Source organism: Heterodontus francisci, chromosome 37, assembly GCF_036365525.1.
Source record: "Heterodontus francisci isolate sHetFra1 chromosome 37, sHetFra1.hap1, whole genome shotgun sequence".
Classification (NCBI taxonomy): Eukaryota; Metazoa; Chordata; class Chondrichthyes; order Heterodontiformes; family Heterodontidae; genus Heterodontus; species Heterodontus francisci.
The window spans coordinates 38237545-38381723 of record NC_090407.1 but is presented as its reverse complement, the minus strand read 5'-3'; the positions used below and the strand labels follow the sequence as shown (position 1 = coordinate 38381723).

General features: G+C 43.9%; 1 protein-coding gene across 1 annotated transcript; it reads left to right on the top strand.

Moving 5' to 3' along the window:
• Positions 1-61673: 61673 nt before the first annotated feature.
• On the top strand, positions 61674-139186 carry sh2d5 (SH2 domain containing 5). Its single transcript, XM_068016809.1, has 7 exons — positions 61674-61820; positions 79499-79756; positions 80262-80345; positions 82448-82613; positions 103855-103963; positions 138527-138686; positions 138777-139186. The coding sequence occupies exons 1-7, from the start codon at positions 61683-61685 to the stop codon at positions 138966-138968; spliced, it is 1107 nt and encodes a 368-aa protein (XP_067872910.1). The 5' UTR covers positions 61674-61682; the 3' UTR covers positions 138969-139186.
• The last annotated feature ends 4993 nt before the right edge of the window (positions 139187-144179 follow it).

Genomic DNA, 144179 nt, shown 5'->3' with positions numbered 1-144179 from the left:
GTGGAGCTTTATCCTCTCAGGGGTATATACTCGCTCTGTATTTCGTTAAATGTTTCTTTAAATATTCTCCACTGTTCTACAGTCGTTTGACCCATTAACAGATCTACCCAGTTTACCGTGGACAGTCTCTGTCTCATCCCGGTAAAGGCAGCCTTACCCAAGTCTAATATTCTAGTAGCTGATTCGTGCTTTTCACTTTCAAACGCTACCTTGAATTTGATCATGTTGTGATCACTATTTGATAAATGTTCACGCACAGTTAGGCTGGAATTAAATTTGGCTCATTACTCATAACTAAATCTAATATTGCCTGTCCCCTTGTTACATCTAGGACACATTGCTGTAGGAAACTATCCCGGACACATTCCAGAAATTCACTGCCTTTCTGACAGGTGCTAGTCTGCCTCTCCCAATCTATGTGTAAGTTAAAATCCCCCATTAATACTACTCTGCCTTTGTTACTCACTTGCCTAATTTGTGCATTTATACAATCTAACACCTCAGAACTGCTACCGGGGGTCTATAGACAACACCTATTACAGTTTTCGATCCTTTTCTGTTCCTCAATTCCACCCATAAGGTCTCCACTGGATGCTTTCCCTTCATTATATCCTCCCTTACTGATTATTTCTAATCAGTAAGGCTACTCCACCCCCTCTGCCATTTTCCCTGTCCCTCCTGTAAACTTTATAACCAGGTATATTTAGTTCCCAGTCCCGACCATCCTGCAGCCACGTCTCCGCAATGGCCACCACATCATAATCTTCCATTTGAATTTGCGCCTGCAGCTCATCTAGTTTATTCCTTACACTCCGTGCATTTGTATAGATAACTCTTATTTGGGCTATACCCCTTAACCTGTCCCTCAGCACTGATTCGCCTGTTTATTATTTCTCTCTTCTAGTTTAACCAGTATACTTCTTGCAGTTTGGTAACAATCAGCCTCACCACGAACCTGCACCTACCTTCTCCTTTAACTTCCTGTTTTTCCATGCAACTGAACCCCCCCGCCCCCCCCCCCACTATTTAGTTTAAAGCCCTATCTACAGCCCTAGTTATGCGATTTGCCAAGACTCTGGTCCCAGCATGATTCAAGTGGAGCCTGTCCCATTGGAACAGCTCCCTCCTTCCCCAGTACTGGTGCCAATGTCCCACGAATTCAAACCCATTTCTCCCACACCAATCTTTGAGCCACCCATTTACCTCTTTAATCTTATTGACCCTTTGCCAATTTGCTCGTGGCTCAGGTAGTAATCCGGAGATTATTACCTTTTTGGTTCTGCTTTTTAATTTAGCCCCTAGCTGCTCATATTCCCTCAGCAGAACCTCTAACCTCGCTCTACCTGTATCGTTGGTACCAATGTGGGCCATGACAACTGGATCTTTCCCCTCCCACTCCAGGTTCCTCTGCAGCCCAGATGAGATATCCCGAACCCTGGCACCAGGTAGGCAACAGAGCCTTTGGGACTCTCGATCCTAGCCATAGAGAACGTGTCTATGCCCCTAACTATACTGTCCCCGATTATGACTACATTTCTCTTTCTCCCCCCACTTGAATGGCTCCCTGTACCACGGTGCTTGGTCAGTTTGCTCATCCTCCCTACAGTCCCTGCTCTCGTCCACACAGGGAGCAAGAAACTTGAACCTGTTGGAAAAGGACAATAGCTGAGGCTCCTACAACACTACCTTCTGGATCCCTCTACTTGCCTCACTCATAGTCACACTCTCCTGTCCCTCACCACTGGCCGAATTCATGGTAGTTAATCTAAGGGGTGTGACTGTCTCCTGAAACACAGCGTTCAGGTAACTCTCCCCCTCCCTGATGTATCGCAGTGTCTGAAGCTCAGACTCCAGCTCCTCAACTCTGAGCCGGAGTTCCTCGAGCAGTCAACACTTGCTACAGATGTGGTCACTAGGAATCACAATGGGGTCCACCAGCACCCACATCATGCAGGTACAACACATCGCCTGTCCCTGCATCTCTATTTTATTTAATTAGATTTTAATTTGTTTTTTAAATTTCCGACTGGTCTTTAGTTTTTAATCTGTAAAATATTTCTCCTATTTGCCTTAAATCTGAAATCAACTTAGACTAGGTAATTCAAATTAGCAGTTACTTACCAACCAAGGAACTTACGGTTTTCCTGTGATGTCACTCTTTGTTTTTTTTCACTCTGTTTTTACTCCCTTAAATTACCCAAAAATTAGATTTGCACTAGGAACCTTGATCTCCCCCCCACAAAAAAATCACTACCTACCATATTAAAAAGAACTGTAGACCTTTCTCTTTACTTTAGTTACTAACCCAGCTATTTAGAATTATTCCCTAACAGCTGTTATCAGCTGTGTTGTCACTGTTGACTTATTTTTTTCAAAACTCCAGCGTGCCTGGACTGTTCCCGGAAGGTAAATGAATGAACTCTCGCTCTGTCTCCCGGTCTCTTTATACTCCAGCTCCGCTCTCGTTGTTTCCTGCTCACTGAATGAACTCTCTCTCTGTCTCCCGGTCTCTCTGTGCTCCGGCTCCACTCTCGCTGTTTCGCGCTCCCTGAGTGAACTCTCGCTCTGTCTCCCGGTCTCTTTATACTCTGGCTCCGCTCTCGTTGTTTCCCGCTTGCTGAGTGAACACTCTCTCCCTCTCCCGGTCTCTTTATACTCCAGCTCCTCTCTCTCTGTCTCCCGGTCTCTCTGTGCTCCGGCTCCGCTCTCGCTGTTTCGCGCTCCCTGAGTGAACTCTCGCTCTGTCTCCCGGTCTCTTTATACTCCGGCTCCGCGCTCTCTGTTTCCTGCTCACTGAGCGAACTCTCTCTCTCTCTCTCTCCCTCTCTCCCGGTCTCTCTGTGCTCCAGCTCTGCTCTCGCTGTTTCCCGCTTGCTGAGTGAACTCTCTCTCTGTCTCCCCATAACCCTGCACATTCTTCCGTTTCATATAACTGTCTAATTCCCTTTTGAATGCTTCAATTGAATCTGCCTCCACCACATTCTCAGGCAGCACATTCCAGACCTTAACCACTCGCTGTGTGAAAAAGTTTTTCCTCATGTCACTTTTGCTTCTCTTCCCAAATACTTTAAATCTGTGCCCTCTCGTTCTCGAACCTTTCACGAGTGGGAACAGTTTCTCTCTTATTTACTCTGTCAAGACCCCTCATGATTTTGAATACCTCTATCAAATCACCTCTTAGCCTTCTCCAAGGAAAACAGTCCTAACTTCTCCAATCTATCTTCATAACTGAAATGCTTGTGTTTCGTTGAGCTTTCAGAGACAAAATAAAAACTGATATTCACTTATTTTCTCTGAATTTACAATTTTTTTGGAATCCCTGATTTGCTTCAGTTTTTTAATCTAAAGCTAGAAATTGGCAAGGTCCCAGATTTAAAAAAAACAATTTTAATATTGTTATGAATGAGGTAGTACATTTAACCCATTTAAGGTCGTACTTAGATCAACCTAAGATGTAACATGTCATATTCCAGGCACAAAACCATCCTATTCATTTTATGTAGGTGAAATATTGAGATTAATTGCATGGGATAAATGCTGCTCAGGATATCTTGCAATGTATCATTATTTTAAAATGTGCTCCTTTTATTTCCCAAACCATAATGATTTAATTTAATATGATTAGGATAGACAGCTATAACCTTCAATCATTAACATTTTATAGCACAACAATCATGATGGATTTTCTTTACAAATACAAAGGATTTGGTGATTCTGATGGCATTAAAGCTCTATTTCACTTCAAACTACCAAATTTCTGAATTCTATCTCTTTCATATGTTTTTTTTGGTACCAAGTTACAGATAATTTGAAGGGCATTGGTTATCTTATTTATATAAATTACATGTGCCAAAGACGATCAGTTTACAGATGAAGCTTTCTTAAAGGGCTGACACAATATAAACAAACTTTGTTCTTTAGGACGCAAACCAGATGGTTTTGATTTGCAAATCAAACAGGATGCTCAAAGCTCATCCCAGAGTGAATCTGATTATACCCTATCAAAGCATTGATTGGGTATCTGAGGTCTGGACAAGTTGTGAACCAGTGCTTGTCGAGTAATTCTCTCATTTCTTTGATCTGGCTTCATTGACAATTCTGTGCTTAGAGGCCTCTTAGCCTGGCATATATTCTGCAAGTTCTTGGCTATATTTACAGCTCAGTATTGTTCGTATGCCAGGTAACACTGGGCTCCATGGAGTGAGCAGTATTCTGTTCCTATGTACAAATAACTTAACTTAGCCTTGCTGCTTATTTGACTGTATAAGAACTATGCTCTGCAGAAGAAATTTTCAATTCTTAACAGAATAAAATCTTTGCTGTTTCATGTGTGTGTGTGTGTATATATAATATATATATATATATATATATATATATACACACACACATGACATTTTCTAACACCTTATTACTTTTTCTTCTGTGTAACATTAATTCATACAAAAAATTACTTTGTTTTGTTCAGGTTAAAAGTACAGACTTATGGTGTGTTTTTCCGCCTACATAGTCTGTTGTAGGACGCTGAGGCATGCTCCTCTATTCATGGTATGCCTAAGATTATAGGTTTCAGATCATAGGGAGTGCAGGTCCATTTCATGGAAACTGCATTCTGTGAATACAAACAAAACAAAAACTGTTGGGAGAAAGCGAAGTTGTAAATTCATCTCGTCTTTACATTTTCGGTGCATGTAGCTGCAACAGGAAAACTGGGTGATAGATCTTTGTGAGTACTTTATTACTGGTTTACATTTTGCAGTTGGCATTACCATCCAGTGCTAATGGCTACTACCAAAGTTACAGGATCAGATAAACAAATTAAAGTGCAGAATATCCAGCACAAAGTCAAGTGTTAACTTCAGGGGGAATTGAGGTATTTCTGTAGTGAGGATTAATACTGCTCTGCGACCACCACACTCCGAGGCGGTGCATTCCAGATGCTAACCACTCGCTGTGTAAAAAAGATTTTCCTCATGTCGCCGTTGGTTCTTTTGCGAATCACCTTAAATCAGGGTCCTCAGGTTCTCTACTTTTCTGCCAATGGGAATAGTTTCTCTCTACTCTGTCTAGATCCCTCATGATTTTGAACACTTCTTCAATTCTGGGTACTGCCTGTGTGGAGTTTGCAAGTTCTCCCTTTGTCTGCGTGGGTTTCTTCCGGGTGCTCCGGTTTCCTCCCACAGTCAAAAGACTTGCAGGTTGATAGGTAAATTGGTCATTATAAATTGCCCCTAGTATAGGTAGGTGGTAGTGGAATATAGGGACAGGTGAGGATGTGGTAGGAATATGGGATTAGTGTAGGATTAGTATAAATGGGTGGTTGATGGTCGGCACAAACTCGGTGGGCCGAAGGGCCTGTTTCAGTGCTGTATCTCTAAACCTAAATCTAAAAAAATCTAAAATCTCCTCTCAACCTTCTCTTTAAAGAGAACAACCCCAGCCTCTCCAATCTATCCATATAATTGAACTCCCTTATCTCTCGAACCATTCTTGTAAATCTTTTCTGCACCCTCTCTAAAGCCTTCACATCCTTTCTAAATTGTGGTGCCTAGAATTGGAAACAATACTCCAGTTGAGGCCAAAACAGAGTTTTATAAAGATTCATCACAACTTCCCTTTCTTTTTCTTCTATGTTTCAATTTATAAAGTCCAGGATCCCGTATGCCTTTTTTAACCACTTTCTCAACCGGCTCTGCCGCCTTCAACAATTTGTGCACATATTCCCCCAGGTGTCTCTGTTCCTGCACCCTCTTTAGAATTGTACCCTTTATTTTATATTACTTCCACTTGTTCTTCCTACCAAAATATATCACTTCAACATAGAAAATAGGAGCAGGAGTAGGCCATTCGGCCCTTCAGGCCTGCTCCACCATTCAAAAAAGATCATGGCTGATCATCTAATTCAGTAACCTGTTCACGCTTTCTCCCCAAACCCCTTGGCCCCTTTGGCATTTAGAAATGTATCTATCTCCTTGAATATATTTAATGACTTAGCCTCCACTGCCCTCTGAGTAAAGACATTTCTCCTTATCTCAGTTCTAAATGGCATACCCCGTATCCTGAGACTGACCCCTGGTTCAAGACTCCCCAGCCATCGGGGACATCCTCCCTGCATCTAGTCCTGTTAGAATTTTATAGGTTTCTATGAGATCCCCTCTCATTCTTCTAAACTCTGGTGAATATAGGCCTAGTCGATCCAATTTCTCCTCACATGTCAATCCTGCCATCCCAGGAATCAGCCTAGTAAATCCTCTTTGCACTCCCTCCATGGCAAGAACATCCTTCCTCAGATAAGGAGACCAAAACTGCACACAATACTCCAGATGTGGTCTCACCAAGGCCCTGTTTAACTGCAGTAAGACATCCTTGCTCCTATGTACTCAAATCCTCTTGCAATGACGGCCAACATACCATTCGCGTTCCTAACTGCTTGCTGCACCTGAATGCTTGCTTTCAGCGACTGGTGTACAAGGACACCCAGGTCTCGTTGCGCCTCCCCCTTTCCCAATCCATCACCATTCAGATAATAATCTACCTTTCTGTTTTTACAACCAAAGTGGATAACCTCACATTTATCCATGTTATACTGCATCTGCCATGCATTTGCCCACTCACCCAACTTGTCCAAATCACATTGGAGCCTCTTTTCATCTTCCTCACAGCTCACATTGCCCCCCAGTTTTTTGTCGTCTGCAAACCTGGAAATATTACATCTAGTTCCCTCACCCAAGTCATTAATATATATTGTGAATAGCTGGGGCCTAAGCACTGATCCCTGCAGTACCCCACTAGTCACTGCCTGCCATCTGGAAAGAGACCTGTTTATTCCTACTCTCTGTTTCCTGTCTGTCAACCAATTCTGAATCCATGCCAGTATATTACCCCCAATCCCATGTGCTTTAATTTTGCACACGAACCTCTTATGTGGGACCTTATCAAAAGCCTTCTGAAAATCCAAATACACCACATCCACTGGTTCTCCCTTATCTATTCTACTAGTTACATCCTCAAAGAACTCCAGTAGATTTGTTAAGCGTGAGTTCCCTTTCGTAAACCCATGCTGACTTTGTCCAATCCCGTTTATGCTTTCTAGGTGTTCTGCTATCGCATCCTTCATAATAGACTCTAGCATTTTCCCCACTACTGATGTGAGGCTAACTGGTCTGTAGTTCCCTGTTTTTGCTCCCCCTCCTTTTTTAAATAGTGGGGTTACATTTGCCACCCTCCAATCTGTAGGAACTGCACCAGGGTCGATAGAATTTTGGAAGATGACCACCAATGCATCCACTATTTCCAGGGCCACTTCCTTTAGTACTCTGGGATGTAGATTATCAGGCCCTGGGGATTTGTCAGCCTTTAACCACATTAATTTCCCTAACACTTTTTTTTACTAATACTGATTTCCTTCAGTTCCTCCCTTTCATTAAACCCTTGGTTCCCTAACATTTCTGGGAGGTTATTTGTGTCCTCGTTTGTGAAGACAGAACCAAAGTATGTGTTTAATTGTTCTGCCATTTCTTTGTTCCCCATTATAATTTCCCCCGTTTCTGACTGTAAGGGACCTACATTTGTCTTCACTGATCTTTTTCTCTTCACATATTTATAGAAACTTTTACAGTCAGTTTTTATGTTCTCTGCAAGTTTACTCCCATTCTCTATTTTCCCCCACTTAATCAACCTCTCTGTCCTCGTTTGCTGAATTCTAAACTGCTCCCAATCCTCAGACTTGCTGCCTTTTCTGGCAATTTAATATGCCTCCTCTTTGTATCTAATACTATCCCTAATTTCTTTTGTAAGCCACGGTTGAGCCACCTTTCCGATTTTATTTTTGCGCCAGACAGGAATGAATAATTGTTGTAATTCATGCACACATTCTTTAAATATTATCCATTGTCAACCCTTTTAGTAAATTTTCCCAATCCACCAAAGCCAACTTGTGCCTCATACCTTCGTAATTTCCTTTATTTAGATTCAGGACCTTAGTTTCAGATTCAACTGCTTCACTCTCCATCTCAATGAAGAATTTCTGTCATGTTATGGTCGCTCCTCCCCAAGGGACCCCACGCAACAGGATTGTTAATTAATCCTTTCTCATTGCACAATACCCAGTCTAGCGTGTTCTCTAGTTGGTTCCTCAATGTATTGGTCTAAAAAAACCATCAGGTACATGTTCCAGGAAATCTCCTCCACAGTATTATTGCTAATTTGGTTTGACCAATCTATATGTGGGTTAAAGTCACCCATGATTACAGTTGTACCCTTATTGCATGCGTCTCTAATTTCCTGATTAATGCCATCGCTTATATCTCCACTACTGTTTGGGGGCCTATAGACAATCCCCACCAACGTTTTCTGCCCCTTTGTGTTTCTTAGCACCACCCATACAGATTCCACATCATGATTTTCTGAGCCAATATTCTTCCTCACTATTGCATTGATTTCCTCCTTTACTAACAATGCTATCCCTCCTCCTTTCCCTTTTTGCCTGTCCTTCCTAAATATTAAATATCCCTATCATAACCATTTATATCTATTTACACTGTTAATTCATCTACCTTATTACGAATGCTCTGCGCATTAAGACACAATGCCTTTAAGACTTGTCTTTTTAGCATTGTTTAGTCATCTTAGCTTTATTTTGCACTACGGCCCCAATTTTTTCTCGCCCTTGTTTTCTCTGCCTTCCACTCTTGCTTCCTACCTTTCTGTCTTTCATTTCTATCCTTGTTTCCCTCTCCTCTGTCTCCCTGCTCAGATTCCCATCCCCCTGCCATTTTAGTTTAAACCCTCCCCGACAGCACTAGCAAACACCCCGCTCCCCGCCCCCCGCGCACCCCCCAAACATTTCTCCAGCCACATATTCATCTGATATATCCTGCTGTTTCTGCTCTCGCTAGCACGTGGCACTGGTAGTAATCCTGAGATTACTTCACATTTCTCTGCATTAAATTTCATCTGCCACATGTCCACCCATTCCACCACCCTGTCTATGTCCTGTTGGAGTCTATCACTATCCTCCTCTGTAAATTTTAAAATTGTGCCCTGTGCATTTATCAAGAAAACCAATGGTCCTAGTGCCGACCCCCGGGGGGGATCACCACTGTATACCTTCCTCCAGTCTGAAAAACAACTGTTTATCACTAGTACATGTTTCCTGTCATTCAACCAACTTCGTATCCATTTGTGTCCCTTTTATTCCATGGGCCTCAACTTTGCTGACAAGCCTATTATGTGGCACTTTATCAAATGCCTTTTGGAAGTCCATTTACACTGCAGCAACCTCATTATGTGTCTTGTTGGATGTGGTGTTGCCACATGGCACAATTGTTGGCAAGTTCCTCCCACACATCGATGTAAATTTTTCCCTTTTTCGATGAGGCCTTCTAGTGTCCTTAAAATGTTTTCTCTGTCCTTCTTGATATCGAGTGCCATCGTTAAGTTGTGAAAAGGGGATCTGCTTCAGAAGCCAATTATTTTGTCATGTGGATGCCTGTCCAGACCAGCAGAGCTGATTTTGTATAATCATGGTTGCAATGCTGGAGGAATTCCTTAATTAGTCCACCCTTATCCAAGTGACTGTTAATTTTGTCCCAGATTATCATTTCTTAAAGGTTTCCCATCCCTGAGGTTAAACTGACTGGCCTGTAGTTGCTGGGTTTATCCGTACAGACTTTTTTGACCAAGGGTCTAACATTTGCAATGCTCCAGTCCTCTGGCACCACCCACATATCTAAGGAGGATTGGAAGATTATGGCCAGTACCACCGCAATTTCTTCCTTAATTCCCTTGGGATCCTCGGATGTATCCCATTCAGTCCTGGTGATTAATAAACTTGAAGTAAAGCCAGCCATTCTAATACCTCCTCATTATAAATTTTTAGCCCATTCGGTATCTCAATTACCTCTTCCTTCACTATGACTTTGGTAGTATCTTCTTCCTTGGTAAAGACAAATGCAAAATACTGATTTAGCACCTCAGTCATGCCCTCTGCCTCCATGCAGAGGTCCCATTTTTGGTCCCTAATCGGCCCCACTCCTTCACTCACTACCTTGTACTATTGTTATGATTGAGGCGGGAGGAATGCATTATTAATTCAGTCCCACTTCTCCACAGTTCACAGCACATCAATACATTTTTACACTTACTGAAACAGCCACTTAAATACTCTATTTGTCCCCAGAATAAAGCACACCAACCAGGTTTCTTTAACAAAAAACAAAATTATCCATTTAATATAAAACCAAGTCTTAACCAATAATGAAGTAAATATATATGTGAATCGAGATATTATTTTATTATTTTATCCTAGCCCTCATACACACGTACATACATCCAAAAACCAGTTAACCAAACAAAAAGGCTTTTTGTTTACAGCTGTTTCAAAGAAATAAAAGGAATTAAAAAAAAACTTAAGACTACAATGATCTGGAAGGAAGTTCTTTGGTTTGGTGAGGTGTCCCAAAATTGAATAGTTAGATGCCACTTGAAGTCTTTCTAGGTGAGGTTGATGAACAGTCTCTGTTGGGTAGGCGTTCAAAGAAATTCAACTGTAGAAGGTTTCACATTGGTCTTCCATCAGGGGTGTAGCAACAGGTGTCAGTTCTCACATTGGATGCAAAAGTCCTTTTCAAGATGTAGGATTTCTGCAAATATTCAGGGCTTCTTCAAACATGTAGGAGGCAATGGTACCACTTCATACAAGCTTTTGCTTTTCAAGAGCAAGGACTCTTTACAAAGAGGTAATACTTGTCTGGTTCTTCTTCTGATCTCCTGGCAGGTCCATCTCAAATTCCAATTGCCTGCTTTTAGTCCAAAATCCAGCTTCTTTTAACAGTTCAAAGTGAAACTAAGATTTTCCAAGCTAGTCCCATGGCAATCATAAATTCTCTCTTGTCACAACAGAGGGTAGTTCTTAGGTCAAAACCCCCTGCTGGTTTCCTTGAAATTGTCTGGTTCTCAGTATTTGCCTACTGGTTAAAACCAGGAATCTCTTGACCTTGCTTTTTTTTTAAAAAAAGCATCCATAAAGTTCAGCTATCTCCAGATGTTTCAATGTCCATGAAATCATTTTTTCAGTTTTTAAAAATTCAAATTCCTAGTTTTAACACAAAATATGGATGCTCCCTAACACTATTTATATGCCTACAGAAGACTTTTAGATTCCCTTTTATGTTAGCTACCAGTCTCTTCTCATACCCTCCCTTTGTCCCTCTTAATTCCTTTTACACTCTGCCTCTGAACTTTCTATAGTCAACCTGGTTCTTACTTGTATTATCAAGTTAACATCTGGCATATGTCCTCTTTTTCTGCTTCATTTTACTTTGTCATCCAGAGAGCTCTGGCTTTGGTTGCCCGACCTTTCCCCCTTGTGAAAATGTACCTCGACAGTACCAGAACCATCTCTTTAAAGGCAGTATATTGTTCCATTACAGTTTTGCCTGCCAATCATTCATTCGAATTTACCCGGGGCAGGTCCGTTCTCAACCCACTGAAATTGGTCCTCCTCCAATTAGGTATTTTTACTCTAGATTGCTCTTTATCTTTTTCCTTAGCTAATCTAAACCTTACGATGCTATGATCTCCATTCCCTAAATGTTCCCCCTACTGACACTTGATCCACTTGACTCACCTCATGCCCCAGAACCAGATCCAGCAATGCCTTCTCTCCTCCCTTGTTGGGTCGGAAACACTGATCAAGAAAATTCTTTAGAATACCCTTCAGAAACTCTCTCTGCCATGTACACTATTGCTATTCCAGTTTATATTAGGATAATTAAAGTCTCCCATTATCACTACTTTATAGTTCTTACAACTCTCTGTAATTTCCCAGCAAATTTCCTCCTCTCTATCTCTCCCACTAGTTGGTGGTCTGTAGAATACACCCAGTAGTGCAATGACACCTCTATTGTTTCTTAACTCTAACAAAATAGATTCTGTCCTTGACCGCTCCAAGACATCCTCTCTCTCCAATACTGCAATATTCTCCTTAATCAGTACAGCCACCTCTCCCCCTTTCTTTCCTGAACACTTTGTATCCAGTACTGCCCTTTTTTGAGCCAGGTCTCCTTTATCACCATTGTATTATATACGTTTGTGGTTATTTGCACCTGCAACTCACCAATCTTACTTACCACACTCCGTGCCTTTATGTACATGCACTGTAAACTTGAATTAGATCTTACTGTATTTCCTCCTAGTCTGACCCCACCTAATACCTTATTATTTCTTACTCGAGTGCTATCAGTCTCTCTCAATCATTTTTGCATCTCGTTTATCCTTCCTAATGCTACATCCTGTTTCCCACCCCCCTGCCAAGTTAGTTTAAACTCCCGCCAACAGCACCTAGAAAACCACCCTGCAAGGACATTGATCTTGGCCCTGTTGAGGTGCACCCCGTCTGGTCTGTACAGGTCGCATCTTTCCCAGAACTGGTCCCAATGCCCCAGGAGTCTAAAGCCTCCCTCCTGCATCATCTCTCCAGTTATGCATTCATCTGCTCTATCTTCCTATTTCTATACTCACTAGCGCACGGCACTGGGAGGAATCTGGAGATGGCTACGTTTGAGGTCCTGCTTGCTAGTTTCCTTTCCAGCTCCCTAAAATCTGCCTGCAGGACCTTATCCCTCTGTCTCCCTATCTTGTGAAACCAATATGGGCCATGATCAGTGGCAGTTCGCCCTCTCCCTTCTGCAGTCTCTCAGTGATATCCTTTACCCTGTCACCAGGGAGGCAAGATATCATCCTGGTGGCAAGCTTGAAAGAAGGCGCGATGCACATGCGACTTGTCTGCCGCTGAGCCCCTGCAATATTTCGCACGAGGGCTCATTTATATGGAGGGACGAAACGGCTGCCCCCGGTGATGTAGAGGGGTGGCCGCTCTGTCCCCAGCAACGGTGTCTGGTGCCACTGAGCAGGCACCGCAGCACTATTTTTAAAGGGCTTCAAACCCTTAGAAGACATCTGAATTTTTGAAGTGACAATGTCAATTGTCACATGAAAAAAACGAGTGAAGCCCCTCTATCCCCCAACCCCCACAATGACATAGCCAGATTTCAATATCCCTCTCCCCCCGAAAACAATGTTTTGCCGGTCCCGACCTTTCACCCCCAAACGTACAGATTTTTGCCCTTCAACCCTTTCCTACCATCCTCTCAGCCAGTTTTCACCGCTTCCCCCACCCACCACCCTGAAAATTTCACTCCTCATCCCCCCCCCCCTCCCCACTAGTGTCACAACTTGGATCTCCAATCGGAGATACGACGGCGCGGGAGTTCTGGCCGCCAGCCGGAATATCGGCGTGGGACGGCCATCGGGTCAAAGTAAGTTAGTTAGCATTTATTTTAATTCATTTTAATATTTAAATCAAGGCCCAACCACTGAGCGACAGGGGGGCCACACTGAGGCCCCTGCCACCGCTGGTAAATTGCGACGGGGCCTGCCTGGTGTCGGGGGTCATGGCGGGCCTCTCCCAGAAGAATTTTCTGGGCCACCCTGCCACGACCCGTGATGTTGGAAGGCTAGTAAAATTCAACCCTATGACTCAATGTGGTGGTCCAGGACATGAGAAGCATCCTGGAGTTCCCACATGGAACAGGATTTGCATGGCACTGAGATGTTCTGCCATGCCTCTATTTATTAGACTAACTAAACTTTACTGAAATAACTAAAGACTTTTTTTATTCGTTCCTGGGATGTGGGTGTCACTGGCATTTCATACCCATCCCTAATTGCCCTTGAGAAGATGGTGGTTAGCTGCCTTCTGGAACTGCTGCAGTCTTACTAAACTTATTAAAGACTTAAAAATATAAACAGTTTATCTAGTTTATTAATTTAATAAAGTAATAGTATGTTGCAGATTCATAGCTCTAGGCTTGACACACTTCCCTATCTTAAAGGGCAAAAATAAAGCTGCAATATGTACAACCAATCCCCTACCTGCTGTCCTGTGACATCACTCCTTGAATTTATTTTGTTGATTTATGGTGCGCTTTTGAGTCTGCGCTGCTCTGGTCTTTGCTGCTGCCACGTTGTTTATATATCTTCAGCTCTCTACTGCAATGCTCTGATCTCTTCCGCCGCCACACCGTTTTTATACTTTCATTCCTCTCCTGCAATGCTCTAGTCTCTGCTGCCATCGCTGCTCTGTTTTTTTTTAGAGATACAGCACTGAAACAGGCCCTTCGGCCCACCGAGTCTGTGCCGACCATCAACCACCCATATTGTACTAATCCTACACTAATTCCATATTCCTACCACATCCACACCTGTCCCTATATTTCCCTACCACCTACCTATACTAGGGGCAATTTATAATGGCCAATTAACCTATCAACCAGCAAGTCTTTGGCATGTGGGAGGAAACCGGAGCACCCGGAGGAAACCCACGCAGACACAGGGAGAACTTGCAAATTCCACACAGGCAGTACCCAGAATTGAACCAGAGTCGCAGGAGCTGTGAGGCTGCGGTGCTAACCACTACGCCACTGTGCCGCCCTCTCCTGTCCTACTCTGGTCTCTTTCTTCCTTAAGGTGAGTATCAACGAGACAGTGACGTGAGTACAGCAAGATTGTGGCAAGTACTCTGCCTGCACCCAGCACCAGTCCAGATACTGGCACCCCTGGAGCTGGCAATTAAGTAAATAAGGGCTTTCCAGCACCTTTCTAAAAGACGGTAAGAAGTCCAGTCTGTCAACTCATCTCGTCTACTGTCTTTGAAGAAAAGCCTGCTAAATTAATTCTCAACACCGCCTGAAAAGGACTGTTCTAAAAGATTCCAGTGACCCATCTACGTGTACTTGGAGGCCAGTATGCCAGTTTTGGAACAAAACATATCTCATCTGTTGTTTCTTCAAGAATGAGTAAGTATTCAACCCAAGTGTTTTTGCTTTTTTTTGTAAAAGAGCTCTAAAATGCAAATCCCTTTATTTTTCCAGTTAATGTGTGTCTGTGTGTGTGTGAATGTGAGGGGCTAAGGTAATAAGGGAACTTTAATATTTCAATCTGTGTGTTTATGCTTTACTTCATTACTGGTTAAGACTTGTTTTATACTAAACTGATAATGTTGTAGTTTATTAAAGAAACCTGGTTGGTGTGTTTTATTCTGGGAAAAATAGATTATATGATTGACCATATTGGTAAGTGGGAAAATTTAAATATATGTTGTGACCTGTGGAGAAATGGGACTAGAATAAACAGTGCACTCCTCCTGCCTCAGTCATAACAAATGATATTTGTCCATTATCCTGCACAACTTTGCATCATTCAGAAGTGTAAACATTTTTCTTACCTTTGTCAAAGTCATTCATAAATACTATCAGAGTTCCTGTGGTGTTGCTCAGAGTTACTGTGAGCTCTGGAGAATGATTGTGATGTTTAATGATTAACTTGGCGTGTGCCTTTAAGGACACTGCACTAAATAGGCAAATCCAGATATAAGTGCTGGTAAATGTCTGGCTCGATGGCTTTTTTTAAATTGTCACATTCATGAGAATTGCAGTGATGAAATAGAGAAACAAACGGGAGAGTTATAAAAAAATTAGAACAATTTTAAAAGACTGGTACATTTGCTGTCAACAAAATGGAGGACAAGTCACATGACCTATACCAATTCCTGTACTAAAATCCCCATCCATGTCTACTAGAACTGAAACAAATTAATCCCATGCATGGAAATGAGACAGTTTATCACACATGGATGTCAACTATACACAAAACAAGCTAAAACAAAGACACTACCACGTTCTACGTCTCCAGCTACCTTTCACCACAATAGAGTGTGAACAGCCCTCATATTATCAAAATGGGGCCATGAAAAACTACTGTACAGCCCATCAGAAACTGAACCCTAATGTCACATGAGCAAAACTAACATTGAATGAGTTTACCTTTAAAGGTAATAATTTTGAAGAACAAAGGGTCTTTCCAGTTCAGAACATCAGTCATCACCATCATACTGGCTTCTCCAGCCAGACAGTCAACGTCAAAAGCCATCTTCAATTCCAGCAAAAGGCTGACAGAGAGAGAGAGATCCATTCCAGCAAACACCATTGGACCCTGCTGGGACAAATTGAAAGCCAACTGCAGCAGAGAAAAGTGAGCACCTTACAACTCCTCCAACTGTGAAAACTGAGCTAAGAATATCAGCACCATCTTCAATCTGAAGTGAAAAGCCAGAAGTCTTCAGCAACCCAGAAAATACAAGACAACCAACAAACAGGCCTGTAATTTTAAAATGTACCTTCTGAGAGGATCCCACAGGTTTTCCTGAAACAACAGACTTTTACACCTTGAATTCTTAACACCTTGCACCCTTTACCGTCTATCTCTCCTTGTGTGTGCTTATGAGAATAAATGCGTGCATGGGTGGTGTTGCAATCATTTCAGCTGATGAATATTGTTCAATAAATATTTAATCTTCTGTTTTAAACTCACGAGTAAATCTGTCACTATCTGTTTATTTGGCAAACAAACACAGGGGCTGAAACATTAATTTAAACAAAAACACTGTCTGTGGTCAGTTGGGAGGTGAAGAGTGGAAACCAGCCAAGCTATTACCCACCTGTCCATGACAATATAATTTATTATTTTTACCAATATTTAAATGTCTGGGCGCAATGACATATATAATTATAATATTTAAAAGTCCTGCGAATAACATGCACATTCTGTGAGAATCACACTTACTTCCTGTCACATTTTTGCCATCACACTTTAACATATCTTCTGATTCACAGTGAGAAGCACCACTGAAGCTCTGTTAATATATTATATACACGCATACAGCACGAGTCCCATGTCTGATCCTTGAGGACACCAATCGTCAGAGCTGCCCAATTAGGACAATTACCTTTGACAATTGCCATTATGTTTTATTGTCCAGCCAATCAATTAACCAATTTGCATAACTGATCAGATCGCCGAATTTTTTACTCTGCCCAAACGTTTCATAAGAGATTTTAAATGTTATTTTAAAGATCAAGAAAAGCACCAATTGCTTCCTTACCTTCATCCACAAATCTGGCACATCCTCAAGGCGTTATATTAAATGTGCCAGGGGTGCTTTTTTAAAAAATAAACCTCTATAAACTATACTCTCCTTAGTGTCTCTTGAATTTATTTGTAGATAACAATCTAGTATTTTCCCCACACTAATGTTAAACTCACACTAAAAGTCCTCCATTGAAATACATAAAATTTCTGCCACAAAACTTCCTACTTCTTTATTTTTGTTTGTTTTAATACTTTCAATTTCAATCCATCTCATATGGTGTTTTATGAACTGACTGGTATTAACTTCTTGGTCCCTTTTTATTATGTTTTCTCCATTTGGATTTGGGATGCCTCCCTCTCCACTTTACAAGTGTGCTTTGTTGGGTACTTGTTACTTTTTAAAATTCTTTCATGGGATATAGACGTCGCTGGCTAGGCCAACATTTATTGCCCATCCCTGATCCCTTGAGAAGGTAATGGTGAGCTGCTTCTTGAACTGCTGCAGTCCATGTGGGGTAGGTACACCAACAGTGCTGTTAAGAAGGAAGTTCCAGGATTTTGACCCAGCGACAGTGAAGGAACAGCGATATAGTTCCAAGTCAGGGTGGTGTGTGACTTGGAGGGGAACTTGCAGGTGGTGGTGTTCCCATGCATCTGCTGCCCTTGTCCTTCTAGGTGGTAGAGGTCACGGGTTTGGAAGGTGCTGTTGAAGGAGCCTTGGTGAGTTGCTGCAGTGCATCTTGTAGATAGTACACACTGCTTCCACTGTGCGTCAGTGATGGAGGGAGTGCATGTTGGAGGTGGTGGAAATCAAGCGGGCTGCTTTGTCCTGGATGGTGTCAAGATTCTTGAGTGTTGTTGGAGCTGCACCCATCCAGGCAAGTGGAGTGTATTCCATCACACTCCTAAATTGTGCTTTGTAGATGGTGGACAGGCTTTCGGGAGTCAGGAGGTGAGTTACTTGCTGCAGAATTTCCAGCCTCTGACCTGCTTTTGTAGCCACGGTATTTATATGGCTGGTCCAGTTCAGTTTATGGTCAATGGTAACCCCCAGAATGTTGATGGTGGGGGATTCAGCAATGGTAATGCCATTGAATGTCAAGGGGAGATGGTTGGATTCTCTCTTGTTTGAGATGGTCATTGCCTGGCACTTGTGTGGTGCGAATGTAACTTGCCACTCATCAGCCCAAGCCTGAATGTTATCCAGAACCTGCTGCATATGGACACGGACTGCCTCAGTATCTGAGGAGATATATACAAATTAGGTAATCATTATTTGTCATATACATACCAGGTACAATAACTATATTTCTTAGCTTTTGTTTCTCAGCATTTTCTATACCTTGCCCTCTGTCAAGACAGAATTTTTGTATCTGCTAGTTTCGTCTGACCACTCTTCTCAAGCTATTATAGGGGAGTGTTTCTGCAATTGTTTTCCACATAATATCATTGTCATGTTTTTTGCAACTCCCAGAATCCCTTTTGATTGTGAAAATGTTGCTAATTAACTTTCAAAGCATCGCAGTGCTCCCTTGAGGTAGAAGTACAGCATCTGGATCCAAGATTGGCATCTTGCCTTTGTAGAAATTGTATGACTAGGTCATGGTTTGTGTGTCAAGGCAGTCTTGCCTGTCACCTTCCAGGTTTGACAGCTGGCGGATATAATGCCTGAGTTTGTGATTGTGCTGAAGTGGATCATTTCCAATTACTAAACTGATTAATGTTTGTGATTTTAATCTGACTTAATTTGCTCTAGTATTAATATCCTCACAAAACAGTACTTCAGCGTGTTACCATTGCCCACACAAAGATTCTTACCACCTGCATACTATTAGTTACACAGTGATTGAAAAGAATTAAAAATTAAACTCAGCTTTGTATTAATCAATCCACTTGTGGCAATTTTAATCTCTTGCTCCAAAGCACAAAGTCACAGCAATGATGTTTGAGCCTCTGAAGAGGTGTTATTTTATTCACAAGATGGCCTTTTGCTGCATTTCAAGTGAGCTGCTCAACTGGACATCAATCTTCGCCAGAGGAGGCAAACATCTGCTCATGATTAATGGATGTTCTCACTACACCTCCACAGGGGATCCTCATGAAATAATAATTAGGCTACACCATGTTTCTCATCTCCATCAACACCTAGTTTATGTTATCAAGGGTGACTGTTAATGGAATACTATATCTACCTTTGCATGGGGATCCCTGTGCCAAAATGGAATACTTTGTGTATGCTGTGTAATTTTTCTTTCGTTTCTTTAGTATTTCTGGGGTTAAAGCCGTTTCTTTTCAAAAGAATTCAGCCTGATGCTTTTATGGAGTAGATTTTAGTCTTTATCGCCTTGGTGGAGAGGCAGTGAGGAATATCGGGCGCAGTGGGTTACAATAGAACTTACCTACTGTTCCTTCTGTTTATCTGGCAGTTGCTCGCATGTGATCCTTTGTGTTTGATTTTTCTCACTGCACTTCACCAAGGTGATACTTATTGCCCAGACAAGTAAAGACAAAAATCTACCTCTTTGTTTCATCAATCCAGGATTTACTCCAACAAACTGGGTGTGATGAAACACCAGCCTGGATTTTAGCTTGGAGGCACCTTCTGTGCCCAAGGGTGGGAGGGCTGGTGTTATTTTGAGGTTGGGAAATCTGGAAGTACGGGTAAGGAAAGTCTCTGGCTTTAGTTTTACTCTGCTGTCTCTCAAACAGGCCATGCTGGAGAATGTTTAGCCTGTGGTGTGATTGGAGTTGCTAAAGAATGAAATGAATCTACTTAGGTGTGCAGAATTGACATTGTAAAGGTTAACACTGCGCTAATCTGTCAAATTGGAATCATGCAAGTGCAGCCCAAGCACAGAAATTCATTGCTGATCCTGTCGAGGTTCAGGGGTCAGTGGGAAGGGTCGCCAGGAGCAGGCCTCTAGCAGCCCTTACCAAAAATCCTGAATGTTTTGGAAGTTGGCCAGTTTGGAGATTGAGTTGGGGGATTAGTGGGTGGGTGGGATTGATTGATGGGTTCCCCCTGCCCCCCCTCCTCCCCCATCACAGTGAAGAACAATTTGGCTTCATTATAATCTTTGAGGGGGGGGGGCATCAAGGTGTAGATGCCAGATGGGCTCCACTTTTGCTAGTTTTGGCCAGGTATGCCTGGTGAGACCAGTACTAGATTGGGTCCTGACTGAGGCCAAGGGCATGGGAACTCCTGGCATGCGAAGTCTTTGTTCCCCAGGCTTATGTTGATGGCCTCAGTGGTGGGAAATCCAAATTCCAGCTGACTTTATGCTCGTTCTGGCTGCTTCTCATCACCAAGTGTTAGTCATTGGAATGGCCAAACAAAATTTGAGGGGGCCAGTATGTCGTTGAGCTTTGTGAGCAATGCCACTATTGATAACATTTATTCAATGTAACATAGGCATCCAGTGTATGTGGGCAACAGGCAGATTGGAACCCTACTACTGTCTGTGTTATTGTGTCATCTCTGTTTGAAATCTTATAATGCAGATCATACAATCACAAAGAGGTGCACTGGTGGTGAGGCACTCAAATCATACACTGATTTGGACAGGATTTGTTCCAAAGCAAACTAAATTCACAGCACATCAGCCAGCTTTTGAAAGAAAAAGATAGTTACATTCAAAGCATCAACTTATTTTGTCAGATATACGCAAGATTTTAAATCTGATGAGACCATGTCATGAGGCATTGGAACTTGTTACACGTATTTTCTTAAATATGTAATAAACAATGTAATGTGGCTTCATTATAATCTTTGGGGGGGGGGGGGCATCAAGGTGTAGATGCCAGATGGGCTCCACTTTTGCTAGTTTTGGGGTAGGATTCCGGTTTGCCCGCCATAAATGGTAGGTAGGTTATGACATCAAACAAATAAGGATGTACGTTTTATGAAGTATGTCCTCCTGTCTTTACCCTACCAATGTTGGATGTTCCATACACCTGAGCATTGCGAAAGGCTCTGGAGATAGAATATAAAATATAAAAGGCTCTGTGATCGATTGCTTTCAGGAAACCAGTTCCAGTGAAAGCATCAGCAATTTAATCTTTTTGAATGTTGCCCTCTGTTATTCCCGGCCTAATAACACTGTAGCAATGCACTTCCTCACAATTGTGGATACCTTCCAGGAGTATGCAAATGTTCTTGTACGATTTAGGACTGGCACAGCCATAGGGTGGATAGAAGATACTCTCCCAAAAGCTCTCTGCTGAAATTTCTGGGCCAAGGCTTTTTTTTTGACGAACAAACATGCCAGGATCTTGTCACTTTTAATCATGGGCAATGTAGTTTTTTTCATTATTGTCAACTTGTATGATTACTTTGTAAAAAGTAAATCTTATCACAAATCACATCATAACATTGAAATCGTGAGGTTTCCATTATATCTTTTCTGACTGTTGTTTTTATGGATTTGTTTAAACGAGTTTGGGGTTTGAGTCCTGCAAGGCACAGTTCTCAGACTTTTACTGTACACTTTACATACTACAAATTTATTAAAATAATATGCAGATTAGAACATAACAAAAAAGTTATCAATGCAGATATGGTTATGGGAAATGTGGGAAATTCTGTGTCGAGTGTGGAAGGTATTTGCAATTTATAATTCCATACAATTTCCTTTTATTCAATTTCTTCATGTGAAAATGGAGGCAAGTGAGGTGGTGTCTGAACAGTGTTACGCCAAGTGAGGAGGGGGTCATGGTCGTCCCGCTTGCCCTTTCCTCTATTTGACCACAACAGGGTTTATTCCTTTTAAACAGTGGTTGTGCTTACCACCTCTGTGAGTGTTTTACCTTTTTCCTTTACTGTGATCTTGAAAGAACCGATCAGACAGGTTTTCTTGAGTTTAAACAAGAAAGAGGTAAGTTTATTATACTTAACAATCTAACCCCGATTTAAAATAATAAAAAATACGCTACACATTCACGCACACATTCACACGAGAATTCCCTGGAGGGACATTTCCACTTACCACTGTCCCACTAATGAGGATGATCTGTATAATCTACTCAGTTAGCCAAAGCATTGTTCTGGCTGGGCTTCTTGTTAGACTTTCATCTCCAGTTCAATCTCCTGATATTTCAGATGCAAATTGCAGTGACCATCTTGGCTGCCAGTTTAAAAAAAGTTAACGGTAGGATTTTTAAAATTAAAACTCTAATGTAAGTTTCCAAACAATGAAATTAATATTTCTCTTTTGGTATATGGGGTTTTCTTGACACCTCCGTAGCACGCGGAATGAAATGTGACTATAGAAACATTTCATTAAAGGGGTGGAAAAGAAGAAGAAAACACATTCATTCTCACTCACTCCTCAAATTCACTTATCAATCTTAGAACTTCTGCAGCTGGCTTTGTCTGCAACAGCAATGCTGATTTAATTTTTTTTTTGGAGTTTGTCTGGGATGGTTTTATGTTGTCAAATGGGGTTAAAGTTTCTCTAATATCAATTTGTAATACCCTGGGGATGTGCATCTCAATAAACATGGGGTTGTTGGTGAAGCTTGGGGTCTGCAAATTTCTATTGTATTAGGCAAGTTCTCCGATATATACAAGCTTTAACCCCTCAACTGCTGTTTCTGCAACACGTGGCTTTAACCATTCAGGTTCCAGCACTTTGACAATTTTTCTCCCTATAGTGGCAGTGGGTAATAAATTGGTTTTCAGCCCCTGTGAGGTGTCTATGATTTCCTCTGGGCCCTTGTCCTTGCTGAATTCTGAATTGAAATTGCCGGGTTTTGATCAGTTTTGGGTTTGGGACCTGATCATTGGGTTCTTCAGTGGGTAGATCCACACTGACCTCACTTTCACTTTTCTGGTTAGTCACACAAGTGCTGTTTACTTTAGGGCATTTTTGTTTCCCTTTTCTCTTTAGTGTGGGGAGGATCTCTTTGCTAATCTGCCCCATTTCCTCTGGGACATTCCTGATCACTGTTGATTTGCCTTTTTGGGAACTTTCCCTGTCCCTGCAGGTTTCTGTAAATGCTGTTAGCAGCCTTGGTAGGGTTCTTCTCTGGCCTGAATTTACGTAGGACAGTGTGGGGTCTGATTTTTTAAAACATTTCAGGGTTGGCTAACCGGACAGTAGGAAGTTCCACTTGGGGATCCTCCTGGCCAGCCTCTAACCTGCCCTCACTGCCCTTTACATGCTCATGGAGTCTATTTCCCACTTGCAACAACTGAACATTGGGCATCTAAGATTTGTACCTTCAACATCATTTACAGAACATGAAACAGCACCCATAAAACACCATTTACATAACTTTGTTTCCATATATATGAAACAGCCATCAATTTAGAAACATAGAAAATAGGAGTAGTAGGCCATTTGGCCCTTCGAGCCTGCTGGCTCGATTAATTATGATCATGACTGATCATCCGACTCAGTAACCTGTTCCCACTTTCCCCCCATATCCTTTGATCCCTTTAAACCCAAGAGCTATATCAAACTCCATCTTGAAAGCATACAATGTTTTGGCCTCAACTGCTTTCTGTGGTGGTGAATTCCAGAGGCTCACCACTCTCAGGGTGAAGAAATTTCTCCTCATCTCAGTCCTGAAAGGTTTGCCCTGTATCCTTAGACTATGACCCCTGGTTCTGGACTCCCCCACCATCGGGAACATCCTTCCTGCATCTACCCTGTCAAGTCCTGTTAGAATTTTATAGGTTTCCATGAGATCCTGCCTCAGTTTTTCTGAATCCAGCGAATATAATCCTAACCGACTCAATTTGAACTTGTTGTTCCTAAAGTAGTCACATGCTGTCTACAATGTTGCGCTAAGTTGTCAGTCTTGGCTTAGTTAGTAGTGCTCTCATCTCTGAGTTAAAGGCTCAAGACCCACGTCAGAATCTTGAGCACATATTTGAGACTGACACTTTCATGCAGTATTGTTAAGATGTTGTACTGAGGCTGCATCTGCCTGTTCAAATGGACACAAAAAAAATCCCATGGCTCTATTTGAAGAGTACAGAGGAGTCCTCCCAATGTCATGGCCAAGGTTTATCCCTCAACCAATGTCATTTTAACAAATGATTATCTTATCACCTATTTCATTGCTGTTGTAGGACCTTCGTGTGTAAAATTGCTTGCCGCGTTTCCCTACATTACAACTGTGACCAAAATTCAAAAGTATTTTTTTGGCTGTGAACCACTCTGGTACATTGCAAAAGATGCAAGTATTTCTTTCACTGTCTGTTAGCTAAGTACTGTCATTGAAAAATCAGGTCATACCAATATCACCCAGCAGAAAATGAGCCCCAAAATATTCAGAAAATATAGATGAATAAAAGAGCTTATGTGCAGCTCACAGCAGTAAAAAGGAACGTTCCCACAGCAAAGTAGTTATGCACACAATACTGAAAATAAATGTCATCAAGCTTGGTTCTGAATCCATGTTGGGTTATCAGGTTATTGGCATCTTCTTGTTCACTCCTGATAATAAGTATTTTACCTCGAACTGATATTAAACTTACACAGACTGTCATGAAAATCAGTTAACATATGGTTTTACTTTAAACTGTTTGCAGAATTTTCAAGCTTGATTGTCTGTCATCTTAAAGGCCTATTATACACCACACATAAATATAGGGCAGGAACTGGGCTCTAAATCCCTCCAACACAACAGGAGGCAACCTAACTTTCAGCTTGCTAATGTTACTAAGGAATCAGGTAAGGAAAAGCAGGCATACAGAGCTGCAGGAGCGCCAGTAGATTGCTCAGAGTTGATAAGAATTCAAAATGTAACAAAAACAATTACATTATTTCAAAAATGGAAATTGAAACATGCAACGCAGTGGAGGGGTTGAGGGGTGTGATCTGTGTGTGTGTGTATGGTAGTTCCACAATGCTAAAGATATGCGCGGAAAGCAGGATATCTAAACTGAGCTGGTCAAAAAAATAGAGTGAACAGGAAAGGAAGTTGTTCAACTGCATGCCAGGGACTTGTGAGAGGTTGGTCTCATGGAAGGCCCTAAAGGCTTGCTCGGGTCTGCAAATGAAACCCGACCCGAGTCAGACAGCACCACATGCAAACCGTGCCCGACCCGACCACCGGAATATAATCAACTTTATTGAAGAGGTTGTGCTCTACCTTGGATGGAATTGCTCACTGCAGACTAGTGTGGAGTGTTTCCCGCCTTGACGTCCTGGCTGGCACTGTGTCCGACCTGACGCGAGCCTGAATGACAGACCCGGAAGAGTGACCCGACCCAAACCCGACACATGTCGTCGGGTCCCATCAGGTTCGGGTCGAGTAGCCATGCTCTAGAAGACCCAACATTATCCCATTATGTATTCCAGTTAGCCATCTTCAATACACTAGGGGTATGTTAAGAGACTGTCAGATCAGAGGAGAAAGACAGTTTGCGCCATGAACAGATGAGAAAGGTTTATTAAATCAACCAAATATAAATTGGAAATACCCAATTGGTTCAATGTCCGAGTTTAAAAACATAATGCATGATTGCTTCATGACTCAGTGCATCAGGGAAGCCACATGTGACTGTACACATCATGATATAAATATACAGGATGTGGAAATCATGAGTGATGGAGATCACAGAATAATCAAATTTAACATCATCTGGGATTGGAGTCAGTTGTATCAAGTCACAAGGTTAACTTCAAGGAAATTAAAAAAGCGCAAAATGATTTGAGGGGTTTGTTGAACAGACTTTGAGTAGAGGATAAATAGAATAACTTTAAAGGTATAATAAAAACAGAAAATGTTGGAAATACTCAGCAGGTCAGACAACATCTGTGGAAAGAGAAACAAAGTTAATATTTCAGGTCATTGAACTTTCATCAGAATTGGAAAAAGTGGGAGCAGTGGTTATAATCTGAAACTGTTGAACTTGATGTTGAGTCCAGAGGGCTGTAAAGTGCCCAATCGAAAGATGAGGTGCTGTTCCTCAGGCTTCAATTCAGAAGGCCGAGGGCTGAAAGGTCAGAGTGGGAGTGGGGCTTGTCATTTTAATTCTCCCTCACTGTTGTATCTCTAATGTTTTCCAGTTCTGATGATGAAAGGTCATTGACTGCAAACATTAACTTGGTTTCTCTCTCCACAGATGCTGCCTGACCTGAACATTTCCAACATCTTCAGTTTTTATTTCAGATTTCCAACATTAACAGTATTTGCTTTTAAAGGTATAATGCTGGATATGTATCATAAATGTAGACTCAAGTGCAGATGAAACAAACATAATGACAAAAATATTAACAAATTAAACAGAATTGAAATAAATAGGAAAAATTACCTCTACAAGTCTTGCTGGGACAAACAGATGAATATAGGAACGCGCAGACATTTTTTTAATTGTTTGTCAGATGGGTCGAGAAGGTCCTGGAGAAAAGAAAAGCTGCATATAATGGTGGAAAAATTCCTTCCTTTATAAGGACAAACTTATAGTTTGTTTTGTCTTAAGCTATGGCTAGTGGTAGCACACTCATCTCTGAGTCAGAAGGCTGTGGGTTTTAAGTCCCACTACAGAGACGTGAGCATAAAATCTAGGCTTTCATTCTAGTGAGGGAGCGCTGCACTGTTGGAGGTGACATCTTTTGGATTAGACTTTCAAACAAGGCAACACCTGCCCTCTAGGGTAGATATAAAAGATCCCATGGTATTATTTCAACGAAGAGCAGGGGATTTCTCCCCAGTGTCCTGGCCAGCACCTCAACCAGCACGTAACACCAAAAAACAGAATATCTTGTTATTATCGCATTGCTGTTTGTGGGAGCTTGCTGTATGAAAATTGGCTGCTGTGTTTCTTACAACAGTGGTTGCACTTCAAATAAGCACTTCATTGGCTGTGATGTGCATTTGGAAGTCCTGAGGCCATGAAAGACACTATATAAATGCGAATTTTTTTCTTTAAACAGCAACTTTGACAAAATAAGCTGGAGCTAAACTAAAAGAGCTCAAAACAAATAAATCTCCAGGGATCGATGATGTTTATCCCCCAGAGAGAGAGCGGCTGTAGGCATTGATGATAATTAAGGAAGGAGTCAACAAACACTGTTGAGATCTAGTAGATTAGAAACAAAGTAATATGATGTCTATTTTCAAAAAGGGCTACAAAATTGACCCAGGCAAACACAGACCCATCAGTCATATATCAACAGCAGATAAAATCCTGATTACTAGGAGTAAACTTTAGGATGATAATAACCTGGTACCCAATATGGATTCAGAAGAAGATCCTGCCCAACCAACCATTTTGAGGAATCATACATGGACTATGGAAAGCCGTCCAATATGGTATACCTTGACTGCTAAAATGCATTTTGATTTCCAAAAAATATTTAACAAAGTTCCATATAAAAGGTGTGATTAAAGTGATGGGATTCAGGGTGAAACTTGTGAATGGATAAGGAATTGATTGAACGTGATAAACAACTAGGAGTTATGCTGGGGTGAGGCAAAATGCTGAATGGGTATTTCAGGCACCAGCATTTGGATAACTACTGTTTTTAATTTGCATTCACCCATTTGGATTCAGACGCCCAATGCAAACTTGCAAACAATACAAAAGTGGGAAGAGCAGTTCAATTTCGAAAGACCGTTCAGGAAGTACCAGATGAGTTCGACAAAAATATGTGAATAGGCAGGTCAATTGTAGATGAAATATGACACACAGGATGAAAAAAAGGGTGAAATACCAATCTATAAATGGTGTCAAGAGAATCAACGGTCAATATATCCAGACAAATAGAAAGCTGATTTATAAAGCCAAAAGAATAGTTGAAGGAAGACGTACTCAATATGTACAGTGATTTGGTCAGATCAGACTTTAAGCATTGTGTCCCAGTTCTGCTCACTGAGATATAAGAGAGAAAGTGAAACTCTGCAGGCAATTCAGGGAGGAGCTTTGCGACTGATTCCTAGCCATAAAAGAGTAAGTTTTGAGAAAGTTTGGAAAAGCTTAAGCTTTTCATCTTGAAAGGGAGGTAACCTTATAAAGGTATATCAGATAGTAAAAGTGCAAAAAAGATAGATATGGAACACTAGTTTAAACTAAATGCTTACAGTAGGATAAGGAGACACAGGTTCAAACTAGGAATTTAGGATTGACATCAGGAAGGAAGTTCTTCAGTTCTTTGTGCAAAGAGTAATCAGCATCTGGGATGGACATCAGGTGAAAACCCTGGATGAATTTAGGAGATTAATGGATTTCAGGATGGGTGCCTGAAGCATCTTTCTGAATGAATGAGCTAAGAGGGGTTGAATGGCCATCCTCATCTGTATCTACTTTGTGAGTTTGCGAAGTCTACTATTATTTATTTACTGTTATTGCCTGTTTTTTTAAAATTTGAAAACATATTAAAGTTTGCAATGAATGGGAAATATGGCAGGCATTCATCAGCAACAAAGCTATCCGAGGATTAGAACAGTCATTAGAATGCACCTGAAGTTGTGTTCCTTATAAATTACAAAGGCAATGCCACCCATAGTATATAAATACAACAAGTTCCAACTCTATAGTGTTCCTTGTGTACTGTGAAAAAGATTTGCATTTATATAGCACCTTTCACAACTTCATAATGTCCCATAGTGCTTTACAGACAGTTAGTACTTTTGAAGTGCAGTCACTGTTGTAATATAGAAAACACAGCAGACAATCTGTGCACAGCAAACTCCCACAAACAGCAATGTGATAACCTATTTTAGTGATGTTGGTTGAGAGAAAAATATTGGCCAGGACACAAAGGAGGAATCTCCCCTGCTCTTCTTCAAATCAGTGCCTTGGGGTCCTTTATGTGCCCCCTGAGAGGGCAGACTGGGCCAAACAGTGGAGAACTCCCTTAGTACTGTACTGGGAATGTCAGCCTAAATTTTGTGCTCAAATCCCTACAGTGGGACTTGAACCCACAACCTTCTAAATCAGATGTGAGTGTGCTACCGACTGAGCCATGTCATTTTCTTCCATTTGTTCATGGGATACAAGTGTCGCTAGCAAGGTCAACATTTGTTGTCCATCCCTAATTGCCCTTGAGAAGGTGGTAGTGAGCTGCCTTCTTGAACCACTGCAGTCCGTGTGGTGTAGGTACACCCACAGTGCTGTTAGGGAGTTCCAGGTTTTCCACCCAGCAACGGTGAAGGAACGGTGATATAGTTCCAAGTCAGGATAATCTGTGGCTTGGAGGAGAACTTGCAGGTGCTGGTGTTCCCATGCATCTTCTGCCTTTGTCCTTCTCAGTGGAAGAGATTGTGGTTTGAAAGGTGCTGTCGAAGGACCCTTGGCAAGTTGCTGCAGTGCATCTTGTTGATGGTACACACTGCTGCCATTGTGCACATGTGGTAAAAGGAGTGCATGTTTAAGGTGGTGGATGGGTGCTGAGCAAGCGGGCTGCTTAGCTTGGATGGGGCTGAGCTTCTTGAGTGTTGTTGGAGCTGCACCCATCCAGGCAAGTGGAGAGTATTCCATCACACTCCTGACTTGTGCCTTGTAGTTGGTGGACAGGCTTTGAGGGGTTAGGAGGTGAGTTACTCGCATCAGAATTCCAAGCCTCTGACCTGCTCTTTGGCCACAGTATTTATATGGTTTGTCCAGTTAAGTTTCTGGTCAATGTTAATCCCCAGGATGTTAATGGTGGGGAATTCAGCGATGGTAAAACCATTGACTGTCAAGGGGAGATGGTTAGATTCTCTCTTGTTTGAAATGGTATTTCCTGGCACTTGTGTGGTGCGAATGTAACTTGCCACTTGGCAGCCCAGCTCTTGCTGCATGCAGGCATGGACTGCTTCAGTATTTGAGCAGTTGCGAATGGTGCTGAACACTGTTAAATCATCAGCGAACATCCCCACTTCTGACCTTTAGATGGAGGGAAAGTCATTGATGAAGCAGCTGAAGGTGGTGGGGCCTAGAGCACTACCCTGAGGAACTCCTGCAGTGATGTCCTGGACTGAGACGATTGCATTTCAACAAACAACTATCTTCCTTTGTGCTAGGTATGACTCCAACCTGTGGAAAGTTTTTCCCCTGATTCCCACTGACTCCAGTTTTGTTAGGGCTCCTTGATGCCATACTCAGTCAAATGCTGCCTTGCTGTCAAGGGCAGTCACTCTCACCTCACCTCTTGAATTCAGTTCTTTTGTCCATGATTGGACCAAGACTGAAATGAGGTCTGGAGCTGAGTAGTCCTGGCGGAACCCAAACTGAGAATCAGTGAGCAGGTTATTGATGAGTGAGCACTGCTCAATAGCACTGTCAATTATATTTCCATCACTTTGCTGATGATTGAGAGTAGACTGATGGGCAGCAATTGGCCAGAATGAATTTGTCCTGCTTTTTGTGGATATGACATACTTGGGCAATTTTTCACATTGTTGTGTAGATGTCAGTGTTGCAGCTGTACTGGAACAGCTTGGCTAGGGGGTTGAATAGTCCTGGAGCACAAGTCTTCATTACTACAGTCAGGATGTTGTCAGCGCTCATAGCTTTTGTTGTATCCAGTGCCTTCAGCCATTTTTTGATATCATGTGGAGTGAATCGAATTGGCTGAAGACTGGCATCTGTGATGCTGGGGACCACAGGAGGAGGGTGAGATGGATCATCCACCTGGCACTTCTGGCTGCAAATACTTTAGCCTTGTCTTTTGCACTGACATGCTGGGCTCCCCCATCATTGAGGATGGAGATGTTTAGGAGCCTTTTCCTACAGTTAGTTGTTTAATTGTCCACCACCACCATTCATGATTGGATGTGGCAGGACTGCAGAACTTTGATCTGATCCGTTGGTTGTGAGATCACTTTGCTCTGTCTATCTCATGCTGCTTTTGCTGTTTAGCATGCATGTAGTCCCATGTTGTAGCTTCACGAGGTTGGCACCTCATTTTCAAATATGCCTGGTGGTGCTCCTGGCATGCTCTCCTGCACTCCTCATTGACAGGGTTGATCACCTGGTTCGATGGTAATGGTAGAGTGAGGCATACGCTAAGTCATGAGGTTACAGATTGTGGTTGAATATAATTCTGCTGCTGCTGATGTCCATTGCACCTCATCAATGCCCAAGTTTTGAGCTGCTAGATCTATTCTGAATCTAGCCCAATTAGCAAGCTGGTTGTGCCACACAACACGATGGAGAGTGTCCTCAGTGTGAAGATGGATTTTTGTCTCGACAAGGACTGTGCGGTGGTCACTCCTACCAATACTGTCATGGACAGATGCAACAGTGACAGGTAGATTGGTAATGGCGAGGTCAAGTAGGTTTTTCCTTCTTGTTGGTTCTCTAACCACCTGCCGCAGGCCCAGTCTGGCCAATGTACTCAGTCAGTACTGGTGCTACCAAGCCACTCTTGCTAATGGATATTAAAGACCTTCACCTAAAGTGTATTCTGTGCCCTTGCTATCCTTAGTGCTTCTTCCAAGTGGTATAAACATGGAGGAGTACTGATTCATCAGCTGATGGAGTGCAATAGGTGTTAATCAACAGGAAGTTTCATTAACCATGTCTAACCTGATGCCATGAGACTTCAAGGGGTCCGGAGTCAATGTTGAGGAATCCCAGGGCCATTTCCTCCCAACTGTATACCACTGTGTCAGCCCCAGGGATTGTGACGGTGGAATCTGGGACATTGACTGTAAAGGTATGATTCAGTGAGTATGACTATGTCAGGCTGTTGCTTGACTAGTCTGTGGAACAGCTGCCATATTGAATTCATGTCTCTGAGCATTAGTCCCGATCTCTGGAGTACCTCAGGGATAGATGGGAGTGTGGAATTCGAAACACAAACAGATCAGCCATGATCTTATTGAATTGGCCTACTTCTACTCCTAATTCGTATGTTCGTATATTACTGGTCCAGTAACATTACCATGAACTGTTCCCGATGCAGAAATGTCTGAAAGCACTTTACAGGGTACAGAAAGGACAGTGGGCTCTGAGTTGATGGAAAAAGAAATGACAATTGAAAAATTAGGGGGCATAGGCACAGTTGAAGGGAGATATTTGTGAGATATTTGAAAGCAGAAAGGATAACAGCAAAGCAGAATGATCTAGGGAGGGAATGACTGAAAGAATGGCCATTGTGACTGGGGTGGACTGAATGGAGAACAAGGAGGAACCTGGGGTCAGAAGATTGTTTGTGAGTGTACAGCTGGGGTAAGGCCATGGAAAGATTTGGCAGCAAAGATGTAAGTCCTATAGTCAATTAATACAAGTACAATGAACCAATGGAGCTTGGAAAGTATAACCATGATGAATTTCACCAATTGGTGTCTATCTTCTTTAGGATTTTTTGTGTCCAAGATTTATCTAAACAAAAAAAAGCAACAAATACTGAAAGTACACAGCATCTGTAAGAAAGAAGACAGCTGGATATTTCAGTTGTAAGACCTATCCTCAGAATCTCCTTTTTTAAACTTACAGTTGTTTAGTTCCTTAAGAAAAAACCATGTTGGTCTGATCCCATCCGAACATTCCCAGGACCACCATTTTGGACCCAGGCAAATGGAGTTGGAATACAGATCAGCCATGATTTAAATGAATGGCAGAATAGACACGAGGGGCTGAATAGCCAACTTCTGTTCCTATGTAGGTCTCCAGACAGACTGGTTATCCAGAGCACGTTTACTGTACCACCAGAGATTTTGACTTACAGAGAAATTAAGATGAAGGGTCAAGTACAATAGTTCAGGACACTATAAAGGGTGAAAGAAGCTGGAGAGTTGAGGTAAATGCAGAACAAGTGTTTAGATGTAAAGTCTGGGTTTTAAAGAATGTAACCTGTGAGGAAGGCAATTTCAGATGGAGGTTAAAAAAAAAAATCACAATTTTGATGCGTTTGCAAAGAATGAGTTAGGTGTAAGTGTGAGGTGACTTGATTTGGAGGGAGAGTGGGTAGGAAGCATATTAGCTTAAGAGGCAGAAGAGAGGACAGTTCAGAAATAAAAACAGAAAGTGTTGGAAATACTCAGCAGGTCTGGCATTATCTGTGGAGAGAGAAGCAGAGTTAATGTTTCAGGTCAGTGACCTTTCATCAGAACTCTGTTTCTCTCTCCACATATGCTGCCAGACCTGCTGAGTATTTCCAGCACTTTCTGTTTTTATTTCAGATTTCCAGCATCCGCACTATTTTGCTTTTATTTTAGAGAACAATTCAGAGCAGTAGCAACCATTGTCTTGATTAAAAAGAGATGAGATCTTTTGCAAAGACGGGATAGTCGGAGAGCTTCATGGAACAAAGTGCTCGAATGTAAGATAGCTGGTAATAACTTTTAAAAAAAAAAAGTAAAACATAAAATTGCTCAGTACTCCAGCTATATACTTTTAGTTTATAGAATGGAGCCAATTTCTTTAAGTCTTTCAGAGAATCATGGTAATGTTAGCATATTGCTGACAGACATCTTACAGAGTGTGAAATTGATACTTTCCCTTTTTAAATGTCTGGAGTAACAATTCTTGGCAACGGAATGATCAATTTCCCTGGAACAGAAAATTAAACTGCAGGATTTAAAGCGGGGATCCAGTCACGGTGAAAGGTGACGCCTCTTGAATACTTCCACAATCTCCCCCCCCCCCCCGGATCTGCACATTGGGAGCTGTGGAAATAATATTGTCATAAAAGAGAACCATTTCCGGCACAGTACGTACGCCTCTGTGAGCACTGATGTCAACACAGACATCAGGAGAGGAGGACATCAGGTGAGGGTTTGCCCGGGAAAATCCACCCAGTGCTGGGATCAGGCTGTTCAACCACAGAGGCTTCACCGCTCTCAATCCTCCGGACCCCGGCGCTCCTCAGCACCCAAACTTACTCCAAGTTGAGCCCGGAGTTTTCCGCACCATCACTTACCGACTCCCCCTTTGGCTCAGTTTCTGCGGTGATGGCCAAGAGACGCTCTCCAGACAAGAAATCCAGAACCAGAACCAAGTTCGTAGAGGTATGGACTGTCCATTCATCTCAGAGCCTATCTAAGCTTAACTGTGCACTTCACCCGCCTTGTGTTACATTGGTCACGGTGCATTGGGCTATCCAGTGCGGAATGCAGTAGGAAATATTGGTCTGGATGATGTTCTACATTTCCCACGTTTAATCTGCAGTATGCTCTGCTTTAGCAGGCAGCGGCTATTTTCGCTACGAACTTGGTAAATGTATCATTTAAAAAAAATAACAAGACCTCCTGCTAAACAACTGTCGAAAATGAAAAAATGTGTTAGGCAAAAAGCAAGGAGGTGAGATTTCCTTTTGGATTTGGGGTGGGGTTTGTAGATTTGCCCGGGTCTGTCTTGCCCGTGTTCTGGCGCATGATGTTTTTTTCTCTCTCTGATCGTTCCTTTAAGTCGCGACATGTCATGAATGTTTCATGTCTTACAACATACCCTCCCCATTGCACGTTACTCACATCCTGCGACTAAAGGGATAAGCATGAACAGTTTTCCAGCACTGAGCATCCAGAAGAGAGAATGACGTGTTTGTAATGGAAAACTATCAAGCTACCAAGAAAAATAGAAAATTGCTACTGGAAACTGTCGGAAGGCTCTTTAAGACTGACTCCGTTTCCAGAGTTCAGTGCCCAGTTTGCACTGGATACCATAGGGAGAGATTACAATGCTACTTACACGGCAGCCTTTCCTGCACTGTTAAAGATGGAATTCTTACAGGCGTTACGGCACAGAAAGAGGCCATTCGGTCCATGCTGGCTGTCTGTAGAGCAATCCGAATCAGTCCCATTCCCCTGCTTTGTCCCCACAGCCCTGCCAGTTTATTTCCCTGGAGTGCCTATCCAATTTCCTTTTGAAATCATTCATCATCTCTGCTTTCACCACCCTCACAGACAGCGAGTTTCAGATCATTACCACTCACTGTGTAAAAAAGTTTTTCCTCACACCCCCCCCTCTGTATCTCCTGTCCAAAACCTTCAATCTCTGTCTCCTAGCCCTTGTACTGTTAGCGAATGGGAACAGCTTTTCTTTATCCATCTTATCTAAACCTGTTAATCTTGTACACCTCTATCAAATCTCCCCTCAATCTCCTTTGCTCCCAGGAGAACAACACCAGCTTCTCCAACTCAAGCTTGTAGCTAAAATGCTCCATCCCTGGAACCATTCTGGTAAATCTCCTCTGCACCCTCTTGAGGACCCTCACTTGCTTCCTAAAGTGTGGGGACCAGAACTGGATGCAACACTCTAGTTCTGGTCTCACCAGAGCTCTTAAAGGCTCAGCATAACCTCTCTGCTTTTGAACACAATACGTCTGCTGATAAAGCCCTGTTGCAGTTGTCTCGTATCCTCGTGTCATCCTCACTATCTGCCACACCTCCAAGTTTGCTATCATCAGCAAATTTAGGGATTTTACTCTGTATTCTAATATCCAAGTCATTTATTTGCAAATCAAAAAAGCAGTGGTCCTAGCACTGAACCTTGACGAACATCACTCTTTGCCATCCTCCAAAAAACAACCATTTACCACGACTTGCTGGTCCTTAAGACAATGTTTTATCCAAGCTGACACTGACTCTCCTGTTCCATGAGTCTCAATTTTGTTAATCAGCCTTTTTTTTTTATTATTCATTCGGGGGATGTGGGCGTTGCTGGCTAGGCCAGCATTGCCTATCCCTAATTGCCTTTGAGCAGATGGTGGTGAGCTGCCTTCTTAAACCACTGCAGTCCTTGGGGTGTAGGTACACCTACAGTGCTGTTAGGAAGGGAGTTCCAGGATCCTGACCCAGTGACAGTGAAGGAACGGCGATATAGTTCCAAGTCAGGATGGTGTGTGGCTTGGAGGGGAACTTGCAGGTGGTGGTGTTCCCATGCATCTGCTGCCCTTGTCCTTCTAGGTGGTTGAGGTTGCGGGTTTGGAAGGTGCTGTTGAATGAACCTTGGTGCGTTGCTGCATTGCATCTTGTATGTGGTACACACTGCTGCCACTGTGCGTCGGTGGTGGAGGGAGTGAATGTTTGTAAATGGTGTCAAGCTTCTTGTGTGTTGTTGGAGCTGCAGTCAAGTGGAGAGTATTTATGTGGCAGTTTGTTAAACAGTTTCTTAAAATCCATATAGACAACATCTATTGCTTTCCCTTCATCCACCTTCTGTGTTTCTTAATCAAAAAATTTAATTAGATTAGTCAAGCATGATCTGCCTTTTACAAATCCATCCTGGCTCGCCTTAATTAACTCAAACCTCTCCAAGTGCCTGTTGATTTTTTTCCCCTGACAATTGTTTCTAAAACTTTACCCACCGCTGATACTGATGCTAAACTGGCCGGCCTGTAGTTATTAGGAATGTCCTTACATCTTTCTTGAATAAGGTTGCCACATGTGCCACTATCCAAACCTCTGGAACCTCCTCCCATATTGAGGGAAGATTGGAAGATTATGGCAAGCCCTTGCACTATCTCCACTCTCATTTTCTTTAGCAACCTGGGATGCAAGCCATCTGGACCAGGAGACTTATCCACTGTCAGCATTAGCCAGCCTTTCCAGTACATCCTTCCTATCAATTTCCACCCCATCCATTATGCAGCTTCATCAGGTCCCACCCCTATGACACTAAAAATACCCAGACACTGGGTATATTTCGACTGCTTCAGGAATAAATAGAACCAGAATTTTGCAGCACAGAAGGAGGCCATTCAGCTGATTGCATCTGAGCCAGCTGTCCCAAAAGAGCTGTGCACAGAGCCTCTATCCCTGCTTTCCCCCCATAGGCTTTTAAATCATAATTATTAAATATTTATCCATTTCCTTTTTAAAAGATATTATGGATTCTGCTTCCACCACTATTTCTGATGGGACAATCTGCATTACCAAAAAGAGTTCCCTCCCTTTATTGTGGTGTTGAACTTAAATTTATGCACTCCAGTTTCCAATTCACCACCAATGGAAATAGTTCTCTCACTTTACCTTTTCAAAACCCTTCCTCATTTTGAATATCTCTATCAGATTTCCTTTTAATCTTCTACTGAAAGGAGCCCTAGTTTCTCAAGGGTGTCCTTTTAACTAATTGAGCTTGATTGTATTGGTCAAAGATAAATAGGTAGAAACTTTTTTTTTTTTAGAATATTACAGCGCAGTACAGGCCCTTCGGCCCTCGATGTTGCGCCGATCATCTGACCTACACTATTCCATTTACATCCATATGTCTATCCAATGACCACTTAAATGCCCTTAAAGTTGGCGAGTCTACTACTGTTGCAGGCAGGGCGTTCCACGCCCCTACTACTCTCTGCGTAAAGAAACTACCTCTGACATCTGTCCTATATCTTTCACCCCTCAACTTAAAGCTATGTCCCCTCGTGTTTGCCATCCTCATCCGAGGAAAAAGACTCTCACTATCCACCCTATCTAACCCTCTGATTATCTTGTATGTCTCTATTAAGTCACCTCTCCTCCTCCTTCTCTCTAACGAAAACAACCCCAAGTCCCTCAGCCTTTCCTCGTAAGACCTTCCTTCCATACCAGGCAACATCCTAGTAAATCTCCTCTGCACCCTTTCCAAAGCTTCGACATCCTTCCTATAATGCGGTGACCAGAACTGCACGCAATACTCCAGGTGCGGCCTCACCAGAGTTTTGTACAGCTGCTTCATGACCCCGTGGCTCTGAAACTCGATCCCCCTACTAATAAAGGCTAACACACCATATGCCTTCTTAACAGCCCTATTAACCTGGGTAGCAACTTTCAGGGATTTATGTACCTGGATACCAAGATCTCTCTGCTCATCTACACTACCAAGAATCTTCCCATTAGCCCAGTACTCTGCATTGCTGTTACTCCTTCCAAAGTGAATCACCTCATACTTCTCCGCATTAAACTCCATTTGCCATCTCTCAGCCCAGCTCTGCAGCCTATCTATGTCCCTCTGTACCCTACAACACCCTTCGACACTATCCACAACTCCACCGACCTTCGTGTCATCCGCAAATTTACTAACCCACCCTTCTACACCCTCATCCAGGTCGTTTATAAAAATGACAAACAGCAGTGGCCCCAAAACAGAACCTTGCGGTACACCACTAGTAACTAAACTCCAGGATGAACATTTGCCATCAACCACCACCCTCTGTCTTCTTTCAGCTAGCCAATTTCTGATCCAAAGCTCTAAATCACCTTCAACCCCATACATGCGTATTTTCTGCAATAGCCTACCGTGGGGAACCTTATCAAACGCCTTACTGAAATCCATATACACCACATCCACGGCTTTACCCTCATCCACCTGTTTGGTCACCTTCTCGAAAAACTCAATAAGGTTTGTGAGGCACGACCTACCTTTCACAAAACCGTGCTGACTATCGCAAATGAACTTATTCTTTTCAAGATGATTATAAATCCTGTCTCTTATAACCTTTTCCAACATTTTACCCACAACCGAAGTAAGGCTCACAGGTCTATAATTACCAGGGCTGTCTCTACTCCCCTTCTTGAACAAGGGGACAACATTTGCTATCCTCCAGTCCTCCGGCACTACTCCTGTCGACAATGACGACTTAAAGATCAACAACAACGGCTCTGCAATCTCCTCCCTGGCTTCCCAGAGAATCCTAGGATAAATCCCATCTGGCCCAGGGGACTTATCTATTTTCACTCTTTCCAAAATTGCTAACACCTCCTCCTTGTGAATCTCAATCCCATCTAGCCTAGTAGGCTGTATCTCAGTAATCTCCTCGGCAACATTTTCTTTCTCTACTGTAAATACTGACGAAAAATATTCATTTAACGCTTCCCCTATCTCCTCTGATTCCGCACACAACTTCCCACTACTATCCTTGATTGGCCCTGTTCTAACTCTTATCATTCGTTTATTCCTGATATACCTATAGAAAGCCTTAGGGTTTTCTTTGATCCTATCCGCCAATGACTTCTCGTGTCCTCTCCTTGCTCTTCTTAGCCCTCCCTTTAGATCCTTCCTGGCTAGCTTGTAACTCTCAAGCGCCCTAACTGAGCCTTCACGTCTCATCCTAACATAAGCCGCCCTCTTCCTCTTGACAAGCGCTTCAACTTCTTGAGTAAACCACGGCTCCCTTGCTCGACAACTTCCTCCCTGCCTGACAGGTACATACTTATCAAGGACACGCATTAGCTGCTCCTTGAATAAGCTCCACATTTCGTTTGTGCCCATCCCCTGCAGTTTCCTTCCCCATCCTACACATCCTAAATCTTGCCTAATCGCGTCATAATTTCCTTTCCCCCAGCTATAATTCTTGCCCTGCGGTATATACCTGTCCCTGCCCATCGCTAAGGTAAACCTAACCGAATTGTGATCACTATCGCCAAAGTGCTCACCTACATCTAAATCGAACACCTGGCCGGGTTCATTACCCAGTACCAAATCCAATGTGGCATCGCCCCTGGTTGGCCTGTCCACATACTGTGTCAGAAAACCCTCCTGCACACACTGGACAAAAACAGACCCATCTAAAGTACTCGAACTATAGTATTTCCAGTCAATATTTGGAAAGTTAAAGTCCCCCATAACCACTACCCTGTTACTCTCGCTCCTGTCGAGAATCATCTTCGCTATCCTTTCCTCTACATCTCTGGAACTATTCGGAGGTCTATAGAAAACTCCCAACAGGGTGACCTCTCCTCTCCTGTTTCTAACCTCGGCCCATACTACCTCAGTAGACGAGTCCTCAAACGTCCTTTCTGCCGCTGTAATACTTTCCTTGATTAACAATGCCACACCCCCCCCTCTTTTACCCTCTTCTCTGTTCTTTCTGAAATATCTAAATCCCGGAACCTGCAACATCCATTCCTGCCCCTGCTCTACCCATGTCTCCGAAATGGCCACAACATCAGGATCCCAGGTACCAACCCATGCTGCAAGCTCACCCACCTTATTCCGGATGCTCCTGGCGTTGAAGTAGACACACTTTAAACCAAGTTCTTGCTTGCCAGTGCCCTCTTGCGTCCCTGTAACCTTATCCCCTACCTCACTACTCTCAACAGCCTGTACACTGGCACTGCAATTTAGGTTCCCATTCCCCTGCTGATTTAGTTTAAACCCCCCCGAAGAGCACTAACAAATCTCCCCCCCAGGATATTGGTACCCCTCTGGTTCAGGTGAAGACCATCCTGTTTGTAGAGGTCCCACCTACCCCAGAAAGAGCCCCAATTATCCAGGAAACCAAAACCCTCCCTCCTACACCATCCCTGCAGCCACGTGTTCAACTCCTCTCTCTCCCTATTCCTCTCTTCGCTAGCACGTGGCACAGGCAACAACCCAGAGATAACAACTCTGGTTGTTCTTGCTCTAAGCTTCCACCCTAGCTCCCTGAATTTCTGCCTTAAATCCCCATCTCTCTTCCTACCTATGTCGTTGGTGCCTATGTGGACCACGACTTGGGGGTGCTCCCCCTCCCCCTTAAGGATCCCAAAAACACGATCGGAGACATCACGTACCCTGGCACCTGGGAGGCAACACACCAACCGTGAGTCTCTCTCGTTCCCACAGAACCTCCTATCTGTTCCCCTAACTATGGAGTCCCCAATGACTAATGCTCTGCTCCTCTTCCCTTTTCCCTTCTGAGCAACAGGGACAGACTCTGTGCCAGAGACCTGCACCCCATTGCTTACCCCTGGTAAGTCGTCCCCCCCAACAGTATCCAAAACGGTATACCTGTTGTTGAGGGAAACGGCCACAGGGGATCCCTGCACTGCCTGCTGGTTCCCTTTCCTTCCCCTGACGGTAACCCATCTACCTACTTCTTTTACCTGAGGTGTGACTGCCTCCCTATAACTCCTGTCAATAATCCCCTCCGCCTCCCGAATGATCCGAAGTTCATCCAGCTCCAGCTCCAGTTCCCTAACGCGGTCTGCGAGGAGCTGGAGTTGGGTGCACTTCCCGCAGATGCAGTCAGCAGGGACACTCTTGGCGACCCCTACCTCCCACATTCTGCAGGAGGAACATACAACTGCCTTTACCTCCATTCCCACTATTCTAGATTCCCAATAAATCTACTGAAAAACCAAACGAAAAAAAAAGTCAAAACTTGTTCGCTTAGCAATCCGACGGACTGAAGTTTTAAATAAAAAGCTTACCTTATCAACACCCTAGAGTCCTTTTTTTTTGGTTAGAGGAGGAGGGTGGGTGGGAGACACTACACGTGTAGTGTCTCGGGTACTGCCACTGCCCAAATAAATAGTTTTCCCCTACCCAGCAGTCCCCGGTCCTCCGAAACAAAAAAGGGATTAACTTGTAACTTACTGAAATTGACCGCTCAGCTGAAAGTCCGCTCCGCACCCCGTTCTATCAAGGCTGCTCCTCGCAAAAGACAAAGATTTTAAAACTGCCCAAATAAATAGTTTTCCCCTACCCAGCAGTCCCCGGTCCTCCGAAACAAAAAAGGGATTAACTTGTAACTTACTGAAATTGACCGCTCAGCTGAAAGTCCGCTCCGCACCCCGTTCTATCAAGGCTGCTCCTCGCAAAAGGCAAAGATTTTAAAACTGCCCAAATAAATAGTTTTCCCCTACCCAGCAGTCCCCGGTCCTCCGAAACAAAAAAGGGATTAACTTGTAACTTACTGAAATTGACCGCTCAGCTGAAAGTCCGCTCCGCACCCCGTTCTATCAAGGCTGCTCCTCGCGTATGTTAAAATGTTCAATTCTCTTCCCAGTTCATGACCTTATTACATCCCTCCCCATCTTCAGAAGCCTCCTCAAAATTTACCTCCGTTATCTTCAGTTACCTCCCTTAACTTTCTCCAGCTTTTGCTACGCACAAAGTGACTCCTAGTTGCGATAGTCGACATTTAGGGCCTTCATGTCACACTTGCAAGCATCCTTGAAGTGGAGCTTTGGGCGCCCCACTGGTTGTCTGGCCCCGGTTACCTCACCATACAGAAGGTTGTTGGGTATGCAACCGTCTTCCATCCGTGGACGTATCCGATCCACTGAAGCCACCTCTGTTTGATTAGTGCCAACACACTTGGGAATTCTGCCTTTGAGATGACTGCTACATTTGAGATTTTGTCCTGCCAGGATATACACATAAAGTGTTGCAGACAGTGAAGGTGGAAATTATTGACCTCTTCCTGGTAGCTGTAAGTCGCCCATGTTTCACAGCCATACAGCAAGGTGCTGAGAACACAGGTCTTATAAACCATCAGCCTGATCCTAAGGGTCAGCTTGGTGTTATCCCATGCGCGTTTTGCGAGTTGGCCAAAGGTGGTCGCTGCTTTCCCTATGTGTGTATCGAGCTCTGCATCAAGGGACAGATTGTCTGTCACCGAGGACCCAAAGTAGCAGAATTTGCTAACCACTTCCAGTGGGGTGTAAAATAGTGTGATCAGGGGTGGAGATGCAACACCTTGTCCCATGGCCACGGTTTTCTTGACGTTTATAGTCAAGGAGAACAAGTTACAGGGATGGGAGAGACAGTCCATGAGTCTTTGTAGCTGTGTTTCCATGTGTGACCAGCGCAGCATCATCAGTGTAGAGGAGTTCTCTGATCAGGACGCGATGTGTTTTTGTCTTCGTTTTCAGCCTCGATAGATTGTAAAGCTTGCCGTCTGACCTAGTGTGCAGGTAGACTCCTTCCATATCTGCAGGGAGGGAGAAGGTCAGGAGCATGGAGAAGAAGATGCCAAAAGAGTGGGGGCTGGGACACAAGCCTGTTTCACTCCATTCTTCACTTTGAAACTGTTGAAGTGGAGCTATCAAACTATACAGTGCAATGCATGTTGTCATGGAAGATCCTAACAACTTGCTGCGTTAAAACGTTTTTCCTCATGTCGCTGTTGGTTCTTTTGCCAATTACCTTAAATCGATATCCTCTGGTTCTTGACCCTTCCACCAATGGGAACAATTTCTTTCCATCTGGACGCCTCATGGTTTTGAATACCTCTATCAAATCTCCTCTCAACCTACTCTTCTGTAAGATGAACAACCCCAGCTTCTCCAATATATCCACTTTCATGCATCTTTCTCTGCTCTCATTGCCAGCTTTCTCCCCCTTATCCCCTATCATCCTCTATCATCCTCCCACTCCCCAAAATTTGAAAGCTTCAGCTGTTTAAATTTCCTGTGCTTGCGGGCGGCTGTTAAAGGCTGCTCCCTGATTGGTGCAAAAAGGCAGAACCCTCAGGGAGCAGCTATTTCCTATCCTCTAAACTCAGGACGTTTGAAGAGCAGAACTCGAAATCAGCTTTGTACATAAGCTTGCAAAGAAGGAAGGAACTGGCAGAGTCTTTGCTATCCACATCAAAGAGGCAGCATTTAACCCACAGACCTCGTCTTAGACACCCCCGCGTTATGGCATTTACCTTCCTGTCGAGATGTTGCTTGGGTTCAATTCCAGATCTTTGCTGATCTTAGCCAGAATGCCAGTAGGAGAGCTACAACTGAACTCAGTGCCCTGGGCTGGGGAAGGCAAAATCAGCCAGGGTTTCTCTTCCTGATTGTTTTGCAGTGACTGCAGTTAGAAAGTATGGACAGCTGGTGAGAACAGGGCCAGGCTTGGTTGTGATGACCTCCATGATCGAATACTCTGCTAATAATCACTGGGCTCACATACAAAAAATGGTCACTTGGGCAAAGTAATAGAGGTATCTGTATAATATCTCAACTTGAGTCCATGTCTTCAGGAAGAAAGGAAATTAGTTTTTGGGGTGCTGACCAGTTTGTCACCTAAATTTGACTTTCTCTCCTAGTCTCTTGTATCAGTGTTTCAATGGACTGAAATGACCGGTGACGGCCTCCTTGCCAATCCTCATATGAGGAAAAAAAATGACCTGTTTTTTACTTTACGATCTGAATATTGAAACGGACGATCAGATAAATGAAATCTGACCCAATGGAATTCACAATAATTCTCCAGTATTTATAGGAACCATCTCTGCAGGCTGTTTATGGTGCTGGTGCAGGGTTGGGATGGGGGTGGTCATAATTTGGCTACTTTATAAGGGAGGTACTAGACTACTAGAAAAGATCGGATGTCCACCAAAGCTACTAAGTATCATCACCTCATTCCATGACAGTATGAAAGGCACAATTCAGCTTAGCGGCACCTCATCAGACCCCCTTCCTATCCTGAGTGGCGTGAAACAGGGCTGTGTTCTTGCACCCACACTGTTTGGGATCTTCTTCTTACTGCTGCTCTCACATGCATTCAAGTCTTCAGAAGAAGGAATCTTCCTCCACGCCAGATCAGGTGGCAGGTTGTTCAACCTTGCCCGTCTAAGAGCGAAGACTAAAGTACGGAAAATCGTCATCAGGGAACTCCTCTTTGCTGACGATGCTGCATTAACATCTCACACTGAAGAGTGTCTGCAGAGACTCAGCGACAGGATTGCGGCTGCCTGCACCAAATTTGGCCTAACCATCAGCCTCAAGAAAACGAACATCATGGGACAGGACGTCAGAAATGCCCCATCCATAAATATCGCTGACCACACTCTGGAAGTGGTTCAAGAGTTCACCTACCTAGGCTCAACTATCACCATTAACCTGTCTCTCGATGCAGAATTCAACAAGCGCATGGGAAAGGCTTCCTCTGCTATGTCCAGACTGGCCAAGAGAGTGTGGGAAAATGGCGCACTGACACAGAACACAAAAGTCCAAGTGTATCAAGCCTGTGTCCTCAGTACCTTGCTCTACAGCAGAGAGGCCTGGACAACGTACGTCAGCCAAGAGCAACGTCTCAATTCATTCCATCTTTGCTGCCTCCGGAGAATCCTTGGCATCAGGTGGCAGGACCGTATCTCCAACACAGAAGTCCTCGAGGCGGCCAACATCCCCAGCATATACACCCTACTAAGCCAGCAGCGCCTGAGATGGCTTGGCCATGTGAGCCGCATGGAAGATGACAGGATCCCCAAGGACACATTGTACAGTGGGCTCGTCACTGGTATCAGACCCACCGGCCGTCCATGTCTCCGCTTTAAAGACGTCTGCAAACACGACATGAAGTCCTGCGACATTGATCACAAGTCGTGGGAGTCAGTTGCCAGCGATCGCCAGAGCTGACGGGCACCCATAAAGGCGGGGCTAAAGCGTGGCGAGTCGAAGAGACTTAGTAGTTGGCAAGAAAAAGACAAGCGCAAGGAGAGAGCCAACTGTGTAACAGCCCTGACAACCAATTTTATCTGCAGCACCTGTGGAAGAGTCTCTCACTCTAGAATTGGCCTTTATAGCCACTCCAGGCGCTGCTCCACAAACCATTAACCACCTCTAGGCGCTTACCTATTGTCTCTCGAGACAAGGAAACCAAAGAAGAAGAAGAAGACGTTAAATCATGGTTTTTCATTTGAAGTCTTGTAACTCTCAGAATGTTTATGGCAATGACAAAATGTATTTACATTTAAATATTCCAACCAACAGTTTTTTCTAACTTTGAAATTTAGTATCAAGTAGAATGACTCAGTAGCCTCTACTTAATGATGCTGAAGAATGTAATCCATTGCTTCGCAGTGCCAAACTTGATTGAAGCAAAAAAAAAATTACCTGTGTGCTTGGCTGAGGTGCATTTAGGTGGATTGAGGCATTCCAATTTTAGTATCACTTTTACGAAGTGGCACTTGGGGATATGTGCGTTTTATCCTAAGAGTAATACAATGAGAAATGATGGAATGTGGCATTGCATCTGTGATTCCCAGGTGCTGAGCTCCTAAATCCTTTGGATTGCTGAGGAGAGGTCAGGTTGGAGTTTAACTGTTTCTCCTTCGGAGGGTGAGTGACCCACATCGCTCCTCAACACTTTCACTGAGCAACTGATTTCACAGCAGAACTATCAGAGGCATGGAAGTGTGTATCCTTTCAGCTGGGGCATTGTTCATGGTGCATGGCAAACTGTACATAATCTGAAAATTGTTTACTGATCACTGGATCTACTTAGGGTTTTGCTGGTAATGAATACTGAGCGATATTTCAAGCCTGAGTTGTGAATGCTGTGGTTTATCTTTGGTATTATTCCCACAGTATGTAGGTTCCTTTACAGTGGAGGATCAAGATCTTGATGAGAAAACATGGCGGATCCATCAACAGCTTCATATTCTGAAGGTAAATTCTGTATGTTGTAGCTAAGATTCGTCGCAACCCGGGAGTGGGATTGTACTGCTGTTCATTCACTGACCCATTAATAGGTGGATAATTCCAAATAAATTAAACCATGACAGTAAGATAAAGTTCAAATTCGGAAAGGGATAAGTTAAGACTGATGCCAGGAAGTTCTTCACATAAAGAGTGATCGACACATAGACTTCTGGCTATAATGGCGGAGGTTAAAAATCTCCAAAGTCATTTAATAAGCAGCTGGATCCTATGATTTGACAGGGAGATAAGAGACAGTAGGTCCTTTATGGTTGGATAACCTTGAATGGGTTAAATGGTCTTAAATAGTGAAATATGGGAAGATAAGGATGAAAATGCAGCTGGATTTAATCCACTGCTACGAAGGGAGAACTTGGAAACTTGAAATGAAGAGAACAAAAGAAAACGATAGGCATAGAAATAGATTCAATTGAGAAACAACATCTGGAGCTGGCAGAAGTAGCTTCATGGAAATCTGAAGAAACCGCAAAAAAGCATGAGTTCAAAAGCAGAATAAGACGGAAAGTGGAGACAAAATTGAAGCTAAGATTTGTGTTTTCTAAATTGCACCACTTTTTTTGATTATCTGATTATTTTCTATCGGATCAGCTGTAGTTCTTTGAAATTTGACATTTTTGGTTTGGGGAGGAATAAAGTAGTTACTTTGTTTAATCATGACACCACAAATATACTTTAACTCAACAACTCCAGTGATGGATATTAAGTAAATGCTTAGAACTTGGTATCTAATATTATTAATAAATGTAACTTTTAATTAAAGAATATGTTACAACCAGATGAGAAAGAGGTCTGGGGTTCCCTTTCAGCCTTCACCTGGTCTCACTGTAACAGGGTTTTATTATTAAATACACTGTTTTTAGCTCCCCCCTTGGTGAATCCTTGTTCACCAATTTCCAATTAGAAGACAAAGAAGCCAACACAGACAGGCTTTCTTAGGTATAAGGAAGAAAGGTACAATTTTATTAAACTTAAACTCTAATTCAGTTAACGCCTACAGATACACGATGCACCTACGTTAGCATGCATATGTGATACATGCAGATAGGGACAGAAAGAGAGCAGAAGAAAAGTAAAGTGGAAAGGTTTGAGGCAATATCTGAAGAGTTTTTGTTACGGGTCTTCGAGCTCGCTGTAGAGTCCTTGTTTGTAGGTGCGTCTTGATTTTTGTTGGGGCCCAGTCTTCTTCTTAAACCTTGTTCACTTTAGGAGACTTTTCTGTCTTGGGGTTCATGTGTCTTCAGTCGGTTTTTGAAGTTCCGTGAGAAAGAGATGGGAGCAGACAGGAGAGGTTTTTTCAATCCAGGAGCAAGGAGCTTTCTGCCAGTTCAAACACTGTATCTCCCAATTTAAAACTCTCAGTTCAAACTCTGCAACAGCCAGTCAGTCGTGTGACTAACTAGTCTGACCATGTCTGTTTATGGATTGAATTGCAGCAGGGAGTAACTCCTTTGTCTACAAGCACTGTCTGTTAATATGCAAAGGTGTCCCTCCAGCCAGGGGCCTGGAAACCCCTTGTAACAGGCCTTCACTTGTTCCCAGCAACAACTTGAAATTTAATATCCACGTGACAAAATTAATGTGCCTCATTCTTGGCAGCTGGGGGCCAGCTTGACAAATACTTGGGGGCCAGCTCCAAATGGTTGAAAGCTTGAATTCTCATAATGTTAATCTCATCCCATATTTAAATTGTGATATTTCCTTCTAATCTACAAAATGGAACGGGTTTGGGCCAAACAGATTTTCCCTGTCTACAGATTCCATTGCTACCATAAAGTAGAATTGAATCAGAAAAGCTCATTTTAATGTTTTACCTTAAAAACTGGCAAAAAGAAACAAGATAAACAATTGCTTCATGTAAAATTTTATTGTAAATCAGCTTAACACATTTTCAATAAAATAAGGTATGATAAGTTCCATTAATCTGGATTTTTCTATTCATTTGTGGCCTGTGGGTTTAATCATTGCAAACGGAAGCCATAGTTATCCTGCATAAAAATACGTACAGTTTGCCTCTTTTGTTTTGAATATCTGCTGATTCCATTGTGGCCAAGTTTCCCAGTAAAATGATTCCAGGTGGTAGGCATTGCTTGCAAAATAGTGTGCCGATGATCCTACAGGATTAATACTGTTGGCTTAATACTCTAGATAATGCATCTCAAGATGTTTGCTGTTGAAATTCTCCAAAGTGTAACTTCTCTATTTTCCAGTAGAATTTCAAACTGTTTCATTTTTTAAAAGGAACTTGTGTTGCATCTCAGATTGACATGTGCTTTTATTTTCATATAGAACTTTCCTCGAAAAATGGCAGTAATATTGAAATTCTCATCACAAGGAATAAAGATGTATAATGAAAATAAAGAGGTAGAGTGAATAAACCATTCATAATACAGACAATGCCACTCATTCGTTCTGTGACTTGAAAGCTTGAAGTTGTAATGACCACCGGCGTCAAAGATTATGAAATACTAAATTCTATGACTAGTATTTGGTATCTTATTCCGTTTATGATACTCTTAATTAGTTTGAACATCTATCTTCTTTCCACTTCCTCAGTCCCTTTCCCCACCTTACCCTCAATTTTCTTGCCTTCCCTCCCGAAGGCAGTTACTCATGCTGGGGTATGGTTACACAAGTGATCATCTTATAAACAAATAGATCTCTCAAGAAGTAATGTCAAAATGGTCAACTGCAGACAATGGAAATTGTCTTGCAGTCATGAATGTCAACATGTATCAGAGACTGCATCTAAAGATTTCAGCACATTTAAGCCATAGGCATGTACTGCCAGTCATTGACTGTGCCTCCTTAGCTATGCTTATCTATGATAGTGCTGTACTTGTAGCTGCAGGTATTACTTATGACTTCTTGGCATATTGCTCTGAGTAAACCTCCTCCTATTTCCTCAAAATTTGGAACTATTGGACCTAAGCCTCCACCTCTTCCTCTCCCCTACCCAACATTTTCCTCACTCCAACTCTGACTCATTATGACTTTGTAGTCTGTCCCTTCTTCCTCCAACCCTCACAAGATTCATCTCCTCTGAGACCCATCTCCGGCTCCCCTGATTCCTTCCCCACCCAACTAGTGATCACTCAACTACCTTTTCTGACCCAAATTTTTGCTAATATCGTTAATGGTTCCTTTTGCACAGGAGCCTAGAATCTAGACCAACCTGGTTGCAACACACGTTGTGATTTCATCTGTGCACCATTATTGCGTGGTGATCTCTGTATCTCACATTTGACATGATCAACCACTCCATCCTCATTCACTGTTTGATCTCTATTGGACTGCCCTTTGTTGAGTCCACTCCTATATCCAAAAGTAGCTAGTACAGCTGCAGAAATAGCTTCTCCTTTTGTTGCTGCTACACTTAGTTGCTTCCAGAATACCTCAAGATTCTCTTTTTAGCTCTCTGGTTTTCCTTGTTTTTGTGTTGCCCCTAAACTATATTATCTGTGCTCATGCGGTCAGTTTCCAAATATATGTTGGCAACATCCAACATCTAGCTGTATATCTCCACCACCACCCTTGGCTCAACTAACAACACAGTGTTGTCTGATAGTTTGTCTGACATTGTTATGAATGAATCCAAATTTTCAATGAATGAACACCAGAAACAATGATTCTGCTTCTGTCAAAGACTCTGTCATTTGCCCTGAATCCATTCCTCTCGCTGGCTCCTTACTCGAGACTGAACCACACGGTGTGCAACCTGGTTCTCTGAGTCGAGCTTCAAATCCATCATCAAAACTTTCACTTACACAACATCATCTGCTTTCATCCTTGCCTCATCGCCTACCCTACTGAAACCTCTTTTGTTAGATCCAGACTCATCTTTTCCAATGTGCAGCCTCCTTAATTCCACTCTAAGCTTCCATTTATTCAAAGCTCCATTATCCTAAACTGCCCCACACTAGCTCATGCTTACTGATCATCCTTGTCCTCACCAAACGCATTTGGCTGACTGCCTCCAATGCATTGAATTCAGATTTCTCATTCGCATTTACAAATCTCATGACTGTTACACTCCGAGTCCTTCAGTCTTTCAACTCTGGCCCACCATGCATCCCACCCTTCCACCATCAGTTGCCTTGTCTACACTGCAACTCTTGGCAATTTCTCCCTTCTATCCCTCTGCCATTCTACTTCTCTCATTGCCTTTAAAAGCCTCCTCCAAACCTACATTTGTAATCATGCTTTCAATCATCACTACTAACTCTTCCTATTACTGCTGAATGGCCATTTGCCCAATGCCTTGGGATGTCTACTTTGTTGATAATGGCACAGTTCCAGCAACTGCAGTATTTTACTTTTTTCTCCAACTAATAACGTGTTGCTTTTCTACCTGATCATCTTGATAAGAGACAGATAATAGCTTCATACATGTTATTGTTAACCTATCAGGGTCATTGATTTAAAAACAAACCTGCTTTCCTAGGTTGTGGATCCAAGCCAATGCTATTGATTTTGATAATCAAATTAAATTGCTCCAAGTTCAATGGACCAAGTCAGTCTTTGCCAATTTGAACTGAATATCTGCTGAAGTTGCATTGGTTGGCAAATCTGGCTTAATTTCTGCAATGGGATTGCTATAGTACAAATTGAACTTGAATTAATCTCTTATGTTGACTGTAGTAATTGAAGTGATAAGGTGTTGAAGATTTTTCTACTCTTAACTACAGGAATGTGGTTACATGTGCATCAAAAAAAAAGCTTCTATGGAAGTAATTGTCCTTTGTGTTGTCTAACTATATCTGTATGGCAAGAGTTTCTTCTAGAATTATGCTGGTTTTCTAACGTAACACTGTTGGGTGGGGCAGAAATTGGGTGGGAAGTCATTGTGCTGGCTCACTGCAGCCTGTTGCTGTTTCTACTTAAGCAAATATGTCTATTGTCACATTTTGGGAGTTTTGGTCACTTTTATTTGCTCCACTGAAAGAATTTTGGAAAAGAACTGTTAAGTTTAAGGGTTGTGTTTAAAATTAAAATGTAGTCGTGCAAGAACTTAAAAAAGGCACCAATGAAAAGGGTGTTACGGCCAGGTGAGGAGGGGGTCCCACTTGTCCTTCCTCTTAATGATCGCAACAGAGTTTACTCCTTTTTTAAACTGTGGTTGTACTTACCACTTCAGTGAGTGTTTTACCTTTTTACCTTTAGTTTGATCGTGAAAGAACCAATTGGACAGATTTTCTTGAGGTTAAACAAGAAAGAGGTGAGTTTATTATACTTAACAATCTAAAACTGATCTAGAAAAATTAATACATTTACGCTACACATTCATGCACGCATTCACACAGGACTCACCCACATACAAATACATTACAGAGGGAAAAGTAAGTTTTGTGGTTGGATTAGAGTCCAGAATAAATGGAAATTAAATTCAGTCTGTGAAGTTGGATGATTGGGTGGTCTTCCAGCTGAAGTTCTATTCTTGAAGTCCTTGGCTAGTCAAAGTGCGCTTTGTGGCTGGCCCGCTTGGCTCAGGGTTTTCCTGAAGGCAGATTGTAGGTGGCTCTCTTCCCTTGGTCTTTGTCTTAGAAATCTATATGTTTGGAGGGTGCACAGTTGCAGACGGAGTTCAAACTTGTGTTATCTGGAGAAAGAAGAGAGGGAGAGGCACACAGCCTTTCTCCTGCTGCACAATCTGAGTTACTGCCCTTCTGTCTTTGTTCAAGGAAACTTTTAGCTTTCACAGAGATGGACAGGTGGTCACACGATGGCCTCAGTGTATTCACTGGAAACTTCTAATGATATTCAAGGTTCGGAATTAGCTCCCCAGGCCCCAGGATGCCAATATTTACACTTGGAGGGGGTTTGCTCTTTCAAAGTCAAGGTGTTAGGATTTCCATAAATGCCATGCTAATGAAACAATCCTAGGTAGTTCAGTCACTTAGAGCAAGCAAACCATTGCTCTGGGTCCATGCTGCTCAGACCTCTGTCTCCGGGTGGGTCTTTGGAATGTGAAAAGGTGTTTCAGATGCAAATTGTGGTAGCCATCTTGGCTTCTAGTTTTTTAAAAAGTTAACTGCAGGATTTTTTACATTAAAAGTTTAATGTAAGTTTCCAACCGATGAATTAATAATCCCTCATTTGGCATATCGTGTTTTCTTGACGAGGGGTTAAAATGCTAATGAGCTAGGCTTTGCAGTTATTTTCCTAAAGACTGTAAACTATCAGCAAACTGTTAACCTGTCTTAGTAATCACTGAATGCCTCACATCTGTTGCTCCTGGGAAGACTCCTGGTCCGCACTGCTCAGCAGGGAATGTTTGACATAGACCATTCCCTTCAGGTTGTGAAAACTGAGATTAAAACCACAGACATGAACTCTCATGGGTTATGTTTCTAAGCAGAAACCTATGAGGAGAGGCTATCACCAAACTCAAAAAGTTAGAATGCCGTGGGGTTGTTAGAAGTTATTTTGATTTGTTAAGCAAGGTGACCCAATGATGTGGGATATGTAGGAAATTCATTATATTATATTATAACATGAACACTACTCATGATTGAACGAAATGAGCTTGATTATAACTGTTGCTCTTTATGGCCAGTTCCCATGAAATAAAGTAGCTTCACAATTCGTAGATGGCCTCATCTTACCAAGTGCTTTCTCAGTTTGCATCTAAAAAGATTGGAGAAGCATAGGCAAAAGACATGAAAATCCAGGGGGTACTTTTGTCACATCTCTGAGCTACACAGTTGTACAGTTAGACAATAAGCACGACAGGCAGACTCCTAAGGGTAAGCTGCTCAGACTCTTTACAGGAGTGAATATTGTTGTGTGCCTGAAAGAATATGCAAGACAAGACTCAAATTCATAACATCCATCCAAAGATAAGTCCATGTATTCAATTTACAATGTATTTTCCATCGTTATTACCATAACGTTGCTGGTTGTTAGGAATGCCCACTGTTCCTGCTGTGGCACGGAGAGTTAGAGTTTAAGTCCTCCCACTCGAGTGGGTGTAATTGATTTTAGAGGATCGAATACACTGCTGAAGCCTTCTACCTCAGAAGCAGCTGGCTATACATTCTGCTGCAAAGATTTCACATTTTATTCCTCAGATAGGCTTATTGCCACTGATGGGAATCCTGCCAAGGGCCTGCCAAAAACATACCAATGAGGTTGACCATGTACAACTTTGGAGTCAGTGGGGTATTCTTTGGGCAGAGGGAATTCCTGTCCTGCCACACCTAATCCATCTCTTATGAGAATCTTGCCCTCCATGAATCTGTAAATTTGGGATGATGCGTAAACGAAGTTGGGGAGGTGTTGGGTAGGGTGGGGAAGGGGAGAATAATTGGTACAGTGGATTAGAACAATGTCCTTTCATTTTTGAGAACTGCATTTGAATCCTGAGCAGCCTGATAAGGTAAATGTCTTTTGTGCAGAATAGTAGGGCAAATTCAGTTTTGGTAATCTTATTTTATCTCCTAGTGGGAGTGTGTTCATACTCCATAAGCTACCCCAGTTCAGCATTAAGTAGCAGTAGCTCACTGAGTGGCGACAAGAGTGACCAGGAGTGTGAAATGGAAACTTCACACTGGTGCAATTAACAGTGCTTTTCTGAGGTTCAGGAACATTGTTGTGGCAGCATAGAGGATGCTTTATTATCTGGACTCAGTATTACTTGGACTGATGATGCTTAACTGTGACCCAGTGTCAAAACTGGAGAAATAGTTTTATTCAGCAGTGACATTCCTCCCTCCAGTTGCTTTCATAAATGAATAGAATATCATTCACTTAATGAAACACACTAACTGAGAAGTCTAGACAACCAGATAATGCATTAATAGATCAATATGCTGTGTGTGGAATGGTAGAGTACGACACTGGAGCATCAGCTTAGAATTTGTGCTCAAGTCCTTGGTATGCTGCAGGTGAACCTAAAGAAGTGGCAAATGGAACCGATGGATAATTTTTCCATTTATGGTATCCTCTGGGCCCAGTGTTCCAGTGTGTTTCTGGCATGCACTGCTCTGTGCTGTGAGTAGAACATTTACCCTCTATTCTTTCTCCTTTTTGTACAGAGGTCTGTGTTGTACATTAATTATTGTTGGTAGATTTGGAGGGTGGTGCATCAGATAATGGCTGCCTCAGTGCTCGCTCTATATTTGAGTGGTAGACATGTAGAATATTAGCAGCGTTCTGCTGTTGTGTGACTAATTGCACACAGTTTCCTTCCCAGCATGATGGCTGTTATTAATAAAGTTTGTGGTGTGTGCTCAAATTATATTAGTTATGCACTTTCTCCATGTGTAGATGGCTCACAGTAAATAAAAGTGAATGTGGAAAATAGCTTGTCGTGAAAATGGAGCTAGAGACGTACTAAATCTTTCTCTACATTGTAAAGCCATAAGAAAACATTTCTTAAATGCTCCACAGGATTAGGGGACATTTCTTTCTGTCCATCCATCAAATCTGTGCTGCTAAAATTGCCTTCTAGAGCTCATTGGAAAATTTAAATTTTCTGACTGGATGAAAGTTTGTACCTCAGACGAGCACAGCTCAGTTTTGCTAACTGTCCAAGTGCAGAATTTTTGTTGCTGCCTGTGTGCACATACTTGATGTAGATCTGGCTAGGAAAACTCCCTTGTACAGTTGCAGTCATCTGCCATTAATTTGGTTCGAGGATCAGATTGATTTGCTGCAGTAAGGATGCATCTTTACCTCTCTGTGACTGTCAGTCACCCCTGTATGGCTAAGTTCACGTCTGACATTTTCAGTTTGAAGTTACGGATTGAGTTAAAGGAGAAAAAAATTAGCTCTTGGCATGTTAGTTCTCCAGTACACTTCCAACTGCTTTAATTCACAAAGTCACAAGATCTCGAAATAGCCCGTATAATACTGTGATATCACGCAGTGAAAGGCACTCCCCAGTGTAAGTCATCTGACTTGCCTAGCCCCTTTTTGAGGGAATGCCTTTGGCATCATCTCCTCTTGTGGATTCGGTCAGCCTGCAGGAGACTGGAGGCAAACTTTTAATGTAAAAGTGGGAGAGCAATGCAAGGAGCTTCTACTAAGGACACTCTTCCAGGAGCCCATACTACTCCAGGCCACTATATACGAGTGGCTTGGAGCTTTGCTTCCTTATGCGTGTTACCAGCTAGGATGGGATTGCTGAATAAAAGGGAAGACTGTTTTCAAAAGGGAGTTGGGAAGCAAAACAACAGACCTGGGCTCAATTCCAAGGGAGTGAAAGTCTCATTTCTTTGATTAATATTAAGGAAATGCAATCACATGTATAGATGCAGCTCTCACCAGATTCTACTTTGCTCTGGAGACAATCAGCTTCTTTTGGGCCTCCTTATCTCGAGAGACAATGGATACGCGCCTGGAGGTGGTCAGTGGTTTGTGAAGCAGCGCCTGGAGTGGCTATAAAGGCCAATTCTGGAGTGACAGGCTCTTCCACAGGTGTTGCAGAGAAATTTGTTTGTTGGGGCTGTTGCACAGTTGGCTCTCCCCTTGCGCCTCTCTTTTTTCCTGCCAACTACTAAGTCTCTTCGACTCGCCACAATTTAGCCCTGTCTTTATGGCTGCCCGCCAGCTCTGGCGAATGCTGGCAACTGACTCCCACGACTTGTGATCAATGTCACACGATTTCATGTCGCGTTTGCAGACGTCTTTATAACGGAGACATGGACGGCCGGTGGGTCTGATACCAGTGGCGAGCTCGCTGTACAATGTGTCTTTGGGGATCCTGCCATCTTCCATGCGGCTCACATGGCCAAGCCATCTCAAGCGCCGCTGACTCAGTAGTGTGTATAAGCTGGGGGTGTTGGCCGCTTCAAGGACTTCTGTGTTGGAGATATAGTCCTGCCACCTGATGCCAAGTATTCTCCGAAGGCAGCGAAGATGGAATGAATTGAGACGTCGCTCTTGGCTGGCATACGTTGTCCAGGCCTCGCTGCCGTAGAGCAAGGTACTGAGGACACAGGCCTGATACACTCGGACTTTTGTGTTCCGTGTCAGTGCGCCATTTTCCCACACTCTCTTGGCCAGTCTGGACATAGCAGTGGAAGCCTTACCCATGCGCTTGTTGATTTCTGCATCTAGAGACAGGTTACTGGTGATAGTTGAGCCTAGGTAGGTGAACTCTTGAACCACTTCCAGAGCGTGGTCGCCAATATTGATGGATGGAGCATTTCTGACATCCTGCCCCATGATGTTCGTTTTCTTGAGGCTGATGGTTAGGCCAAATTCATTGCAGGCAGACGCAAACCTGTCGATGAGACTCTGCAGGCATTCTTCAGTGTGAGATGTTAAAGCAGCATCGTCAGCAAAGAGGAGTTCTCTGATGAGGACTTTCCGTACTTTGGACTTCGCTCTTAGACGGGCAAGGTTGAACAACCTGCCCCCTGATCTTGTGTGGAGGAAAATTCCTTCTTCAGAGGATTTGAACGCATGTGAAAGCAGCAGGGAGAAGAAAATCCCAAAAAGTGTGGGTGCGAGAACACAGCCCTGTTTCACACCACTCAGGATAGGAAAGGGCTCTGATGAGGAGCCACCATGTTGAATTGTGCCTTTCATATTGTCATGGAATGAGGTGATGATACTTAGTAGCTTTGGTGGACATCCGATCTTTTCTAGTAGTCTGAAGAGACCACGTCTGCTGACGAGGTCAAAGGCTTTGGTGAGATCAATGAAAGCAATGTAGAGGGGCATCTGTTGTTCACGGCATTTCTCCTGTATCTGACGAAGGGAGAACAGCATGTCAATAGTCGATCTCTCTGCACGAAAGCCACACTGTGCCTCAGGGTAGACGCGCTCGGCCAGCTTCTGGAGCCTGTTCAGAGCGACTCGAGCAAAGACTTTCCCCACTATGCTGAGCAGGGAGATTCCACGGTAGTTGTTGCAGTCACCGCGGTCACCTTTGTTTTTATAGAGGGTGATGATGTTGGCATCGCGCATGTCCTGGGGTACTGCTCCCTCGTCCCAGCACAGGCATAGCAGTTCATGTAGTGCTGAGAGTATAGCAGGCTTGGCACTCTTGATTATTTCAGGGGTAATGCTGTCCTTCCCAGGGGCTTTTCCGCTGGCTAGGGAATCAATGGCATCACTGAGTTCCGATTTGGTTGGCTGTATGTCCAGCTCATCCATGACTGGTAGAGGCTGGGCTGCATTGAGGGCAGTCTCAGTGACAGCATTCTCCCTGGAGTACAGTTCTAGGTAGTGCTCAACCCAGCGGTCCATCTGTTTGCGTTGGTCAGTGATTATGTCCCCCGATTTAGATTTGAGGGGGGTGATCTTCTTGATGGTTGGCTCAAGAGCTCTCTTCATGCCATCATACATTCCTCTGATGTTTCCGGTGTCTGAGGCCAGCTGAATATGACTGCATAGGTGTTGCCAGTAGTCGTTTGCGCAACGCCTAGCTGTTCTTTGTGCAGTACTTCTGGCTGCTTTAAGTGCTGCGGATGTTAAATCGCTGGGGGCTTTCTTGTAGTTCAAAAGTGCAATGCGCTTAGCGGCTATGACAGGTTCCAGCTCTTCATTATGAGATTGAAACCAGTCTGCATTTCTCTTCGCACTTTTGCCGTAGGTGGTCAAAGCTGACTCATAGATGGCGTCTCTGATGTGGGCCCACTTGGTCTCAGCATCCCCTGTGGGAGTGTTTTGAAGGGCTGTTACAAGTGAATTTAGAAATTTTTGTAACAGCTGTGGGTGAGAAATTCTGCTCGTGTTGATGCGCGGGTGGCCCTTCTGCTTGGAATGATGCAACTTCTTTGGTCTGAGTCTAACCTTGCTGCACACCAGGGAGTGGTCGGTGTCGCAGTCCGCACTGTGGAAGCTGCGTGTGATTTGAACACTGTTTAAGGCGGCTCGCCTTGTGACAATGAGGTCTAGCTGGTGCCAACGACGTGATCTTGGGTGCCTCCATGAAACCTGGTGACAGGGTTTAGTGTGAAAGAACGAGTTGGTGATGCAGAGGTTATGATAGGTACACAACTCAAGCAGTCTCTGCCCGTTCTCATTCATCCTTCCAACGCCATAGCGCCCAAGGCAGGAGGGCCATGAGTCATGGTCGGCCCCAACCCTGGCATTAAAGTCCCCCAGCAGGAATAGGTGTTCGGTGTTGGGGATGCTGCTAATGATGTTATGGAGTTGTTCATAGAACTGGTCTTTAGCTTCAGGTGCGGAACAGAGTGTTGGAGCATAGATGCTGAGTAGGTGTACTGGACCAGAGGTGGTGAGCAGTCGGATGGACAGTATGCGTTCCGAGCCATTTGAGGGAGGCTCTATCATGCTGAGCAAGGAGTTTCTGATGGCGAAGCCCACTCCATGCTGTCTTGGTTCTTCAGGATCCCTGCCCTGCCAGAAGAAGGTGTAGTCTTGCTCTGCTAGAGAGCCACTCGCGGGGAGGCGAGTCTCCTGAAGTGCTGCAATGTCCACATTGAGTCTACTGAGCTCGTTACACACAAAACTATGGATGTTTGAGAGTAATACTGCTGTGATGTAATTAGGTAGTTTAGATAATAGCACAAGGCAGGAGTGAAGGTGTACAAAGCTTATTGACATCATCTGATAACACCATATATTACAGTCCTTATTTTCAGAATCTATTTTTAAAAAAAATGGTTGTGATACTGAGGGTATTGGATCTGAGACATGACATTTTGGCGTCCCACTTACTGATGGCTCAATTAAAAAAAAAACAGAATTTCAACATAATAATGATGAAAATCTATCTATAAAAAAGCAGAAAGTGAGCCAATCAAAATGCTCTGTGTTTTTTTCAAAAATCTTTTGTCCACCATTTTCCTTTCTCTCAACCTCAAACATCCAGGCCTCAAAATTAAAAAAAAATAGAACTCAAAGCTTGACTAGTCAACACAATCTTCCAAGAAAGGAAGAGGGGAGCTAAAAGAATTTCTCTTAAAAACTTCCTTGAAAAACCCTTTATCAGCCATTTTTGATTCTCAGTAACTGAAGTAATATGGTGCTGAAAGTAGCATTTCCTATTTAAAGAGCACTTAAACTACATATTTCAAAAATACATTGCCAAACTTACCTAAAAGACGCAGGGCCCAATTTTAACTCACTCAAAACCCATTCACTTGAAATTAGGCCCTATGTCTTTATTGACGTCTTCAGTTGGACCCTGTTGGTTTCTGAGACGCCTGGGACTATAGTTGGGATTTAATATCGTCAATGAAGTAATTTTACTTGGATTTTATCTGTGATTTGCTCGAACTTAGTTGTTTTCACTTTTGAGACATTTGTGTTGATTTATTTCCTCCAGCTTACCCAATGTAAATGGAGTGGATGAGGGGGTAAGATTGGGGAAGTGTCTTTACCTCTGCATGCACCTGCTCCCGCTCACCACCATTTTAACTCTTGGGTTAGAAGCAGGAGCCTCAGGCAGGCCTAGGCCGCATGAATTTGCAAAAGTCAGAGTCTAATGACATCACTTCCACCCCTACACAATTTTTGCTCCGGGTTGCGCAGGTCACACACAGTGCCAGACCCGCCTTTAAAACCTGATGCAGGCACGATCAGGCACAGAAGAGGTCCTTGTGAGTTTGAATTATGAATTATTTGAAGGTTTCCTTGTGGGCCAGGATGAGCAGGTGTGCTTGGATGGAATCTTACCACTTTAGTCCTTGCCACAATGGTTTTTGGGTTTGGAACCCAACTCTCTGCAGAGCATGCCTAGCAGTTGCCTTTTACTAGAGCAAACCAATTGTCACCCCTTCTCCACGCACCCCAACCAAGGGAGGGAGAGCGAGATGACATGTCCAAAATGTCAAAGGAAGGACTTCTAATTAAAGGGATCATGGCATGTGTCCGAAAAGCTCACCAGCATTTGGATTCTTCCACCTGGAGCAGCCACGGGATGGAGAGGAGATCAGGGAAGGCTGCCCCCCAGATCTCTCACTCTTAACTGGAGGTCCTGCTGCATGATCTGAGGGGCTGCGATGAGGTGACCTCTTACAATGACTGGAGAAATAGAACAACATCTCCAACCAAGCAGGCATGGATGGAAGTCAGGAAATCAGCAGCAGGTATGTGCTCCTTCCAATCTGGAGACAGTGCACGAGGAAGATCCAGGACCTTAGAAGGACATGAAAGGTGAGTGGCATAACAGTCTCAGGTACCAAGCCCACACTCTGACTTGTTCAGCATTCTCCTGAACAGCATGCCTCAGGGTAACACACCTTGCAGCTCTGCTCATTCCACTCCCTGCAGGCACCTCATATCCTCATCTGAGCAGCCAATACTCACACTCACCCTCAGCCTATTGGTCTCTCACGCCCATGCCTCTACAAATGGTGTCCTTCCCTCCTCTACACAAGCCATTACAAGCACTCACACCTCTCTGCTTTCTTTCTTCGCATGGGAAGAGAGCACGCAATTTGGCGAGATATAGAGACCTGGGTGTGGGACGGTTGACCCCCCAGTGACAGGCACATTGTCAGCCATTGGCAATGGATGTCCACCTGCTCCACTGGAAAGGAGGTCTTAATCCAGGAGGTTGCAGATTTCAGCAGCTAGCTGCCATGAGAGCCAGAGCTTCCTGAAGCACTGGTGCTCAGACATGTCAAGAGAGCTGATCCTTTGCTTGTAGACCCTGTGTTGAGGGGAGGGTCTCGTCTTCTTCTAGCTGGATCTCGGTGTCCATCCCAATGGCTAGTGGAGGGGCACGAGGCTGAGGAGGAGGCAGCTGATGCTGTTGCTGGTGTTGCCCCTGCCGCTGCTGAAGCAATTGGTGATTGTGCAGGCTCTGCTCTTGTCCCTCAGCAGAGGTGGAAGATGGAGCTGCATAAGCTGCTTCCATGCTGTGCTGAAGGCTGACAGCAGGATGATGCAGCTGAAGGTGAGTGAAGTGCTCGACAGGTGAAGTGCCTTCCAAGAAATTGGCAATCACCTGTCAAGCAGTTATTGCACACCCTGAGAGAAGAAGTGTTGAACAGAAGTCCCTCAGTGGCCATGGATGGAGCTGTTCAGTGCAACTGATGGAAGCTTTCACAGCTTGTCAGTTTCACTGAAGATGCCCTTCCTGCTGTGCACTCGCCCTGGTGACCCTGGCGAGTTGCTGACAGTTTGGTAACCAGGTTCCAGTGCCCTTCCAAATCATACTATGGGGGCAATGTACATGTGGGTGGTAGGAAAGCACTATATCTAATCCTCATCCATGCCATTCTTTAAAATTGAGAAATCTAGGTGGAAGATCAGGTTCCAAACTACAAGGCACCATCAAGGTTGAAACGAGTGGATGAGTTAAATCAAGAGAAGTATTGTTTGGCAGGGCAGGCGGAGTGCGGGGGTGGGGTAAACAAGCTTGGGGTTTCAAAATCCTTCACGCTGGAGGAGGAAGAGAAATTGAGGGAGGTAGAGAGTTCCACAGATGGGAAAGAATGAATTAAGGAAGACTACTACCTAACTGACTGCCCTGTGGTTTTTCCTGCCCAGCATTACCATCTCCCAGTTTGGTGAGTACATGTGATAAGAAGTGGTGGGACTGGCGCTACCCTGCAGGATGTTGGTCATACCTCAAATTGCTTCACCATCTTTGCTTAAAGAATAAATTTGGTATCAAGGTTGAAAAATTGAAATTTTTGGGGTGTCATTTTTTTAAACTGAAGCTTTTAATACTGATTTTTAAAAAAAATTGCATGTAATACTGTACAAACAACTTGTTTGCGGAGATGTAACTAATTCCTGTGCTGGGTTTTGACTAGACGCTGTTGATGGCTCATGCCCTGAGAAGAATCTTGTACACAACGTGTCAACCGGCGGACTGTCAGTTTGCATTTGTCACGCGTAACCCCTACAGACCACCAAGTGAGCTCTTCTGCCATCTGTTTGTCACCACGCAGCCAAATGAGGTGGGTGGGTAATATTAAAAAGTCATTGTGAATCAGATGATAAAAATCATCCATTTGTCCAATTACGCTTTTTTTTTGAAAAAGCTAGAATCATGCTTTGATTTCTGTACTAAAAATCCTCCAATTTTTTTTAACTTAAGAAATAGCTCAGTATTAAAAGCCTCCAGATGAGAAAGGGCTCAGTCCTGGGCTGAGTTTGCCCCCTCCTAAGCCAGAGGTCTTAAAATCAATTTAACCCCCTCCTAATGTTCCCCACCTCCCCCTCCCCCCACTTCATACATTTCACTGCCTTGGCTGATGACATGTAATTCAGCACAGAGCTTGAACTGAGCTTGGAACCTGCTTGCTGTGAATAGTTCCCATTGTCTTAACCAACTGAGTGAATAGATGAGGTTTGCTGCTGTTTTTATAATACCCTGCTCTTTTTGTCTTAAAATGAAACATTTTTCTGCTTGGGGAAAGATTGAGAGAATGACAGAAACACTTTCTCTTCCATGATCATACATTATGTCCTGCACCATGGAGAGTAGAGAGAGGTTTAAGGCAGATGTTTCCCACTGGATACAGTTGAGTTGAAGTCGGAGGAAGATTTATGGAAATAAAAGCTGTTAGCTGACGGGAGTGAATTGGTGCTTAGGTCAGCCTTACTGAGAGAAATGCACAGTAGCAAGGCATAGGAACAGAGGAACATAGGTGCAGGAGTAGGCCATTCAGCCCATCGAGCTTGCTGCACCATTCAATACGATCATGGCTGATCATCCACTTCAATGCCTTTTTCCCACACTATCCCCATATCCCTTTATGTCATTGGTATTTAGAAATCTGTCAATCTCTGCTTTAAACATACTCAATGACTGAGCTTCCACGGCCTCTGGGGTAGAGAATTCCAAAGATTCACAACCCTCTGAGTAAAGAAATTTCTCCCCATCTTGGTCCTAAGTGGCTTCCACCTTATTTTGAAATTGTGTCCCCTGGTTCTAGGCTCCCTAGCTAGGGGAAACATCTTACCTGCATCTACCCTGTCCATCCCTTGAAGTATTTTACAGCTGTCAATGAGATCACCTCTCATTCTTTGAAACTCGAGAGAATACAGGCCCAGTTTCCCCAATTTCTCTTGATGGGACAGTCCCTCCATCCCGGGAACAAGTCTGGTGAACCTTCGTTGCACTCCCCCTATGGCAATAATATCCTTCCTAAGATAAGGAGACCAAAACTGCACACAGTACTCCAGGTGCGGTCTAACCAAGGTTCTATATAATTGAAGCAAGACTTCACTACTCCTGAACTCAAATCCTCTTGCAATAAAGGTTAACATACCCTTAGCCTTCCTAATTGCTTGCTGCACCTGTATATTAGCTTTCTGACTTACTGACGAGGACCCAGGTCCCTTTGTATCTCTTACCATTTAAGGAATACTCTGCACATCTATTCCTCCTACCAAAGTGGATAACCTCTCATTTTTCCACATTATATTCCATCTGCCATGTTCTAAGTGTGTCCAAATCCCCTTGAAGCCGCTTTGCATCTTCCTCACAACACACGTTCCCACCTAGTTTTGTGTCATCCGCGAACTTGGAAATATTACATTTGGTCCCCACGTCCAAATCATTGATATATATTGTGAACAGCTGGAGTCCAAGCACTGATCCCTGCGGTACCCCACTAGTCACAGCCTGCCAATGCGAGAATGACCCATTTATTCCTACTCTCTGTTTTCTGCCTGTTAACTAACCCATCCCAGTATATTACCTCCTATCCCATGTGCTTTAATTTTGCTAACCAACCTCCTGTGGGGAACTTTATCAAAAGCCTTCTGAAAATCCAAGTATAGTACATCCACCGACTCCCCTTTATCAATTCTATGAGGAAAGATTGGATCAACAAGGGTTGTTTTCCTTAGAACAGAGGAGGCTGAGGGGTGACTTAATTGAGGTGTACAAAATTATGAGGGGCCTAGATAGAGTAGACAGGAAGGACCTGTTTCCCCTAGCGGAGAGGTCAATTACCAGGAGGCATAGATTTAAGGTGATTGGTAGAAGGATTAGAGGGGACATGAGGAAAAACTTTTTCACCCAGAGGGTGCTGGGTATCTGGAATTCACTGCCTGGATTGGTGGTGGAGGCAGAAACCCTCAACTCATTTAAAAGGTACCTGGATCTGTACCTGAAGTGCTGTAACCTGCAAGGCTACGGACCATGTACTGGAAGGTGGGATTAGATTGGGCGGCTAGTTTTTTCAGCTGGCACAGGCACAATGGGCTGAATGGCCTCCTTCTGTGCTGCAATGTTTCAATGGTTCTATGGTTCTAATTCTGCTAGTAACATCCTCAAAAAAACACCAACATGTTCGTCAAACATGATTTCCCTTGCATAAATCCATGTCGACTCTGCCCAATCAGATCATTATTATCCATGTATCTGTTTATCACATCCTTTAGAATAGATTCTAGCATTTTTCCTACTACTGATGTAATGCGAACAGGCCTGTAGTTCCCCATTTTCTCTCTCTCTCCCTTCCTTCTTAAATAGTGGGGTGACATTTGCTACCTTCCAATCTGCAGGAACTATTCCAGAATTTATATAGATTTCTGTAGAATTTTGGAAGATGATCACCAATGCAACCACTATCTCCATAGCTACCTCTTTCAACACTATGAAATGTATAATATCAAGTCCTGTCAGGACTTATCAACCTACAGGCCCATTAATTTCTCCAATACAACCTTCTTACTAATACTAATTTCCTTCAATTCCTCATTTTTCCTAGTCCCTTGGATCTCTAATTAGAGCCATAGAGTTTTACAGCACAGAAACAGGCTCTTTGGCCCAACACGCCTGTGCCGACCATTAAGCGCCCGTCCAAAACTAATCCCACTTCCCCGCACTTGGCCCATAGTCTTGTATGCCATGGTGTTTCAAGTGCTCATCTAAATACTTCTTAAATGTCGTGAGTGTTTTTGCCTCTACCACCCTTTACCATTCTGGGAGATTTTTTGTATCTTCCTCAGTGAAGACAGACACAAAGTAATCATTTAGCTTCTCTGCCATTTCTCTGTTCCCCATTATAAATTCTCCTGACTCTGCCTGTAGTGGACCTACATATGTCTTAGCCAAACGTTTCCTTTTTACGTACCTGTAGAAGCTTTTATAATCTGTTTTTATGTTTTTTGTTAGTTTACGTTCATATTCTATCCTCCCGTTCTTTATTAGTTTCTTGGTCCTCCTTTGCTGTATTCTAAAATCCTCCCAATCCTCAGGTTTACTACTATTTCTGGCAACTTTATAGGCCTTTTCTTTTAATCTTATACAATCCTTAACTTCCTTTGTTCGCCACAGTTGACTGACTTTTCTTTTTGGATATTTGTACCTTGAAAGAATGTATAGTTGCTGTAAACTATGTAATAATTCTTTAAAGACTATCCATTGCCTATGTACTGTCATTCCTTTTATTGTATTTTCTCAATCCACCTTAACCAATTTGCCCCTCATACCTTCATAATTTCCTTTGTTCAAATTTAACACCCTGGCTTCAAACATAACGTAAAATTCTATCATATTATGGTCACATCCCTAAAGGTTCTTTTACAACAAGAGTATTAATTAGCCCTTTCTAGATCCAAAATAGCCTGTTCTTCAGTTGGTTCCTCAACTGCTCTAGAAAACCATCCCTAACACACTCCAGAAACTCATCCTCCACAGCATTAGTGCTGATTAGGTTTACCCAGTCTATATGCAGATTGAAGTCACCCATGATTACTGTATTACCCATGCTACACGCTCGTCTAATCTCCTGATTAATACCATGGCCCACACCACCACTACTGTTTGGTGGCCTATAAACAACTCATACCAATATTTGCTGCCCCTTGCTTTTTCTTCGCTCCACCCAAACAGATTCCACATTTTGTTCTTCCGATCTGAGATCCTCCCTTAATAATGTACCGATCCCATCCCTTATTATCAGTCCAACACCACCTCCTTTTCCTTTTTCCTTCCTAAATGTCGAATATCCTTGAATATTCAGTTCCCAGTCTTGGTCACCCTGTAGCCATGTTTCCGTAATGGCAATTAGATCATAACCCTTTACCTCTATTTGTGCCTTTAAATTATCTACCTTGTTGCAAATGCTGCATGCATTCAGGTAGAGTGCCCTTAACTTTGTTTTTTTGACATTCTGCATTTTAAGCCTAGTTGATGCTCACCTTTGTTTTGCCTGCCTTCTAATTTCGCTTGCTACTTTTCTACTTGATAAGGCTGGCTGCTGTAGTAATGCTGAAAATATGATTTCTATTTCCATATTTGACAGAGCTTAGTTACGTCTTATAATCAATCTAAAACCAATGATCTGGTTGTTTCTTTTATTGCTGTGCGCAGATTGGCTGCCACATTTTCCTACATTACAACAGTAACCACAGTTAGAGAGAACTCAATTGGTTGTGAAACACTTTGGGACCTTCTGAGATTGTGAAAAGCGCTGTAGAAATGACAGTCCCTTTTCAAAAAATTTTCTTTGCTGGGGATCAGCAACACAAATCATAAATCAGGATTGAAGGACTTTACAATGGTAGGATATAAAGCAAAGTTTTCTGAATGTGGATTGGAAACCTCTGAAGCTACCACAGATCGAACGTGTTGCTTAGAATGCAACATTTGTATGTAACTCAATCCTGAAATTCTTCGTTTGAAGACAGACAATTAACAAAAGTTCCAAGGCGGGCAGCCATAAAGACAGGGCTAAATTGTGGCGAGTCGAAGAGACTTAGTAGTTGGCAGGAAAAAAGACAGAGGCGCAAGGGGAGAGCCAACTGTGCAACAGCCCCAACAAACAAATTTCTCTGCAGCACCTGTGGAAGAGCCTGTCACTCCAGAATTGGCCTTTATAGCCACTCCAGGCGCTGCTTCACAAACCACTGACCACCTCCAGGCGCGTATCCATTGTCTCTCGAGATAAGGAGGCCCAAAAGAAAGAAAATAACATGACAAATTTCCAGTGGCAAAGTAACAGCTATGTGGAATAGACTATCACCCAAAATGGTCTGATTAAAAGGAGATGTGTGAATATTTGGTTGAGAATAGGAGTAAAGGTTGTGGGGAGAAGTATTCACAGAAATGATCAAATGCTGGACAGAACAGCAAGTCTTAGTCGAGTGAAGTAAGTGGAATGTAACTGGGCTAGGGTTGAAGAAGCGAGATTATAATGTGAAGTGGATATCATAAACTATTTAATATATAAAATAAAAACACAAAGCGCTGGAAATACTCAGCAGGTCTGGCAGCATCTGTGGAGAGAAAAGCAGAGTTAATGTTTCAGGTCAGTGACCTTTCATCAGAACTTATTTTATCATGAAATATTTGTGGGATCTATCTTTAGGAGTCATGTTGAATTTACTTCATCTTAGGGTCAAGCAGGATGCCAAGATTATGAATGACTCAGCCTGAGATGGTCACCATGAGGAAATGCAGCCAGTAACTGGAGTTTATAGTAGGAGCCAAATGTAATGGCTTTGGTTCTTTGAAGTGCTTGGACCTTAGAACTGACCAGGATGTTCAACTCCTGGAGTCTGGACCCAGGGACCTGCCAGCAGAGCCAGGAGGTCTAATGACCTCATGCAGTTGGTCAGCGTCAGTGAATGCATCTTCACATGACATCGCCTACCCACCACTCCACTAGCCTCTTATGCTGCTCAGTGTGCCATACCCCCATCAATCACCCAGCAGGACTTCCTGGGCCTCGGGACTCACGCCTAACATCCAAATACTCTACCACACCCTCACACACCTACCAATGTTGCCAGCCTCACACCCACTGCAACTTACCTCCAGCTGCTCAGCTATGGCAGGCACATTACCCGCAGTGCTGCACAACCACTAACAATCTGCCCTCTATCTTGCAGGACAAGGTGGCACACTATAGAAGGGAGCAAAGCAGAGCTGGTGTAGGACAAGGACGCCTACATCACCTGAGCTCTACAGAGGAGATGGTTCTCTGTAACATGGCATCGGCTGCAATGGAGCCCATAGCATCCCCGGTTGCTGAGAGCATTGAGGAATATGGCATGTTCCTGCCTTATGCCTCTTCTCAACTCCCAGTACACCCTCATTCTTCTTACTGCCATGATGAGCAAGCTGCTGATGGTGTGGCCATGGACCTTCGACTTCCCAACCCAACTCCCTTCCCTCACACCAAACTTTCCCTCTGAGTTGCTGCTTTGAAACACCCAAGAACTGCCACCTACCCAGCCACGGTAGCCACAGGAAGAGAAAAGAGAGCAACAGCACAGCACTGCTGAAGAAGCCTGGTCACTTGATCTGACACTCGCAACCAGCTCAGACACTGGCACTGCACATACCTTGGAGGCTAGTATAGAGTTGGGATCAGCACATAGTGAGTTACCGGGCATGAGTGGGCTGCAACTGGAGGGTGAGGTGGCAGATGAATCCTACCGCAGGGAACTCAGATGAGGACCTTGACGGGGCAGCTGAATGGACATGCACACTGAGAAGCTGGGTGCATTGGCTGGCCTGCCAGGCAGCCTCCTGTCACTGTTAAGGAGCTTAGAGGAGTTCAGCTCCAACTTTCCAGAGCAGATAGTGCAGAGCTTTCCCTCTCCACAACCTCTGTTCCATCTCCTTGCCGTGCTGCAGGCCCAGAGGCCCTGTCACTACAGTCCCCATACCTCTTGCATCCTTTGTGTGCACAGATCACTCGCTCCTCTGCCATTTCTGTGAGGATGCGTTAACTTTCTCTGGCAAATGCAGAACTCAACAAAACACCCCCAAAAACACTTCAGATTACCTTCAGACACTTTGCAATAGAAAAAGTTCCAAAAATTTAACTTGCCTGCAGCCAAGGTACCTGGCCCTTTAAATAACGTTACTGCAGGGCCCATTTTGCTGCTTCAAGCTTCTTTTTCATTACTAAACAACACTGGTTCTGCATTGCCCAAATATGGGCTCTGGTGTCACATCAGCCGGTTGGGCCAAATCAGTGTATCCTCAGAGCCAATGTGGGCCATGCAGGTAGTGACCGGCAGCATAGCCTCCCCCTGGGAAACCCAGGTAGGTCTTCATAGTGCCACTAGATGCGGTGCTACACAAATGAAGTTTGCACCCATTGAGCTGAATTTTATTCTCCCGCTGCCGGGAGTCGCGGCAGGCAAAGAAAATGGCGGCCCGCATGCACGGGCTGCACACTGCCATACCGCCACAATGTAGCGTGCAGCAGCTCATTTCCATACACAGGGCGGTCCGCCTTCCCCCATCCCCCCCCCCCTCTCCGCTCACTACACTGTACATAAATGTGCGACCATTTCCACCACCCCCCCTCCCAACACTAGAAATGCAGAGTTGCCCCTATCCCTCCTCTCATACACTAAAAATGCTCTGATTCCCCCCCTTCCCGACCTCGGTGGCGCCAGCTTTCCCTGGACGGGAATGTGAAGGCGCGTGAGTGCCGGCCGTCGCATGAGAGATCGTGGACAGCCAGTACGATCGCGGGGAATGGTATGTTCATTTTTCATGTCCTTTATTTCAATACTTAAAGTTGGGTCCTGTCGCCAAGTGGCGGGAGCTGAACAGAATTCAACCTTTTGAGTTTAACATAGTGAGGATCTGAATAATGTCTGTGCATAACTCCAGCCTAACTCCAGCTTTACTATTTCAACTAATACATTTTAAAGGAAGCAGGAAATAGAAAATTTACAACTTAAGCTTGCAGTCTAAAACAAAAAATCTGATTTTAGCTAATGACAAGTAACATTTATGGGAAAATTAATAGAGCACATATTCTTTCCCCCTTGATGACTATGCTTTAGTCATTGATTTTATATAATAAAGTATTTCACTGGCATAATTCATAACTAGAAATGTCACAACATGACATTGTCAGATAGCTCGCAGCCTGCCAAATTCTACCACTGAATTATTAAACTGAGATTACTAGTAACAGATCAAATGGTTTGAAAATGGCCACATTTTTATTTTAATGAAAAATAACTCCAAATTAATGTTAGGTGAACAGAAGAAGATCTGCGTTCAGTAGATTAATGTTCAATATGGTCTTAGATTTTGAAAAGGAACACTTTACACTATGCTTAGCAGAGCTCTCTCCAAGAGCTGAGCATGGTCTGGTGCAAACCTGAGCCAGGCAGGCACGAGAGCTGATGTTCTGTCACTGGCCCATGCAGAGGTAGCCAACCTTAGCTGGGGCAGTGATGGGCAGTTACCCCATGCTTGAGTTATATATGCAGGGACATCTGGCAACAAGATTGGGATAAGTTTTGATAGCTTATGCTTGATGTGTTTGGTAACACTGTCTGGGTTCATGAATGAAGAATGACCACTTTGATGAGAAGTGCTTAGAGTGGAATTTTGTTAAGAAAGAGCACTTATGCCCTTCCTCCTCCTCCCAGCCTACTTTTAAAACACCCGGCCGTACAACTTTGGTCATATTTATCTAAAAAAGTGGGAGTATGCCTTTGCCTTCCCACCTATGATGCAGGGTTCAAACCCCATTTCAAACAGTTCTGGTGAGTGGAGGGTGGAGCTCTGGCTCTGAATTCTTGGTTGACGTCCAGTGAGATAGTCGTGTTTGGAGGATGTGGGTGCCCCTTCCTCATTCATCAGATTGACTGTGGGAGCCCATAAAACCCTCCTGCTCTATAAGACTGCACCCTCTATCAACTGGCAGAAAGATGGTCACAACCATGGAAAGAGCGTTCATGTCAGAGTGTTAATCAGCCTGTGAATCCTTCCACTACTTCATCCTATTCTCCAAGTAAACAGTGAAAAGATACAATAAGGTCCCAGCCCCAGCCTCCATTCATTCCCTCATTACCAGCAAACTCCCTATTTGTACAGGTTACTGAACCCAACCTTCCTTGCCTGGTGTGATGCTACCATGAAATGCAAAACTGGAAAATTGTTCCATGACTGACATCCCTCATCGTATTGGCCACATAATGTCAAAAATATTTTTGGCGACATTATTGTGTTAATCTGATGCATTTTTGCTCTTATTTTGTGTATCTTTCAAGTTGATTTTTTTACCAAATGATTACTCAGGTTATTATAATTGGCATCTCAGTTGGAGATCCTGGGAGTGAACGCACCATGCAGCTTTTAATAATTAACAGATTTTCAGAATTCCTCCCCTTGGTTAGGATGTCGATGTGCTTTCTGGTGTGGTAATGAGCCAGATTCAATCCTTGGTCAGTGCTGAATTAATTCATTTCAGCCTGGGTGATAGTAAGGCGATAAAAATAAGCCAGACTTCCCACTCATGACTTTTGTCTATTGCATGTATGTGGACACTAGGTAAAGACACAATCAGTTTTAAATCTGATGCCCCACACAGCTGAATAGCTGGTACTTGAAGGTGACATGTATATAGAACTGTTATTTACAATGAGTTAGTGCCTTCAGGAGCACAGTGAAGTAAAGTGGGGGAAAAGAAAAGATTTCCCTCTAAATGAGGATAAGTAATAAGCTGCTTAAAAGTATTGATTACTGCTTATAAAAAAGGTTTAACTTCAGAACTGGATAATAAAAAGTTACAGCTAATAGAATCTTTTAGGGATTTTCGTTCTTTTGGGCTTTTCTTTATTTGACTCTATTCCCGATTTGAATCTGCTGATTTTCGTGTTTGGAACTCTGCTGTCTGCACAGTGCACCCAACAGTTACTTTTTACCACAGCAACCAATCAATTGCCTGCCTCCGGGTTTCCTGGCCAATTGGAGAGGGAGGGAACCATGCATCGTTCTGTCAAAGGGACCACGGCATGTTTCAGAGAAGCTCACCAGCACTTGGATTTTTGAGGCTGCAGCAACCACAGCAGTGGAGAGGAGACCTGGGAGGGTGTCTCTCACTGTTAACCTGGAGGTCCTGCTGTGGAATCTCCTGCATTACAGTGACCACAGTTCAAAAAGTACTTCATTGGCTGTAAAGCACTTTGATATATCAGTTCAGTGGTCGTGAAACACGCTTTATAAATGCAAGTCTGTCTTTCTTTATCTAAGGGGTGAGGTGAGCTCTCCCAACGATGGGAGAAAGAGGACAACCTCTCCAACCAAACAGCATGGATGGAAGTGTCCGAGGAAGCCAGCAGCAGAACCTGCTCCCTCCAACATGGAGGACCTAGGACCTCAGGAGGGCATGACAGGCGAGCGGCATAACACTTCCAGGTGGCAAGCTCCACACTCTGACTTGCCCAGCATTCTCCGGCATAGGATGCCTCAGGGCAGTAAACCTGACAACTCCATTCATCCTGTCTCTGCAGACATCTCATATCCCCATCTGAAGAACCAACACTCACACTCAACCTCAACCTATTGCCCTCTCGCACCCATGCCTCACAGTCACCCTCCACAATTGATATCCTTCCCTCCTCCCCACATAAGCCATTATGAACACTTACATCTCTGTTTTCTCTCCTTGCAAGACAATCCTTCACTGTCACTGGGTCAAGATCCTGGAAATCCCTTCTGAAGAGCACTGTTGGTGTACCTAAACCCCAAGTTCGGCAGTGGTTCAAGAAGACAGCTCACTGCCACCTTCTCAAGAGCAATTGGGGATGGGCAATAAATGCTGGCCTAGCCAGCCATGCCCACATCCCCTGAATGAATGAAAAAAAGAGCAGAGAGCACACTGCTTGGCGAGAGGCAAAGACCGGGGGTGGAGGTTTGTGGTTGGGGGGTTGGTGGTTGGCCTTCCAGTGACAGGCACTTAGTTGGCCATTGGCAATGCATGCCTACCTGCTCCACTGGAAAGGAGGTCTTGGCCCAGGAGGCTGCAGATGTCATCAGTGACCTGCCGTGAAAGCTGGACTGATCCTCTGCCTGTCGACCCCATGCTGGGGGTGTCGCCTCCCTCCAGCTGGATCTCGGTGTCCATCCTGTCTGCCAGTGCAGGGGGATGCGACTGAGGAGAAGGAAACTGTTGCTGCTGCTGGTGCAGTTGGCAGTGGTGAAAGGTGCAGCTGCATAAGCTGCTCCTCTGCTGTCCTGAAGGCTTGCAGGACAGTGCAGCTGAAGGTGAGTGCAGTGCCAGACAGATGAAGTGCCTTCCAAAAACTTGGCAATCATCTGTTACGCAGTGATTGCACTCTCTTAGAGAAAGAGTGCTTTGAACAGCAGCCTATCAATGGTCGTGGCTGGAGCTCTTCAGTGTAACTGATCAAAGCCTTCACAGCTCATCAGTTTCACTGAAGAAGCTCTTCCTGCTGTGCACTTGCCTCAGTAACCCTGGTGATTTGCTGACAGGTTGGGAAACACATTCCATGTCTGGGAAATACAAGATTCAAGGCTAAAGGACCTAAGAACTGGCTTCTTAACAAGCTCTTAATTACTTACCTGACAGATCCAAGGGGGTTCACTGCTCACCTTCAATGGTGCCCCGGAGAAAGGCGGAAGAGGGTGGGACCACGTTGGGATCACGACCCAACGTTACGTTCTGGGATTTTTCCACCTTGCTCGTGCCTGAACCCACCTCTGACAGTTTGGGAAAATTCTGCCGCATGCCTCTATTTATAAGGCTCAGGATCCCGGATGCCATTCTAACCACTTTCTCAATCGGTCCTGCCACATTTAAGGATTTGTACAGATATACCCCCCGGTCTCTCTGTTCCTGCACCCCCTTTAGAATTGTATCCTTTAGCTTATATTGCCTCTCCTCATTCTTCCTACCAAAATTACTGTACCTGTTTTCTGTGAACAGCAACGTATACATTAGTACTGTGTTGGTTTGTTGGTCATTTAAAGAAGGAAAATCTGTTTTGTGGGGAGACTGTGTGACTTTTTTTATTCTTTCATGGGATGTGGGTGTTACTGGCAAGGCCAGCATTTGTTGCCCATCCCTAATTGTCCTTGACAACTGAGAGGCTCGCCTGGCCATGTCAGAGTCATCCACATTGCTGTGGATCTGGAGTCACATGTAGGTCAGACAAGGACAGCAGATTCCCTTCCCTAAAGGGCATTTGTGAACCAGATGGGTTTTTCACAACAATTGATGATAGTTTCATGGTACTTTTACAGAGACTTGCTTTCAATTCCAGATTTTAACAAAATTAATTGAACTGACTAATTAATTGAATTTAAATTCTGCCTGTTGCCATGGGAGGATTTGAACCCATGACCCCAGGGCAGTGGCCTAGGTCTCTGGATTACTAGTTCAGTGACATTACCACCACACCACCAAATCCCCCTTGAGCTGATGTGGAACTTGAGGAGAAAATGGATATCTCGTAGGACACTATGTCCTGTTTTGCAATCCCGCATTTCTGGGCTGGAGTTTCGGTCCAAATTCTGAAAGAATTCAGTGTGCTAGAGCACAGAAGTAATCATGAGAGATAACTCACAGCATTGATAAATGGCTGTGGATATTAAATTGTGCTGCGTGGGAAAGAAAATAAGAACCTGCATTGATATACTGCTTTTCATATTCTGAAATGTTTTATAGTCAATGAAGTACTATTGAAGTGTTATAAGGTAGCAGCCAATCTGAGCATAACAAGGTCTCACAAACAGCAGTGAGATAAATGATCTGATGATCTGTTTTAGTGATGTTAGTTGAGATATAAAGGTTGGCCAGGACACCAAGAGAGCTTCCCCTAGTCATCTTTGAATGGTACCATGGATTTTTATATGTCCAGCAGAAAGACCAATTGGGACCTTGGTTTATAGTTCTGATCTGAAAGATGGAGAAATATCTATGTGGAACTGAGGGAGGGGGGCAGGGAAGCAAAGCAAAATCAAATTGCTGTTTGGTTCTGGTTTGACAGGGGATCTGCTGATTTTCTGTTGAAAGAATTTGTGATTAAATTCTTTTTTTGCCATATGTTCAATTGCATTGACTGGCGATATCTGGAAATTACAGTATGGTAGTTTGCTTTGTAATATACTGAATAGAGACAATTCACATTTAAACTAAGAAAAAAATGTTCAGCTGTATTAGGTGTAATGACAGCACTGACCTGACCAAAGTGGGATCTTTCCTTTCTTCAGTGACAAGTTGGCCGTTGAATGAAGTTAACAATTTTTCACTAATCTGTATTTTGATTAAAAATTGTGATGGTCAAGTGGCTTGATAAGGAAATAGACCAAAAAAATGTTCACCATCACCACTTTTTTCACTGTATATCTAAAATGTGTGGTAAGATTCTAATGTTTCTATGTACATAGATAATAGCTCTCTATACAGCACGGACAGGCACCAAACCAGTTGAAGATTGAGCATCTGTACGGAAAGAAAGATCTGCATTTACATAGTGCCCTTCATGTTCTCAGGACAATCTGGAATGCTTCACAACCAAGGTCCCACAAACAGAAAATGAGATAGTTGAGCAGTTAATCTGTTTTTGGACATGTTGAATGAGAGATAGATGGTGACCAGAACACCAGGAGAACTCTTCTGCTGTTCTTTAAGTAGTGCCGAGTGATCTTTAATGTCCACCTCAGATGACCTCAGTCTAATATCTCATACTGAGGTTTGAAAGACAGATTTTGGAATCTAGATGCATTAGTTTGTGGTGTAGGTCATTGCAGCTTCTACAGGATTGCAGTACTGCACCTTCAGCAAGAAGCATATATCCATCCTGGAAGTAATGAGTTAAAAAACCCTAATCTGTTATGAAGATATAAGAAACGTTTTGGGTGCAAAGAATAAACAAAAGCCACTCATATACACAGCAAATACTGACAATAGTGTAAATACCTGTGAATGAAGTATTGTGACTGGTTCAGTCTTGAGCATCTTATGTAGCATGCTGGATAAAATAATATTATACCAGTTCTGCACCTTTCAGTACTGGTAACTTGCTATATTTTTACCTTTTTTTCTCAATTCTGATGCATTGCTTCAGTAAATTGCTTAGTTACAGCAAAACAAAAATCAGAGCTGGAGAGAAAGACAGGCAATTAGGACTTTTATTAGGTTCTTTCAAAGAGCTGGCTCAGACACGACAGGCTGAATTTTGCTGATGACCAGCAAGTCCCGCTGCTGGGGCCAAATACGGGAAATGACCCTGTTACGGCAGCTGGTGGGATCTGGGGCAGCCAATTAATAGGCCGCTGCCAGGTTGCCCCCAAGAGCTGCCGGCCTAATCAGAGGGTACCCTCGAAGACAATTCAGGTAAGTTGGGGGGAAGCCGGGGCCTGGCAGCCACATCCCGGCCATTGGAGGTTTTTGGCAGGGTGGGGGGGGGGGGGGGGGGGGGGGTGGGTGGGGGAGAGGTTCTGGATTGGTCATGAAGCACAGCGGCACCATTGCCACAAGGGAGACCATTTTCACTGGATCCACTCCGTGGGCCATGGAGTGCCCCTAACGGAGGGCCCTGGAGCTGGTGGGAGGCCGCCAGGTTTCACTGAGCAGTCACGCCCTCCCGACATGGGCAACATGCCCTCAGAGACCAATGGGCTGGGAAAATTCCACTCGATGGGTCAAATGGCCCATCTTCTGTGATTCTGTGTTACGGTGATAAGCAAGCTGCTGTCGTTGGAGGACTGTAGTGAACCTCAGGAGCCATGATTTGGGGGAACTGGGTGGTTCTGTGGCTTAGACACCGACCTTTTGTCCTGGGAATTGGATTCAAATCAGCCCAGTTTGAATGGATGAAAGTCTCCCCCGTCCATTGGCTGTCAGGGCCCTATGAAAAATGAGTTTGAAAAGTCTTTTTCCAGTTCAGATGGCATCAGCATGCAGAACAAAATTGTCTTTCATTTAACACAAATTTACAGTCCCACTCAGAGTGACACAGGAATAGCTGGAGTAGGGAATGTGAGGGGAGAAAGTGTCACTGCTACAGCAAGGGCGGCTGTTCTGAGTCTGGGGCCAAGGCACAATTTTGGTTCAGAGCAGATCAAGCTTTACTTTGTGTCTGACTGTTCCAAACCTGACGTCTGTACTTGATGCTAAGCCCAGTGTTATCACCCCTCAAAATTTAATAAAACAACAAAACGAAACCACGGCCTAGGTTCTGAACAATCGGTGAACGTCAAAGAAAATCTACTTGTAAAAATGCAAAACCTATGAAAACGAAATGTAGAGAAGCCAAGTGTTCAGAATGCATTTACTTAAATAAAAATATAAAGTGCCGCAAACATGGAGCAAGTGTGTAAGTATTTATAAAGTGAAACATTGGGTAAAAGGTTCAGGTAGAAACCCTTTCAGTTCTTTCAGCATTTTCCATTTTTATTTCAGATTTCTGGCAATTTATTGTTTTCTTTTTAATTGCAATATTTACTAATAATGATCTGAGTGTAACATTTTTAAAAAACCATTTCTGTTGCCTGTGTCATTTTTCCTGTTCAATACTAATACAAAACAGTGTGGATATTTCCAGCACAATGACCATTTCTCTTCCAATAATTGGTCTGTTAAGTATTATGCTTCTTTTTATCTTTCAGTCCCTGACTCTCTATTGTGAATGTTCTTGCAGAGGATGATTGACATTCGACCACATTCGATTTATATAAAACCGTTAGAACTACTAACATTCCTTTATTTTGTTGCAAGCACAATAGAAATACGTTATAATGCTCCACTGATCAGTTAGTTGGTAAAGCTAGCATGTAATTGAGCAGTAAAGACTAGAAGGTCCCAGGTTCAGTTCCTGATCTACGTTGAGTTATGTGAGCTCGGCTGGGGTGGCAGAACTGTGACAATTAGCCACAGCCTCCCTGGGCAATGGAAAGAGAAATCAGCCAGGTTGTCTGCTATCTGGTGGCACTGTTGGAATGTATTGTCATTGAAGAAGGGGGAAATAAATCCAATGTAATTCAAATAGCTTACTTCAGGTGTATGTAAAAAAATAAATCGTATGGCACTCTTCAGAGCAGTGGAGTGCTCCTAGTGTCAAGGCCAACATTGATCTCTCAATCAGCAAAAAGTTTCACTGGTCACTATTGTTTGCAGGGCTTGGTTGTGTGTGAATTGGCTGCTGTGTTTGCCAACATAACAGTGGCCATGCTTCCAAAATAATTAATCACTGTGAAGGGCTTTGCAATATCCTGAGCACATGAACAGCTCTATAAAATGCAATTTCTTTCTTAAACATATGGCATAAAATGCCCACACTATATTGCTAGTTATTTTATTGTGCATTGATAATCTCCAACTCCAACCTCCCATTCCTCTCCAAAGTCCTTGAATGTGTTGTCCACTTCCAAATCCATGCCCATCTTTCTTGTAACTCCATATTTGAATCTTTCCAATCCTGGCAACAGTATTGAAATGATTCTTATCAAAGTCACAAATGATATCCTAGGTGACTGTGACAGAGGTAAACTAGTCCTCCTTGTCCTTCTTGACCTGTCTGCAGCCTTTGACATGGTTGGCCACACCAACCTCCTCCAACACCTCTCAACCGTCATGCATCTGGGTGGGACTGCACTCGCCTGGTTCCAGTCATATCTATCTAATTGTAGCCAGAGAATCACCTGCAATGGTGTCTGTTCCTGCTCCTGCACTGTTACCTCTGGTGTCCCCCAAGGTTCTATTCTTGGTCCCCTCCTATTTCTACCTGCTGCCCCTCAGTGACATTGTCCGAAAACATGTCAGTTTTCACGTGTACGCTGACAACACCCAGCTCTACCTCAGCACCACCTCTCTCAACTCCTTCACTGTCTCTAAATTATTAGACTGCTTGTCTGACATCCAGTACTGGGTGAGCAGAAATTTCCTCCAATTAAATATTGGGAAGACCGAAGCCAGTGTTTTCAGTCCCTGCTCCAAACTCTGTGCCCTAGCCATCGACTCCATCCCTCTTCCTGGCAATTGTCTGTGGCTGAACCAGACTATTCGCAACCTTGGTGTCATATTTGACCCTGAGATGAGCTACCAGCCCCATATCTGCACCATCACTAAGACTGCATATTTCCACCTCTGTAACATTGCCCATCTCTGCCCTGCCTCAGCTCATCTGCTGCTGAAACCCTCATCCATGCCTTTGTTACCACTAGACTTGACTATTCCAACACACTGCTGGCCAGCGTTCCATGTTCATCCCTCCGTAATCTTCAGGTCATCCAAAACTCTGCTGCCCATGTCCTTACTCGCACCAAGTTCTGTTCATCAATCACCTGTGTGCTCGCTGACCCACATAGGCTTCTGGTTAAGCTACACCTTGGTTTTAAAAATTCTCATCCTTGTTTTGAAATCCCTCCCTGGCCTGGTTCCTCCCTATCTCTATAGCTTCCTCCAGCCCCACAACCCACTGAGATATTTACGTCCCTCTAATTCTGGCCTTTTGAGCATCCCCAATTTTAATCACTCCACCACTGGTGGCTATGCCTTCAGCCGCCTGGGTTTTAAACTCTGGAATTCCCTCCATAAACCGCTGTGCCTCTTTTTCTCTCTTTCCTCCTTTAAAACGTTCCTTAAGACCCAGCTCTTTGACCAAACTTTTGGCCATCTGCCCTAATATGTCAAATGTTGTATTATATGAACACAATTTGTTGTGCTTGTAATGCAGTAACACTAATTATATATAGAGAATCCTGTATATTATATTTATTAAAAAGTTTTAAAGTCCCAAGTTTGGGGTCATTATCATACTGTAACTCAGGGCAAATGGCTTAGTAATGCCATTAAAGTAAGTTGTTTGGACCAGCAATTGATTGGATTGGTGCTTTGAGTTTGTGTATTTGTCTTCAATCCTCTGTCTAACACAGCTCTTTCTACTGCAGGCAACTATTCTGAATTTGCAGCTGTGCCGGTTGTTCCAGGTTGCTTCCTGGACGAAATACAGGAGAGAACAACAGAGCAATATATCTTGCCACCATAACCAGGAAGCTCACCTGCAACCAAGCTCTCCATTACCAACTGTTCCTACAAGACATGTGAGAGAGTGCTATGGAGAGCTGGAGGTTTCCTTGAATGTCAGTGCCTTGGTGTCCTTCAAGAGACTGTCACGACAAGAGGAAATCAGACCATCAGAAGAAATAGTAAGGCAAAGTGACTGGGTGTTATGCTTACGGATGAGTAAAAGATTGATATTTTCACAGAGCTGTAGATATCACTAATTTATCACAAAAAACTGTGAAAAGTCTACAATAACACTAATAAAAACAATAATGAAGTAAGCTACTTCAAAGGTATAAAAATATATATTTTTTTTGCTAAGATTTACTTTGTCAGGTACATATTCAGCTGGTATTACAAAGTGAAATATGTGTTAGAATGTCTCTAAGAACAGATGATTCATTGCCAATTGCTCTCAGGCAGAGGTAGGCACTTCTGGTTCCTAATATATAACAGGACTGGCTACACATAGGGACACAGTTTCACTGATCCTGGATGGTGAGATAACTGCTCTATAGGAGCACTGTGCCTGAACAACAAGGTAGTAGTCACCCCACTTCCTGCACAGTCATTGAGTAACAACATGAGTTTTCTGGTAAACATCTGAACTCTCTAAAATCATGTGCATATATAATCTACTCCTTGCAGGCTCCTGAGGAAACCATTAAAAGTGAAAACTATGGATGCTGTACCAGTAAAACAGCTGCACATGATTCCACAAGTGGTTCTAAGGTATGTTTCATATAAAGTTGTGACTATTTTCACCTGAAACCTACCTTTTTAGACTTGAAAGAGGCATTACAGATAAAACATTGGTTTCAGTTCATACATATTTCTCAGTGCTTATATTAACATGAAATTTGCATTTGATATTAACTGCTGCTTTCGTAGAGTTATAGCTACTAATTCCCTTTGCAACTCTTATGAACACATTACTTACTAATTAATGCAATTAAATGTAGACTAGATTAACGTGCTGAATATTGTAAGTTTCTTGTGGAAGAGAGAGTGAGAGTTGTGAATAAAGAAGTGTGTTCCTAAATAACATTGGCTTGCTAGCAACACAAGTAAATACGAGTAAATTACATTTTTCTATCCTGGTCCCACCAACTGACCGGGGAGGTGGTAGAATCTAGTAGGGCTAGAACAACTCCATGTAAAGTAACTTGCAGAGGAAGGAGTCTCCAATGTACTCTGATTTTTAGAATATAAATCTCCATGCTTTTTATGATCATGGGTCATGCATAGCTGCTAAATCAGGGGTGTCCAACCTTTTTGTGTAAGTGGCCGCATTATAATTTTTGTCCTACATAGGGGGCCTGTGAACAAATTTCAGAAAGGGAAAGGTATGAGAAATTTATTTTACTATTAATCAAAACCACAAAAAAATGTGCATTTTTGTGAACAAGCTTTAAATGAGAAGACTAATTTATTAACTTACTCTCTCATCACTATGTTGAACACTGATTTAATGCGATAGCTGGCATTGTTTTTACTTGTAATAGTGGACAACGTCTGCCTGCATGGGTGATGTAGTCATCTGTCAGGAATGATCTTGATTCCTGTCTTGTCCCCATCTCTCCCTCTCTGTGTTTCTGCTTCTGTGTGTGTCTTTCTCTGCCTTTGTGTGTGTGTCTCTCTGTCTCTGTGTGTCTCTTTCTGTCTTCTGTGTCTGTCTCCTGTGTGTCTCTCTCTCTGCCTCTCTCTCGCTCTGTCTGTCTGTCCCGTCTCTCTTCCTTTGTCTTCTCTGTCTCTTTCTCTGTCTCTTTCTGTTTCTGTGTGTCTCTCTCTGTCTCTTGCTGTCTCTGTGTATGTCTCACTCTCGCTCTTCGTCTATGACCCCCCCTCCTCTCTGTGGCACACCACCCCCCCCACCCCTCTGCTCCCGGGGCCCGATTAACCTAACACCCTGCCCCCTGGGGCTGGGCTCGGGCCCAGTCACCTCCTCAGGCGGTTTCTCCTCAGTGATGGTGATAGAGGGCAAGAGGGCGGGGCCTGCGACCCATGCTGCGTCTATACTCAGGCAGAGCCAGCGCTGGGCCTGGGGCCTGAACTCAAAGCTGGGAAGGCTGCAGTCGGAATGGTGTTCGGGCTGGAACTGCCGGCAAACGGGCAGCCTGGGCACCACCATCTTACTAAAGGAGCCAGAACAGCAGGTACTGAAGTGCACCTGCTATCTTGGGAGAGGAGGACACGCTCAGTGAGACGTCTCCGCCATGTCAGTAAAGCAGCTGCAGCTGTTGTCAGTCACAGAGAGTTTTGGCGGGCCGGCAGAAGCCAGTGGCGGATTCCAGCGGAAATTTCTCATCTTTGGCCGGCCGGATGAAAACTTTTGGCGGGCCGGATTCTGGCTGAATGTTGGACAACCCTGTACTAAATAAAGGACTGTGCTGATTCCTCTCACATCCCAGCTGCACAAGGGTTATCTCCTGGGACTAAATGGGTTGCTCTCCTCAGGGTAATTTCAACCCTGTCTAATCTCTCATAAACTCTTGGAGCAGACATTGCTTTCAAACAACAAGAAAATCCTGTTGTAATGTGGATCTCTCTTTTTCACCCTTTTCAGCCCCTCTTCCCAATAAATGTAGTTTAACAATCTATGATATTCATCTGCATGCGCAAAATTAATTCTGATTTTTAACCCTCTGTAGAAACTTCTGGATTCTCAGAAACAAATCCAAGTACCCTGAACAGGTTAAAAATGTCACTGTTCTTCAACATATTCATTTTTGCTGTAATCTACTAATCACAGTATCAAAATGTAGGAATGACACTTCCCACAACCCCCCCCCCCCATAAAAATTGAACTAATGCCTACTTGTTTATATCTTTAGCCCCAGCCAAAAGAATTGGATCCATTTGAAAAATCACTAGAAGATTGTCCATTCTCTTCACTAACGTTAGTGCGAAAGAAAGCCATACGCAACAAAGGGATCAGGTCGGGAGCTTACAGGAGTTCAACCTTCAAGAGACAATTTCAACAAGCACTAGCAGATGGCTGTGAGTATGAAGCATTTACATTTCACACGAACTGAGAACTGGAAAGTTAAAACTATGATTTTAATTATTCCTTTATAACGGTTACCAGGTGAGAAAGCTTTCTAGGGGTCCCTCTCAGCCTTCACCTGGTCTTACTGTAACAGGGTATAATTTGAAACACACTGTGTTTTTGGCTTCCCCTTGGTGAATCCTTGTTCACCGCTTTCCGATTATAAGGCAAAGTAACCAGCACAAACTGACTTTCTTAGGTTTAAAGAAGAAAAGTTGAAATTTATTAAACTTAAACGCTAATTCGGTTAACGCCTATGGGTACATGACGTGCCCACACTAGTCTGAATACGCCATACGTACATGCAAATAGAGACAGAAAAGAGCAGAAGAAAAATAAAGTAGAAAAGTTTGAGGCAAGAGTAGTTATTACGGTTCTTCGAGCTCACTGCAGAGTCCTTAATTTTAGGTAGATCTTGCTTTTCATTGGGGCCTAGTATTCTTCTTAAACCTTGTTTGCTGTAGGAGACTTTTCTCTCTTGGAGTTCATGTGTCTTCAGTGGATTCAGAGGCTTGTGAGAAAGAGCTGGACGCAGACAGGAGAGATCTTCTCAGTCCAGGAGCAAACAGACACTCTCAGTTCAAACTGTTTGTAGAATTCAGAAAAACCCAGGTTGCCAAGCAGGTTAGTCATGTGACTAACTGGTCTGACCATGTCTTGAATTACAGCAGTACTTAGAATGCTGCTCTTACACACAATACCTGATCAAGGTCCATTGTGGGTTGAATGTGTCAGCGAATGGTCCATTGTCCTTCCAATATGCAAATGTATTTTCCAGCCATGGCTGATCTGTTTAACAAGTCCTTTCTTCACTCCAGTAACAGTTTAAAATCAATGTTCATGACAAAATTAATGTGCCTCATTCTTGGCAGGTGGGGGCCTAGCATGACAGGACACTGTAATTTTATTTATGCCCAGTTAATGTTTACCATGAAACTGCATTGTTAATTGAGATAGTATTTTGTATTTTAGAATATAGAGTTCATCAGCCTTATAATTGTTTAAGCATATCTTTCTATTTGATGTTTGTATATGTTCCTCTTCACAAGATAGCTGTAGGTAAAAAAGGCTGTTTGGACCACCTTAACTCCTTCATCCAGAAAGACCCTACATAGAATCATAGAATCCAACCTGCAAGTCCATTCCATACATTGGTCGTGCTTCAGGTGAAGAGGAATTTCCTGTTATCAACCCTAGATTGTCTTTTATTAGTTTGAACACTAGTCCCCTTGCTGTCATGATTTAGTTTGATGTAATGTTCTGGATTTACCTTTCTATACCTTCTATATATATATATATATATATATACTACTGTAAGGTCCCTGTGATTGTTCCGACATCCATTCTTAATATCATAAGAATTTCTATTTCATTTTTTGATGGGGCTTGGGTGAGAGGGTTGTAGCTGTGCCATGATTATAGACATTTTATATTGGTTAATTCACTGCTGGAAGAAGCATGTTTAGGTGAATTACATATATTGTCGAGATAAAGATGCCAGCATCAATGGCATGGCCATTTAAAAAATGTGATTTTGGATTTTTGTTTTTCTTTAATGAATTGAATTACCAAGGGAATTAAGGGAATATCTCCAACTTTTCCAGTTATGTGGAATAGATGTTCCTTTGCCCTATCCAATAAATGAGAGAACACTTACATCCTATCCGGGTGTTAGAAATAATTAATATGATGATCTTCCCATATTTACAAGTTGTTTTATTTACTATTGTATCAGGCCTTAGGAAGTGCATTAGTTAGGATATCTGACTCAACAAGTAGCCCTATGCAATAGGTCTGCATCTCTGCTTTGCCGAAAAGAGAGTGTAGGTTTGAGTGAGATTTCTAATGGAAGGTACCTTGGTATCTTTTGAAGACTGTTTTAATTGACAAGTTTGTCGCCAGAAACTGACTTTAAACGTGGCCTTTTGCCAGCTCCTTGCACCTGTTATACGGGCAAAGGTTTACAAAGGACTCCGTAATGGTTCAGCTTTGTAAAACTGCTTATCACAGATTCCTTGTCTAAACAAAATGTGTCAATACCACATCCTGTGAGAGCTTTGAGGTTTTTGTTTTGTTTTGAAAGAGATAATTTAAGCAGAGTACTGTAAACTAACCAACCTGCAGGAGTTTTATGTACACTGCTATTAATCTTGTTTCTTAATTTTTTTTTTCCAAAATATACTTTATTCATAAAAATCTGTAAAAATTACATTGCCAAACAGTTTCAAACAGCACCAAAAAATACAAACATTGCAAGGGAGATCAGTTTCCTTCAATACTATCATGAGTTTCTTCACAACCCTTCCATTTCACAATTGTCATGCCAATTACAGTTTTACATTTACAGCAAATGAAAATATTAATGATACAGTTTGAGGGGTTTCCCATGGATCCAGCCCCTCAGTTCAGCTTGGTGGGGGGACCTTACACTGTGGTCTTTCCCCATTGAGCCTTTGCTGCTGCTAATCTTGTTTCTTACTAAGCTTGATTTGGAGTTCTTAGCCTGACATATATGGTCTGTTGGTGTGAGTGCTGACCCTGGTGGATCTTGCTGGGTCAACCTCATTTACATAGTTATGGCATGCTCTGGGCAGTATTTGCACTGCTGCCAAGTCACCCATTTCAGGTAAAGGGAAGGGATATTACTGTGATGACTGCTGCAACATAACATGCATGGCCTGCAGTGACAACAAAAGAATAAAAAAATTCTTGAAAAAACATTAAAATCTTTTCCTTTGCCCAGTTGCTATGATGTTAATTCAAATGCAAAATACTGCAGGTGCTGGAAATCTGAAACAAAAACAGTAAACGCTGGTAATACTCAGCAGGTCAGGCTGCATCTGTGGAGAGAATGGTCATCGACCTGAAATGTGAAAGTTTTTCTCTCCACTGAGTATTTCCAGCATTTTTTTTTGTTGAGGTGTTAATAATGGGAAAGGTTTCCTATTATGTTCATGTTATTAACATATGATTTGAATATTCTTACCCATATTTTGGTGGACATAGTTGACATCCACTGTCACTTCTGGTGGGAAATCCTGGAAGTGGTGGCAACTTCGGTGAGTGGGGGATTGCTGGAATGGCTCCCCAGCCGACACCTTTGGTACCCTCTAAGTGCCAAACATTTGGTGGTAGTGGTGCAGTCAATGCACCCTCCGGAGGGTAATGTGATATCTTGCACTATTTCTAGTACATATTGACATTAAATGGCTTCATTGTTCACCCAGGACAGGCTGGATCCTAACTTACTTTACATATAAGGTCACATTTCAGCTTATAGGGAGCAAGTGTTTTTCTGCAGAAGGGTTTTTTATTGGGCATGAGGAAAGCATTTGGAGAATACCTGAGTCACAACATTGCCCTTAGTTGCCTCCTTTAAAGGCTGAAGAGACCAGATTTCTCCAGTTTTCTTCACAATCTAGTGCTTTGATATGAGGGATCAGTCTTTTGGCTCTTCCCTTTTCCAGCTCCGTTGCTGAAATTTCTCCCTTGTGTCTCAGTGAGCAAAACTGCACATAGTGCGCTGGTTAGAATACATCTTGAGCACCATATAATTTAAGCACAACTTGCTATTAATTTACTCTACTGTTTTTGCTATATAAATCAGCATTCCATTTGCTTTTTTGATTTGCTACTCTGCTGCAGTGATTAGACCTGTTGATAATCAAGCCTACGAAAACCCAGAGATCTCATTCAATTTCATCCTCAGTTACTTTGATACCATTTTCTCCCTCTGTATGAAAAAATTAAGTCATAAGGCTTCCTATGGATTTGCAAGGGATTTCACTTCCTCAATCAGGGCATTGACCAGGCAGGTTATTGCCCTTCTGAATCCATATTGGTTTACTAGGTTATCATACAGGTAAGTTGCACATTTTTGATCATCAATTTTATTATTTTACCTGGTATTTATGCCAGACAAAAGGCCCTGTAGTTCCCAACATCTGTCCTTTCAACCTGTTTTTAAGATGGACATCATGTTAGCCTGTTTCAAATCTACCAGTTTACTTCCATAACAATACTAGGAAAACCAATGGGACTAAAGGCTGACAAGTCCCCTGGACCTGATGGCCTGCATCCTAGGGTCTTAAAAGAAGTGGCTACAGAAATAATGGATGCATTGGTGGTAATCTTCCAAAATTCACAAGATTGTGGAAGGTCCCAGCAGATTAGAAAACCTCTATTCAAGAAAGGAGGGAGACAGAAAGCAGGAAACTTTAGGCCAGTTAGCCTAACATCTGTCATTGGGAAAATGCTGGAATCCATCATTAAGGAAGTGGTAGCAGGAAATTTAGAAAATCATAATACAATCAAGTAGAGTCAACATAGTTTTATGAAAGGGAAATCATGTTCGAAAAATGTATTAGTGGTCTTTGAGGATGTAATGAGCAGGGCGGATAAACGGGAATCGGTAGATGTGGTGTATTTTCATTTCCGAAGGCATTCCATGAGGTGCCACATAAAAGATTACCACACCAGAAATGAGCTGATGGCATTGGGGGTAATATAGTATCATGGATAGAGGATTAGTGACTAACAGGAACAGGAAATTGGGATAAATGGGTCATTTTTAGGTTGGCAAACTGTAACTACTGGGGTGCCACAGGGATCAGTGCTGGGGCCTCAAATATTTAGAATCTATATTAATGACTTGGATGAAAGGACAGAGTGTATTGTGGCCAGATATGCTGACAATTCAAAGATAGGTGGGAAAGCAAGTTGTGAGGAGGACACAAAGTGTCTGCAAAGAGATATAGATAGGTTAAGGGGGCAAAAATTTGGCAGATGGAGTATAATTTGGGAAAATGTGAGGTTGTCCACTTTGGTGGGAAGAATAGAAAAGCAAAATATTATTTAAGTGGAGGGACACTGCGGTAGAGAGAGATCTGGGTGTCTTCATATATGACTCACAAAATGTTAGCACGCAAGTACAGCAAGTAATTAAGAAAGCAAATGGAATGTTGGCCTTTATTGCAAGGGGGATGGAGTATAAAAGTGGCGACATCTTGCTACAACTGTACAGGGCATTGGTGAGACCACACCTAGAATACTGTGTACAGTTTTGGTGTCCCTATTTAAGAAGGGATTTTGTTTTGATCCCTGTGGAGATCAACAAACTAAAAGAACTGAATTTACTAAACAACCCCAATACAAAAAAAGGACAAGGTTTCACTTTTATAATTTTTACTTTAATATTCAATCCAAAATCAACATAAATTAAACATGAGTTAACAGACAAATCACGATCTTTATATATTAAATATATTACAAATTACGCATTAAATATCAGATACAACACAAATAGATGTCACAGGTTTACTGGGCAGTTCACTCAACATATATGGCACAGAATCACAGAATTGTTACAGCGCAGAAGAAGGCCATTTGGCCCATCGTGTCCGCACTGGTTCTTCAAAAGAGCAGTTCACCTAATGCCATTCCCCGCCTTCTCCCTGTAACCCTACACATTCTTCCTTTTCAGATAACAGTCTAATTCCCTTTTGAAGACCTCGATTGAATCTGCCTCCACCACACTCTCAGGCAGTGCATTCCAGATCCTAACTACTCGCTGCGTGAAAAAGATTTTCCTCATGTCACTTTTACTTCTTTTGCCAATCACTTTAAATCTGTGCCCTCTTGTTCTCGATCCTTTCATGAGTGGGAACAATTTCTCCTTATCCACTCTGTCCAGACCCCAAATGATTTTGAATACCTCTAACAAATCTCCTCTCAGCCTCCTCTTGTCCAAGGAAAACAGCCCAAACTTCTCCAATCTATCTGTGTAAATGAAGTTCCTCATCCCTGGAACCATTCTCGTGAATCTTTTCTGTACTCTCTCCAATGTCTTCACATCTTTCCTAAAGTGCGGTACCCAGAACTGGACGCAATACTCCAGCTGAGGCCAAACTAGCGTCTTATACAAGTTCAACATAACTTCCTTGCTCTTGTACTCTATGCCCATATTAATAAAGCATACAATACTGTTTGCTTTACTAACAGCTCTCTCAACTTGTCCTGGCACCTTCAAAGACTTATGCAAGTATATCCCCAGATCACTCTGCTCCTGTACCCCCTTTAGAGTTGTACCCTTTATGTTATATTGTCTCTCCATGGTTTTCCTACCAAAATGAATCAGTTCACTTTTCTCCACATTGAACTTCATCTGCCACTTGTTCGCCCATTCCACCAATTTGTCTATGTCCTTTTGAAATTCTACACTATCCTCCTCACAGTTCACAATTGTTCCAAGTTTCGTATTATCTGAAGATTTTGAAATTGTGCCCTGTACATCAAGGTCTAGATCATATATATATATATATATATATATATATATATATATATATCAGGAAGAGCAAGGTTCCCAACACTGACCCCTGGAGAACTCCACTACAAACCTTCCTCCAGCCCAAAGAACATTTATTAACCATTACTCTCTGTTTCCTGTCACTCAGCCAATTGCGTATCTGTGTTGCTACTGTCCCTTTTATTCCATCAGCTATAATTTTGCTCACAAGTCTGTTGTGTGGCACTGAATCAAATGTCTTTTGGAAGTCCATTTACACTACAGCAACCTTCTCTGTTACTCTTCAAAAAATTCCAGCAAGTTAGTTAAACATGATTTTCCCTTAACGAATCCATGCTGGCTTTACTTAATTAACCCACATTCTTCCATGTGACTATTAATTTTGTCCCGAATTATTGTTTCTAGAAGTTTCCCCACCACCGAAGTTAAACTGTAGTGCTGGGTTTATCTTTACATCCTTTTTTGAACAGGGTGTAACATTTGCAATTCTCCAGTCCTCTGGCACCACCCCCGAGTCTAAGAAAGGTTAGAAAATTATGGCCAGTGCCTTTGCAATTTCCACTCTCACTTCCCTCATTATCCTTGGATGCATCTCATCCGGTCCTGGTGCTATATCAACTTTAAGTATAGACAGCCTATCTAATACATCCTCCTTATCAATTTTAAATCCTTCTAGTGTATTAATTACTTGCTCTTTCACTGTGGCCAGGGTTGCATCTTCTTCCTTGGTAAAGACAGATGCAAAGTATTCATTTAATACCTTAAGCTATTCCTTGCCTCCATGCGTGAATCCCCCTATTGGTCCCTAATCAGCCCTACTCCACCTTATAACACCCTTTTACTATTTATATACCTATAGAAGACTTTTGGATTCCCTTTTATGTTAACTGCCAGTCTCTTTTCATACTCTCTCTTTGCTTCTCTTATTTGCTTTTCCGCTGCCCCTCTGAACCTTCTATATTCAGCCTTAAAGGCTTGCTACCCGACCCGAACCCGGCGGGACCCAACGACATTTGTCGGGTTCAGGTTGGGTTGGGTCACTGTTCCGGGCTTGGGTCTGGGTCAGGCCGGGTCTGGGTCGGACACACATAGTATTAATTGGACTTGAAAAGTTGTTTAAAAAGATGAAGATTGGAGCCACGAAGTCAGTGATTGTTTTTTAGTTTTTTTTTAGTTTTAGAGATACAGCACTGAAACAGGCCCTTTGGCCCACCGAGCCTGTGCCGACCATCAACCACCCATTTATACTAATCCTACACTAATTCCATATTCCTACCACATCCCCACCTGTCCCAATATTTCCCTACCACCTACCTATACTAAGGGCAATTTATAATGGCCAATTTACCTATCAACCTGCAAGTCTTTTGGCATGTGGGAGGAAACCGGAGCACCCGGAGGAAACCCACGCAGACACAGGGAGAACTTGCAAACTCCACACAGGCAGTACCCAGAATTGAACCCGGGTCGCTGGAGCTGTGAGGCTGCAGTGCTAACCACTGCGCCACTGTGCCGCACGAGTTAAACAGAAACCCACGGAGTTGTGCCCAGACAGGTTGTGCCACACTGTACTAGTATCTGTATTGCTTAAAATAAACACAGCAATTGCCCGAAGGCTCAGAATATTATACATTATCTAGACTCCTGCTTTACAGGTTGAAATACTTGATGCAAGTTTATCCAGTGAGCAGCTGAGGTGCAGAGACCAGGAAGGTCCTGAGTGATTAATTATTATAAAATATACAGTATTTATATAAAAAATATAAAGTGATCACTGTAAGACTCTAGTCTGCACACATACAGTACTGTATGTCAGGTTAGGTGCGGGTCAGGTCAGGCGTGGGAAAAAATGGAAGGACTCATGCCAGGTGGGGCTCGGGTCCGATGTGGTTCTGTTGGGTTTGGGTCGGGTTTTTTTTTCCAGATCCGAGCAGGCCTTTATTCAGCCTGGTTCTCCATTGTATTATCTACCAGACATCTGTCATAAGCACACATTTTTTCTTCATCTTCATCTCTAGCTCTTTTGTCATCCAGGGAACTCTGGATTTATTTGGTCTACCTTTCCCCTTCGAGGAATATACCTTGACTGCGCCCGAACTATCTCTTCTTTGAGCTACTTTGCTCAGCTATTGTTTTTCCTGCCGACATTTGATTCCAGTTTATTCGGCCGGATCCATTCTTATCCCATTGAAGTTGGCTTTTCCCCAGTTAATTATTTTTACTCTAGTTCGTTCTTTTTCCTTTGGCATAACCAACCTAAACCTTATGATGCAATGATCACTTTCCCCGAAATGTTCTCCTACTGATATTTGATTCATCTGACCCTCTTCATTCCCAAGTACCAGCTCTAGCAGTGCCTCCTTTCTCATTGAGCTAGCAAGATACTGCTGTAGAAAATTTTCCTGGACACACTCGAGGAACTCTTGCCCCTCACTGCCCTTTACACTACTGTTATCCCAGTCTATATTTGGATAATTAAAGTCCCCCATTATAACTATTGTAGAATTCTTGCAGCCCCCTATAGTTTCCTTGCAAATTTGTTCCTCTTCATATGGCCAGTAGACTTTAACAAGCAATGTAATTGCACATTTTTTGTTCCTTAGCTCTCGGCTATGCTTTTTTTTAATTCAGTTTTTTTGTGGGATGTTGGCATCGCGGGCTAGGCCAGCATTTATTGCCCATCCCTAATTTGTCCTTGAACTGAGTGGCTTCCTAAGCCATTTCAGAGGGCATTCTTTTAAGAGTCAACCACATTGCTGTGGGTCTGGAGTCACACGTAGGCCAGATTTCCTTCCCTAAAGGACATTAATGAACCAGATGGGTTTTTACAACAATCAACAATGGTTTTATAGTCATCATTAGACTAGCTTTTTTTTTAAATTCCAGATTTATTAATTGAATTGAAATTTTACCATCTGGATTCGAACCCGTGTCCCCAGAGCATTAGCCTGGACTCTGGATTACTAGTCCAGTGAAATTACCACTACACCACCGCCTCTCTCTCCAGCACTGTAATGCTCTTCTTAATACTGCCACTCCTCCCCCTTTTCTTCCTTTTCTATCTTTCCTGAACACCTTGTATACAGGAATATTTAACACCCAGTCCTGCCTTTCTTTGAGCCAGGTCTCTGTTAGACCCACAACATCATATTTCTACATGTCAGTCTGCACTTGTAACTCACCAGTCTTATTAACCACACTCTGTGAATTCACATACATGCACATTATCTCTGATTTAGACTTTATTACTTTCTCCCTTACTCTGACCCCACCTAATAACTTACTATTCCTTACTCTAGTGCTAGCCATTTCTCCCAGTATTCTGTGCATCTTGTTATTCCTCTCTGATATTTCCTTCTGGTTCCCACACCCCTGCCAAGTTAGGTTAAACCCTCCCCAATAGCACTAGCAAATTGTCCTGCAAGGAAATTTGTCCCAGCTCTGTTCTGGTGCTACTCGTCCAGCCTTTAGAGGTCTCACCTTCTCCAGAACTGGTCCCAGTGTCCTATGAATCTAAGGCCATTCATCCTGCCCCATCTTTCCAGCCACTTATTCATCTGCACTATCCACCTATTTCTACACTCACTTGGGCATGATACTGGGAGTAATCTGGAGATTACTACTTTTGAGGCACCAATTGCAGCCCCAAAGTTCTTCAAATCTCAGAACTTCCTCAAGTAGATGTCCAGCTCCTGTCTTCCAAAATGCAGCCACCAATTCTAATCCGATAGTAGTTGCCTTTCAACTCCATAGGTACAGTCGTCACTCAAAGTGGCGCATGTCTCCAGAACCTCCTCAGCTCTGCTCACAACAGTCTTGATGGTGTGGGTCCACCACTATTGCCTTTATCTGAGCCCTTCAGTGACATCCCGACACACTGTATGGCCGAGTCTGGTTAATCAGTTACTTTAGCTAACAGAAACAGCTCCTGGATCCAGCCTTCACTTTCTTCACCCTGCCGGTACTCCACTCTTGCATGATCTGAACTTGAAGGGCTCTGTTTCCCTTTTATCTGGTTCTAGCCAGTTTCAGTTTCCCCAGAAGTACAAAGCTTCAGTTTCAGTTTTTGTTTCAGTTTTATATTTTGTTTCAGTTTTAGTCTTAGTTTCAGTTTCTGTTTTAGTTTATGTTTCAATTTTGTTTCCCTTCACTTAAAAGTCTCAGAAAAAAACAAGCTTTGAAACTAGGGCCGTGCACCTAACAGAACATTTGACAAGTCATCTGTTCAGACAGCAGTTTGCACGTACTCCCTCATTGATCCTGCAAACCCTGGACTCCTTCTCAATATACATGCCTTGGAGACAGTTCAGAGACGGTTCACTAGGTTGATTCCTGGGATGAAGGGGTTGTCTTATGAGGGAAGGTTGAGCAGGTTGGGCCTATACTGTTTGGAGTTTAGAAAAATGAATGTTGATCTTATTGAAGCATATAAGATTCTAAGGGGGCTTGACAGGGTAGATGCTGAGAGGATGACCCCATTGTGGGGGAATCTAGAACTAGGGGTCACAATTTCAGAATTAGGGTGGTCTCCCATTTAAGATGAAAATGAGGAGGAATTTCTTCTCTCAGAAAGTTGTTAATCTTTGGAAGTCTCTACCCCAGAGAGCAGTGAAGGCTGGGTCATTGAATATATTCAAGGCTACGTTAGACAGGTTTTTGATCTGTAATGGAGTCAAGGGTTGCGGGGGTGCTGGCAGGAAAGTGGAGTTGACACAATGATCCGATCAACTGTAATCTTATTGAATGGCAGTGCAGGCTCGCGAGGCCGAATGGCCTACTTCTACTCCTGTTTCTTATTTTCTTATTTGTCAACTCCTTCATAATGACTGACTGTCATCATCTCACACCTCTCATCCCTTGTCTCTTAGTAACAGCAAGTAAATTACAATTTGTCCTTGAGGCGTTATTTATTTTAATTCCTTACTGGATTTCCATCTAACCTATGTCAAAGCCTTTAATTCTTTTAATGCTATTGAGAGAGGGTATATTGTTCAAATCTTTGCTGGATTTTTGATGGAATCAGTTAATTAGTGTACTAACTGTTCTAACCTCGTTTACCATTTTAGTCCCATTAGCATTTTTTATGGGTCTCATCTCTTCTGTGGTTTGCTTACTTTTATAATACTGAAAGAGTTTTTCACTGGTGTGTTCTGTCTGTGGTTATGCTTTTATTTCAGATTCCTGTTTGCCCCTTTGATCACCTTTTAACATGATTCTGTTAGTTCCTATATTCTCCTCAGTAGCTACCTTGCATTGGATAAGCACTCCATCATGCCTCAAACTGTAAAATCCTTGTAGTATATATTTTTCATATGAAACTAGATTGACCAAAATACTGTGAATTCTAAAGGTGGCAAGTTAGCTCTGTTTTTTAAGAGTTCGTTTACCTTTGTAGGGAAAAAGACAACACACAACTACCACCTCTAGAAATATCTACATTTCTGTGGGGATTGTCTGTCCATTTTCCAGCGATAATGAAGTCACAGTCAGTCACACATCAGTTGAATGAGAAATCCCTCATGTTTTTGAGATGTTGCTGCAAAACAGCTTGCAAATCAGTGCCAAGCTGACTGCAAGAAAGCAGGCAAATTGTTTCATATGAAAGTCAGGTATCAGAAACAAACAAAATCACCAGAAAGGTAAAGAAAAAACCCTAATATTCGTACTCTAAAGCAGGGGTTCTCAATTGGGAGTCCGTGGTCTGGAGAAGGTTTCAAGGGGTTTGCCAAATCAGACTCGGAACTCTGGAGCAAAGCGTGTCAGACTGGAGCACCCCAGGAATGTTGATGGGTGAACTGAAAGTCAATCACTGAGGCTAAGTGACAGGTACACCCATAGTCGGCAGCCTTGACCTGCATAGTTTTAACAGGGTCGCCTCGATTAGGTTTTGGGGTCCACTACCTGGCTTCCAGGGGACCGACTGGGTTAGTTCTGGTATTGTTGGGTGCCTAGCTAGTCCAAATGATGTACCTAAGATGGTCGATCGCAGGCCCACAGATTTATCAACGAATTATATTTGTATAAAAAGGTAATAAACCATCCCACAACCATTATAAAACAAAGTATGACACTGAGCCACAAAAGGACATATTGGAGATGACCAAAAGCTTGGTCAAAGAGGCAGATTTTAAGGAGTATTTTAAATGAGGAAAGTGAGGTGGAGAGATATAGGGAGGGTATTTCAGAGCTTGGGCCTAAACAACTGAAGACACGGTCACCAATGGTGGAGCAGTTGAAATCAGGGATGCACAAGGGGCCAGAATTTTTAAAAATTCATTTGTGGGATGTGGGAGTCACTGGCTCGGCCAGCTTTGATTGCCCATCCCTAATTTCCCTTGAACTGAGTGGTTTGCTAGGCCATTTCAGAGAGCATTTTTAAGTGTCAACCACATTGCTGTGGGTCTGGTGTCACATCTAGGCCAGACCAGGTAAGGACAGTAGATTTCCTTCCCTAAAGGACATTAGTGAATCAGATGGGTTTTTACAACAATCAAATATGGTTTCATGGTCACCATTAGACTAGGTTTTAATTCCAGATTTATTAATTGAATTCAAATTTCACCATCTGCCATGGTGGGATTCAAACCCATGTCCCCAGTGCATTAGCCTGGGCTCTGGATTACTAGTCCAGTGACATTACCGCTACGCCACCACTTCCCTAGAATTAGAGGAGCACAGATGTTTTGGAGGGTTGTGGGGCTGGAGGAGGTTACAGAATGAGGGAGGCCATGGAGGGATTTGAAAAGAAGGATGAGAACTTTAAAATCAAGACGTTGCTTGACTGGGAGCCATTGTAGGCCAGTGAGCATATGGGTGATAGGGGAACAGGACTTACTGCGAGTTAAGGCACGGGCAGTAGAGTTTTGGGTGACTTCAAGTTTACGGAGAGTAGAATGTTGGAGACCAGTCAGGAGTGCATTGGAATAGAAGTAACAAAGGCATGAATGAGGATTTAAGAAGCAGATGAGCTGAGATAAGGGCAAAGTTTGGTGATGTTACAGATGTGGAAATAGGCAGTCTTAGTGGTGGCACAAATATAATGTAGGATGCTCATCTCGGGGTCAAATGTGACACCAAGGTTGCGAACACTGTTTGCTTAATCTCAGACTGTTGTCAGGGAGAGGGATGTAGTTGGTAGCCAAAAAACAGAGTTTGGAATGGGGACCAGAAACAATGGCTTCAGTCTTCCCAATATTTAATTGGAGAAAATTTCTGCTCATCCTCTACTGAATATTGGATAATTTAGCAACAGTGGAGGAGTCGAGAGAAGTGATGGTAAGGTAGAGCTGGGTGTCGTCAGCATATATGTATAAACTAATGCTGTGATTTTGGATGATGTCACCGAGGGGCAGCATGAGAAATAGGAGGGAGCCGTCAAGGATGGATCCTGGGGGACTCCAGAGATAACTGTGCATGAGCAGGAAGAGGAGCCATTGCTGGTGATTCCCTGGCTATGATTAGTTAGATAAGAATGGAACCAGGTGAGAGCAGTCCCACCCAGCTGGGCGACAGTGGAGATGCGTTAGAGGAGGATGGTGTGGTCAACGTGTCAAAGGCTGCAGACAGGTCAAGAAGGACAAGGAAGGAAAGTTTACCTTTGTCACAGTCACATGGGATGTCATTTGTGATTTTGATAAGAGCTGTTTCAATACTGTGGCAGGGGCAGAAGCCTTATTGGAGGGATTCAAGCATGGAGTTCTGGGAATGAATTGCAATCATAAGGTCAGAAGTGGGGATGTTCGCTGATGATTGCACAATGTTCAGCACCATTCCCGGCTCCTCAGATACTGAAGCACTCCGTGTAGAAATGCAGCAAGATCTGAACAATATCCAAGCTTGGGCTGATAAGTGGCAAGTAACATTTGCACCACACAAGTGCCAGGCAATGACCATCTCCAACAAGAGAGAATCTAACCATCTCCCCTTGACATTCAACGGTATTACCATCGCTGAATCCCCCACTATCAACATCCTAGGGGCTACCATTGACCAGAAACTGAACTGGAGTAGCCATATAAATACCGTGGCTACAAGAGCAGGTCAGAGGTTAGGAATCCTGTGGTGAGTAACCCATCTCCTGACTCCCCAAAGCCTGTCCACCATCTACAAGGCACAAGTCAGGAGTGTGATGGAATACTCTCCACTTGCCTGGATGGGTGCAGCTCCAACAACACTCAAGAAGCTCGACCATCCAGGACAAAGCAGCCCGCTTGATTAGCACCCCATCCACAAACATTCATTCCCTCCACTACCGGCGCACAGTGGCAGCAGTGTGTACCATCTACAAGATGTACTGCAGCAACGCACCAAGGCTACTCAGGCAGCACCTTCCAAACCCGCGACCTCTACCACCTAGAAGGACAAGGGCAGCAGATGCATGGGAACACCATCACCTGCAAGTTCTCCTCTGAGTTCCAACCATCCTGACTTGGAACTATATCTCCATTCCTTCGCTGTTGCTGGGTCAAAATCCTGGAACTCCCTTGCTAACAGCACTGTGGGTGTACCTACCTCACATGTACTGCAGCAGTTCAAGAAGGCAGCTCACCACCTTCTCAAGGGCAATTAGGGATGGGCAATAAATGCTGGCCTAGCCAGTGATGCCCACATCCCATGAAATGAATTAAAAAAACATGTTCAAGGACTATGGGGAGAAAAGCGAGGTTGGAGATGGGACGGTTGTTTGCAAGGCTGATAGGGTGAAAGATTTTTTTTTGAGGAGAGGGGCGATGACAGCAGATTTAAAGGAGAGAAGAACAACATCTGAAGACAGAGAATTGTTTACAATATCGGCTAACATGGCAACCAGGAGGGGAAGTTGGACGATCGGCAGTTTATAGGATCGAGGGAACAGTAGGTGGGTCTCATGGACAAGATGAGCTCAGAAAGGGTATGAGGGGAGATAGGAGAGAAACTAGGGAAAGATGCGAGTTCAGAGCTGTGGGGTGGGGGGTGGGTGAGCATTATAGGAGGTTTGGCCAGGTGGGCAAGTGGAAGGGAGGGATGCAGCAGAGGCAGCTGATCGGATGTTCTCAATCTTAGTGACAAAGTGGTCAATGAGCTCCAACCTCAAGGAGGTTGGTGTGCAGTGGCAGGGGGGAAGGGTTTGAGAAGACGGTGCGTCCACATTGTATGAATCGGGGGAAAAACACAATTGGAAATTATTAACCAAAGTTATTCCAAGACCCCACCCACAGAGGGCAGCACTCTTTTTTCGGAAGGCACTTGATGAACCATTTCTCACTTCAGACTTACGTCTTTGCAAATTACTTCCAGCTTTTAATTAATAATTTTCCCCCTTTTACTAATTTCTGCATGTTTTGGTTTATAATTTTTCCACTTTTTGGTTAACTATTTCCTATTTTGGACTTGGTCTCTGCAGGTATTTTTCCAGCTTTCTTTCAGTTGATGATTTCCCTCCAGCTTTCTTGCAGCTTTTCATTTACCGTTTGATTAGTGCCAACACACTTGGGAGCTCTGCCTTTGGGAGAGGACTGCCACTTTTGTGATTTTGTCCTGCCAGGATATACCTATAATGGGCTATAATGACCACAAAGATGGAAATTATTGAGCTTCTTTTCCTGGTAGCTGTAAGTCACCCATGTTTCACAGTCATACAGCAAGGTGCTGAGAACACAGGCCTTATAAACCATCAGCTTGGTCCTAAGGGTCAGCTTGGTGTTATCCAATGCACGTTTTGTGAGTCGACCAAAGGTGGTAGCTGCTTTCCCTATGCGTATATCGAGCTCTGCATCAAGGGACAGATTGTCTATCATGATGGATCCAAGGCAGCAGAATTTGCTAACCACTTCTGTATGGTGAGGTAGCTGGGGCCAGATGACCAGTGGGTCACCCAAAGCTCTGCTTCAAGGATGCTTGCAAGTGTGGCATGAAGGCCCTAAATGTCAACTCTCACACTTGGGAGTTACTTGCTGGCGAAAGAGGGAAATGGCGACACATCCTGTGGACTGGTGTACTACCACGATGACCAGTTGCTACAGCAGCTTGGCAACAGATGCCAACGTCAAAGACAACAACTCACAGCCTCACTCGGCAGCTTCACGTGCAGCACTTGTGCCGGAACCTGCCTCTGAAGGATTAGCCTTCACAGCCATGAGGAAAAGTACACCAAGAGAATACACCTCACCTAAATGGATTGTTCGCTGTGTGTCCATCATCTTTCGTGGATGGATAATTGCCCACCAGTTTACCGTTCCTTGCTTTTCGGTTCCCCATTTCCTTTTTCGGACTTAGTCTCTGAACATTATTTTCAAATGTTTGGCTAACCATTTAACTAATTTTTTCAAAGATAACTCCACATCTTGACAGGATTGATGCTCAGCACCAGCAACAAGTTTCTCATGAAATAAATAAAGGAAAAATAATAAGTAAATGTTTCATTTTTATACAGAAGGAATATTTATGTTGTGTTACAGGGCGTCTGTGGAATTTTTATAACACGGAGTGGGGGGCCTCAGAAGCAAAAAGATTGAGAACCCCTGATCTAAATGGTAAATGTGGTAAATAACATGATTGGCTGATTAATGGGAAGGAGCTCCTTTATCTGGTGCATCCAAGAATGGTAGAGGTGATTTTTCATATTCTTCAATCCCCCATTTGTCTGTTTACATGTCATTGCAGCAACAGAGGGTAAGTGCAGCTCAGTGCCTACCTTACATTCCTCAGCACTTCAGTCAAAAGATTGGGGACAACACACCTAAAATTTTGAAATCATTATTTGTTTCAGAGCAGTTCACTTATTGTGCAAATAAGATATTGTACTGTTACTAATGCTGCTATAAAATCATATTCTTTGTAAATAAATTAATTTTAGCTTCAGCGATATGATCCAACATTGTGCTTGTTTTGTCTTTGAGTGCAGGGTGGCGAACCCACCTTGGTCTCCAGTGCTTACTGCTGTGGAGAAATAATAACTGTTAGTCTTGCAGCAAGCTAGCTCATTCACAACGCACTGACATTTATATGTTTCAGGTCATAGGAGGCACAAATCTACTTATGGAAACTGCTTTTTTGTTATGAACACAAATAATGTTTTGGAGAGAGCCTAAATTGTAAGGGTGAAACATTGGTTTGCGCCATGCCTGTGCCGGTTCTGGTCGGGGTAGGCAGCATGTAAATTTGGTGCTGCCACCTCATTTACACGATTGTAGCGTTGGGTCGAGTGGCTCTTTTGGGCTGGCAGCCTGTGTACTCAGCAGGGAACCAGGCAGTGTTGTGCTAATAGCACATGGTGCAGCCAGCCTTCTGTTCTTAAAAGCAGTCTGTCCCTCTTAAAGGGAAACTGCACTGAATAACAGGAGGTTGCTGCTGAATACAATTGCTGCAGTTCTAATCAAGGAAAATGGAACTCCAGGGCAGAGAGGGAGTTCAGGGTCACGGATGCTGCGCTGGAGGCCTTGGTGGTGGATGTGGACAGGAGGAGAGGTGTCCTGGTTCTGCAGCGGCCAGGAGGCCCTGAAGGACAACCCTCAGAAAGAATTGGGAGCAGGTGGCCAGGGAGATCAATTCCTGGCATCTGGCTCCAAGGACCTGGCAGCAGTGCCACAAGAAGTCTAATGATCTTATCTGGATGGTTAAAGTCAGTGAATGCATATGCCGACATCTCTTACCCATGCACCACTAGCCTCTCACGCCTGCTCAATTCATCACATCCCAATCACTCAACCATCAGCAGCCCCTGGCAGTCAGGACTAATGCCAAACATCCAGATACGCCACCTCACCCTCACACACGTACCTATGCTTTCAGACTCACACCCACCTCTCGCTGCCTCTACGTACCTCCAGCTATTCAGCTATGGCAGGCACATCACCCAAACACAGTTCCCATTCACATTCTTCCCTTTGTCTTGCAGGACAAGGTGGCACCCAGTAGAAGCAAACAGAGCGTAGATGATGGGAGCCAAGGATACCTGCATCTCTTCAGCCCTCGGGAGGAGCTAGTTCTCTGCATCATGGGGCATGTTGCGACAGCGCCTGTGGCACTTGACGTCGCTGAGAACATTCAGGAGGATGGTCTGTTCTTGCCTTCTGTCCTTTCTCAACTTCAAGCTCCCTCTCATCCTGCTCTCTGGCATGATAAGTAAACTGCAGAGGTTGCTTCCCATCCCAACCCCCTTCCCGTGCCCCAACCTTATCCTTCTGATTTTCTGCTTTCAGACACTAAGGAACTGCCGCCTGTCAGCCACAGCAGCCCCAGGAGCAGGAGAGAAAACAAAACCACACCACTTGTGCCAGCTCACTGGAGGGTGAGGTTGCAGATGAGTTCAGCTGCAAAGGAATCTGATGAAGACCTTGATGGGCCAACATGCAGGAGAATGCTGATAGGCGTGCACACTGAGTTACTGGGTGCTTTGTCTGGCCTACCATGCAGACTCCTGTCACTGTTAAGGAGCATGGAGGAGTCCAGCTCCAAGTTGGCAGAGGGTTTCGTGCAGAGCTTGCCCTCTTTGCAGCCTCTGCTCCATCTCCCTGTAATGCTGCAGACCCAGAGGTACTGCCACTGCTGTCCCTATTCCTGTTGCAGTCTTTGTGTGGACAGGTCACCTATTCCTCTGCCCTCCCTGTGAGGATGTAGCAACACGCCCTGAAAATTCAGGAACTCACCACAACACCTCCAAAAACACACCAGAGAACTTCCACACACTTTGAAATTGTAGAAATTCTTCAGAATTATCTTATCTGCAAGTTGGGTGCCTGCCCCTTTAAATAACACTAGTGCTGGGCCTCTCTTGTAGTTGAACACTTGGGGCTGAATTTTATGAGCCCTCCGGCGTTGGGGGTCATGTCGGGGAGGTGCCCGGAAAATTCTTCTGGGAGAGAACCGCCACAACCCCCGCACTGAGTAGGTCCCGACGCATTTTACCGGCGGTGGTGAGGCCTCGGTCTGGCCCTCCCCCTCCTGCCCCCCCCCCACCTCCCCCCCGCCGAGCGGCGAGGCCTTCATTTTAGTATGGTAATGAAAGCCAATGCATGCAAATTAACTTACCCTGTCCTGGCGGCCATCCCATGCCGATATTCTGGCCATCGGCCACCAACTCCCGGGCCTTCGGAACTCCATTAGATGTTCCAAGACGTGACACTGGTGGGGAGGGGGGGAGGAGTGAAATTATCAGGGAGGGGAGTGGGGTAAACACTTTGTGTTGGCTGTGGGTATGGTGGGAAGGGATTGAAGGGCAAATGTAACGAGGTTGGGGGGGGCAAGTTCGGGTTGGGAATAAAGTTCATTTTTGTGATACAGGCCCATGAACAAACATTGGGGCGGGGAGGAGGGGGTGTGGGTAGGAAAGGGCCTCCAGCTTTTACATAATTTTTAAGGACAATATACCGTTATATAACTTTAAAAATTAAAATTGCTTCTAAGGGCTTGAAGCCCTTTAAAAATGGCGCTGGTGCCTGTGCGGTGGTGCAGATGCCGTTGCCGGGGACGGTGCAGCCGCCCCTTCTACGTCATCGGGGACAGCCATTCGCCCCCTCCATTTAAATGAGGCCCCATGCAAAATATTTGCAGCGCACTCATAAATTTCAGCCCTTGATCTTTGGTGAGTGCCATGCAAATTTGTTGCATGGAGCTGCATGGTCCGAATTTGGTAAATGGCATCACATCAGCCAGTCGGGCTGTGTGACGTCATGATAATATGCATTCAGTTGTTTCAGGCACATGCATGGGACACCCACCTAAGCGTCCTTCTGAAGGTGGTGCACAATGCAGACTGTGCCAGAATCGAGGGGTGGCCAGGGATCGTCAACGTGTCCGTACACGGACACCAGTGTCTGCGGTAAAAGATTTTGAGGTCCGTGACTGGTAATTTCAGGGACGAGAAAATTCCCAAAGGCTTCTTTAAACTGGCTTTTAAAAGAAAAATCGCAAGTGTTGGTTTCACAGCAGACAGGTGCTCAGAGCAGGAACAGCAGTTTCTGAATTCCAGACAGATTCGGGGTCTTCCGGCAGGTTCCGATTTTTTTTAACAGCCCGCCAGAAAACCCCGAATTTGTTCGGAGTTCACAATCTGCTGTTCCCGCTCTCAGCAACGGTCAGAGAGAAAGAGAGGGTGAGAGAGAGAGGCGGGGGGGGGGGGGGGAGAGGAAGAGATGGGGGAGAGAGAGAGGAAAGAGAGTTGGACACAGGGGAGAGAGATGGACACAGAGAGGGGATAGGGATTGACACAGAGAGGGAGAGAGCGAGCAAGAGGGGAGAGAAAGAGATTAAGATCACTCCGGATAGATGAACATCTAATCGGATTTTCCACATTGCTACATCAATTGTGCAGGCAGACATTGACTAGTTGTGCAAGCAAAAACAATGCCAGGTATCTCACTAAATAGGGAGAAATGCATTTTAAATTGGACCGTGTTTTGATGATATTAGGTTGGTTATGCACTTTATATACAAATTAATTACCCCCATGTTTGTGGCTGAGTCAATAATTTTGTCAGATGTCCGTGGTGCAACATGTTGATGCCTACCCATGATGGTGGCACAGGATGTAGCCCCAGGAGGGCGACTGGCTTCAGTTGGCAGTGCCACTGATCCAGATTTCGCACCCTAAATCTCTCTAACTTAGCACTTTAGCTGAAGTAGCGTCAGAATAGAAATGGAATTCGCGGGATCTAATATCTTTCGACATGACCTGATTTTCACAAGTGGACTTGGCACAAAGACAGAGTTGATAACATAATTTGAACGCTCCCAATTCTAGTTTAGTTTGGTGCTCTTCCAACTTGTGCTTTGTTGAATAACTGATTAAAAATGATGTTTGAAAACTGTTCATTTTTTATATCAAAGATTGGAATTGAAAATGACATAAATAGCTCAAACAATATCAATGCTGTGTATATCTGAAATATTATTTATTATATTTTCTGCAGACAGTTGCAGCTTGGGAGATGAACTCATGGAATCCTGGAGAGCATTAGCACCACTACAGCATGAAGAAGTCTTAATGGACACAGTCTGGGCCAGTGCAGGGATGCCCAGGTTAGTATGTCACTGACTATACAATGGTAATTCTTCTAAAGATGAACTTTTTGGAAAGAAAGCTGCAGTGTCTCTTCCTGAGATTGCGTGAGTGGTTATGACATGCATGCAGTCGTTGTGTAGAACAACTGCAGAAATGATCTCAGTGGACTTCATGGTGAAGTAAACATTCCAGCACAAGATCTCTTTGATTACATCAATAATATAAGCGTGCTTACATTAGTCACGTATTCTGGTAAGGCCGTCAAGAATGCCATGAGATGAATGAAAATGTCGCTAGGTGGGATTGAGGGAGCAGAAGCTTTTCTGATTGGGGCCAGTGGCCTAGTTATACACCAGTTATTCTATGAGGAAGGCACTGCCTGCATGGCTGGGGAGGGCAATGTAACTGACAATTTTAACCGAGTTACATGACTTTTTTTTTTGTCGATTTCTTGTGGCATTGAACATGGTGGGCTGCATTTTACATTGCCGCCACCGAAATCAGAGTTAAACAGGGAGGACCACAAGTCGCGGAGCTGCCGCAATATTCAGCACGGCAGTTAATTTAAATAGCCGGGACAGACCGCCCACCCTGGTGACATGGAGGGGGCGGGCGGTCCGACCCCGGAAATAGTGTCAGCAGCCTTTGCGCAGATGCTGACGCCACTTTTAAAGGGCTTTGAGCCCTTCCATTTAAATTAAATATTTAAAGCTGCAGTGAAATTAAAAAATTAAATAAAGTTATCCTGACTCCCAACCCCCCCCTACAATAACTATGGAAATAATTACCTTCCCTCTCCCCCACCCTCCAAAACACTTACCTTCTGCACCTGACCTTCCTCCTCCAAAGTTCAGAAACTTTAAACTTTACCCCTTCCCACCATCCCATACACCAATGAAATTACTCTGGCGCTGCTCCCCCCCCCCCCCCCCACACTGAAAAACGTACCTGCTCTCCCCTCCCCACCAGTGTTCCACCTCGGATCCCTGGACGACGTGGGAGTGCCGGCCACCAGCACCATTGTGGCACTGGAACAGACGTCGGGAGCGGGTAGGTCATTTATTCTTTCATTTAAATTATTTAACATATGCAAATTTGGCTTCCGTCACCGAGCGGCGGGGGGGCCGCCTTGACACCTCGCCACTGCCAGCAATATCTGGCTAGGCCTTCCCAGCGTCAAGGCCCGTGGCGGACCTCTGCCGAAGGCATTTTCCAGCCCACCCCACCACAAACCCCCAACGTCGGATGGGGCTGTAAAATTCAGCCTGGTAGGTTGATGATATGGCTTATAAATTAGTCTTTATAAAGACGTCTGCAAACGCGACATGAAATCGTGTGACATTGATCACAAGTCGTGGGAGTCAGTTGCCAGCATTCGCCAGAGCTGGCGGGCAGCCATAAAGACAGGGCTAAATTGTGGCGAGTCGAAGAGACTTAGTAGTTGGCAGGAAAAAAGACAGAGGCGCAAGGGGAGAGCCAACTGTGCAACAGCCCCAACAAACAAATTTCTCTGCAGCACCTGTGGAAGAGCCTGTCACTCCAGAATTGGCCTTTATAGCCACTCCAGGCGCTGCTTCACAAACCACTGACCACCTCCAGGCGCGTATCCATTGTCTCTCGAGATAAGGAGGCCCAAAAGAAAAAAGAAAATAAATTAGTGCTTGCCAATTTTTGTGCTGGGGTGAGGCCCCCAGGAATCATCGATCCCTGTAACTGAATGGATAGGCCCATGATGTACCCAATATTAGGGTTTGGGCTTCATTATCATGGAGCTATAGACCCCTAATAGGAGTCCCTAGGTAGCTCGCTGGCCAGTGAGGAATGCGATGCCATTAGTGTCCCTCAGGTAAGTACTTAGCGACTGGGTTTGGTGGGAAGGCAATCAGGTCAAGAAGGTAGCAGTAACTGGGAAAGCCTGGGTAGCCGTGATTGGGAAGGATTGATAGCAGGCAGAGGCCATGATGGATCAGGGAAGGCAGAGGCCGGGATCATGCGTTTAACGGCAGGTATCTGGGAGCAGCCGAGATGGTGTTTGGGAGAGGAAGGGCAGTAGCCCGCATGGTTTAAATGTAGGGTCGGGAGGACAGCTGCTGCTTGTCCCAGCTCCGCATTCAGGTAATTATATATTAAACACAACTTGTTGGTTGTGGCCTGCAGGTGTCCCTTTAAGGCCTCTCTATTAGGCTGCAGGCAGACCTGGCTTTCCTGAATGCAGGATATGTTCAGGGTGACCCAGTATTGCAGAGAGGGCTTCAAACAGGCCCTTGGCCCGTTTTGAACATGCAAAAAGCGTAATACCTGATCAGATGGAGTGCCTGGACGCCGATTTTTTTTTTGGGCCTACGCCAATATGGCGGGCAGTGCATTTCTAGTCCATAATGAGCATGCGTTTTATGGACGTTGTGCAGTCAATATTTAGGCCACGGTCTCTCCCTTGAGGCTTGTTTTCGTGTTGCTGTTTCTCTTTCTATCTCTCTCGCTCTCTCTCCCTCCCTCTCTCTTCCTCTGCTTTTCTCTCCTTAACTGATCTTTCCTTCTACTTCGCTTTTTTCCTATTTTCCTTTCAGGTGGAAGGTAGTGAGTGGTATGGCATGGTATGGTGGGTTCACAATCCACTAACAGTTGAAGGCTGCACTTGGGATAGGATTTACTGGGAAAAGGGAACTCTGAGCTGTTCCCTTCCATCCCTCCTTGCAATTACACACACCCACCAACCCTCCCTTTACTCTCACGAGATCCCTTAGCCCTTCACATTCTCTAGGCATGCTGCCTGACTCTCTTTGTAACTGTGTTTCACTCTGTGTTAGCAATAAGGATCTCTGTCTCATGTTTGTAAGAATTTACCTTTCCTAACTGTCAATAGCACAGGTCAGATAATTGAATTTCTTTTGAAAAATTGATATAACTACATAGAAATACTAATGTTTCATATGCTTTATGAAGTTGATAGAACACAAAACAAAAACTACAAAAGATGTGTAATTATTACACTGTTATTTTCTTTCTCTATCTCTCTGTTTAATGAACTGCCATGAAGGGCTTGGGGTGTGCCGGAAGATGAATGCAGCAGTAGTCTGCCACGGAGGCCAATGCCGGGAGGGCCTGGTTCAATCCTCCTGGTGGCGGTGAGGCTCCATGGTGGCACCCCTCCCCCCACTGCCACTGGCGGATGGGACCTAAATTTAAATATTTACATTAATGAGATGAATCTTCCAGGCCCGCCACGATCTTCGGCGCGGTGGCCGGCATTCCCGAGCCTTCAATTCCCCATCTGGGGAAAGCAGGCGTGACACTGGTGGGGAGGCAGAGGAGCTAATATTTTTACTGCCGAGGGTGCAGAGTCAAATAAGCATCATCAGTGCAGGGGATGATGGGAAGGGGTGCACTTTCAACTTTGTGCAGTCTTGGGGAAGGGCAAAAACTTACTGTAATTCTTATTGTGGGGGGGGGGGTTGGAAAGGGGCGTTACAATTTTATTTAGTAAATTTGGTGGGGGGGCGTTCACTTTAAGAATTGAAATGTGCTGGCGGGGTTGGCTAATGGAAGATGGTGGCTCTTCGGCACAGGGGCCGCCATTTTTTGAGCTCACCGCCGGGAGCAACGGGGGGCTCTTAAAATCCAGCCCTATTTAGTGGATTAATGTGAAAGTGGACTAAAAGTCATCTGTAGGCATGTAAATAGTAAAAAGGTGGTAAAAGGAGGAATGGGACAATTAGGGACCAAAAAGGGGATTTACACATGGAGTCAGGGGGCAAGGCTGAGATGCTAAATGAGCACATTACATTCATATTTCCAGACCCTCTCCCACTCCCCCCCATAACAGTACACTTATTCCTAGCCCTCCCCCCCACCCCACAAAATACTTACCTTGTGTGCCTGCCCATCCCCCCTACAAAGTTCACAAACTTTTAACTTTACGCCTTCCCATCAACCCCTAGACCAATCAGGTAAGTTTGAGCCCACTCCCACCCCCCCCCCCCACCACTCCGCACTGATATATTTACCACCTCCCCCCTCCCCACCAGTGTCAGAGATCAGATGGCGTGGGAGTGGCGGCCACCGACCGTAATATCGGAGTGGGACGGCTGGCACAATGAGGTAAGTAATTAATTCCTTTATTTACATACATCAACATATTTAAATATGGCTCCCGTCACCGAGCGGCGGGGGAGGGGCCGCCATGAGGCCTCGCCACCACCGGTAATATGGGGCGGGGTCTTCCCGGCGCCGAGGCCCGTGGCGGGCCTCTCATGGAAGCATTTTCCAGGCGCCCTCACCACAACCCCCGACGTCAGTAAAATTCAGCCTGGAGAATAGTTGTGAACGGTTGCTTTACGGACTGGAGGAAGCTATGTGGTGGCGTTCCCCAGGGGTCAGTGTTAGGACCACTGATTTTCTTGATATTTATCAGTGACCTAGACTTGGGTGTGCAGGGCACAATTTCAAAATCTGCGAATGATACAAAACTTGGAAGTATTGTGAACTGTGAGGAGGATAATGATAGACTTCAGAGGGACATAGGCAGGTGGAATGGGTAGACAAGTGGCAGGTGAAATTTAATGCCAAAAAGCGCGAAGTGATTCAGGAAGATTGAGGAGAGGCAATATAAAATAAAGGGAACAAATCTAAAGGGAGTGCAGGAGCAGAGGGATCTGGGGGTATTTGGACACAAATCATTGAATTTTGCAGGGCAGGTTGAGAAAGTGGTTAATAAATCATACAGGATCCTGGGCTTTATAAATAGGGGTACAAGAACAGGGAAGTTATGACAATCCTGTCTAAAATAGTGGTTTGGCTTCAACTGGAGTATTGTGTCCAATTCTGGGCACCACACCTTAGGAAGGATGTGAAGGCGTTAGAGAAAAGATTCATGAGAATGGTTCCAAGGATGAGGAAGTTCAGTTATGTGGATGGGTTGGAGAAGCTGGGGCTGAGACCGCACCTGGAGTAGGTGAGACCACATCTGGAGTTTTATGTGCAGTTTTGGTCTCCTTACCTAAGGAAAGATATACTTACCATAGAGGGACTGCAACGAAGGTTCACCAAACTAATTCCTGAAATGGAGGGATTATCCTATGAGGAAAGATTAAAGAGACTGGGCCTTTATTCTCTGGAGTTTAGAAGAATGAGAGGTGATCTCATTCAAGCATACAAAATTCTTAAAGGGCTCGACAGGGTTGGTGCAGGAAGGATGTTTCCCCTGGCTGGGGAGTCCAGAACCTGACAACACAGTCTCAGAATAAGGGGTAGGCCATTTAGGATTGAGATGAGGAGGAATTTCTTTACTCAGAGGGTGGTGAATCTTTGGAATTCTCTGCCCCAGAGGGCTTTGGAGGCTCAGTTGTTGAGTGTGTTCAAGACTGAGATCAATAGATTTCTACATATTAAAAACATCAAGGGTATGGGGATAGTGCAGGAAAATGGTGTTGAAGTAGAAGATCAGCCATGATCTCATTGAATGGCAGAGCGGGCTTGAAGGGCTGAATGGCCTACTCCTGCTCCTATTTCTTATGTTCTCAAAGAGAAGATTAAGAGAGGATTTGATAGAGGTGTTCAAAATCATGAGGGGCCTGGACAGTGTAGACAGGAAACACTGCTCCCATTGGTGGTAGGATCCAGTACCAGAGGACACCAATTTTAAGGTGATTGACAAAAGAAGCAATGGCGTCATGAGGAAAAGCTTTTTCACACAGCGAGTGGTTAGGATGTGGAACGCACTGCCTGAGACCGTGGTGGAGGCAGATTCAACCGAGGCCTTCAAAAGAGAACTGGATAATAATCTGAAGAGAAAAAAATTTGCAGGTCTACGGGGAAAAGGTGTGTGTGTGGGACTAGGTGAGTTGCTCTTACAGAGAGCTGGTACAAACACACGGGCCAAATGGCCTTCTGTGCTGTTACCATTCTACGATTCGATGTTATTGTGTTGTCAAATGTGTAATTTTTTTGGTAATTTGTTTAAACCTTTATTTTGGATATTAGGAACTTCAGTTGCTGAGGAAAAATTGGTAGATAGGACATTTTCAGAATGTACTTTGAGTTATTTGTACAGATAGATAATGCAACACAACCCAATGATCAGATTGTGCAATATGTCAAGTTTACGTGAGGCAGAAAGTGATTACAGATATAAGAATATTAATAAGATATAGAGATAACTATGAAGAAGGGTAATCAACAGTGCCTGTCACATCATGACTTATCACTGCTACAATGTGAAATTGATTTATTCCTATAGTGGAATCGAAAGGTTTACTTTGTAAAAGAGACTGGAATAATCTATCCCCTAAACCTTTTGAAAATGAGGGATCATCCACATAGACATGAGGCATATCAGAATGCAGGACTTGGAGTCAGTGAAAGAAAACATAAACTTACATTTGACATTTATTTTATGTTTTAGCACACTTGCGAGACTTCGCTGCCAGATTTTTTTAAATTTATGGTTTCTGTCTTTCTGCGACTGTTTTACTTCATGATCAGTCCTGTCAAAATGCAATGAATCCCACTGCTTCAACTTGGGTACAACTCAATATCAAAATGATGTGAATGAGGCTAACCTGTTGATTTGACAAATGCAAAGAAAAGTTTGCCAAATATGTTCTCCTTGAAGACTGTACTCCTTTAAAGGAGCAAAAGAATATAAGAAATAGGAGCAGAAATAAACCATTTGGCCCCTCAAGTTTGCTCCGCTATTCATTACGATCATGGTTAATCTTGTGCCTCAACTTCACTTTCCTGCCAGCTCCCCAAAGCCCTTGATTCACTGAGAGATCAAAAATCTATCCCAGCCTTGAACATACTCAATGATGGAGTATCCACAACCCTCTGGGATAGAGAATTCCAAAGATTCACAACCCTCCGAGTGAAGAAATTTTTCTTCATCTCAGTCCTAAATGAACGTCCCATTATCCTGAGGCTGTGCCCCCCGTGTTCTAAATTCTCCAGCATGGGGAAACAACCTCTCTGTATCTACCCTGTCAAACCCTTTCAGAATCGTGTATGTTTCAATGAGATCACCTCTCATTTTTATAAATTCCAGAGAGTAAAGGCACAATTTATTCAGCCTCTCATCATAGGTCAACCCTCTCATCCCAGGAATCTAGTGAACCTTTGCTGTACTGCCTCCAAGGCAAGTGTATCCTTTAGATATGGAGACCAAAACTGCAGACAGCACTCCAGGTGTGGTCTCAACAAAGCTTGCTAGGGGAGGTAATTGAAGACTGCAGTTCCTTTTCCCAGTGCGGCTGGACCCTTGGTGGAAATCCAAAAAGATAGAGCGAAGCACTGATTTTAATGTTCTTCAATTGTGATAAATGTTGTTTTTCTAGGCTTAACACTGCAGTACTACTTCACTGTTCGTCTGCTTGTCAGTTTCAAATCAGTTTAACAAACCTCCCTTTTGAATAATTCTGTCGTAAAATACAAATCTTTGTTTGAAATTGGAAGTAATATGGTGCCACACTGCCTTCTTGGGCAGTCCCTTGGGAACGAGGATGACTTTCTTCCACTCCAGGGTCATGGATCCTTAGGTGATTGAATCGTCCAATCCTGATATTCTAGATCCCGAAGTTCATTTTGAGAGAGTGGAAGATGTCTGTGCGTGGGTTCTTTTCATGTGGGGTGGCTGTTGCACACTGACTACCACACGGTCCGAGCGAAGCAAAGTCTTTGTCCAATGGCAGGGATGGTCGAGACGATTGGAGACCGGCTCCGCTACATGTCCAGCTGGCGAGCCCGGATGCAGGCCTTGTGGATCTGCTTCAGGGTGTTCTTGAAGTGGGAATTGCTCCAAGGGCGCCGCGGGACCCTCGTGGAGCAAGCAGGATTAGGCTGAAGCAGAAAAAACAGTATAACCAGTGGCCACTCACAAGCTCAGGAGGCTGAAGTCTCTCAAACACAGCAGTGCTGGGGCCCTGATCAGAGTTATTTTAAATGAAAACAAGAAATGCTGGAAATACTCAGCAGGTCTGGCAGCATCTGTGGAGAGAGAAGCAGAGTTAGCATTTCAGCTCGGTAACAATGGCAAAGGTTAGAAATGCAATAGTTTTTAAGCAAATAAAGCGGGGGTGGGGCAAAATATAACAAAAGGCAAGGTGTTGATAGGACAGGGTCACATTAAGGTAGAAGCTGTAATATCATAAATAAGTGTGAAAAAATCAATGTTTCTATTATATTAAAAACCTATCGAATTTTTATCATAATGTAGAAATTTCACATTTTGTGAGGCCAGAGAGGTTGCTCAGCAGTAATTATGAATCTAGCATGTCATTAAAAACCTAGTTACCCCTCATTCAACAAGACATAACTTTTTCTAGTGTTTTTACAGCAAGACTAATATTGTAAAAGTGAAAGTTCATGTCAATTTAAGTGATTTCCATCTGTGGGGAGTGCACTGGCACTTCCTATGGAGGAACAGGGAATCGCTGACAGCAACGTCTAGATTTCCGCGTTTAACTTTGCGTGTCTGGACACCCGAAGTTGCCGTCAGTTTCACAGTTTAATGATATTGAATGCTGACAGTTTTCCTGTCATTACAACCGCAAAATCCGGCCATTGTATAGCAATTTTAGCACCTTCTCATGAGAAGTCAGATCATTTTCCGTGGCTGCACTTCTGACCTAAGAATTGAAGTAGCACTGACCTATTTAGTTTCCAGATGTGATTTTTTTCAGTTGGAATTATATATTTTGAATCTCATATCTCAGTTCTCAAAAAATTAAGTACCCAAGCTCCCCAACTGTTCAGTGTGTAAATGTGCTTCATGATTTGGCACCGAACCATACAAACAAGGAATGGGAAGACAGGATTGTGCTCAGTTGTGATGCACAATGTGGTGGAATAGCCTGTTAACACCATGTGTGCTCACACATGAAGTATTAATCCTTGGCTCAGTTGCTTGGGGCGGTGATGGTGGGGGGGGTGGTGGCGGGGGCTGTTGTCCTATAGGGTGTGCTATAACAATAGGCACTGTGTTTAGGAACAGGAATGGGGCATATCATTAGGGGTCCATTTGATGTTTGGCTAGGATTGCCTTGAGCTCTGCAGAGCAGCCTAAGTTAATTCTTGATGCCATTGCTAATTTAAAATTGCCCGGGAGCTGGGACAAAAACTTGGCTCAGCCAGCCCAGTTCACCACTGAGCCACTGGTCTGTTTGTGTCATTTGGAAAAATGTCAGTTGACTGTTTTGTGAGAAATATAAAGGAATGCAGCACAATATATGGAAAAAGCACTGTCACAGAGTTTTGGGCCATTTATTTCTCCACATAATTTACGAGTCTTGACTTGGCACTTTTCCACCGGGTAAGGAAAAAAACTTGAGATGAGTCCGATGGCATGGACTTGCCAGTGTTTAGGTCAAGAATCAGTTTGCTAAAGAGCTGAGAGTACCTTACCTGTCCTCTGTCTCAGCTGATGAAAGAGTAGGAGAGGAAAAAAGACTCAATATTCTTGTGACTGAAAATGGAATCATTCAGTTTGGCTTTAAAGTTTTAATCTTTGAACCAATGGGTGGAACATTCTAACTAATACAAGCCAGCTGCTTCCCCCTCATTGACCAGTAACCAGATATGTACGGAACATTGGATGCAATGAATTTCCTTTAGATTTTAAGTACACAAAATCCTAGTTGAATTTTGTTTTTATTCAGTGATTCTGGACAACTTTCAATTTCGTTATCTAAGAAAGTAGGAAACAGGAACAGGCCATTCTGCCCATTAACCCTATTCCAACCCCACAGCCCATGCACACTTCCCACATCACAGATTCTCTCCCACTGTCATGTCAGAAGAAAATTCTTTATAGAACTCCTCCCTAACCCCAAGGTAATTCAACAAAACTCTAAAATAATTTTGCATTTTAACTCACAATTATGATCGAATGGATATCATTGAGCACAGCTTACATTTGTCAGTGAAAGGAATTGTGGGTTTAGATTGAAAATTGTAAATAGAATTCAGTGCTTGATTGAAGGTTCCCGCCACCTTCCTGCCTCCAATGAAATTTAGTCCGTGGCAGAAACGCCAGTTAACAGCCTTCCCGCCCTGCTGCCAATTGAGGCCCTTAACTGGACAATTAATCCCCAATGAAGGGCCGCATCCCACTACCGCTGCAATTAGCTGGGCAGTGGGTGGCGCTGTCACCACAGGGGAAGCACAGCATGAAAAACCGTGCAGGTTGCTTCCTGGCTGCAGGCTGGGGTGGGTGCCTTGTTAAAAGGCACAGTGCCTGAACAAGGGACCTGGCATCAGGAAGTGGGGAGGGGCCCGCTGAGAGCCACTGCCCTGCCCTTACTAATGAACCCCCTACAACACCCCCTCACCGGCCAACCCCACCCTGCAAGACCCCTCCTGCCCTGACCTACCTGTGGCCTCGGTCCAGCACCACTCCTGGGCCTCTGTTAGGTGCTGCTCCAGCAGCAGCCACCACCTGATTGCCTCTGATTGGCTGGCAGCTCTCCAAGGGCGGGAATTCCAGTGATGAGGTCCTTGATCCTGTGGAAGGCCTGCCATTGTCCACTTAAGTGCCTGATTAGCACTAGATTCGGCGGGCCTTCAGGAGCAGAGGCGGCGCAGAGTTCTGGACATTGCTTTTTCCGCACATCGAGACCCCAGTCGCAAGCATAAAATCCTTGCCATTATGTCTCCTGGTTCCAAAAGTTAGCAATAATCACACTTTCGACTTGGAAAGGCTGGAGCTCTTTGTTTATTTCATTCAGCTTCCATACTGCCTGGTAAGGAACTAATTTAGATCTGGGTCGTATTATGCATCGCATGACTCTCCAGTGCAGCCGTGAGTCTGGAACACTTGAGGGGGAGGGTTTTCGATTCCTGGGACATTGGGACCAGGTCTGGGGGAGGTGGGACCAGTACAAACTGGATGGGTTACACTTTGGCAGGACCAGGACTGATGTCCTAGGGGGAGTATTTGCTAGAGTGGTTGGGGAGGGTTTAAACTAAAATGGCAGGGGGATGGGAACCTTCGCAAGGAGTCAGAGGAGGGGGGAATCAAAAGACAGTCAGGGGAATAAAAATAGGCAGAGAAATCAAGGGCCAGAATCAAACAGGGCCAAGTGAAAAATAGTGGGAAGGGGACAGGTAATGTTAAAAAGACAAGCGGCACAGTGGCGCAGTGGTTAGCACCGCAGCCTCACAGCTCCAGCGACCCGGGTTCAATTCTGGGTACTCCGGTTGCCTCCCACAGCCAAAAGACTTGCAGGTTGATAGGTAAATTGGCCATTATAAATTGCCCCTAGTTTAGGTAGGTGGTAGGGGAATATAGGGACAGGTAAGGATGTGGTAGAAATATGGGATTAGTGTAGGATTAGTATAAATGGGTGGTTAATGGTCGGCACAGACTCGGTGGGCCGAAGGGCCTGTTTCAATGCTGTATCTCTAAATCTAAATCTAAATCTACAAGCCTTAAGGCTTTGTGCCTTAGTGCGCGGAGCATTCGCAATAAAGTGGATGAATTAATCACGCAAATAGATGTAAACGGGTATGATATAGTCGGGATTACGGAGACATGGCAGCAAGGTGACCAGGGATGGGAAATGAACATCCAGGGATATTCAGTATTTAGGAAGGACAGACAAAAAATAAAAGGCGGTGGAGTTGCATTGCTGGTTAAAGAGGAAATTAACGCAATAGTGAGGAAGGATATTAGCTCTGACGATGTGGAATCTGTATGGGTAGAGCTGAGAAACACTAAGGGGCAAAAAAAGTTAGTGGGTGTTGTATATAGACCCCCAAACTGTAGTGGTGATGTTGGGAATGGCATTAAACAGGAAATTAGAGACACATGCAATAAAGGAACATTTGTAATTATGGGTGACTTTAACCTGCATATAGATTGGGCAAATCAAATTAGTCACAATACTGTAGAGGAGGAATTCATGGAGTGTATACGGGATGGTTTTCTGGACCAATATGTTGAGGAACCAACTAGAGAACAGGCCATCCTAGACTGGGTATTGTGTAATGAGAGAGGAATAATTGACAATCTAGTTGTGCGAGACCCCTTGGGGATGAGTGACCATAATATGATAGAATTTTTCATCAAGATGGAAAGTGGCGTAGTTGATTCTGAGGCTAGGGTCCTGAATCTTAATAAAGGAAACTACGAAGGTATGAGGCATGAGTTGGCCATGATGGATTGGGAAACGTTACTTAAAGGGATGATGGTGGATAGGCAATGGCAAACATTCAAACAGTGCAAGATTGTTTACAAGCCCAAACTCTTCACCCCCACAAACCCAAGAAGGATTGAAGGTGGGAGGGTGAAAGGAAGGCAAGCAGCCGTGGACAAGAAAGGACAGCTGAGAACACCCCGGGATCGCCTCCTCAGGCTAGAAAGGAAGGTGCTGAGGGTGGAGGTGAGGTCCGCAAGCCTAAGTGTTAACATGTCACAAGGTGGGACACCTTGGTGCAGAATTCTGGAAGTTGCGGGGTAAACCTATGGGACTTATCGGGGTGCACAAGGTCAATGCAGAGGAAGCGACCCTGACCGGGAGTACGACAGAACAAGCTGTAGCTCTGACTGCAGCTGTTAGGCCAAATACAAAAACTGCTGTGAGTGCAGGGGTCGTGAACAAGATACCTGAAAGTTGTAGGGAATTCTCGTCAAAAGGAAAAGTAACTCCTTATCCCTCAAATGAGGCAGGTAAACCTACAGTTGTACTTACGGATACAGGAGCCACCTGAACTCTTCTGCTGGGGAAAGGCATAACTTTTCCATCAGAGAGCGCATTGAGGTTTTAGTGAATGGTATCGGCCGGGAGTATATACCCGTACCTTTGTATTATGTGCACTTGGTGTGTGACCTGATGTCTGGAATGGTAACTGTAGGAGTTGTCCATACATTTCCTGTAGACGGAGTTGACCTACTCCTGGGGAATGATTTGCTGGAGCGAAGGTAGTAGCTTTTCCAGTAGCCATGGAAAAACCAAGTGAGGTTAAAGAGACAGAACAATTGCAGGAAAAGATTCCAGGAATTTTTCCTTCATGTGTAGTGACCTCAGCAATGGCTAAACGAATTCCATTGTTCGAGGTAAAATTGGCACCACAGACCAATAGCCGAATATCTGAAACATTCTTTGGGGTTTTGGATAATCCAAAGGAAATGTTCAGTAAAACTTCTCTGCTCAGCAAGCCAATCCGGAGTTAAATAACGTGGCACAATTGGCTCTAACTGAAGCTGAGGCAAAGGGAGTTCCAGAAGGCTATTATATTAAAAATGGGATTCTGATGAGGAAGTGGAGACCTCCTCACAGACCTGTGGATGAAGAATGGATGGTTGTTCATCAGATAGTGGTACCACCCAAGTATTGTCAGGAAATACTAAGGATAGCCCATGAAATTCCTATAGTGGGACATGTGGGGATCCAGAAGACCCAATCACGTATCGGTCGACATTTTTACTGGCCAGCTCTTTCCAAGAATGTGGTGCAGTTTTGTAAAATGTGCCATATGTGCCAGATTATGGGAAAACTGCAAGCTGCCATAAAACCAGCACCTGTAATTCACATACCCGTTTTTTGGGAACCAATTAGCAGGGTGTTGGTAGACTGTGTAGGATCTTTACCGAAAACAAAAGCAGGATACCAGTATATACTTGTTATCATGGATAGCGCTACTAGGTACCCAGAGGCCATTCCCTTGAGAACAATTTATGCTAAGGTAGTGGTAGAGAAGTTAACCCAGTTTTTCACTAGATATGGATTACCGATTGAGATTCAGTCAGGTCAAGGTTTCAATTTTAATTCCAAAATTTTCCAGGAAGTTATGGATAATTTGGGTATAACAAAGTTAAAGTCTTCCGCCTGCCACCCACAGCCACTAGGAGCTTTAGAACGGTACCATCAGAACCTCAAAAATGTGATCAGGGCATACTGTCATGAATTTCCCCTTGATTGGGATAAAGGGCTAGAATTTCTTTTGTTTGCCACTAGGGATTCACCTAACGGGTTGACCGGTTTTAGTCCTTTTGACTTAGCTTATGGACATGAGATAAGTGGCTCTCTAAAACTAATTAAAGAAAGGTTTATAGAACAGAGGGACGTATCTTCGGTGTTAGATTATGTATCTGTGTTCTGGGAGTGGCTCACAAGAGCCTGCAAAGTGGCTCAGGTACACCTGAAAGCTTCCCAAACAACCATGAAGAAATGGACAGACAAGCATGCCAAGACCCGAATATTTCAACGAGGGGATGAGGTGGGAAGATCTAAACAAGGCTATTCACAGCATTTAAAGAAATCTGTAGGGACAAACCAGGATGTACAACCTCAGCCACACATGATATGGATGTAGGGGAATCCTTTCCTATAAAACCAACATCCTTATCACTTAAGTCTAGAGAAACAGGCCCAGGTGAAAGCAGAAATCCAAATAATTGAAACCAGTCAAAGCAGCTTGAGTTCCCCACTCGTGTTAGTGCCTAAGCCAACTAGATTTTGCATAAGCTACAGAAAGGTTAAAGTTGTAAAAAAGGCAGAATCCTACCCAGTTCCTCACTTGGAAGACTGTATTGACAGAGTGGTCAGTGCCACATTTCTTAGAAAAATAGATTTGTTGAAGGGATATTGACAGTTCCTTTAACACCCCGAGGCAAAGAAATATCAGCCTTTGTCACACTAGATGGTCTTTTCCAATGCAGAGTGATGCCATTCGGGCTAAAGAATGCCCCAGCCATTTTTCAGAGACTAATGAACCAAGTGGTAGCCAGTGTTCCCAACTGTGTGGTTTACCTTGATGATGTGCTGGTATACAGTGACACTTGAAAGGACCACTTGGAACAAATAAAAGCTCTATTTAGAAAATTACAATTGGCTGAATTAGTGATAAATCTTGCCAAAAGTGAATTTGCAAAAGCGACAGTAACTTACCTCGGGCATATAGTAGGGCAAGGACAAGGGTTGCCAAGAACAGCAGAAGTACAAGCATTGGTGGAGTTCCCAACCCCCAAGACTAAATGAGAAATCATGAGGTTTTTGGGGATGTGTGGTTTCTACCGCAAGTTTGTACCAAATTTTAGTACTAGAGCTACTCCACTGAGAGATTTGCTACAAAAAAAGAAAACCAAGGTAGTGTGCTCAGGGGAGTGCCAAGCATCTTTTGAGAGGCTGAAAGCCATTTTGGTTAATGAACAAGTGTTGGCTGCTCCAAATTTCACTAAGCCCTTCAAGGTAGTAATTGATGGTAGTGACCTTGGGGACGGCACAGTCCTATTCCAATACGATTAATTAGGCTTAGACAGGCCAGTGGGATACTTTTCCAAAAAGCTAAATCGACAATAAAAAAAGATATTCAACAGTGGAAAAATAAACCCTAGGCTTATTTCTAGCTCTTAAGCATTTTGAGTCCGACATGACTACAGAGAGACACTGGCATATACTGATCATAACACCCTAGGCTTTGTGGAAAAAATTCAAAAACCAGAATGCCAGACTATTCCTATGGGATTTACAATTGCAACCTTATCACTTAAAGATTATCCACATTGTGGGAAAAAAATTATGTGATTGTGGATGCTTTGTCTAGGATTTAACTTTGCTTTGAGTTATCTGAGTGCAAAGATGGTACAAAGCAAAGCTGTATTAGCTACTGGTAAAGAGTGAATGAGAGTGAACGTGTAAATGTGTTTTAATATTTTTCAGCTGTTTTTTCCATACTTTTGTAATGAATGCATTTGAAAATGGATTTTCATTCCTCCAAGGATAGAGGTGTTAGGAAAGTGCTTTAATCTTTTGTTAAGTTTTTTTGAGGACTTGGGTTTTAAAACTGAAAAGGATTCCATAGATGCTGGACTTTGTGGTTTTTTTTTAAAGAGGTCATCAAAAGTCTTTTGGACTTGGTTTGTAAACAGCCCTTACTGGAAGTCACTTGTCTTCAGATAAGTACGCAGTGGGGGCTTTTTGACCTAGGGAGCATGTTTACAGAGAAGTGACAGGTTAAGATTTATAGGGGTCAGGAGGCTCGACTCTTGAGATATTGTTCTTGGTTTAGCTTTGGACAGTCATTTGGGGTGTGGACAGTGTTTTGAAAGGAATTTAAAAATCTACTTGCCAAGGACAAAACCCCAGCTCAGCCTTTTCCATCACTTTGAAAAGCCCGCCTGCTTTTCTATCTCTTTGAGACGCTGTTAGAAGCTTGAAAGTCCTGCCAGAAACCCCTGTTGCTGCATTTCTCCTGGAATGCCTGCCAAATTGATCTTCAATGTCACCTGAAAAGAACTGTTCTAGAAAGATCCCAGTGACAGCCGTCTACTTATATTTGGGATGCCAGAATAAAGGGACAACTGACATCTTTCCACATTTTTTCTTCTTCAAGAATTAGCAAGTATTTGGCCAAAGTATTTTTTTGTCTCTTTTTTGTAACAGAACTCTAAAGGGAAAATCTCTATTTTTCGGTTAACGTGTGTTGTATGTGTGTGTGTGTGTGTAAGGTAAAAAGGGAACTTTAATATTTCAATCTGTATGTTGGGTGTTCAGGTCCATTGTTCCCTGAAGGTGGCAACGCAGGTCAATAGAGTGGTCAAGAAGGCATACAGCATGCGTTCCTTCATCGGACGGGGTATTGAGTACAAGAGTTGGCAGGTCATGTTACAGTTGTATAAGACTTTGGTTCGGCCACATTTGGAATACTGCGTGCAGTTCTGGTCGCCACATTACCAAAAGGATGTAGATGCTTTGGAGAGGGTGCAGAGGAGATTCACCAGGATGTTGCCTGGTATGGAGGGTGCTAGCTATGAAGAGAGGTTGAGTAGATTAGGATTATTTTCATTAGAAAGACGGAGGTTGAGGGGGGACCTGATTGAGGTGTACAAAATCATGAGAGGTTTAGACAGGGTGGATAGCAAGAAGCTTTTTCCCAGAGTGGGGGATTCAATTACTAGGGGTCACGAGTTCAAAGTGAGAGGGGAAAAGTTTAGGGGGGATATGCGTGGAAAGTTCTTTACGCAGAGGGTGGTGGGTGCCTGGAATGCGTTGCCAGCGGAGGTGGTAGACGCGGGCACGATAGTGTCTTTTAAGATGTATCTAGACAGATACATGAATGGGCAGGAAGCAAAGAGATACAGACCCTTAGAAAATAGGCGACAGGTTTAGATAGAGGATCTGGATCAGCGCAGGCTTGGAGGGCCGAAGGGCCTGTTCCTGTGCTGTAATTTTCTTTGTTCTTTGTATGTCAATGCTTTGCTTTGTTACTGGGTAAGTATTGTTTTATAATAAACTGATAATTTGATTGGTTATTAAAGAAACCTGGTTGTAGAGTATATGATTGACCACATCGGTAACTGGGTAAACATTTAAATATATGTTGTGACCTGTGGAGAAGTGAACTAGAAAAAACAGTGCACTCCTCCCACTTCGGTTGTAACAATTTACAGAGGTAATCTGCAGCTCTTCGCAACTGCTAAACCCCAGGATAGCAGGACCAGCTGGGCAGGAAGAGAGGCACCAGGGTCCAACAGTGGGTGTGGGGGGGGGGGTGGTGGGGAGGGGTTGTGCCAAGAGAGCCTAAAGGACCACCCTCAGGAGGCAGTGGGATCAGGTGCCCAGGAAAGTTAACTCCCAGAGTCTGCATCGGACAACCTGGCAGCATTGTCACAAGGAATCTAATGATCTCATGTGGGTGGTCAACATCAGTGAATGCATCTTCAATGACATCTCCTACCCACCGCAACACCAGCCTCTCACAATGCTCAATGCACCAGACCCCTACCACTCACCCAGCCTAACATCCAAATACTCCACCTTACCCTCACACAACTATCAATGTTGGCAGCCTCACACCCATCTCTCACTGCCTCCATATACCTCCAGCTGGTCAGCAATGGCAGGCACATCACCCAAACACAGTGCTACGCAACCACTGACATTCAGCCCTCTCTCTTCCAGGACAAGATGACACACAATAGAAGGGAGTAGAGCAGAGCCAACAAGAGCCTGCATTTCCTGAACCCTACAGAGGAAATTGTTCTCTGCATTATGGCGCCAGCTGTGATGGGGCCCGCAGCGTCCAATATCGCTGAGAACATTGAGGATGACTGTGTGTTCCTGCCTTATGCCCCTTCTGAACTCCCAGCACACCCTCAACCTGCTATCTGGCATGATGAACAGGCTGTTGATGGTGTGATCATGACCTCTTGCTTCCCATACCAACCCCACTTCTCTCTGAGTTTCTGCTTTCAGACACCCAAGAACTGCTGCCTGCCCAGCCACTGCAGTCCAAGGAGGAAGGGAGAGAGCAACAGCACAGTAGTGATGAAGAGGTCCCATCACTTGATCTGAGACTTGCACTTGCTTGCTCAGACACTGGCACTGCACTTAGCATTGGAGTCTAGTATAGAGTTGTGATCAACACATGGTGAGTCACTGGGTACGAATGGGCTGCAAGCAGGCAGGTTTGTTTGCCAGCTCACCAGACACCGGAAGGCGAGGTGGCAAACAAGTATTGCTGCAGAGGACTCCGATGAGAACCTCGATGGGGTAGCTTGCAGGAGAGTGCTGAACGGTCATGCACACCAAAATGCTGGGTTAATTGGTTGGTCATCAGTTGGCCTGCCAGGCAGCCTCCTGTCACTGTCAATGAGCATGGAGGAGTCTGACTCCAACTTAGCAGAAGGAATGGGGCACAGCTTGCCCTCTCCGCAGTCTCTGCATCTCCCCGTCATGCTGCAGACCCAGAGGCACCTTCACTACTGCCCCACACCTGTTGCAGCCTTTGAGTGGACAGGTCACATATTCCTTTGCCAACCGTTGAGGTTGCGGCAATACTCTCTGGCAAAAGGACCAAATACTTCCAAAAATAGTCTAGAATACTTTCAGACACTTTCCAATATAGAAAGTTCCATAAATCAAGGTGCCTGGCTCTTTAAATAACTTCAGGGCCCATCTTGCTGCTTCATGCTTTTTACAGGAACAAGCAATGCAGATATTGCCAGGACTTGCATTGTCTAAATTCAGAATCATGACATCCAGTGTGATGTCAGGATAGCACCAATTGAACATTTTTGGGCGCATGCAGGGGATGCAGCTGTGCTCACCCATATCAATGACGAATGGAGCACAGACTGCGCAGGTAGCAGGCTGTGGCGTTGCCTGCTCACAGAGAGGCAAGGTCGGCTTGTGTTGCTCATGGTTGTTCATGGGCCAGAATGGTCCTCCATGTGGTAGGAAGCCATTGTTTGAACAGGATATCATTTGGCCCCTGACACAAAAGAGAATTGAGGAATTGGAGCAGGGTAGAGATTTATTTATGTTGAGTGCTAAACATATGTCAGTTATCTGTGCAACCAGAGGGAAATGGACAAACATATAAAAAAAAAACTGAATAAAAGTTGCTCACAGCAATCATAGAATGGTTACAGCACAGAAGGCCTGTCTTGTCTGTGTCAACTCTCTGTGAGAGCAACTCAGCTAGTCCACTACCCTGCCTTTTCCCCAGAGCCCTGCAAATGTTTCTATTCAGATATTTATCCAATTCTCTTTTGAAAGCCGTGATTGAATCTGCCGTCACCACACTCCCAGGCAGTGCATTCCAGATTCTAACCACTTGCTGCGTAAAAAAGTTTTTCCTCAAAATTGTATAAAAATTGGCAAGTCATGTTGCAGCTGTACAGAGCCTTAGTTAGGCCACACTTAGAATATTGCGTGCAATTCTGGTCGCCACAATACCAGAAGGACGTGGAGGCTTTGGAGAGGGTACAGAGGAGGTTTACCAGGATGTTGCCTGGTCTGGAGGGCATTAGCTATGAGGAGAGGTTGGAAAAACACGGATTGTTTTCACTGGAACGACGGAGGTGGAGGGGCGACATGATAGAGGTTTACAAAGTTATGAGCGGCATGGACAGAGTGGATAGTCAGAAGCTTTTTCCCAGGGTGGAAGAGTCAGTTACTAGGGGACAATAGGTTTAAGGTGCAACAGGCAAAGTTTAGAGGGGATGTGCGAGGCAAGTTTTTTACACAGAGGGTGGTGAGTGCCTTGAACTTGCTGCCGGGGGAGGTGGTGGAAGCAGATACGATAGCGACGTTTAAGAGGCATCTTGACAAATATATGAATAGGAAGGGAATAGAGGGATATGGGCCCCGGAAGTGCAGAAGGTGTTAGTTTAGGCAGGCATCAAGATTGGCGCAGGCTTGGAGGGCCGAATGGCCTGTTCGTGTGCTGTACTGTTCTTTGTTCTTTGTTCATGTCGCCTTTGGTTCTTTTGTCATTCACCTTAAATCGGTGACCTCTGGTTTTCGACCCTTCTGCCAATGGGAACACTTTCCATCTACTCTGTCCAGACCTCTCATGATTTTGAATAACAAATCTCCTCTCAGCCTTCTCTGAGGAGAATAGTCCCAGCACCTCTATTCTGTCCACGTAACTGAAGCCTGGAACTCCAGGAACCATTCCCGTGAACCTTTTCAGCACTCTATCTAATTTCTTCACAGACTTCCTTAAGTGTGGTTCCCAGAATTGGACACAGTACTCCAGTTGTTTTGTGAAGGTTAACCATAACTTCCTTGCTTTTATACTGTATGCCTCTATTTATAAAGCCACGGAGTTCAAAGTTCCTAAATGTTTAGCAGCTGAAAACATTACAATCAGTCGATAAACAAATTGTGAAATTATTGACCCAGATTTTGCGGTCAGCGGTGAATGAATGGCATTCGTTATTCATTATGCCTGCAGCCATCCACAGACATTTCATGGACCTTTGAGCGGCAGCTTAGTGTCATTGTGCATCTAAAACACTGTGGTTCCCTCTCCAGGGTATCTGGGACCTGTGTGAACAAGGCAAGCAATATTATGTCTCTTCAATCAAACAGATTGAACAATCGTCATTGAGATGCACAGAGTGTAAAGCAGAAAGTATTTTTTTATTTGTTTCTGGGATGTGGGTGTCGCTGGCTAGGTCTGAATTTATTGCCTATCGCTAATTGCCCTTGAGAAGGTGGTGGTGAGATGCCTTCTTGAACCGCTGCACTCCATGTGAGGTAGGTACACCCACAGTGCTGTTAGGAAGGGAGTTCCAGGATTTTGACACAGCAACAGTGAAGGAACAGCAGTATAGTTCCAAGTCAGGATGGTGTATGGCTTGGAGGGGAACTTGCAGGTGGTGATGTTCCCATGCATCTGCTGTCCTTGTCCTTCTAGGTGGTTGAGGTCATGGACTTGGAAGGTGCTGTTGAAGGAACCTTGGTGAGTTGCTGCAGTGCATCTTGTAGACAGTACAACTGCTGCCACTGTGTGTCGGTGGTCGAGGGAGTGAATGTTGAAGGTGGTGGATGGGGTGCCAATCAGGCAGGCTGCTTTGCCCTGAATGGTGTTGAGCTTCTTGAATGTTGTTGGAGCTGCACTCATCCAGGCAAGTGGAGTGTATTCCATCACACTCCTGTCTTGTGCCTTGTAGATGGTGGACAGGGATTGGGGAGACAGGAGGTGAGTTCCTCGCCGCAGGATTCCCAGCCTCTGACCTGCTGTTGTAGCCACAGCATTTATGTGGCTGTTCCACTTCAGTTTCTGGTCAATGGTAACCCCCAGGATGTTGGTAGTGGGGGATTCAGCGATGGTAATGCCATTGAATGTCAAGGGGAGATGGTTATATTTTTTCTTGTTTGAAATGGTCATTGCCTGGCACTTGTGTGGTGCGAATGTAACTTGCCACTCATCAGCCCTAGCCTGGATATTGTCCAGGTCTTGCTGCATTGGACACAGGCTGCTTCATTATCTGAGGAGTCACGAATGGTGCTGAACATTGTGCAATCATCAGCGAACATCCCCACTCCTGACCTTATTGTGGAGGGAAAGCCATTGATGAAGCAGCTGAAGATGGTTGGGCCGAGGACACTACCCTGAGGAACTCCTGCAGTGATGTCCTGGGACTGAGATGATTGACCTCCAACAACCACAACCATCTTCCTTTGCGCTAGGTATGACTCCAACCAGCGGAGAGTTTTCCCTCTGATTCCTATTGACTCCAGTTTTGCTAGGGCTCCTTGATGCCATACTCAGTCAAATGCTGCCTTGATGTCAAGGGCAGTCACTCTCACCTCACCTCTGATGTTCAGCTCTTTTGTCCATGTTTGAACCAAGGCTGTAATGAGGTCAGGAGCTGAGTGGCCCTGGCGGAACCCAAACTGAACGTCGCTGAGCAGGTTATTACTAAGCAAGTGCTGCTTGATAGCACTGTCGACAACCCATTCTGTCATTTTGCTGGGAGTAGACTGATAGGGCGGTAATTGGCCGGGTTGATTTGTCCTGATTTATGTGCACAAGACATATCTGGGAAATTTTCCACATAGCCAGGAAGATGCCAGTGTTGTAGCTGTACTGGAACAGCTTGGCTAGGGGTGCAGCTAGTTATGGAGTACAAGTCTTGAGTACTATTCCTGGAATGCTGTCAGGGCCCCTAGCCTTGGCAGTATCCAGTGCCTTCAACCTATTGGAGTGAATTGGATTGGCTGAAGACTGGCATCTGTGATGTTGGGGACCTCAGGAGGAGGCCGGGATAGATCATCCACCCGGCACTTCTGGCTGAAGGTGGATACAAATGCTTCAGTCTTCCCATTTGCACTGATAGAACAAAGAACAGTACAGCACAGGAACAGGCCATTCGGCCCTCCAAGCCTGCGCCGATCTTGATGCCTGCCTAAACTAAAACCTTCTGCACTTCCGGGGACTGTATCCCTCTATTCCCATCCTATTCATGTATTTGTCAAGATGCCTCTTAAACGTCGCTATCGTACCTGCTTCCACCACCTCCCCCGGCAGCAAGTTCCAGGCACTCACCACCCTATGTGTAAAGAACTTGCCTTGCACATCCCCTCTAAACTTTGCCCCTCGCACCTTAAACCTATGTCCCCTAGTAACTGACTCTTACACCCTGGGAAAAAGTTTCTGACTGTCCACTCTGTCCATGCCGCTCATAACTTTGTAAACCTCTATCATGTTGCCCCTCCACCTTCGTCGTTCCAGTGAAAACAATCCGAGTTTATCCAACCTCTCCTCATAGCTAATGCCCACCAGACCAAGCAACATCCTAGTAAACCTCTTCTGTACCCTCTCCAAAGCCTCCACGTCCTTCTGGTAGTTTGGCGATCAGAATTGCATGCAATATTCTAAGTGTGGCCTAACTAAAGTTCTGTACAGCTGCAGCATGACTTTCCAATTTTTATACTCTATGCCCTGACCGATGAAGGCAAGCATGCCGTATGCCTTCTTGACTACCTTATCCACCTGCATTGCCACTTTCAGTGACCTGTGGACCTGTACGCAGAGATCTCTCTGCCTGTCAATACTCCTAAGGGTTCTGCCATTTACTGTATACTTCCCACCTGCATTAGACCTTCCAAAATGCATTACCTCACATTTGTCCGGATTAAACTCCATCTGTCATTTCTCCGCCAAAGTCTCCAACCGATCTATATCCTGCTGTATCCTCTGACAATCCTCATCACTATCTGCAACTCCACCAACCTTTGTGTCGTCCGCAAACTTACTAATCAGACTGGCTACATTTTCCTCCAAATCATTTATATATACTACAAACAGCAAAGGTCCCAGCACTGATCCCTGCGGAACACCACTAGTCACATCCCTCCATTCAGAAAAGCACCCTTCCACTGATACCCTCTGTCTTCTAAGACAGAGCCAGTTCTGTATCCATCTTGCCAGCTCACATCTGATCCCATGTGACTTCACCTTTTATACCAGTCTGCCATGAGGGACCTTGTCAAAGGCTTTACTGAAGTCCATATAGACAACATCCACTGCCCTTCCTTCATCAATCATCTTCGTCACTTCCTCAAAAAACTCGATCAAGTTAGTGAGACACGACCTCCCATTCACAAAACCATGCTGCCTCTCACTAATAAGTTTGTTTGTTTCCAAATGGGAGTAAATCCTGTCCCGAAGAATCCTCTCTAATAATTTCCCTACCACTGACGTAAGGCTCACCAGCCTATAATTTCCTGGATTATCCTTGCTACTCTTCTTAAACAAAGGAACAACATTGGCTATTTTCCAGTCCTCTGATGTGCTGAGTTCCCCCATCATTGTGGAGGTGAATATTTGTGGAGCCTGCTTCTCCTGTCAATTGTTTAATTGTCCACCACCATTCATGACTGGATGTAACAGAACTGCAGAGCTTAGATCTGATCTGTTGGTTGTGGGATTGCTTAGCCCTGTCTATTGCATGCTGCTTCCGCTGTTTGGCTTGCAAGTAGTCCTGTGTTGTAGTAGTCCAGGCTGACACCTCATTTTTAGGTGCTGCTCCTGGCATGCCCTCCTGCACTCTTCATTGAACGAGGTTTGGTCCCCCGGTTTGATGCTAGTGGTAGAGTGAGGGATATTCCAGGCCATGAGGTTAGATTGCGGCCGAATACAATTCTGCTGCTGCTGATGGCCCGCAGCACCACCCGCAGCACGGTGGGACAGAACATACCCAGGGATGGTGATGGCAGTGTCTGGGACATTGTCTTCAAGGTATGATTCTGTGAGTATGACTATGTCAGGTTGCTGTTTGACTAATCTGTGGGATAGCACTCCCAATTTTGTCGCAAGCCCCCAGATGTTAGTAAGGAGAACTTTGCAGGGTCATCAGGGCTGGGTTTGCCATTGTTATTTCCGGTGCCTAGGTCGATGCCGGGTGGTCCGTCCGCTTTCATTCCTTAAGTGTAAGTTAGAATATTTAATTCAATGTAAAAGCAAGTACAGGAAGTGAAATAAAGAGAGGGAAGGATGGGATTAATAGAGAGACTTAATAGAGGCAGAGAACAAGTTTAAAAAAAATTATTTTAAGTTTTATCTTTAAAAAATCTCCAACAATAATTAAAATCTGAAGGAGTGAGACTCTACACTTGTAAAAGGTAATCTTCAGTGGCAGAGAGGTTGTTTGGCAGTAATCAAGACTTATCAAGCTGTTAAAAAATTACTTACACTTGCATGGACAAACCCAACTTTTTCTGGCACGTTTAGTAGGTAACTAGTGGGTATGTACCATAACTTCATGCCCTACATGGATATCAATGCCGAGTCTCTTGGCGAGATACTGTTACAGTAAAGTTTGTTGAGGATAATGGCAATTAGGACTGAAAGTTCTAGATTTCCGTGTCCATCTGTGCATGTGTGGACGCTGGAAGTTGCTGTCCGATTTATAACATTATAACGGTGAACTCTGATAGCCTCAGCACATTCTTCCGGCAAAATCTAGGCTGCAATTTGTGTAACCAAAACCTGGTCTGGTACATGGGAGAATAATGATTGCAGACAATTGTTCAGCACATATACGATAATATTTAGAATCGAAGAATGGCTACAGCACAGAAGGAGGCCATTTGGCCTGTCGTGTCCATGATAGTTCTCTGCAAGAGCAATTTAGCTAGTCCCACTCCCCTGCCATTTTCCTGTAGCGCAGCAAATTGTTTCTCTTCAGGTGCTTATCCAATTCCCTTTTGAAAGCCATTGAATGCAGTGCATTCCAGATCCTAACCACTCGCTGCATAAAAGGTTTTTCCTTGTGACGCCTTTGGTTCTTTTGTCAGTCACTTCAAATCAGTGTCCTGTGGTTCTTGACCCTCTCTAGCTGCTCTGTCTAGACCCCTCTCCACAATCTTTTTATCTCCAAGGAGAACAACCCCAGCTTCTCTAGTTATCCACATAACTGAAGTCCCTCATCGCTGTAACCGTTCTCATAAATCTTTTCTGCAAACTCTCTAATGCCTTCACATCCTTCTTTAATTGTGGTATGCAGGATTGGACACAATACTCCAGTTGAGGCCGAACCAGTGTTTTATAAAGGTTCATCATAACTTACTTGCTTTTGTACTCTATACCCCTATTAAGGCCAGGATCCGGTATGCTTTTTTAACCACTTTCTCAACCTGCACTGCCACCTTCACTGATTTGTGCACATATACCCCCAAGTGTTTCTGGCTCCTGCACCCCCCTTTAGAATTGTACTCTTTGGTGTATATTGCTTCTCCTTATTCTTCCTCCCAAAATGTCCTCTTGAAGTCTATCACTATCCTCCTCACAGTTCACAATACTTCCAAGTTTTGTGTCATTTGCAAATTTTGAATTTGTGCTTTGTACCCCCAAGTCTAGGTCATAGAATCATAGAAAGTTTACAGCACAGAAAGAGGCCGCTTGGCCCATCGTGTCTGCGCTGGCTGATAAATGAGCCACCCAGCCTAATCCCACCTTCCAGCATTTGGTCCGCAGCCCTGCAGGTTACGGCACTTGAGGTGCATAATATATATCAAGAAAAATAGTGGTCCTAGTACTGACCACTGATGCAGAAATCAACAAGCGCATGGGAAAGGCTTCCACTGCTATGTCCAGACTGGCCAAGAGAGTGTGGGAAAATGGTGCACTGACACGGAACACAAAAGTCCGAGTGTATCAGGCCTGTGTCCTCAGTACCTTGCTGTATGGCAGCGAGGCCTGGACAACATGTGTCAGCCAAGAGCGACGTCTCAATTCATTCCATCTTCGATGCCTCCGGAGAATACTTGGCATCAGGTGGCAGGACCGCATCTCCAACACAGAAGTCCTTGAGGCGGCCAACATCCCCAGCTTGTACACACTACTGAGTCAGCGGCGCTTGAGATGGCTTGGCCATGTGAGCCGCATGGAAGATGGCAGGATCCCCAAAGACACATTGTATAGTGAGCTCGCCACTGGTATCAGACCCACCGGCCGTCCATGTCTCCACTTTAAAGACGTCTGCAAACGCGACATGAAACCCTGTGACATTGATCACAAGTCGTGGGAGTCAGTTGCCAGCGTTCGCCAGAGCTGGCGGGCAGCCATAAAGACTGGGCTAAAGTGTGGCGAGTCGAAGAGACTTAGTAGTTGGCAGGAAAAAAGACAGAGGCGTAAGGGGAGAGCCAACTGTGTAACAGCCCCGACAAACAAATTTCTCTGCAGCACCTGTGGAAGAGCCTGTCACTCTAGAATTGGCCTTTATAGCCATTCCAGGCGCTGCTTCACAAACCACTGACCACCTCCAGGCGCATATCCATTGTTTCTCGAGATAAGGAGGCCAAAGAAAGGTACCTTGTACCATCCTCTTGAGTCAGTCTGTCTATATCACTAACACTATCAACTAATTAAGTTGATAGTTATCAGTACTGACCTCACGTAAGATATTCCACTGTGTTTCATCTTATAATTCCATTGTAGCAGAGACCTTGGAATGGATTTCTTAACTCAAACGATGTTTCTGGTTCAGATTCTATTGTAACAGGGATGTTTATAGATCTTTTAACTCTTCTCTTAAAAGGGGAGTTCAGTCAGTCTTGAATACTGACCATTTAGTTTAGTTTAGTTTAGTTTAGAGATACAGCACTGAAACAGGCCCTTCGGCCCACCGAGTCTGTGCCGACCATCAACCACCCATTTATACTAATCCTACACTAATCCCATATTCCTACCACATCCCCACCTGTCCCTATATTTCCCTACCACCTACCTATACTAGGGGCAATTTATAATGGCCAATTTACCTATCAACCTGCAAGTCTTTGGCATGTGGGAGGAAACCGGAGCACCCGGAGGAAACCCACACAGACACAGGGAGAATTTGCAAACTCCACACAGGCAGTACCCAGTATTGAACCCGGGTCGCTGGAGCTGTGAGGCTGCAGTGCTAACCACTGCGCCACTGTGCCGCCCATAATTATTCAATCTTTAATTCTAAAAGGTATAATGTATTAATTATATCTAAATTCTACCTAATTAAGCCTATTATATACCTATGTTTCATCACACCCCCCCCCCCCTCTTGACCAGTATAAAGGTGAACAGCGAAGATCGGTTGTTTTAACTAAATAATGTCTAAAATGTAAACATGCAATAAAGTGTTACTACCTATTTTTTAAAACAGTGCAATAATGCAAAAGACTACATCCACAACAGTCATAGACCACGTTCTTACATGGATTATCTTAATTTTCCAAAAATGAATCTTTTAATTTTATCACAAAGTTTAGAATAAGTGTCGGTGATCTGAGGTCGCGAAATGTTCAATCAGATGATTGTATCTCGACATGTTGAACATCAATAATCAATCAATGAAACCATATGATGAGGTAGAGGAGTCTGACGAAGTGAGGTAGACACGTCTTCGAGGAGATTCACAATGAGGCCGCTCAGCGCTAGTCCGAGATTCTATTTGCAGAGCTAATAAAAAACTTATAGCAGCAGAAGAGAAAAAAAGATAAAACCCTGCAAAGACTACCCCACCAGTAAAAAGGAGGCAATTTGCAGAATGTTGCTCTGGCACTACTATGTGCCTGACCTATACCCTCCTGAGCTTCTTTTACATGCTGTTCTCGTTTGTGACTCGGGGCTACTTCCCAGACACCCTTGCGCAACTTAACTAGTACTATACCAGTCGGGATCTCCACATAGAAGTACGTTGATATGGATATTCTTTTGGATTTTCTTTCATCGGGTCTAATAGCTGAATCAGTTCCTCATCCTGATTAGCTGCCCGTTCTGCCCTAGTGATTACATTAACTATGGCAGGCCCCTCTCGGGGGTGTCATGCAGACTGAACGTTTTGTCCATCCATCTGCAAGACTGTTGCCGTTTGAGTGTACTGAACGAGTGGTATGCTTGGGTACATGAGTTACCTGACAATTACATTTCTCCTTTCTTAAATGGAGAATATCTTCCCAGAATGATTTGTGTTTTATGGGTTTACCTTTGTGATTGGTAAAGCCTGTCTGCTCCCAGGACACAAGGTCTTAGTTGTAAGCCTGTTTACAATAGTCACTATTTGTAAAAATTAATGCAGGCTTAATAGGCTCTGCCTTCTCTAAAGCATACTGTAATGCTGCAGCTTCAGCATACTGTGCTGTCCGTTGGCCAAGGGGTATGGACAACAGTTCTTCTGGATAGAAAGAATAAGAATCCCAAAAGGTACTTATTACTATCAGATTGGAGGCCGGTGACCAGTGGTGTGCCGCAGGGATCGGTGCTGGGCCCTCTGTTGTTTGTCATTTTATTAATGACTTGGATGTGAATGTAAGGGGCATGATTAGTAAGTTTGCAGATTACACCAAAATTGGTGGCATAGTGGACAGTGAAGAAGATTGTTTAAGGTTACTTGAGGATATAGATCAACTGGGAAAGTAGGCAAGGGAGTGGCAAATGGAATTTAATGCAGACAAGTGTGAAGTGATGCATTTTGGGAAGTTAAACCAGGGCAGGACATATACAGTGAATGGCAGGGCCCTGGGGAGTGTTGTTGAGCAGAGAGACCTTGGGGTGCAAGTACATAGTTCCCTGAAAGTGGCAACACAGGTAGACAGGGTGGTGAAGAAGGCATATGGCATGCTTGCCTTCATCGGCCGAGGCATTGAGTACAAGAGTTGGGACGTCATGTTACAGTTGTACATAACGTTGGTTAGGCCGCATTTGGAGTACTGTGTGCAGTTCTGGTCGCCGCACTACAGGAAAGATGTGATTAAGCTAGAGAGGGTGCAGAAAAGATTCACAAGGATGTTGCCTGATTTGGAGGGCTTGAGTTATAAAGAGAGATTGGGTAGGCTGGGTCTGTTTTCCCTGGAGTGAAGGAGGCTGAGAGGGGACATGATAGAGGTATATAAAATTATGAGAGGCATAGATAGGGTAGATAGCCAGAGTCTGTTTCCTATGGTAGTGGTGACTAAAACTTGAGGGCGTAGATTTAAAGTGAGAGGGAAGAGAATTAAAGGGGATCAAAGGGGTAAATTTTTCACACAACGAATCTGGAATGAGCTGCCTGAGGAGGTGGCGAAGGCAGGAATAGTAGCGACATTTAAGGGGCATCTGGACAGGCACTTGAACGAGCAAGGCATAGAGGGATATGAAATTAATGCAGGCAGGTGGGATTAGTATAGATAGGCATTATGGTCAGCATGGACGTGGTGAGCCGAAGGGCCTGTTTCTCTGCTGTATGACTCTATGACTCTTTCCTTTTATTGTACTATTTCAACATTGGAAAAATTATAAAAATGAAACTGAACCGGCACAATTTGATTTTTATTGTAAAAAACTGCAACTGCTACTTTAGGAGATGTTTTAACATGAAGACTAAGTGGGATCTGCAAGTCCCTCTGCTCCAGGTCTATAGCCTTCTGTACATCACGGCACAGTTGTTGCAATTTTAAGTAATTGGGGAAAAAGTAAATGGGCCTTTTACTGTCTCGCCTACTGTAGCATACAGAGATGCTGAGAGCTCAGCAAAGGTCAGTGTAAAAGATTGAGCAAAGTTCAGGAGTCCTAAATTTGCCTGCAGATTTTTCAAAGTTCTGGGATATTGAATAGTGTTTAGTTTCTCTTTATAAGACTGAGTTAATCCCCTACCATTCCCAGTTATACGGAGGCCTAAGAAATCCACGTCCTCTTGAATGAACTGACTCTTTTTACTGTTGATCAGGTATCCAGCAGCAGTGAGCCAGGATAAAACTGTATCAGCAGCCTGCTGGAGATCATTATATGAAACATAAATGTTATCCACATAAGAGTTAACATTGGGCAGGTCTTTTAAAATATTGATAATATGTGCAGAAAAAAGAACGGGAATGTTTTGAAATCCCTGGGGTAATCTAGTCCAACAGTATTGAAAACCATTAGGGGCAGTCATCGCAGTTTTTTGCCAATCAGATTCTTTAAGAAGGTGTGACCAAAAACTGTTAGCCAAATCAATACAAGTTTTACATGTTTCTCTTTTAATGCCAGAAAGAATGGCGGTGGAATTCTGCTGCTGAGCAACCACTAATCTCCATCTGCCATCAAGTGTAGGGACATCAAACAATGGTGTCTAGAGGACAATTTTATTAGGACACCTCTAAGTCCCTAATTGTGTCGAGTAGATCTAATTTCCCTTTATGATCCTGAATAGGCCACTGTTTCCTGGACTTGTGCCAGCCTGCATCAAGGGAGTGAGGTTCTATATCTACCTTGCCACATTGATTCGGATGACATTGTAGATAAGGGTAGTACTTGTTTAGGAGCTGTTCCAAAAGACCCTCATCCCTACCACCCCCCCACCCCCACTCTAGGCAGATGCGGTCTAGCTGTGCCTGAATATATGTCTGTCAGTTATCCTGGTCCATGGATGCCTCCACAAGCCTGGATATGATCTTAAGGAAGTGGTTAATATCAGGCTGTCCTATAATAAGAGGGCAAACTAAATCAGGTACTAATCCCACCTCCAGGGTGGCTGTAATACCATAGATAGTAACAGGAAGTTCATAAAAATCAATCAGCTGTGTGAATCCCCCGACTGATAACAGATAAAGCGGGCTTCCCAAATCTCACCACTGAGTTTTTATAATTACAGGATCCACGACTGTGTAATCAGCTCCTGTATCAAAGAGTGCCTGTACCTGTTCAGAAGTGGGCAGTGTTGCCAAGGCATAGGGGAATTCGAGAGACCCTGGCTGGGTGCCAGGCACTCCCCTCTGTGGAGAGTCAGATGCTTCCGTGTCCTGACAATCAGCTCTGCCTTGATTTCTGATAACTTTAACTGACGTCTGCCCCTCCCTCTTAAGAGTCTCATGATTTACCGATCCCTTAGGTGATCTATCAAAAGGCTTATAGTCACAACTATCGCCCCCTTGCGGTGGATGCCGATGCTGTCAGGACTCTGTCTGATCTCTGCCTCTGTCTGCCCTGGAACCTACCATTACTCTGATAGGAACGGCCAGTGTAAACTTCATCCCCATAGGGATCCAGTTGACCCTGCTATCTCTTCGAGATGTGGTGCTAGACTGTTCCCACCGTTACAGGGAGGTATGTCGCTCACGCTCCTGGCGAGATGGCGGTGTAGACTGACCAGAGCGCCCGTCCGGGTGCCCAAAGGAACGAGTCTGCGGGTGACTGGAATGAGAAAGAGTCCATGTCCTATTCTCTCCCTTTCTGTGTGAAGCAGAGACATTGTATTATTTTTAACCTTAGGATCCGGTTGGACCACAGGCTTAGTATGGGGCAGACCCAGCAAGGCATGGTTCGAGCGGATAATGCATTCAACATTATCCCACCTCTGCTGGTCATCAGGATAAACAGACAATGCCCCTTCACAGGCTAGTCTAAGTGCAGAATTCTGATACTGGTTAGCCAGACAACCGTGAATAATTTCCCAGTTTCCATGTGCAAGGTCCTTGCTGAATTGATAGGTGGCTACCAAACCATTCGACTTAACTGTATTTTGAAGGATTTCTTTGATTGAGCCCATAACATGCCCTCCCTAAATTGCAGTCAGGAGGTGAGCATATATTTGTATCCAGCTGTTGCATTTATCAATTTGGGGGACTAAATCAGAGCTCAGAATCAGGGAGAGGAGCTACTCCAACTTTGACAACAACTGTCACGTCTATCAAGGTTGTTTAAAATCCATCGTGTTTTATCTTGGTTGCTGAGACTGGGCTTGCCACACATGGCATGTATAGAGATAAAATTCACATTGTCTTAGGGTGTAATTTGAGACTGCACTGGCTGTCCCACAAGCAGAGGAAAGCCTGCAGCACAAACATTGCCTGAAGAAGTGTCTGTTTCATTTGAAGTTGATGTGTCAGTAGCTGTCTATAATCCTCCCGCAGATTCTGATCACAAACCTCATTGTGAGGAAGCCATCTGACCCGAAACTCATGGCCACCATGCACGTAGGGAGACCCGGGCCCTACAATTCTACCATGGATACCCCTGCCCTGTCATGCACCAGTCATTAGGCCACCCAATTTTGCAGGCGTGCACTTTATCATTAAGGAATGTTGTGGGTCTGGGGTATCAGTCTGATTATCCACTGGATACGTTCTATTCCTTCCACATGGAGGTCAGCCACAATAGTACCGTAAGCTCTAACTGAACCATCGGCATCAAAATTGTCTATCTTAAAGACTACTACCTGATAATCTACTGAAACAAGTTGATGGATCCCCCAGTGGGAAAATTAAGCCAATCTCTTCATCATTAGCCATTATATCTGAATGGAACCTGAACTTGGAATTAAAATGTGTCAGGGCCTAATTGCAACTAGGATTTAAAGTGAAGTTTAAAGGAAATTTCCAAACCTCAAAAGTAGAATGAGAGAGAGTTCTGATTTAAGATCCACAAACCGTGATCAAGAGTTTGCCGTCTCTGGGGGTTAGTGCCACTGACAGTAAAACACTCCTTCCATACTTACAAATCTAAAATAAACATTAAAGACAAATAAATAAGTACAACAAGACACATTTTGGACGCCAACTGAAGTGATTTGTGACTTTAACCCCTTATAGGGACTAAACCAAATCAAGCATACATCCCCATAAGTCTCCTTTAATTAAGTTCAGACAAGACAGATTCCTACAGACACTGGTTTGGGTCTGAAGAACTGAACTAGTCTTCCCTCAAAGAAAGAAAACCAACAGAGAATATTACTATCTTTCAGATAGCCTTTTTAAAAAAAATAATTATGGCTAAGTTATAAATATCCCAGATATTAGAAGGGTCTAGGAAACTCTCTTCAATAAGTATCTCCCCACTTAAGGAGACACAGAGAGGGTGTTCTTGTAGTCGTATACAGAATGTTACATGAGACGATTTATTAACTTTTATATATTAAAGAGTTGAACATGCAATACACTTTAAGTGGTTAAGTATACTACAATATCAAGGATTACTAAGAGATATAAAACATAATCTTATTTCTAAAATAGAATCCAAAAGTTCAACCTTGATAATGTTACAGCAAAATATCTTAGCAGATCCATCAAAATTTAAAGTAAACCTTTACCCTAAATTCCCCGAGTACCATAGGTTGAGAGGCATTGATGAGGAATTCAATACTTCTGTTTTTTTGATTCAAAACTCTCATGTTTATACGGTTTCTAATTTATCATCTCATCTTGTAGAATGTAGGTGTTACCTTTCTCTGTGTTTTTCCTGCTTTTGAGATCCATATATGGTAATATCATTAGCTACCATTCCCACTTAATGTATTTGCTGGAAATTCCCTTCTCTTGAAGTTGTGAGCTTTTATCTGGTCAAAATGTTTGTAATTGGGTTTACTTGGCATCTGTTTTTGAAAGTACCATTCCACTTTGCAATTTATTATCTGTAATTGTCTTTTTATGGTACCTTGTACCATCCTCTTGAGTCAGTCTGTCTATATCACTAACACTATCAACTAATTAAGTTGATAGTTATCAGTACTGACCTCACATAAGATATCCCAGTGTGTTTCAACTTATAATTCCATTGTCGCAGAGACCTTGGAAGATCTTGGAATGGACTTTTTTTAACTTAAAAGGTGTTTCTGGTTCACATTCTATTGTAACAAGGATGTTTATAGATTTTTTAACTCTGCTCTTTAAAGGGGAGTTCAGTGAGTCTTGAATACTGACCATTTAATTCTAAAAGGTATAATGTATTAATTATATCTAAATTCTACCTAATTAAACCAATTATACCTATGTTTCATCGCAGAAAAGCATAGCTTTTTATAATGCTAAGATAAAAATAAACATCAAGTTGCCTGTTAAAAAGTTTTTCTCTTCACAAACATCTGCAAACCTTTTTAAATGAGTTTGTTTTTCACATATCTTTTATTACTTTTTGTATAGGGATTGTGCTACAGCACTCTTAAAACGTGATGTTATGGGAGCTTTCTTATTGTGGGTGAATCCTGGCCCCCTGCAGTGCTGGACACTGATGATGCGGACCCCATTTGGCGTGATAAACTATCTGATCTGTAAAAATGATGAAGGCAAATATTATCTGCAGGTATGATTATAAAAACTTCTCAATTTTTGAAATGTTCTTTTTCCCCATGGTAGCTTTTAACGTGCAGTATGTGCATTTACTCTCTTCCAGCAACTGAACACACTACTGTTTCCCAGCATAAAAGCCTTGATAGAACATTACACAGAGAACGAAGATGGTCTCTTTTGCTGCCTAAGTGCTTCAAGGGTAAATCACTGCTATGAAGAAAAAGATTCTGCAGAATGCTATGGCTTGCGCACAGCCCAAAACAAACCCGAGGACAGACAGATTGCTTCAGATTAGTGAAGTAGAACTTCTAAGAATTGAAAAGGTTGCTTCTTGCAGGTCATGACAAGAGACTAGCTGCAAGTTGTGATGTGCAGGGTGATTTAAGAAAATCAAATGCAACCAACTTGAATCCACCATAGATATCTTTTCAGGTTCAGTGGCGTCAGTCACTCCTGCAACGGTCTGAGAATCATACTGTTATGGGAGTTGACTCACATTGTACAATAGCATGACTGGGAAATTGTAATAATAATACTGCCTTGTGACCCAAACAGGATATCTGTGTCTTCCGCATATGTGTTTCTTCAATGTCTTCAAAGGCAGACCGACCTTACACTTGGTGAGTTGAGGTTTGAGCAGTTTTATTGCACAGCAAATGAACATACTGACCAACAGTTATTAGATTAAAATGGTGCAATTAATACAGCCTATCTTTGCATAATGATACGACACAAAAACACACTTCCCCCACATCAGTAAGAAGTTTTTAATTAAGGTGAGCAAGATGCTTCTATCCTCCAGCATTTTGAACCTCATTGCCTCAGTTAACTGCTTCTCAGCTTGCCTTTAGCAAACCTGACTGTCTCGCTATTTAAAAAAGCCCATCTTTCTTTGTCCTTGTATCTCTTTGTCTGTCTGTGATGAGGCAGATATAAAAAGAGGTCAAAAGGTTTTCCAACACAGGTTGAGTTGTTCTTTGATTAGCCAGACAGGCTAACAGATTGCCTGTTTAATCTCCATTTAACATGTGGACAACCTTTGATCCAGTGCCTTTTAAATAATTCATGAGAATGCACATTGCTTTTAAAAACAGTATTTAAAAAGCTCATTTTCAAATCTATTCTGTGGAAAAATGGTCAAAAAATACTAAAGTGTGACAGCAATCTTTGCAAACCTTGCAACAATAATGGTTAAATGAAAGATTGTGCCCAACTAAGTAAGTATAAGCATTTGGGCTTCTTGGAGTGTTTTGAGATATTCAGCATCGCAAGAGTTAAATGACCCTAAGCTTTTCTCTAAAGCTATTCTTCTGCAAAAATACACTGCTTTGGACTGTTTGCTGACCTGAGGCAGATTCAGTGTCCTAAGTGGCCTTGTTATTGCAAAAATTGATTATTATTGCTAGGAGAGGAAAAGAATAGGGTAAGACTTACAGAACTCTTTGTATATAGCCTTATCTCATCTTTCTAGGTCTGTGGGAATCTGCCAACTTTTGTAAGTTGCTGAAATATAATCAAAAATAATTCTCTTTACTATTTTTCTGCATTGAGCTTTGCTGGATCGCAGTTTAATAATATTGTTGGTTCTTTTGGGCCTCCTTATCTCGAGAGACAATGGATACGCGCCTGGAGGTGGTCAGTGGTTTGTGAAGCAGCGCCTGGAGTGGCTATAAAGGCCAATTCTAGAGTGACAGGCTCTTCCACAGGTGCTGCAGAGAAATTTGTTTGTCGGGGCTGTTGCACAGTTGGCTCTCCCCTTGCGGCTCTGTCTTTTTTCCTGCCAACTACTAAGTCTCTTCGACTCGCCACATTTTAGCCCCGTCTTTATGGCTGCCCGCCAGCTCTGGCGAACGCTGGCAACTGACTCCCACGACTTGTGATCAATGTCACAGGATTTCATGTTGCGTTTGCAGACGTCTTTATAGCGGAGACATGGACGGCCGGTGGGTCTGATACCAGTGGCGAGCTCACTATACAATGTGTCTTTGGGGATCCTGCCATCTTCCATGCGGCTCACATGGCCAAGCCATCTCAAGCGCCGCTGACTCAGTAGTGTGTACAAGCTGGGGATGTTGGCCGCCTCGAGGACTTCTGTGTTGGAGATACGGTCCTGCCACCTGATGCCAAGTATTCTCCGGAGGCAGCGAAGATGGAATGAATTGAGACGTCGCTCTTGGCTGACATACGTTGTCCAGGCCTCGCTGCCATAGAGCAAGGTACTGAGGACACAGGCCTGATACACTCGGACTTTTGTGTTCCGTGTCAGTGCGCCATTTTCCCACACTCTCTTGGCCAGTCTGGACATAGCAGTGGAAGCCTTTCCCATGCGCTTGTTGATTTCTGCATCTAGAGACAGGTTACTGGTGATAGTTGAGCCTAGGTAGGTGAACTCTTGAACCACTTCCAGAGCGTGGTCGCCAATATTGATGGATGGAGCATTTCTGACATCCTGCCCCATGATGTTTGTTTTCTTGAGGCTGATGGTTAGGCCAAATTCATTGCAGGCAGCCGCAAACCTGTTGATGAGACTCTGCAGGCACTCTTCAGTGTGAGATGTTAAAGCAGCATCGTCAGCAAAGAGGAGTTCCCTGATGAGGACTTTCCGTACTTTGGACTTCGCTCTTAGACGGGCAAGGTTGAACAACCTGCCCCCTGATCTTGTGTGGAGGAAAATTCCTTCTTCAGAGGACTTGAACACATGTGAAAGCAGCAGGGAGAAGAAAATCCCAAAAAGTGTGGGTGCAAGAACACAGCCCTGTTTCACGCCACTCAGGATAGGAAAGGGCTCTGAGGAGGAGCCACCATGTTGAATTGTGCCTTTCATATTGTCATGGAATGAGGTGATGATACTTAGTAGCTTTGGTGGGCATCCAATCTTTTCTAGTAGTCTGAAGAGACCACGTCTGCTGACGAGGTCAAAGCTTTGGTGAGATCAATGAAAGCAATGTAGAGGGGCATCTGTTGTTCACGGCATTTCTCCTGTATCTGAAGAAGGGAGAACAGCATGTCAACGGTCGATCTCTCTGCACGAAAGCCACACTGTGCCTCAGGGTAGACGCGCTCGGCCAGCTTCTGAAGCCTGTTCAGAGCGACTCGAGCAAAGACTTTCCCCACTATGCTGAGCAGGGAGATTCCACGGTAGTTGTTGCAGTCACCGCGGTCACCTTTGTTTTTATAGAGGGTGATGACATTGGCATCGCGCATGTCCTGGGGTACTGCTCCCTCGTCCCAGCACAGGCAAAGCAGTTCATGTAGTGCTGAGAGTATAGCAGGCTTGGCACTCTTGATTATTTCAGGGGTAATGCTGTCCTTCCCAGGGGCTTTTCCACTGGCTAGAGAATCAATGGCATCACTGAGTTCTGATTTGGTTGGCTGTAAGTCCAGCTCATCCATGACTGGTAGAGGCTGGGCTGCATTGAGGGCAGTCTCAGTGACAGCATTCTCCCTGGAGTACAGTTCTAGGTAGTGCTCAACCCAGCGGTCCATTTGTTTGTGTTGGCCAGTGATTATGTCCCCTGATTTAGATTTGAGGGGGGCGATCTTCTTGATGGTTGGCCCAAGAGCTCTCTTCATGCCATCATACATTCCTCTGATGTTTCCGGTGTCTGAGGCCAGCTGAATATGACTGCATAGGTGTTGCCAGTAGTCGTTTGCGCAGCGCCTGGCTGTTCTTTGTGCAGTGCTTCTGGCTGCTTTAAGTGCTGCGGATGTTAAATCGCTGGGGGCTTTCTTGTAGTTCAACAGTGCAATGCGCTTAGCGGCTATGACAGGTTCCAGCTCTTCATTATGAGATTGAAACCAGTCTGCATTTCTCTTCGCACTTTTGCCATAGGTGGTCAAAGCTGACTCATAGATGGCGTCTCTGATGTGGGCCCACTTGGTCTCAGCATCCCCTGTGGGAGTGTTTTGAAGGGCTGTTACAAGTGAATTTAGAAATTTTTGTAACAGCTGTGGGTGAGAAATTCTGCTAGTGTTGATGCGCGGGTGACCCTTCTGCTTGGAGTGATGCAACTTCTTTGGTCTGAGTCTAACCTTGCTGCACACCAGGGAGTGGTCGGTGTCGCAGTCTGCACTGTGGAAGCTGCGTGTGATTTGAACACTGTTTAAGGCGGCTCGCCTTGTGACAATGAGGTCTAGCTGGTGCCAACGACGCGATCTTGGGTGCCTCCATGAAACCTGGTGACAGGGTTTAGTGTGAAAGAACGAGTTGGTGATGCAGAGGTTATGATAGGTACACAACTCAAGCAGTCTCTGCCCGTTCTCATTCATCCTTCCAACGCCATAGCGCCCAAGGCAGGAGGGCCATGAGTCATGGTCGGCCCCAACCCTGGCATTAAAGTCCCCCAGCAGGAATAGGTGTTCGGTGTTGGGGATGCTGCTAATGATGTGATGGAGTTGCTCGTAGAACTGGTCTTTAGCTTCAGGAGGGGAGCAGAGTGTTGGAGCACAGATGCTGAGTAGGTGTACTGGACCAGAGGTGGTGAGCAGTCGGATGGACAGTATGCGTTCCGAGCCATTTGAGGGAGGCTCTATCATGCTGAGCAAGGAGTTTCTGATGGCGAAGCCCACTCCATGCTGTCTTGGTTCTTCAGGATCCCTGCCCTGCCAGAAGAAGGTGTAGTCTTGTTCTGCTCGAGATCCACTCGCGGGGAGGCGTGTCTCCTGAAGTGCTGCAATGTCTACATTGAGTCTACTGAGCTCGTTGTTAATGATGGCGGTCTTCCGAGAATCGTTGATTTGTGTAAGGTCTTCCGACAGGCCAGGACACATAGTTCTGACGTTCCAGCTTGCAAAGCGAAGGGCTGGTACCTTCTTTTTTCGTGTTGTTTGGTGCGGTGTATCAGTCCACCTTTCGGGCAATGACCCTGAGCTCCAAGCACCCATTGAAGCAGGTAGACTGTGGCGGGACAGAACCTTATTGACCGGGGGCTGCCCGGTTTGAGGCGGGCGGTAGCTGTCCAGTGAGGTGCAATGACCTCTCCCACCGACAAAGGCAACCCGTGGTGCCCAGTTGGTACTCCATAGATTTATTACTTTGGATTTGTTTCTCATCTGTTGGAATTAAGGAAAAGTATGTTAAAAACTTGATTTCATTTACAGTTAGATCTCTTGTGGTCCTCAAAGTCCTGGGTTGGATCATCAACCATGAAAACAGAAAATAAGTACCGAAAAAGATTGTGCTTAAACTAAAAAGCAGATAAGGGAGGCCCAAGGCCTGGGCCTGAACACAGAACTTGCTGTACCTATGTTTGGATAGATTTCTCTGCAGTTCCCTTGTTTGGAATATATTCTAATGGGTTTGGGACATCTGAAGGTAGAAGGACCAGGAGGGACATCAGATTGGTGTAGACGGTTATGTGAGTATGGGGAATGGGTCACACCTTCTACCCAAAAGACAATAACGGGTAATATAATTTTCGATTGTACTTCGTAAACTGCTTAAATATTGTACTGTATTAAGTCTCACTTATGCTTAAAATAAAATTTGTAACTGTTACCAATGTGG

Bases quoted from the DNA above. Each gene is read 5' to 3' on its own strand.
- sh2d5 (XM_068016809.1), top strand. From the start codon at position 61,683: ATGGCTCATGCCCTGAGAAGAATCTTGTACACAACGTGTCAACCGGCG. The intron at 80,346-82,447 runs GTATGTTTCATA...TTATATCTTTAG, and splicing joins ATTCCACAAGTGGTTCTAAG to CCCCAGCCAAAAGAATTGGA. The intron at 103,964-138,526 runs GTTAGTATGTCA...CTTTTTGTATAG, and splicing joins GCCAGTGCAGGGATGCCCAG to GGATTGTGCTACAGCACTCT.